Source organism: Fusarium coffeatum, assembly GCF_003316985.1.
Source record: "Fusarium coffeatum strain FIESC_28 chromosome Unknown BRIP53273_contig_233, whole genome shotgun sequence".
Taxonomy (NCBI): Eukaryota; Fungi; Ascomycota; class Sordariomycetes; order Hypocreales; family Nectriaceae; genus Fusarium; species Fusarium coffeatum.
In genome coordinates this window covers 1-135,613 of record NW_022158025.1, presented here as the reverse complement: position 1 = coordinate 135,613, position 135,613 = coordinate 1, and the positions used below count along the sequence as shown (strand labels likewise).

Genomic DNA, 135,613 nt, shown 5'->3' with positions numbered 1-135,613 from the left:
GCAGCGACACGGGCACGTCTCCAAGGTGACAACAACAACAACCAGACTATTAATTTCCCAATGGCAAACGGCGCTAAGAAGCCTCATGTGAACGGCAATTCCATGGGCGCCTCTGCGCATCTCAATGACCCAGAAGATGATCCCAACTCACAGCTGGAGATGGAGTCGAGACAGAACAGGGACGGAGACGTGGCCATGACAGGCTAGTTACCAACTGTACTCGACGATGAGGATCGGGTCGAAGCAGAGCTGAGACGGCGATCGGAAGGCTATACCGATTTAGTCACCAGTGCAGAAGAAAGCAGGCAAGAAGAATAGGACATCAACTAGGAGTAGTCATTGCAAGGGGATATTTTCCCAAAATACGAATAATCATGATATTTTCTGTAAACCCCATCCAAATCCTTTGCACGGCTGTCTTGCTTCATACATGCGAAGTATTATTCCTCCATAGCGTCTCCGTGAATACCAGAAGGCAGACGTCCCTCGTTGAGCTCCTTCTCCAACGCAATAATCTCCTGCAGGCTGGTAGCCTTCTTGATACGCTCCTGCAATCGCTTCTTCTCGGCATCTGTAAGCTTTATTCGTGAGAGCTTGGAGGGCGCTTCCGAGCCGTCGGCGGAGGCGCTGAAGTTGGTGGTCTTGATACCTTGGATCTGCGTATGTTGTTAGTTTCGGCGTGACCAGCTTGCTGTCGAAAGAAGTAGTACGAACCTTGGCAGCCAGGGCAGTAGGCTCTTCCTCAGTTCCGAATAATTCGCGAGCATGCTCCCTCTCAGACTCCTTCACCTTGACGAAGTCGAGGAATCGCACGGAAGGGCATTTCCAGAGCACCCAGTATCGGTAGTTCTACACCGCGCATCAGTACGAGTCACCGCCATTGTCGCATTCCCAACTCACCTCCTTCTTGGATACAGGGTTATCAGATAGCACCAAGTGCGTCAATCGGGGGAACAGCGCTAGCGCGTCCAGGTCGGCGAGCTCTGCGACGTTGTTTGACGAGAGCACCAGGTTAGAAAGGTTCGGGATGGCCTTGGCCAGAGAGGGCTGAATGTTCGAGACGCGGTTTCGTGCGAGGAGAAGGGTCGTTATGCGAGGCGATAGGGGGAAGTTGCCCAGTACTTGAATGTCATTATCGGTGAAGTCGATGGCATCGTGAGGCTATGCGGTCAATCTATTAGCAATTGTACAAACAGCAGAGGATTGGGAGCTTAAACTTACGCCAGCAACACCCAAGTTCTCAATGGCTGGAATTCGGTGTCCTGTTCACGCCGCAAAGACGATTGTATCAACTCTGCGCTCTCTAAAGATCAAAAAGTGTAGCATCTGCTCTTTTCAAACGCACCTCGGAGATCAAGCTCTCGCTCCTTCAGAGGATTGAGGTAGGATAGGGAATCCCGGATGAGGTCGGCGGTGAGCCGCATCTTGGATCTAGGGCTGTTACCTCGGGTTCAAATATGGTATTTTACTATAGTCGTTTCTTTATCGAGTCGATATCGTAAGGTCGGTGAGGCTAATGTGTACGAATGTTGGTGGTGTTGATATATGGCAAGGCTGATGATCTCGACAAGGCGGATGGGGAAATTTTGGTGTCGCGTGTGGCGGAAGCTTAAGTGTGGCATCCGGAGTTCAGCCACACTACAGCATCAACAACTTACACGTAGGACAACATGAATAGTCCAAAATGAATAAAATTCAGATGGCAAGGAATATCATATACCTAGTTGTTTTCTAATTGTAAGTGTATATCTGGATATGGAAATAATCCATGAACAAACTCGCTCTCGCCATGGGAGCTGGAGGCCAGAGTATAAGATACAGCTACACTTCCATATATAGCATACAGTTGCAATTGTTATTCTGCAGAGCTTCATCAATCAAGGCATTCTTATAAGTCTAGACAGGACCAAGTCTTAATTCATTACTCTATCCAGAGTTCCAGTGTATGGTATACCAGCCAACTAAAAAGTACTTGCTCTTGCTCTTTGTTTCTCAATCAACTCCAGGGGAATGTTTCTAATTGCATCCCGATTCTACTGAAACACAAACACAACTCCCATTCGATCCACCGAAACGCTCATGGTGTAGGGAGACTCCAGCAACGCCACGTCTAAGATAGCATCCATATGTGACTGCAGCAACTGTTGCTGTTGAAGGGAAATAACTGTCGATCTCGGCGGTCGCGCACTGGAGGATTTCGCTTTAGATCCAGAGCCCGCATTAGGAGCTGTCGGTGCTTGTCTAGGAAATCGCTCCATATTTAGTGTCAGCGCCGTCGAGGGGTGTGATGTTGTATAAGTTGGCTTGGCTTGTTCTGGTGTGAGTCCGCTGTAGATGAAGGAGCTCTCCATTCGTGAGAGGTCCCAGAACCGCAGTCGTTTGTCTGAACCACCCGTGACAATGAACGCGTGTCTAACGTCTCTAGAATCGTCCACAGTTGCAGTGCCAACAACCATAGCGCGAACACCTCGATCGGCGTTTGCTGTTTCGCTTGGCTCGATATCGGTAGCGTATCGTCCAAGCATCCCCTCCCGTTTGTCTTCATCCACGTCCCATGCTTCGTACCCCTTAAGCCCGTCTTTGCCGCTTCCAACCCGATAGATTTCTCGGCAGACCGTTTTCTCGAGATCCCAGACTGTGACTTCTCCTTGGCCTGTTCCTCCCGAGATGCATACCCATTTACCACGGCCCTTGGTGGGGTGTATGCAAATTCTGTAGATTGATCCTTTACCTGGCAGACCCCAACCCTTAAGTCGCATCTTGAAACGCAAGTCCCAAAGGTCAACTACTCCGTGAGAAGTGCCCACACAAAGCCAGTTACGCTTCCTATCCACACAGAAACAAGTAGGTGTTCCATGGTGCACTGGATTCTCTAGTGTGTAAAGGAGATCCATGGTTCTCAAGTCAATGCCTATAATCCTCGAACGATTCGTGGCGATGATGAGGACCGAGTTTGATTCTTGCCTGAAATGTTCGCACCATACCGCAAACTCGCCTTCTGGAAGCTGATGTTCGCGTAGAACACGTAACTTGCCGTACCTGATCACACCACTATTCGAAACTGTGTCGACCTTGACAACGTGCACGCTGCCATCTGACGCGCAACTCACGAAGCAATGTGAGTTTTCAACAAAACAGAGGGCAACAACCCGTGTGTTGTCACCATGTTTATGGACCTGGCGGGAACGATGTGTGATATTACGCTCGAGTCGTGCTGTATCCCAGACTCTCACGGTGCCGTCATCGCCGCCAGTTATGAAGAAGACATGATCAGGAGATGGCAGCACCCTGTTGACGGGACCCTTATGTTCGGCAAATGTTGCGACAAGCTGACCCTCAGGCTTCCAGGGCTCTTCCCCAGGCTGAACGCTAACGCGGCTCGCTTTGCTTCTCTTAATGGGCGTGACAATAGGTCCAAACTCGATAACATCACGGGGGAAGTTATCAACATACATGTTGTCCAGCATTCTCTGGATACTTGGGTCGTTCCCATCGTAACTATGCTTCGCCACTTGACGGCGTGCAGTGTCCCCGTCCTTACCGTTGGAAGTTGGCAGTTGTTCTGCTGAGGCTTGAGCAAAGGGTCCTTCAACTTGGCCAAATGCATTAGTGTCGGTAGTACCAGTCTGTGCAATTGATTTGTTTCTGTCTTTGCGGTCGAGCAAGCTCAGTGCACTTGCCTGGTGGCGGATGGCATTTCTAGATGATGACTCTCCTTGAGTGTGTCTGTCATCTGTCTGGCCTGCTTGTGACGCTGATGGTGTCCTGGCATGTGTTCGGCCAACAGCAGCTGGTGACAGGAGACGACCTGATGGGCGCGGTCCAACACTTTGTACTCGGCGGTTATTACTGGCCTTCTTCTTTCCGCCAGTCGAGTCATCAATGGTCATTGAAGCGTCCAAAAGGGCGTCTGCAATGGTATAAGGTTCTTCTGGTCGCTCGAGGTTGGCAACTACTCTGGGGTCGCGAAGGGGTGTCTCGTCAAAGAACACAGTTTGAGGAGTGACTCCTAAGCTCTTAAGAGAAATCACTCCATTAGACGTGCTGCCATCTGCAGTTGAGGCATCCCGTGCCTTCATCTTGCTAAGGCGCCAGATGAATTCTCTCATAGCGTCGAGCTTTAACTCGTCCTCGTGTTTCAGTCCAAGGTTTCTGAGCTTTGCCAACCACTGCTCATCTTCTTCATTGCGAGCTACCCGTCCCATGGAGCTTTGAATCAAATCCTGAGAAGATCGGCTTGACTTAGAGCCAAACAACAAGGGCTTCAGCTGCTGCAGTGGCTTCCAGTAGTTGCCACGCTCAGTTTTCAAAGCCCAATTAATGGCCTGATCGAAGACGTTTCGCGTTAGTGGTCTCTTGAGAGCATCGAGGATATTGAGCAACTGGAAGTCAGACAGGACCTCCACTTTCAAGAACGGCGTTACAAGAGGCATCAAGGTACACCTCACATCAGCAGGTTCCAAGAAGCGCGCTGACTCGGACAAGAACTCTGCCGCCGACTCCCGTATCCAAATATTCGGGTGCATGGTAAATCGGCTGATGAGGTCAACCAATTCCCAAATCTTGGGTTTTGATAGTAAGCCCAGCCTAGCCAGCTGAGCAAGAGAATGAAGTGCCGCTTGCACTACGTTTTCCTCTGTGTCAGTTAAGGCTTGAATCATGAGAGGTAGCATAAACTCCTCCAAGCTCGTGCTTCCAACAAAGGTTGCGATGCCAACAATCGTATCGAAGAATGCACATTTGAGTGTCCAATCGCGATCATTGAGATAAGTATTAAGGTGGGTAAGGAGAACATCATTCGAATGATCATCAAAGAAGTAGCACAAGTCAGGTACCGAGGCCAAAAACGCTCTTCGAACCGAATTGTCCGAATCTTCCACCAACTGCTTGGTATGACTTTCAAGAACCTCAAAGAGTTGTCGTCCAGCATTATCGAAAACACTCTCGAAGTTGGCCTTAGCATCCGCGCCTGGTTCGATCTCTGGATCTGCGATCGGGACTGAGCCATCAGCACGAAGACTCGACGCCATATCAAGAAATCTTTGCGCAGTCGTCGCAAGACTTCCTAAGCAAGAAGCATATGCTGCTCTCACCAGTGGGCTAGCCACTCTGGATCGTGAGCCTAATGCTATCTCCATGCGAGGCAACACGTATTCTACCAGAACGTGAGAATTGATGGGTGTCACCATCTTCACAAGCTCCAGGAGCTGCGTGATGGTTCGAATAGCAGCAATCAATACCAAATCCGTCTCGTCCGGGACAAGAAGAGTCATTAGATACGGAAGCACCCTGTCTAACTTGGCCTCATCAGTCAACCTTTCGGAGAAGGCAAGGAGTACATCGCATGCTCGAATCCGGGAAGATGCACGAGCAGTATTTCTGAGTTGAGACACAATCAGTGTCAAGAATATCAATGTTCCGTCGTCTTCAGGCGGTTCTAGAGCAGATGACACTGTATGACTGTGGTTGGGAATATTCAGCCGTACAGGGAAATGTGAAAGGCTCAGCCTTGAAGATGGTACTAGTTCCTCAGAGGTTCGCTTCTCGAGCTGATATCCGAGGAAGTATGAAATCTTATCAAAGTCGTAGAACACGCGGTCGATTCGATCATCGGCTTCTCCAAGGTTCTTTGAAGCACCTGACATAGGGTTGTTTCCCGACGAGGGATCGGTTATGAGTCCCATATACTGATGCAGAAAATTGTAGAAGTAATGCGGAAACACTTTGCCCTTCCAAAAATCCAGGTATTGTTCCGCTGAGTATCGCTTCTCCGGATCGAGCTGAATCATGTGTGCTATCATGTCGGCGATATCTTTATCTGCGATGACACTCAAATGTGTAATAACAGGATCGTACTCGCCCCGACGATACTTATACAACTGAGCGAGACTAAAGATTTCCGATTCCAAGAACATTTGCGCAATTACACAACCAGCACTGAAGATGTCCATTGCCCATGTCATCTTTGCCTTCTGCGGCGGTGCCTCTCCAGAAGCAAAGAAACGTTCGGGAGCAATATAACATGTGCGGCGGCCTGACGTATCGAAGAAGTACGAGAAATCAGCCGGGTTGTCGTCGGGCAGCATAACAGGCTTATACGCGGACGAGAAATCCGATAGATAGAGCCAGTTCCAGGAGGTCACGAGGACATTCTGCGCCTTAATATCGCCGTGGTAGACATCTCGCGCATGGCAATCGCGCAGAGCGCAAAGAAGCTGAAAGGCCAACCATTTCTTTTCTATATCTTCCAAGAACGGCCGAGTGCTGAGTCGATCGTAAAGCGAGCTGTAAAGGAACTGGCGGACAAGGTAACCGTTTGATTCAGTCTCGATAATGCGCTGGAATCCGAGGGCGTTAGGGACGTCTGATATCGCTCTATGCTGCTCTGAACATGGTCAGTAATTCCCTTACAGGATGAAGCATGCATGAAGCTCACCGATGATCTGCTTCTTGTACTTCTCTAGCTTGACCTCCGTATATGGCTTGACAAGGACTTTGACAAGGACTAGACCATTCTCGTGGCGACCACGAATAGTCTTCATAAACCTCGCATTCCCAATACTCTTCTCATACTGCACATCACTCAGTTCCGAGATATCGATGCCCGCGTTGCCGACAGACGGCGTCGCGAGGGAGAACCCTTGACCCATGGTTTGGCGGGGGGCCTAACGAAATGGTAGAAGCTATCGGTTGGCCGTGCATGAAGCCGTCGTCATTTTGGGTAGGTTGGATTGCGAAAGGAAGCGGTTGGGTATGGCCTATCGAGACTTTCGGCGATTAAACTTTATCGTTGCAAGTATGGAGAAGCAAGCTACAGTCGGAGTCGTAGTTGTTGATGTGAAAGTGCAAGTGAAGCAGGAGCCACAGGGGACGTCATACGGGCGCAGGTGGTACCTGAGCACGCGGTCAGTTGGCCCACACCATTGAGGTAAGACCAACCGCATCTAAGAGCCTCACCATGAGGCTCAAGGCAAAGACACAGGAGCCTTCAGGCATGAGTTCACTGAACAGTTAGGGCAGTCAAACAGTAACAGACTTTCTAAAGATATAAAGTTACTGAACAGGCTGGAAATTCACCCAGTGGCGCCACCTTGACAGCCCAACACAACAGATCATATAGCAGCCTACTACGTTAAAGTATTCACTCTGCCACAAGCACATCTTAATAACGGCGAGTTATACGTAGGTAGCTAATATCATTAAGGATCTGTTTCTCTGCGGTTTGAAAACCACTCAAAGATAAGCAGTCAATCTCACCAAGTCACTCGATAACACAGTTCAATAAGTCATAAGAAAAGATATTAATAAAATTGTACCAGATCACAACTCATGCGATCTCTTTTCAAGTATTCCCATTGTTCGTAACCGTGAACCTAAGATATAGTATAGAGAAGAAGGGCTATATAAAAACAAGAAGAGAGATAAAAATCAACAATATTCCCTTTCGACATTGGATGCAATAATCAACCCCGACGCTATGAATGGTCTTTCTTTTTTAGTGAAAAGAAATGAGCAAAGACAGACAAACTAAATGAGAAAAAAGACAAAGCTCATTCTTGCCATGCCTCATGCTTCATGATATGTAAACGAAAGATGTGAGGCTTGTTTTCAAAACATTTTTGAACATAACAAATCCCAGGTAGAATTTTCTTCTTCTCTCCCGACGCTTTCTTCTTTCTTTCCCAAGTCCCGATACGCCAGTAATGATATGGATGAGTGACAATTGCTGTTTTGAAACACGATATGAATAGCGGGCTGAAAAGCAATGGAGAGTCATGGCGCTTTAATGAATAATAGCCCAGGCGCAAGGCTCGCGTCCACTCTATGGACCGCGGCTGCGCATCGCCCGGGTTGATCGATATTGTAGTTTGGGCATCTCCATCTCGACATCAATGCCCTCGTCGGCTTCCATGATGTTTGGATCCACCGCCATGGGCGCCATGGGATCCGGTGCTGGAGTGGGTTCGGCAGCTTCTAGCTTTGCGGGCTCCAGTTTGTTGTTCTCCTCCTTTGTGGGTGTGGGAGTTGGGCTGCCTTCCTTGAGGCCGGCCGACATCTCGCGACGCATGCTGATGGGTCGCCGTGTGCGGACCTTGCCCATCTCGCCTGTTTCCTTGGCCAGTTCAGGTTCTTCGCGCTGGACGCGCTCCATTTCTGTCTTGGCCATCTCGAGGACCTCGGTAAGTCGCTTCTGCACCTTGCTGATTTCATCATTGCAGTCTCCGTCGCGCAGGAACTGGTGGGCACCGTGCTCGCACATGCTCTGCACAAATTCAAGACCCTTATCGAGATTATCGTATACATCGGGGGGCTGATCACCAGCGCCGGGCCGTGCTATTGACATGGGGCCGAATCGCCTGCTGCTCATATATCGTAGCGAAGGGAGTGCGTCGTCATTGTTGCCATCCTCTGACACGTCTTGCTCGGCCAATTTCTTGATCTGGGCGACTCTTGCGGCCATCTTGGCCTTGCGCATCAAGTTTCGACTCGATGAGACGAATCGCACAAGTTCGTCAAAGAAGCCCTGAACATAGCTGTCGTAGTAAACAATAATCATGGTTCTTGTTCGGTAGGCGGCGGGAGCGTCGTCGTTGGACATCATAGATGGTGACTTGGGCTTTTTCTTTACTACAGCTCGTGCTCTAGCTTGCGCTGTCTTGATAATCTCTTGTTGTTGACGAATGGAACCGGGACTCGGTGTATGCACCTTGGGCGTATTGGTTTTAACTGGTGTTTGCGCTCCGTTCTCGGCAGTAGCATCTTCGAGAATGTCTTCGTCGTTGGGAGCCTCAGCGTGGACTACCGGAGGGTCATCTTTAGGCTTTAGCGACTCAGTCGAGCCCTTATTGCGAAGGGACTTTGTCTCTGGATTCCGTCCTTCTGCTGCAGCGACAGCGGCCAGCTCGGCCTGGCGTCGGTCGATCTGGCCGCTGAGGTCGTCGAGGCGCTGCAGCCAGTCTGGAACGTTGTTCGCAAGGTTTTTGAGAGCGTCCATAGCCATGTCGCGGAAATCTGCTTCTCGCGGTGGAGCCGTGTTGGCTGTTTTGTAAGGGGCCAGGTGGTTTTCACCCGACTCCCCAAATGTCGGATTGAAATTCGGTGATGGATTGAGCTGGAGCTGAAAAGCTACGTCTTTTGCAGAGAGGTATGACGAAGGATGGGGTCAGTTGGGGGAGTGAGAATGTGTCGGGGTACTGTGGCAAATGATCGCAGAATGATCGGCGTAGTTCGTGTTCTGGGCTGGGTCGAGACCCAATTCGTATCAATATTATCGAAGAGATGAGATGTAAATGGTCAATTAAGCACCATAAGCTTTCAACAAACACTGAAGTTTGGTGGCCGAGACCCGCAACAGTCTATTTTATTGTCGTGATGGTCGTAATCGTCGTAAGCGTCGTTATAGTATAAAACTCCCTTCGCACAAGTGATATATGAAGGCGGGCAACTTGGATCGGGCAAGAGACAAAGTTTGGAGAGCTTGAAGGCAAATGCCGAAAGTTGGAGGAGGAGGATGGATGCTTAAGATTAGAAGCCAAGACTGGTTGGTTCAGACGAATTGGTGGATGATTCGAGTTGGTCTCGTTCTCGACGGGTTAGATGGGTCCACTAAGAATGGCACCTGGCGTGATGAATTGGATTGATGTTGGTTGTGAACAGAACCAACAGTGATAATAAGTAAATGGTGATGATGAAGAGGACAAGTCGAGTCGAGTTAAGTTGAAGGGAATGAATGAACAAGGGCTCTCACTCGGGCTCTGATAAGTCAAAGTCAAGTCCACTCCAAACCAACAAAAAAAAAGTTGCAGTTGCAGATGCACTGGAGCTGTCGACAGCGGAGAACAACGACAAGGACAGGGGATCTCAACGAGGTCGAGCGGAGACTCTGGCCCTCCTGGGAATAATGCACCGGGTAGTGCGGCGGGGAGGAAAGGAAGCTAGGTAAGCAAGAGGCTAGAGAGGGAGCGCGGAAGACGGAATTGAAGCGTTGCAAGAAATCGTCTTTCTCTTCTTCCCTAGTCCGGTCCGAAAGCCCTGTCTTGCTTTTGCTTAGGTTTGTGTCTAGGGTCTTGTCTTGTTCGATCTCTCTCTCCTCTAGTGAATCAATCCCTCCGGCGATTTTCTAAGCTGCTCTCCGAAGGCAGGGATTGGCTGAGCTGGGCTGCTCTGTGATCGGGAGAAGCAAGCCACAGTCCGCTAACGACGGGGTGGACCTCGACAGGTTGGAGCTTGGCTCAGAGGGCAGAGAGACGGGAGTTTTCTGATTCCCCTAGGGCTCTTAGGGCGCGGGAGTTGGAAAGACTAGTTCCCCGAAGCGGCAAGGAGTATGTTGTAGAGGCGCCGGATATCAATTAAGAGACCGGTTATGAGTGGAAGACAGGAGGAGGGAATTGCGGAGAAGCGGGATGGGATAAAAGAGTAAAGAGGTAAATTAGAGCAGAGAATGGGAAAGAGAGAAGAAAGAAAGAACAGGAGGAAGATCGGATCAGAGACAGATAAAGTTGACCTAAGCCCTGTCTGTAGTTAACTGTAACCCCAATAAACGAAAAAAGAAACAGTCAGTTCTTCTTGTTCAGTCTTGATCAGCATGGATCCATTGCCATGCGAGCGAAAAGGCGGGATGGGGATGGCGAGAGATTTTATTGCAGTAGACGAATGCAATGTAATGCATAGCCATCCATACATTACCTTACATTACATGGCATGTATGTACATGACATGGATGCTTCAAGGTCATGGCCGTCTCATAGAGACGAGAGGAGAAGAGAGAACCTAACCCAGGGTGTACAGTAGACTACCCATAGGGGGGTGTCAACTGAAATCATACCTACTGCAGGCGTGTAGTTACAGTGAGTACAGTCGCACATCGAAGGAACTGGTCGGCACACTGCATATTGCATACAACTCCATGTATTGTAGGTACTACATTTCTTCCCTTCCAGTGACATTGAATCAGTAGAGATTCTACAGTGAATAAATGCTTTAGATTAAATCAATTAAAGAATGAGTGAATCAGGCAACTCTCAAAAGATGGCAATTGGAAACATCCATGCATCTCAAGTCATGAGAGCATGGCCAGATGGCGGCAGGGCGGTAGGAAGGACACCCGCGGCGGCACAGTACAGCACAAGCAAGGTAATTCTTTACAGTGCCTTGGCTGATGAAGGAACAAGATGCAAGTAATACCAAGGTATCATTGTCGAATGCAATGCACGCTACTACTCTACTATACGGACTATACTACATACTACAGTAGACGTCAAAACATCCTCACTGATGATCAAGATGGGCTTTGACCTTTTTTCTTTCAAACTCTAAAAAGAGGCCATCACCAAAAACCTAAGACAAAACATCACATCAGGATACATGGACTCTGTCGATGTTATCGGATGCACTAGCACTACGACGGATGCGATATACGCCACTGGGGTCATCAGCCAACAAGTGGGTGTGAGAGACGATAATCAAGAATGTGGGATGTGCGGGACGGCGTTTGATGAGAGTCAGAAGGGAGAAATGTGATGACTGTCTCTATCTCCAATGACACAAAACGGCTTGACTACCTACTGTATGTGTGTGTATTAACCAATCTAAGCATCAGTCAGCCATACCCATAACCCAATCATATCAGACCTGTTCCGAGAGTACATCCTCTCTTCTCTTCGCTATCATGAGTGCCAGTCAAGCCGTACTCGTAAACAGGGAATGTCTTCAGCGGGGATCATTCGGTGGAGTCTCAACGGAAGAGAGTCCATTCTCAACTGAACCCACGGCCGATGTTCTCTCACATGCTATGCTATGCTGTAAAGACCAAACCAACAACAATCCAGTCCGTCGACGTAACATTTGGTGTCTAGGTATATCCATGATATGACTTGCCTCAAAGTAGAACAAACATTCTTTACAAAACAGCAACACAACACAACACAAAGCTCATCCGTCGATCGTTGTCCAACTTCGGCCCGTCAACATTACAGTACTAAACTATCCGTGCCTCTCCTCTCACGATACATACATAATCCGCAAGACATTCCCTCGTGCCAAATCGCCGGGTTTTTCGTAAACATTCTCTCTCTTCGCCCTACAAGTCTGAATCGGGAGATTCTTGCGCTTGTAGGACATCAACGTCAACGTCAACGGAAGGGAGAGGCTTTTTGATCGGCATGGCTTTGGTCAGGAAACGGAGTAGAATTTATGCTAAGTGCCGTGCTTATTTGCATGCCAGAGATAACCTCCTACGTCCGAGCGTAAAATGAGTTTTGGCTCTATGACCTCTAAGAGAATGTAAATTATCTGTGGCATTTCTGGGCGCTCATGTCAAGTTGAGTGTAGGTAGGTATGTATTTTGCTTTTTCCGTACAACCAACTCTCGGCCCTTGAACCCTTGACGAACTTGAATCCTTGCCTACCCTCCATCTTCTTTATTTGTTTTGATGGATAGGTAATTGATTGATCGGTAGCTTTTCTGTAGAGAACCCTCCGGTTGATGTTGTACAAAACAGTTGGCACCTGACTTTGAGAGAGGGTGTATCAGGTACGGATAGATGTCATGACAGATGCTGATGATGGACATGAGAGTCTGTGCCTTGTATCGCCTCAATTCTGTGTACTTTTGAGGCTCTATCTAAATGACAGGGTCTCGAAATCTTCCATTGCTCTAGAAAACACCAAGAAGCAAAAACTCCCCATCACCGGTCCGTCCCCGCAAGTTTCAAGTATATCACACTATAAACAAGGGCTAGACTCTATGCCCATTTTATTAATCACGGGGAAAAGGTCTTGATCAGAACAAACTACCCTTGTCAGATCTTCGGGCGTTGAAACGACCTACCTAGGTAGGAAGGTAGATACTTACAGAGTAGAGGTTTTGTCGCACCGCAGAGTTACCCGTTGTTTTGTACGACGGGGAGCATAAATTGAAAAATCGCATGGCTATTACCGGTTCGCTGCAATTCCTACATTAGGTAATTACACAACGTATCGGGAAGAAAGGAACCATCAGCCTTGTTCTTTTGAGTCCAGTCCTATCCAAGTTACATTATGGAAGGCAAGGCAAAGATGGACAAGTCAGAGTAGTATTCAGAAAACCCGCATCTTGTGCCTATTCTGGCATCTCGTCTCTTGAGAATTGTCAGAGTTGTTCCGTCGCTCCGTTCGTAGTAACACTGTAGATGATCGTCGACACGGATAGACAATGCAGCATACATATGCATCGGGTTGTATTGATCAACAATCCTTGATCAACCTCCACTATAAGTCCGTCGGGGTCATTACTTACGATATCCGACTTGTTATGAAGTTCTTAAATAATGATTGTTAAATAATGATAAACTTGGTCAATCAGTTGGTCGTTGGTTGTTGGTTATTCTTCCGGTGACGGTCAAGGGTATCACCAAGAAACCGAAACCAGGTGAGGTGGTTACAGAACCAACTGCCCATCAAGAGAGGCTGCGTAGTACCTGTCTATTGTAGCTAAGTCTCATCTCGCCGCGTGTCAAACGGACAGAGGACAACGCAGCAGCCAAGGGATCATCTTGCATAACGGTACTGCATATCAACGTCGCATTCTAAAGAGTCTACTCCGTCGTCTTCTGTAACATGACAACTTTATGATCAACCGTTGATTATTCCCTAGAATAGTCTTTCTCCGACAGTCCTAAAAACCAAAAGTTGAAACGATCTTTGTTGACAATTAATCCCGTCTATTCTATGTCTCCGTCTCCTCTTGTTGTCTCCGCCCTGCTTCTCGCTTCGCCCTCGCTTCCGCTATGGGTCGGTCCCTCGAGACAGGATTGGATCTCAATGACGGTCAAGTAAAACTCACTTTTGCGCCCGGTCATAAGAGACTGTAAAAGTTACATATTACATGTATTATATAGTACTTACTGCAAGTACTCCCCGCCTGTATCCGTATACTGCACATACATGTTTTGTGTCATAAATGTCTTGTTCCGTTCGGCACTTGGGAAGCGAGGTCTTTACTAGTCATGTTTTGCTATGCTATTCATGCCCAACAGATGAGACTATCTATAGATACAAGCAAGGTTTACAGATTGCAGGCGTCAACAATTCATCACCTGACCTCGACTCAAACTCTGTTGATCAAGATATCCATGACAATCCAATTAGAAACGATTCTGTTACTTTTCAAGTTGTGACCCTCGAGGTTTTTCCCTTCCCAAAACAAGTGCCGTGGCTTTGTCTGCATGGATTCAAAATGTCTCATCGTTTTAAACAACCCCCAGTTTCTTCAGGCGAGCCGGCTTCTCTCACCCACTCATCATGCGGTTGGTAGGGAAGCAGGGGTTGCTTGACAGGTCTAGACTTCTGTAGAACTTGGTCTTACGCGCTCTCAAGAGTTGAACGGTGTGAATGTCTGTCAATCTGATATATGAATGCCTATACAAGTTAGCTGCTGTTCTTCTTCTTAGTCTGCTGTAGCTTCCAAGGATCGACGAATAGCGCCCGTTGGTCTTTTTCTTTTCGTGGGCGTCGGTTCGCTCCGGATTTGACGATGCACAGAAAAATAAACGGTCAGAAGTACCTTTGCTGTTCCAATGACGAGCTATTACATAAATGGCACTCTGACGTTGAGATTTGAGAGACCTACATACTGCCGGCTGGCACGCGTGAGTGAGACAGTTGCAGCAAATTGAGCCTATAACAAGGTCAACAGAGACATGCATTGTACATCCTGTAGTTGAGTTTATGAGGCCTGTATTCTAAGTCTGTGACATTTTGACAGGTCGATTCTTTAGACAACTCTCAGACCTTCGACTCAGTGACTTCTACTCATTCTTCTGACAGGCCACCCTCCTCCGGATCAACTCCGAGGAGGCTTGCCCAGTCCTGCAAGCTGTCAAAGTCCATTCTTGGCTTGTTGGTTGGTTCGAATTGTTGGTCCAAAACGAGACCGCCAAGATAACCATCAGGCACAATGTCTTCATTTACGCGTGTCATTGCTGACGGTCAATTGCGGTCTCAAACAGGTCATTATTACAATCGACTGCCGGATAATCAGTCCAGTCTAGCCACAATACACAATACTAACTACTGCAAACTGAGTCTTGATATGGATGGATTGCTTGCATGTAGGGATTGTCTATACTAGTCCTAGCGAGCTTGCTAGTCCTCAGCTGAACGAGGTCCTTGCGTTTTATACATCGTATTCTTAATTATCGTATTCAAATTTAATATCAGTCAGTATTGTCTCATACTTGTCTCATTGGAAGAGGAGAAATATGCACCTCGGTCCTTTTGTCCTATTTGAGACGACAACATTCGTAACTTGAGTTACATCACTAATAAGAGAAAGGCTTCGATTAATATAACACGTACTTGACATGGCAATGGCCCACTGCGGCAGTGGAGTTGTTAGTTCTGTAGATCATGGTCTCATGTCTTTTACATGGACCTGGTGACAAACTGTCAGTGTGCTTTATATCTCCACTGAGATACCTTAGTCGACCAACTGATTCGGCCATTGTCCGGTTTAGGGCTGGATTTGAAGCAAATTTCACGGCTATTGAGACTAGGCTCTTGATATTTTGAGGCGTTGAGGCCAGCGGCAGGCAGATCTGTGCTACTGCCGACGGCTTTCCTATATCAAATAAGCTTGGATATCATGACAGCTTTATCAGTATCAACTGTCATTAGTTCGATAGTGTTGGTGGCGGACGGACCTTGCGTAGCTTCGAGTGGCTTACATGCCGGGAATAGTTATCCACATAGCACGGTTGTAAGTGTTGGTGCAGCCCCTCGAAGAAGCAAGTATTGCAAAGGCTGTAAGATGAGGCTCGCCGGCAGTTCTTATCAGGGCCAGGGATGTTTACACGATGCACAGCGCATTGAATGCCCATCTCGGTGGCTATGGCAATGTCAAAACAGCATATGACATGCCTACCTGGTCAGGACGTTCCATCAGATATACACGTGTAGGGATTTGTGTTCTTTGCTGGGTGTTATTGATGCCTTATATCCTTGCGGTTTCACTCGCTTGTGGTGAAAGCTGAGTTACAGTGCATCGGATATGAAGATGTACAGCTAGCTGTGACTGACTCGAGTCATATACACTCGGAAGCTAGACTATGGATGGTAGAATCGACAGTGGTCTAAGCTATCATGTCAAGGCTTGATATCTACATGAATGGGCAGAGTCTATCAGCATCACATGGAAAGTGATGACAACTCAAGATGGAAACTCTCATGTCACTATGAATTGACATTCCCGCGGAGTCTGGCATACTTGTTCACGATAGCCTCGCTTGTCGGTAATACTATAATCGGCGGCAATAAACGTTGAAGCCTCTTAACCCTAAGGCGTTTTTAAGACAACGCTAGTGATAGCTACAGGATCAAGAGAGAGCTACTCAACTCGGAGCTGCCAAGGGCGGCCGCCTAAATATCTGATAATCTTACTTTGGACCTTTTGTTGCTCTAGAAAGAGAGTAGACATTGTAATGAAGTCCTCCTTCAACTGCTAGCAGTTGGTACTAATCAATGTTTCTAGTCTGTTTTGTTCATAGTAGCCTACAGGTGCAGATATCAACTGATCATTGATGGAAATCAACTACCGTGATAACTCGGAATTAACGCCCGACACTCGGTAGTTACTCTGGACATCCCCAGCTTCACATCACATCTCAAGACCAATTGCTTCTCCCCGGTTATCAGTCTCATAACGGAAACTTTGCCGAGGCAAGGGTCCAAAAGCCATCAACGGACAAAAAAGACTTGACAGGATGTTGACTTGAACTTGTCTTGGGGCTAAACTAATACTGGCAAAGTCTCATCCTCTCCGGATCGGACCCGTTTGTCCCGCTCGATGGGGCGTGAATTTGACTTGACATTGACACTCAATTGCTTGGTTTAGAGTGAAGGAAGGGGTGTGAAACCTGGAGATCCTCTTAGTCTTGATTGACAGACTAGGTAGACTACGTACCGTACTTAACTCACCGGTTGAATACGGACAAGAATAAGGTCAAAGAGCTGCAGCCGGCAACTCACCTGCCTCGGCTTGACAGATACAGATATACGTGCATACCCGCTTGTCGTGTATCCATCGCTCCATAGAACCAACTACGTATTAATGTATTGACATTCAGAAATTAGACGTTACGCACGTGTCCAAAAGCCCTTTCAGAGTCTACAGAGTTGAACTGTAAGCGCCCTCTTTAACCAACCAACTGCGGGCCGCAAAGCTTGGCTTGCATCCTGCAGTTCTGATCCCTGCTCTGCTGAACCCTCGGTAGGGAAAAAGACGCTGCGGACCGATTCAAAACTCGTTCCAAACTAGAAATCGCCGTGATGACATGACATGATGCGAAAATGTCTGTGACTGTCTGTCATCATGTGGCTGAAGTTGACGACAGCACGGCAGATAGAGACGGGATTTAAATCTCTTGGCTTCTGTAAGTCGTCACATACATTACATTCTTGTCTATCTGCATGGTATAATATCTGTAGTAGAGTATGACACGTATTGGGAATATATTCAGGCAGTACGTGGTGTATCAAAATGTCCCCGTAGCCCCAGCCTCTCCCGCACTTCAACGGGGGCATATTATAGTCGAGTGCAGGGGTTGAAACGCACTTTTTACGAATTGAATAAGAACCAAAGAGAAATATTATTACTTCTGTGAAGATGAGTTGCCAATGCTACTCTGGAAGAATACTCAACTGTTTGATATAAACAAGTCTCAAATTAATTCATACAAAGCTAAATCTCCGCTACTACATAGATATAAACCAAGATACGGAAATGCATTCCAAGCAACTGAGACATGCTTCCGTGACTTGCGTGAGCGCCTAGGCATAACAACCAAACAACCAGTCAAATCGCTCCTCATCGTAGATTGCTTCATGCATCCTTCTAGAACAGTCACGTCCCCTTGCCCTGCCCTTGCCCCAGCCTCGTCAATTTCGTCTAACATAAACATAAACAGTAGCGAATATCCTCTTACGGACCATTTCCGCAGCAAAAAACAAGGTCTTGTTGCTCCGTCTGTGCAGTGCAGAACCTGCCTTGCATATGTACGGTAGTTATTGCTTCACCGCAACGTCGATGAGTAAGGGATTAGTCTTGTAGCATCTGAAGAGGAAACAAGGACGATCTCGGAGGAAGCATTACGCGGCGATTAGTTTAGAGCCCGACTCAGATAAACTGCGTTGATCAGATCGCAGATCTTTTTGATCTCGTGGGTCTCGTGTTACTTCCCTGCCTTTATGCTGGTGGAGTATTGTTGTATTGCCTCTGCTACTGCAATATGGTTGCTGTATGGCTTCATCTCGAAACTACGGTTTGAGAGAAACAGATTGATGGCTGACGAACTCATATTGACACAACAAGTAACCATCAACGGTGAAGATTCCCCAATGCTGTTAGCGATCCGTAGAAGACTGAGGCATCTGCGTCGATTTGGGTGATGCATTGGCCGAAGGTGATACTGGAACCCTGGATAGTCTTGATAAAATAGAGCGTCTTAGACATCGACTGACCTCCTTTACAAACTTGCCAGACTTCCAAGTGAATGGCTTTGAAGCCCAGTGTCATCGATAAGGCCGTTTGGTAAGAGACAGACCTGGCAGCATCCAGGTAGTTGCTACCACGAATTGTAAACAACTTGAAGATAGTAAACTTACGACAGAAGGTATCATAGGCCGCAGTCCCGACTATATAAATGAGAAACGAAAGATGCCAATATTAATCGTGTAAAGCTACAGTCATGGTCATTGTACAGACTGAGCGGCGTAACATCAGTCTTCGAGATCGCATAGGTACTACCAAAGAACTTGAACCAAGATGGCCCGATATTCTCAATAGAGTCAAACACTAGAGCCTATTGAACGTAATGGTAGTCTGGGACTATTCTTTACTCTGCTGGTACTGCAAACCCTCGCCTTGGTGTGTCTGATGTGTGAGTGTCAATATCCGTTTCCTCATCTCGGAGCACCTAAACGGAGATCACAACTCAACCCAAACCCCAATTTTAGAGTTTATTCGACAAAGGGTAGCTTTTCCTCGTTGTTTGACAGTATTTTACTCTCGAATAAGTCTCGTTTGCCATGTCTTATTCACACCCAGCTGCATGAACAGACATCTCAGACGTCCACCGTTAGGTATACTTAAACTTAACCAGAACCACTTCCATCTAGATACTGATCTTAAGTAGAGGTACACCCAGAAAGATTCGATCATGCTCGTATACTTCTCTGCGAGTTATCAGGCTCATCTGTTACATTCGACACAGTAGAAGCCCTCTTCGTCCCCATGGAACTAAGTGGCAGATAGAGTCGAAAGGCACAGGAATCGTCGACGTCGAGCGGGTATACAGTAGTAGATCTCCAGTTGATCACTATTCATCTACTTTAACAACTGAAAGCAATATAAACTTCTCTCTTAAGTCTGTGAATGTAATCATGTGCTTGTTCGATACACATGTTACCAGTCTAGGCAGACAACACTGAAACCTGGCAAGGTAATATCGAGGTTTGCGACTTGTGAACTCTTTTAGTATCTATATCCTTCCGTCCTGGTCTCTATTTTCATCTTGCTCCAACTTTCGACTTTATCGTTCTGTCAAGTAGGTGTTTTGCAGTACCTATAACAGTTGCGACTTGGAATATATGTATGTTACCCGGAATCCATGAGGCTAACTGTGACAGCAAGTACTTTGTAGAAAACCGTGCGCTTCACGTAAAGAGCCAAGCTCGTCCCTCTATCGTCGATTTGCTTGACTCTTTTTGACATGATGCATTTCTAGGACGAATTATACACTTGCAAGAGCTGAGTTCGCCCATTGTCAGGTCTCCGTTTGTTCAAGCGATAGTTTCGTAACACCCTCGACCACAAGGTACGGCTACTTCCCTAGAAGAACATTCATATCACATCCTCTGGAATTCTCTGGGTAAGATAGTATAGTGGCTTGTGACTTTATGCGTAGCAAGCTCTGCTCAATTGCCCTGACCCGACACCTGCCCGCAGTCCCGCACTTACCTGCGGTTTGGGAACTCGTGAACAAGTCGAATTATGCATCATAGCTAAAAGTTCAAGCTTGGGAGAGCAAATAGGCAACGCTCTGTATAAGCAAGTTTATGCAAGCAGAGTAGGTGACACCACAAGTGTTCCCACACGGAGATCATATCATATCCAGAAGCCAGTCAAGACAACAAAGCAAGCGCGGTACGTCCCATCACTGCTAACACTCAGATCCTCTTAACGCCAGATGATTGTTTGCTTTTGAGTCCATGAACATAGATGGTCAGCGCGTGCAGCATGCTCTTATGTCCGACCACGTCCGTGTCGCTGATCAACATACGTGCTAGTGAAGGTCTGAGCAGAGCAAACAATCACACGGAACACCGAGTCATTTGCAGAGCATACAGAGTTTACAAGTTACGTTATGTACTTCACAGGAGGCTTGCTGTGTAGCTGATTCCCTTTATTTATTGAGATGTTGACTGTCTATAATTTCTGCCCGGGCAGAAATTCCACCTCGCTTGCTCAGGCCTTAGACAGCAACTTGATTGTTAATGACCATGAATGTACGATTTACTATTAATCACAGCACGAGTGTATTGGAGATCTCTCAAGGTTCTCTGCTAGCCAACTTCCCGTTTCCTTACCGGCAGTTGCCTTCTCCCCACTCCTCAGGTGATAGCCGCATATGCCCATCGGCATTTCCAATCTAGGGCCATAGCTCAGTCTTCTCCCAAGAATTATTAGTCAACTTGTAGTTCCATCTCTTCCCGTCAGCTGGATCAGACAGATCGACTTGATCTACCTCCTCCGGAATTATAACCGCAACGCGGAAGTTCTTCCTCGCGATCTCATCATCCAGATCCTCTACCTTTTGTCCCGGTCCAAGTCCAGCACCAGGCTTCTCATCTCGCTTTGTTCCAGGAGGAGGGTTGCGAAATGACCCTCGCATGCCAGGACTCAAGTTTCCAAAGTGTGCCGTGATCTCCTTGCCCCAATTCCACGAGGCTGAATCATCGTCACTCTTTCTCCGCATGTGCTTCTCGATCTCTTCCCTGACTGGCGATGCTGATGGGTCGTCAATGTCTTGGCCAAGAAGATAAGCGCGGCCGCGCAAACGCCACTGAGTCTTTGTCTCGACGACCCAAAAGACAGCCTCAACAGGTCCTCCACCACCAGACTGCGGAACATGCTTTCCATCCGGTGATAGCTCGGGAATCTTTTCCATACGAGCGTCGGTGGTGATGGTGAGAAGGTCACTCTCGTAAATAGAAGGGTTCAGTGGTGCCTGGTTCTTGGGGTTGACTGGTATCTCTGCCCAAGTGCCTCTGTACACAACAGTGCGGGAACGAGGTGTCACCCCAGAGTCATGATGGTGGAGAGTGCTAAGCATAAAGGTAGGCGAGTCCATCTTCTCGATATGAGATAGAAACGTCGAGCGCCATGGCGCAGCTGGAGTAGCGGGAGAAGACATTGTGTGTTGAAGATGGCTCAAAATCTGGGTTGTTCGCTGAATCGAGCGAGTGACGGGTCTCATAAGTGATGATATTATTTGAGGTTTATCTCCAAAACGTTGTTGCGTATTCTGGTGCTGCATGTGAAGCTGTTAGGAAGTGAGGTCGTTGAACAACCCCACTTTGATATCTAGCATCAGAGGTCGATGATCAGGACATTCGTCTATGAGTCATGACAACAGTATGTGAGAAACACCGTTCAAATAAGTGGTAATCTTGCATAAAACCACATTCACTACATTTTCCTGCAACATAATTGAGGATATATCAGGATATAATCAGACCGGATATAACAGCAACACGAGCATGAACCCATTCTTGCCTTATCCACCAAACTCGGGATGCCCTGAATCGCTTCTGCATGATCCACCTTCATATCCAGAGCATTTCCGTTTTGGCGTGGCATCTGATCGAATTTCATATCCGCAGTATCACCACTAGATCTTCATAGTGTTGAGCTTGTTGGGAAACTGTTCCTGGTGACAAAGATTTACGAGTCATAGGGTAGGTTGCTAGTCAGGGCTGTAAAAGCTGAAGGCCACTAATGACTCTGTTAGTCTGGGGCTCAATACTTCGCCTAAAATATCAGCGTAGTATGACTAAATAGTAACTGTAGGTCTTGTGTTTTAAATTAGCACATCAATTGCCTGTGGATATAACCAGTTGTTTAGTCCATCGTTAGGTCGAGCGTAGCTGCCGCTCACGATATCGCAAGATTTCGAATGCGAAATTGACATTTCCTAAGATCAGTACGTTTGTTGTCGGTTGCTGAGCCTTCCATACTCAATTAGAGAGTAAAGGTCGCGTACGTCATAATCTTTGCTTAGATTGGTCAAAGAAGTTCTCTCTGAAAGTTCTAGACCGTCCGGGGTCTGGGGCTCGAAGAGGGATAGCGACGGTGGCCCGCGGCAGGGCGGCGGCAATACCAATGAAGTTGGCGACGGAAACAGGGGTGCCGGGGCTCTACTTTAGCGTACTGTACTTTGGAAGTTAGGAAGTTCCGATGAATTGCCATTGTCACAATCGTCGTAATGTAGGGAGACGACTCGAATGAGATGGGGGAGGATCGGCCAGTAATTGGCGCTTCTCTGTTGTGCCGACTCGTATTTTAACCACTATTGTTTCGCATTTAGTGCAGGGAGAAGCGAGGGTTGACGGGCCAGTTAACTATGTCGGCGGTCTCCGAGAGAGAAAAAGGGGATCGACAAAATCCTTCTCTCGATTCTTCTCGAATCTTTCCCACTACGTAAGTGATGTACAGTAGCGCAACCGCCAACTGCCGTAATGTTCTCGTGGCAGGCCCAAGACGTCATGAACATTCGAGGCCAAGGAACATTTAAAGTTGAGGAAATAATTCCATGGAACGCAGAAGAGAACACAGCCAGCACAAGGGACCGTTCACATGCTCTATTCCCAGGGGCGCAATGGATATAGAGTTTAAACTGGCACTGATCCGAGACTGCTCCGCGTGTTCTGGTAGGCTAGTGCTGGCGGAGAAAGATGGAGATGGTCGTCTCAGGCACGGAGATCAACATAGCATTTGTCGGAGCGACGGAGTAGCTCAAGGCGGTCGAGCAGAAGACTTGGCTTTGGCCCGATACCACTGGCGCCCGACTTAGCCAGGGTGCCGGGCTGTTGGGATCGTGTTGTCTTGCTTCTTTGACGATCGCCTCCCCGATGTTCACCCTTGGGAATGGGTTAACTTTATCGTGAGTCCTGGGCATCAATGTAAACTGGAACCCTGTCCTGTTCTGTAACTGCGCCAACGTCAGCCTTTTGAGATGCCAGTAAACCTGCGGGCAACATCGCGTGTGTCCGACATCCTAGTTTCATGAACCTTCCCAACATTTTGAATCAATAAGCATTTTTTGCTTGTTTCGGGAATGTTCCGGCTGCGCTGGCTTGTTGTACAATTCATTTACTTGACTCTCATCTCTCCTGGCCACGGCAATTATCTCGGAATAGCATGCCTGTCTCACTGTGAAATAAATTGATTCATTTTCCCAAAGAGCCATAGGTGAACGAGGCGTTCAGCCCGGTGGGGATGATCAAGACTGTCGACTTGGTTGCAGCGATTGCTCTTCAACTAGCAAAATAGACCCTGGGCCTAGGCCTGCACAAGATTGCGTGTTTTTGCACCCCGGGTTTTCTTGAGAATCCAATGATGACATGATGGAACTTCTCAACTGAGGGTTGGACCAAATTATCCGGATACTTTGGTGGGTACACTAATACAGATCTGCAGAGCTTTTATGTCAAGGCCGAGGGCCACACCGAGGCGACAGTGCATGTACTAGTAAACGAAGCCGGCACTTGTTGACGAGGCCATCAAAACCGGACCTCACGATCGATCCGTGCACCCGTCTAGTTTTGGATAGACACGGAGCACCTCTTTGAAGGGATACCCGGCCGAGCCTAGGAGGAGAAAAGGAGGCTCAAAGAGCGGGATAGAGGTTTCTTGTTTCGAAGCGAGGTGGGAGATCCGGCAACGTGGTACTGTACTGAAGCGACGAGGATATTATCGTGAGAAAGCTGGCCTGATATTACCCCTTTGTATCGAGTAATGTAGTCTAGCACGTAGTGAGTGCACCACGGTAGATGGCCGTAGACTAGTTAGTGTGTCGGGGGGTGTTCGGTAGATTGCCATTGGTAATAGTCCAGAGCCACTGGCATTAATTAACATTGGGCGTCAACCGTAGTTCCTGGTTGTAATGTTGTAGGTTCGTGTCGACAGTCAACCGTTTCCAAGGGTTGAAAACCTTTGTAGCCAATCCTTGATCTGGCTTCGAAGATCGAGGGCAAGTTAGGTAAATCATCAGTAGAGAGTCTCATGCCAGTCTTATACAGCTGAACGCCAAGACATTGAATGAAATGAGGTCAGAATTAGGCCCAGCGCAGCGCAGGAGCCATGACCCCATCCGCAAACGTGGACTGACGGTTGGAAGTGGACGGACGAGACGATCCAATGCCCTTCCGATTCCTCTGAGTAAGAAGGGCCTGAGTCGTGGCATGGATACCCCTAGATGAAAAGTTCCAACGGGTGTACGCGAGGAATACATGTAGGTGCCAGGGAAAAACAGCCGCGATCTCTGCCATGGATGGTTGGAAAAATTCCCCTCGGTGCAGGATAGGGCAGGTACCAACCAAGCTTGAAGGAAAAAAACCACGCGCCAGCGGGCGCACCTTGGGTCCCCCAACGCTTATGACTGCCGTTAGAGGCATGGTAAGTTTAGGGGTCTAAGGAAGGTACAGTACCTACAGTACGCACTTTGCTGCGTTACTGCTACTTCAGGTCAGGTCTGTTCCCTCCAGCTCATTTTTTACCTTACTGTACTTCTCAGTTGTTTGGTTTGCTCCGCCCCCGCCTTTTTTTCCATCACCCCCATCTCGTCTCTTATTTGACTCTTTTTTCTCGCTTTGTCCCAGTTCGTAATTCCCTTTTCTTTTCCGGGATCTTTTTTCTTTTCGATCTTGTCCTTATTTCCTGCTGTATTATTGTCTGGTCTTACCTGGTATCTGTCTGTGCTGGGAACCACTCTGAAAGACACTTGATGTCTCTTACTCTATCATTCACAACTACATGCACCCGTCTCCGTCAGAGTCACGTCACTTCTCAACCGTCACTATCAGTCTGGGCTATCACTCGCTACAGCACAGCACAGCACGGCACGACAGCTTATTGTCTGGACTTGTAGTTCTACGGTAATGCTTCCAAGTTACCCTAACGAACTCTTTACACTTCGCCATACCCCAGCTATTACCGCTGCCGCCTCCGTTGCTTCTGCCGCGGCTCTCCATATCCGGTTCTTATTTCCAGCGCCCACTGCCAACAGCCGAATCCCGACGACAAAAAATCATACCCGTAGTGGTTTAAATCAGCAATTCGTATCAGCTCATCATCCTTTATTCCCGGAGCCGCCCTTTCAATCAAACCTAATCTCCAGAGCTCCCGTCCCGGCTACGGCTGCAGCTACAGCTCCATTCAAGCTACAGTCCCAGCTTTCATTAGCTCCAGGGTCCCAAATTGATTGATCTTCCTCTTGATCCGCTGCCCAGGCAAATATCAGATCTCAGCCCCAGTTTCCAACAGATCTCACGACTCCCTTCGCAACATCCAATTGACGTTCTCATAATATTCTCGACAATACTCGCGCACTCACTGGACAATTCAATTTTTAACGTCATCACCAATGGATCTTTCGCAACGGGCGCTTCCGCGTCACACTCACCACCAACCGCCGCCGCCGCTTTCAAACCCATCGCCATCTCTTCAAGCGCACCATTCTACGTATAGTCCTGGTAGCGTCGCTTCCCATCCGACTCTTCCTCTACCAGGAACACATCCGCCACCCTCAGCCTTGACACCAGCCTCGGCCTCAACCTCACCAGCATCCGTCTCTCATCGACTACCCTCCGCGCCAGCTTCAAATACTTCGAGACATCCTCATGGCGACTACCTTCCTGATACAGAGGACCCAGACGCGTCGACGACACCTGTTGATGGTGAGGAGCCTGCAAAGAAGAAGCAAAAGCGCAACAAGCCAACTCTCTCTTGCCATGAATGCGTTGAGCGCAAAACCAAGGTGCGACATTTTATGCGATTCGCTTTCTCAAATCATGTTGTTCTTATTTCATTCCATCTTATCTGTCCGCTTGACCCATGCGAAGTGAACCCACCCGCTGTTACCTGAACAATACAGCTGCGCATAAACTTCGAACGTTGTTTCTTGCGTGCGCATTTGGGTTTTGACTTTTGTTTCATATTCCTCAAATGGGGTTTGTGGTATCTGAGCGGAGTTGCTGACATCTGATCATAGTGCGACAGAGGTCGACCTCACTGCCTTGCCTGTAAGTACTGCTGCATGTCCAACCTTTGAATTATTACTGACCTGATATAGGCATAAAACGACAGACAGAATGCAGATATGCGCATGTTGCTAATCTACTTGAGTATGGAATCTCTCGGTTTTGGTGTCGTTTGTTCTACTTTAACAATCAATTAGGGAAACCACCCGGTCTGCCGCCAATGGCCGGCGCATGACGAAACCACCCAAAAAGAAGTCTGGCTCAAGTGGAAAGTCCCCGATCCCAAATATTGCCGATAGAGGCATATCGAACGACCCAAGAGCAACCTCCCGGGGTGCTGTCGCACTCTCTATTGGCCTCCTATCCAATGTCCCCTACTCCCTACCCTCTGCCAGCAACGTTTTCGGTATTGGATCTGAGCACCCTTTCGCCAACTACTGGACATGTGAAGGAGGCTTAGCAGAGGTCATTTCGGTCCTACCTGACAAGATACAGGCTGATATACTACTCAGTCGCTACTTCGAGTGTGTTGACCCTGTGTATCCCATGATACATCGCCAAACGTTCTATGCAGATTACGAGCACTTCTGGCAGATGAACCAGCAAGACAAGGGCGATACAGATCCTTCGTTCATCGCATTGATATTCGTCATGCTGGCATTAGGTACCCAGTTTGTAACATCGACAACATCAAATACGGAGCGAAAGCAAACAGCCGAGTTCTATGCCTCAGCGAGTAACCAGGCTTTACGTATCGCCTCATATCTCAGCAGTGCATCACTGCGCTCTATCCAGGCCATGGTCTTGATCGTGTACTTCCTCATCAACGACAACCATGCTTCAGATGGGTGGGCCTTTGCTGGCATTCTGATCCGACAGGCTTATGCAATGGGTCTGCATAGAGATCCAAATATTGGTATGTTCCGTGCTTATTTTTGTAGATGTGTATTGACTTTGTACAGTAACGCCGAATGCCACTTTGTTCGAGAAGCAACAGCGCAGGAAGGTCTGGCAAGCCGTCCTGCTTCAAGATACGTTCCTTACTGTCTTGCTCTCTCTACCACCCTCCGCGACACATACGGACGTTTCCGTCGAAGACTTGCTGGATGATGGTTCGTCGATTGCAAATAGTGATCCTACGGATACAGCATATATCAGGGGCTCATGGACCTTGGCCAATCTGGTTCAAGAGACTATCTGTTCACCAAGATCACTAGATCTACCCATTTGTTCGACGGCAAGACATAAGTCGAAGCTGATCGCCGACTTCCGAGCAGTTTATCGATCCTTCCCTGATGTCTTCCGGTCATGGGATCCAGATAGCATCACAGCGCTTGCAAAAACAAATAAGAGGGTTGTGCGCCAGACCCTGTTCTTGACAAGCAACTACTTCCATAACCTGATGCTGGTTCACGCTTCTGAAAGCCCTGACGTCCCTGTCAATGTTCGTGGGACACTGGAGGCGGCGCATGATGCCATCACTGCCTTCTTTCTCCTTTTCACTCTGCTTGAAATTGAGGCACGCGTCTGGTGGGTTTTCAATCATCGGGCCTTCCTGGAAGCGCTGTGCATCGGCAATGTTTTAAAGGAGGCGGCACGCGAGCCAGGCGGCGCAGATATGATGGCAAGGGATCCTTTGCTCGTGAGGGCGAAGGCTGATATCAGTATGTATCCATGTAATATCTTCCTTTCGAACAATTCGCTAACTTGTCAATAGCACGCATGATTTCCATCATGCAGGTCATGGGCGAAGACTCTGAAGTCGCCAGAACACGAGTTCAGGTCTTGAGTGACTTTTTGAATTAGGGGAAGAAGTAATACTCTATACGGGGATTCCAAGTAATGATTCTATGAGACGGATGTTGTAATCCCGGGAAAGTCTTGTTCCTGTGAATCAGCAGATGACAAGCATGGCGAATGTATATATATAGAACGCCATATGCTCGACTCCTAAACTGCAAAACTCTTAAGGCGATTAAAAGAAGACCTATAGAATCAATCCTGCGCATGTATAATTGATGAAGCATCTCGAAGTGTTCTGCTGTGTATTCGGAAGTGGCGTGCTATGTTTGAAATTCATTGTGGATACGATGGATGTTTAGATAATCGAGTCACCAGCGTCGAATCGGGAGGATCTTAGAATATCTTGACAATACTTGAAGAAGGGAATATGAGAATGTTGAGGGGAGTCTTGAATCACGAACTGCCAAGACAAGACAAACAAGGGACTTGCCGAGACCGTGAAGCCCCACTGAAGACTCGGCTGGGGCTGAATGATGGACTCGTCAGCTAGTGAAAGCTGATTGGCCGAGTGACAGACTACGCATGGTGATTGCGCAGCCCGACCTTTAGCGACCCTTAGCACGTTAAAGACGACAGGTGAGCTAGACTCGGAAGGGTCGCAGAATCGTTTCAGCGCCCGAGCTACTGCGTACGACAGGGCTTTTAGAGGCTATTCCAATGCTTTTTGGGGAGGCATCCGCGTGGCCAGGCATCCCACATCCCGTCTTATCCGTCTAGTCGCGTGGGCTTTTTTCTTCGCCTTTTCTTGTTCATTTCCTCGGAATGTCATCTCAATTTAACGTTAGACTAGGACTCGTATTGATCCGATCTTATTCTTGACTTATTTCCCTCACAAAAACCTTCTTTCTTTAACCATCCGTTCCCTTTACCTCTTTCTGTTTGGTTTTTCGTATTCCTTCTGCCTTAAGCTTCTTTCTAGCGAACGCGGCTGCCTTAACCCCTGGCTTGTCGTGTAAGAGGGATTTGACGTCACAGGACCCTTTTCTCACAACAACAACATCAACACCACAGCTTGTCGATAATTATCTCACGATGCGCGGCCTCACTCAGGCTGCAGCCGCCATGCTGACACCCGCGTTGGTGTTGGCCCATGGACCTCCTCATCCTCCCCCTCCCCCTCCCCCTCCTCCACCCCATATGGGCTTTCTGCCTTCAGCTCTCGACGTGACACCTTCAGCCTTTGTCACCGTCAAGGTCCCTTGGAGCGAGACTGAGTCGTATCCTTTGGTACGTACTTGAGTCCTGATAACGCCTTTCTCACGCTAACATGTACTTCAGACACTGCGATTTGATGTGGAGGAGTCAGAAGAAGTTTGCGGTCCTGCCAGCATCAAGCTCAATGGCGAGCCTCTCGACCAGGACGCCAAGGGCCAGGGCGTTGGATCATTCCTCATCAACAACGAGACCACTATCTCAGCCGATTGGGCTTTCGAGTGCATCGGACCCAAGGAGTTCCCCTTCGCTCAGTCAATGCGCTTCAACGTCAAGGCTCTTGATGACATGGCCGTCTATGAGGAGTCTTCCTTCTTGATGACCTTCAAGCAAACCGCACCTGTCCGAATTTCCGATGTTGGAAACGCTGACTACGTATGGAGTCTGTCCATGCCCTTCAGCAAAGAGAACAACACCTCCACAGGCGACAAGCCCGCGTCCGATAACGCGCCTCCGATCTGGGAGAGCCCCCACCGCGATTTCCAGGACCCCGAGGAGGAGCTTCAGGTCGAGTTGATGGAATTGGAAGCTCTTCACAAGCAGATTCTTCAGCTTGAGCAGCTTGTTGAGGAGCGAGAGGCGTCTGTTGCTAAGAAGCTTGGCAAGAAGTACCCTCCTCCTCCCCCTTCTACTTACAAGAAGATCAAGGATTGTGATGGAGTTCAGTGTGTTTTGCACACCGTGACTGATGAGATGCGACATACCGCTCATCGATTCTACGACCACGTTTTCGGACCTCCTCCTCCTCCCCCACCTCACCATGGCCCTCCTCACGGTCCTCATCATGGAAACGGCACTCACCCTCACCCTCATCCTCCTCACCACGGTCCTCCTCACCATGGACCTCCCCCGCCTCCTCCTCCTCCTCCCCACCATGGACATCTTCCTTTCCCTTTCCCTGGAGGCCATCCTCCCCCTCCAGAGTGCCCTCCTTGCTCTTGTGATCCTCATCACGGCAACCCTCCCCCTCCTCCTCACCACGGAGATAAGCCCCACGAGCCTCACCATGACAAGCCTGAGCATGGTCCCGATCACGGTCCTGAGCACGGTTTCCACGCTGAGGGCCACGAGGGTCACCCACCCCCACCTGTAAGTTTAATCTAAATATGCGATGATAGTTTCATTTGCTGACTACTTTCAAGCCTCCTCCCCACCCCATCATTGCAATCCTTGGCATCGCCGCTATTGCTCTGGCTCTTTTCATCGGTATTGCTGTTGCCTACATCCACCGTCGCATCGCTCGTCTCAGCCCCGAATCTCGACGTGCTATCCGACGCGCATTCCGTCAGTCCCCTGAAGAGCGCCGTCAGGGTTCTGCTCTGAAGGCTGCTTACCGTGCTTTCATTTCTCGATGGGTCGAGAACGACGAGGACGAGAAGGAGGCCATGCTCAGCGGTGGCCGACACCGAAGAACCTCCAGCGCTGCGACCATGGAAGAGGAGATTGCTTCCTTCCGTGAGGCTGCCAACATGGTTGATGGTATCGTTGCTGCTGAGGAAGGTCACCACAGCCGCGCCCATTCTTACAGCTACGCCCCTAGCTCTTCTACTCCTTCCCACTCATCACACCACACCGCCGCAGGATACCCTACTTTTGCGGACGATGCAAGCCTTCCTCCCTACGATGACGATGAGCGCGACTCATCCGTTGTCACAGATGGATGCCGATACACTCCTGGCAGCTCCGATTATACCCCTTCCAACTCCGGATCCAATGCCAGCGACGTCCTCGGCGACACCAAGAACTAAAACAAAACTATATGAATTTTAAGTACAAATGATTTTCTTTTGCATACAACTATGATACACCATATTTCCTTATCTGTTCAAATTTTGTCTTTTTTTTGCACATAATTGTGAGATTGGATATCGGGACCTACTATAGACTGTTACTTAACAGCAGCTCAATAGCTATCTAATACCACAACTTAAACTGTACAACTCTGCTTCATTCTTTTTAAAGTGATCATGTTGGTAACATAAGGATCATGCTCTAAGGCTTGCGGCGCCATATAAAATTGCGTAAGTGCTACTCTGAACTAGCATAAGGTTACCGAATTATTTCGTCTCTTATTCTTCTGGCACCCTAATGCTGATGCCTATTGTTTTGGGTTTGTCACCCAAGAATGAATTCCTCGTAGTTTTTTGCTATCCTCGTGATGCCTTCCTCTAACTCCCAACCCTTGACTTCGCATACATGTCGGTACATGTTCTCCAACGCTTGGTCCATGTGTTCGCCCGCTATGTGGAGGTCACTTTCTACGAGAATGCTGTCATCAGGCAGGGCACGCAGTACCTCATCAGTCTTGGCGCCACTGGAATCTGTGCTAAGATTGACAGCCGTTGATAGCGAGACGAAGATGCGAGCTGGGATTGTTGGGTTGAGGTACTGCTTCAACACTTCAACGTTGGCACTGAATGAATGAAGACATATCCTCGGAGGATATGGTTTCTCACTATCGTCGTCTTCCTCATCCGAAAAGTCCTCGGCGCCCTTGGCGACAAGACGTCGTTTTCGGCGTGAAATGTACTCACGCTCATGGCCCTTCCAGGTCGCGGCAAGAGTGTCATGCAGCACTCCGTGAGCCTGTACACCGTGTACACTGACAGCTCGGCGAGTCTTGGCGGCGAGGCGGAGCTGTGCAGCGAGAATCTCGCGCTGGTGCTCTATTCTTACTCTATGGGGACTCAGACGTCGACCCTCGCGGCCGCCAGCTGTGAGAGTTGAATCTCTTTCTGCATGTTCAGAGGGATTCCATGCTTCGGGGAGACGAAAGGCTTTATCTACACCGATCTCTCCAACCAAAGCATGAGGATTGGCAGATAACCGGGCCTCTGTCTCTTTGAGAAAGGTACCCACGGCGACCGGAGTGGGGAGAGAGGCAACAAAATCTGGTGACGGCTCCGGTTGCAGGACGGCGTTATAGTGGGCCTGCTTTGCGGCAGCGGCGTCGGACTCGGAGCCGGAGCCGGGTACGGACTGATATGTCGGGTTGTCGACCGAATCATCATAGAGAAGATGAGAAAACCAGGGGTGCCAGCCAAAGGAAGGGACTACACAAGTATTGCGTTCTCCGGAGCTTTCCTGCAAGATTTGCTTGAGGTCCTTGTTATAGTTGCTAGCAACATCTGCAACAAGATCCTGATCCTGGGCTCGTGTTGCCATGATGGTCAATGCAGCTGCACGCATGGAAGGGATATCCTGGGTGGAATCCATCGTATCAGTTGGGTGACAATGCGCATCGCATATGGGCAGATGCCAGGGGAACTGCGGTTGGTCGCCCGTAACAGGTACTGGCTGCTCATCGTAATTGTGGGTGTGTTGGCACATTGTCTAAGGCTTAGGATAAGGTAGCCTAGGTGCTTGCCTAAGCTTGCATAAGGTGACCAAATTATTTCGTCTCTTATGTTCTCGGCGGTCAATCAGAATGAGTTAAGTTTGCACTGTAGATGCTTGTTGAAATTGACATGTGTGAAGTTCATCGTCGATGGTTGAGATGAGGCTTAACGTTAGTGCCTTGGGAAGGCAGCAAAAGAGTGATGTCAGCGGGGAAAGCTCCTTCCATGATGTGGATCATGATGGGGACGGCAGGTGGGTAACAAGATGATTGTCCTCTAAAGCTTAGGCTACTAAAATAAAGTAGCCTAAGTGCTGGCCTAAACTGACATAAAGTGATCGAATTATTTCGTCTCTTATGCTCCTGGGGACCGATCTTCTGAAGCCCCGAGGGATGAGATCGAGGCTCCAAGTAGAGTTCCATCAGTTATGATGCTGAAGTGCTTAGAATTAGTGACCAACAAGCTCTGTCTAGTTGCAGTACAGTTATCTTGGCGTAAGATTGAATTACCTATTCATGGCTGATGCCTCGGTTGAACTCATGTGACGTGGGTGGTTCGCGTCTGTTATCATCGAGCAGTCTCTAAGATAACCCACCCAGCTTACTGAGGAGTTGGCTGATTTAGTGCTTTCCAAGTTCCAGGGTCTTTTTGGGTTATCGTCGATCATCGATGGGGATAGGGGATCCTTGAAAGTTTATTTCTTTGGGTTTGACATCAATTGATAAGGATATCGTCTGCTATGAATATCTCGACACCCACTTACTCCGTAGAGTCATGTCATTCTCACATTGATATTTCATGTCTTATACTGTAACAAAGCAGTGCTGTGTAACGTCAGTGTACATTAAGATTCTCCTTACAATCACTTGCATCTCTTGAATGCACCTTCCCCGCACGCTCTTCCATGGTGGCTTGTTCTGTTGCCGTACGATGGTCACCTCAGACACCAGAAAAATGACATCCAAACGACCCTAAGCCAAGCCAGGCCAAGCCGCATCTTTTCACATGTGATTGCCTCCTTCCTCCCTCACTTTTACTCTTTTCTTCTCTTCTCTTTCCCTTCTCCTCTTGTCGCTATACATATTTATTATTGCTTCCTACAGCTTCACTGTAACCCTGTAGAGTCGCATTCTACCGTCCTTGGTGTATTAGAAACCGTTTCCAACCCCTCCTCCGGGCGCCTCGCTTTGACTTCCCCGGAAACGATCTGTCGAATCACGGCTTCGGGACATGTCGACGTATACTTCGTCCTAGAGCGGCATCCGTAGGCTCTAACTTATCAGTGAGGTAGAGCTCGGTACTTCAAGTCATCAACTACTATACATTAGTCGCCCACCTCTTTTAGGCCGTCCCCTTCTTCGTCTTCATCTTTACCTCACCTCTCCCATCTCGTATCTTCATCTGTAACAACTAATACCATCAACGACTCTGCAACTTCCTCGTGGTCATGTACTGCTAGGATCTCTGTAACACCATCTACCAAAAATGGCTCTCCTCAATCCCGTCTACGCTTTCGTCGTGCCCTTCCTTTTCGTCGTCACTGTTCCTCTCGCTGTCTTCGCCGGTATCACAACGACCATTGCCTTTTCTGTTCTTATTCTCCGAGTACTGGCCGTCTATCTCGACGTAGCTCTATCTTTCGTCCCTCATTACCTGGGCGGACGAAAGATCCGGCCGTACCATCCTAATAATCACTACCTTCGTCAACCAATTCTCGAAAACCCAGGCTCTTCGGCTCTGTACACCAATCCGACACCACCTTCGGCCGGGTCAACGGCTTTTGAATCATCACTAAAGAGACGTCGCCATCGAAGAAGCTCCAGTGCCCTATCTACAGCCGGTACTACTACGCCAATTAGTGAAAAGGCATTCGGCTTGCTTCCTAGCATTGGCCCAGAGAGGGACTTTGAAGGTGTGGGCGGTTGGCGGCTAAGTGGTGATGACGAGACATGGACCACCATCAATTCAAGACTTGAATTACCCGATAAGCAATACCATGGACGCAACCATCACCGTTCCCCATCTGGCCCGACAACGCCTGGAGAGGGCGGATATCTTATGATGAAAGGCCGTACTCGAAGCCCGTCAGCAATACGCACTTCAGCATCTCCCAACAGTGCCCGCACGAGGACACCATCTGGTCCTCGCATCGCTTTTACAAACAAGTCCTTCATCGACAGTTACTTTCCGAGTCTCAAGACTTCACCCAAAGGACTTAAAAAGTTGCCATCTCAAGGAGTTGTCGACGCATAGGTCCTCGAGAGACCAATGCTATCATGTAAATTATTATCACGACTTGATGAAAGATTTGGGATCAGTGGATAACTGGGACGGGACCAAAAGTGTCAAAATGAACAGTAATCCGGGGGTCGGAGGGCGTTTGAGCGAGATTTGTCATTTATATTGGGTATGAATAATATGCAAATCATATCGTCATATTTAAGAAAAAGAGTACTAGAACGAACCGCACTCTCATTGTGTACTAAATTTATGTACTTCTCAATGCCATATTTCCTGGTATCTGCAACGCCAAAAACGCCAAACCTAGGAAATCCATTATCATGATAACATTACCAAGCCAAAATCGGCCATCCCCTCTTTAAAGAGTCTGCCAAAAGTAGTTTGCATAGAAGAACCGAGAGAACTTCTTGTCCATGTTGACAACATGCACATCTCCCTTACGGTCATTTCGGATAACCGCCTTGGACCATTCGCCATCCCTATCATCACGCTCAATGTCGATGCCCAGGCTGCGATACACCTTGAGTCTCAGCAGCACTTCATCATCAACAGGGTCTCGTCGTCGGGCGTTGGCAGCAGCATCTCCTTCCACGCCCTGGAGTTCGAGCTCACGCAGACGGGCCTTTAGGTCTGCTGCAGTAAGGGCAAGACGTTCCGCATCGGTTTCAGCGTCCGCAGCGGCCTTTGCGGTACGGAACTTGAGGGTGTCGAGACGTGCGATGTTGGAAGCATGATCCGCGGAGGAGTGCGAAGTTACGAGGTCGTCATGTCGCGATGTGTGGGTTGCGAGCTGGCGGGAGAGCTTCTTAAGGGATGACTCGGCTTCGCGGACGCGAAGATCGCGGGCTTGTTGGAGTGTGGATAGGGATTCTGTGACGCGCGAAACAGCGGTTTTGTCTGGTGCAATGTTGAAGTTCTCGATTGTGTGGTGAATGAGCTGGTGGTTTGTTAGGCATAATTCAATAGGGGTTTGATGGATAATGACTTACAGTCGCGGGTTCTTCGGAGAGCAACATATTGACGGGTATGACTGGCTTTGGCCAGAGTGTTTAAAAGAGCGTTCTGATTAGACTTGTTAGAAAACGTGAAACGTGATTTCGTTGGAGTTTGTTTAAGTGGTTATGATGAACCTGGTGTTTTTGCCAAGTCAAGTTACCCATTTGGGATAAGCACCCTCGGTCGTCACGACGACAATCTCGAGTTCCTTATCAGGCAGGACTAGAAGATGCACACCCCACCTCGAACTTTCTCCCTTCCTCCAATAGCCGAACCTTTCCCGACGACGCCGCACATCGTCATCGGGTCCCGCCACAAGCAGGCAAGCAAAGGGAGCAGTGAAGCCGAAAAGAGCTACCTCTGAATAACACGTGCGAACCTTGTCCTTGTCTTGTCTTGCTCGCATTCCCACCTTTGACCTAGATAGTGACAACTTCTGCGCATCAGCTTTTTTCTAGGCTGTCAACTTCATCCATTTGTCCCTCTATCGCACTCGGAAATCCGTCAAAATGGTTACCGAACTACCATGTGAGTTCCCGTCTGCGCCCAACTGCATGATAGACAAGGTCTTTAACATATATGCTAACTATGATGATAAGATGCGCTCGATGCCGAGACGTTAGTTGTTCTGCCCTGCGATATCGAATATCATATATCCTGACTGATGGCAACAGGCCGCTAAATCCCTCCGAGCTCAACGTCCTAAAAGCGCAATATGAGCGCGAGGGTGAGATGGTTGGCGTGCAAACCAAGTTCAACTATGCTTGGGTAAACTTCACTCGTCCTAGTTCTTCCAGCGACCAAGACTGACATACGATAGGGTCTCGTGAAATCCAACCAGCGAAACGACCAGCAGCTTGGTGTCCGCCTACTCTCGGATATCTTCCGCATCTCCCCCGAGCGCCGCCGCGAATGCCTCTACTACCTCGCCCTCGGCAACTACAAGCTGGGCAACTACGGCGAAGCCCGCCGATACAACGATCTCCTCCTCGACAAGGAGCCCGCCAACCTGCAGGCCGCGAACCTGCGCTCGCTCATCGACGACAAGGTTGCCCGCGAAGGACTCATGGGCGTTGCCATCCTCAGTGGTGTTGGTGTAGCAGCTGGTGTTGTGGGAGCGTTCCTCTTGAGGAATGCTAGAAAGAGGTAGAGAGAGAGGAAAAGAGAAAGGAAGCAAAGGAATGGGGCAGAAAAAAACGTGCAGCAGAATTCTATATTTGCATGGGCGGCTTTGGGAACATGATTATACTCACTCTTCGCTATAACCTCTGGATTGGGCCCTTGTTTGGAGTCTTGACTTTACGAGATATGCTTGTACTACATAAATGAAGCGACTCTTATTATATAAGTTACCATTATTCAACTGTTGTCCACAGTAGCTGAATAAGATGTTAGAACAAATGTTTCATCTTTGTGATAGTCAAGACTTCAATGAGTCTCGGTGGTAAACTAGCCGAGCTAGACGGCGATATGCATCCGATGCCTACTATGTGCTACATAGAGAAACACAAGGTCGAGACAATCATTGTGTAGCTTACATGTTCGTCTAACTTCGGCACTTGAACCAAGACAATTCTTACTGTCAAGACCGGAGCAGGCTTAGGTATCCACACAGGTTGAGATAGAACTACGTTTATGGTATTGTCAGTGCCTTGATACCGTTTCATTGGAAGTTCTATACACATGATGCTACTTGAGTAATTAAAATCACAGACAGTCACGACAAGCGAAAGTGAAGACTAGACAAATAAGACAATGTTAAGGAAACCAAGATCAAGCCAGCTAAGAAACAAACCAAAGAGACAACGCGTCACCGTCTAGGGGTATCGTCTGCTGAGATATTATAACCACCTGATCTCAACAAACGTACGACTAAAATACAACAAGCTGCTGCTCGACAAACTTCCTTGGTGAAGCCACCCATTTGATCTTATCTAATATTATCCATGACCGAAGCACCACCAAGCCCTTGGTGGAAAAGGAACAGGTATTCGAAGGTACAGTAAGTGGGCAAGGCCACTAAGTAGAGTAGGTAGGGGGTCCAAAGAGCCAGCATGTCTCCCAAAAGTATACGGCGAATGGCAACACAAATGGAACATTTACATATTCCACGTCTCTCCCAACGAGAAGCGCTCAGATATAAACACCTTTCGCCGGTAACCCTGCTGTGCTCCTCTCCAAAGATGTTTTCGTGTGACAGATTAGAGCGAGACCAACAGGTCGTGAGGCTTGACTTGGCTCATAGCATGGCGGAGAACAACGCTTGCCTGTAACTTCTAGCCATACCGAGACGCCTGCAAAGTCATATAGTCTGCATCTCCCATCTTGCACGACTATTGTTCATAAATGACTTTCTGTTCCGTCTCCGTACGACAATCATTCCATGTGGCGTGTGTGGTGTGATGTGATGTGATTAGGAGACAATGTTTTGTTTCTTAATTAAAAAAGGGTGAGAGAAAGAGGCGACAAAGAAACTAGAATCGAATGCAATGAAAGGCGTCGAGCTGGTATTGTATGGGCATCATGGGTACTCAGACATGGATAAAGAAAGATGAAAGGAATGCGCAGGTCGTCAAGAAGTTGGGAGCTTAGCGAAGAGAGAAACCCTTTCGCTTGCCCTCCTTCTCTATGGGTCGTCCGCTCTCGACGCGTTGCTTCTTGTCTTCGAGCTCGAGTCGTTGGCGGTCGAGCTGCTCCTTCATCTCCTTGTGTCGGGCGTACAGTTCCTCTTCGGACTGCTTCAGCTTGCTCTCCTTTTCTGCCACCTTTTGCTGGAAGACCATCTTCATCTCGGCCTCCATCTTGGCAAGCTTCTGCTCGTGCAGGGCACGCTCCTCCTCCTGCTTCACAGCAGGGTTGACCTCCTTGAATACGCTGGGGTCTTGAGACACACCCATGGCGAGCAACTTGTCGGTACGGTAGTTCTCGTAGAGCTGGTTGTTGGTGTGCTCCTTGAGCTCCTCCATGTGGGTTCGGATGAGCATTTGACGAAGCTTAACGAAGTCACAGTGCTCCTCGTTGTCGACCTCGATGATACCCCAAGGGTAGGCACGACCGCGGATCTTGCGACCATCGGCGCTGGTGATCTCGTTGTTGGCGCCAACGACAGCGAAAGGAACCTTGGACATGATCTCGTTGTTCTCGGCGATTGTCTCCTCATCGTCGAGCTCGTATCGAGGACCCTCGAAGATCTGGATACCGTGGTGCTTGATATCGGCGAGGATCTAAACCGGTCAGTAATTGTAATTTTGCCAACTGTTTCAGAAGACTTACTCGTGACTTGAAAGCAGCGATCTCCTCATCGGTAAGGGTATCAGCCTTGGCAATGACGGGGATCAGGTTAACCTTGGTGTGAAGGCGGCGCATGACCTCAATGTCGAGAGGCTTAAGAGAGTGACCAGTAGGCTGAATGAAGAAAACACAAGCATGGATTCGGTTGTCGACGATGTTCATGCGGTTGACCTTGTTCTCGGCATCCAGGTAAGAGTCGAATCGCTGCTCAATGTTGTCGACAATGGGGCGCCAGGACTCATCGTTGTTGACGAAGTCACCGAAACCAGGAGTGTCGACAACAGTGAGGCGGAGACGGACACCAGCCTCCTCAATGTCGGCGCTGATGGACTGGATGGTAACGGTCTTGGGAATAATGTCGAGGCTAGGGCCCTTGCGCTCCTTGGGGGGGTAGAGAGAGGTGTTGAAGAGAGTGTTGACTAGTGTAGACTTGCCAAGGCCAGATTCACCTGTACCGTTGTTAGTTGGGGTCTGCTATGTTTATTGGCTTCTATACATACCAACAACCATGACGTTGAAGTTGAAACCCTTGCGCACACTCTTTCGGTGCCATTGGTTGGGCAGGTTGGCAAAGCCGACATAACCCGTGAGCTTTCTTCGGACAATGTTCCTGTTGTCAGCAGCGGGAGGTGGCTGAGAAGGAACTACTCGAAAGATTAGCAAGTGATCTATAGTCGATCTTGAGTCGAGAATAACTTACCGTTGGCGGGCGAAGCCGAAGGAGGCAGCGCGGGGGACTCGGCGCCTGGAGAATCTATTGAGAGACATGTTAGTAAATTTACATTAACCGAAAGCTAGAGATGACATGATGCGCAGGTAGGTGTTTGAGGAAGATCCTGACTCCATAGCAATCGTAAGCTGGTTCCATCACTAGAACTCTCGGACGGAATTCTGCTGTTGGGGCCCGGTCCACGGTGCTCCTCAGGCTGATATGGAACCCATTCATCGCGTTGAGGGTTGCTATGTTGCTCGTCTGCAGTCGGGATATCCACATCGAGCATGCTGCACATACGGCGTACAGTCGTTGTCTGAGAAGCAGGCAGTGGGAGCCCATAAGGAGAAATCTGGTTCAATGGGAGACTGCAGGCTCTCATGTGATTCTCTGAGGATCGGTGCGCCAATGTGGGAATAGGTGGAGGGTCCAGGAATAGTAAGCTGTTCTTTCTGGAATGCCTAGCTCTTCTTGGAGTTCTGTCTAGAACCCTAGCTGGGTCGTATGGTGTTTTCGAATCCTGACGGTAGAACGACATTTTCGAGCGTCGGGGGCGGATGAAGTGTTGATTCCCAACCAGGAATGCTGTCGGGACCAAAAAGGGGCTAAGAGCAGAACCGATAGACTGGATATTTGGGGACAAACGCCGTCGAGCTTATCGTGAGTCGATGAATCTTGCAATGAGTGTTGCCGTTGTAGAGGCATCCGCACTCCAAGCCTCAAGCAAGTGCGGTCGTCCTTGTGGTCGACATCGGAGGCTCCTTCCCCATCCTCTACCTGGCGCATGTGCCATGTGGAAAGACACGCGCGTGCATAAAAAGAAAGAATAGTCTTACCCATATTGAAGTATCAAGAACGGTCGAGGTGGAAGGACTTGTAAGAAAGTACGAGTTCTAAACCAAAGCTTGCAGGTTAGCTACGTCAGGGAAAAGGCCAGCTAGCTACATGAGCTTGGTGGAGTGTTTCCAAAGGAAACAACGACAAGAGCGCCCGCCTCGACACTGGATCTCCAGGCTACAACGGCAGTTTGGATGGAAGTATCGTCAGGTCGGTCGAGGGCGCTCTTTTTCGAAGTCGTCGTCGGGAGGGTTCAGGAGTGGAACGAGGATAGCAACTCACGGAAATACCAGGAGACGCGTGTCAATGAGCGTCTTAACGAGAGTAGACGAAGATTAAGAAGAAGGAGGCCTCGGTTTTATCAACACAGGACCTACTCTCACGCACGATAAAAGGCGATCGAGATAGAAAAAGTAGCAATGATGATGCTAGAAACGGGGGGTTAGGGAAAAAAAGAGAGAAGGTGAAGTCAAGGAGAAGGATGGGAAATTTTGGAGGCGATAGGCGGACCAAACAAGGAGACGAAATTCTGATGTGCTGTGCTGTTCTCCCAGCAGAGCAGCCCAAAGGCAGAGAACCGTGCTTCAGCAAAAGGGGTTTAGATGAGCTAGCTCTAAATTGGGTTAGTGTGGGTCCCTCAACTTACATGATCCAGGGGCATATTCTGGAGAGTTAGCGAGCAGGGTCGCTGAAGGGCTGCTGTCGAGCCTCGAAGGGTGCTCCAGCGAGTGATATGATTGGCTTTTAGAATCCGGGTCCAATTAACGGCGCGGGACAGGGGTTGGTCAATGGTAGGATGGGAGATTGGGGAGGGAGTGCTCTAGCTTCACCTCACGCAAATTAACAGTAAGGTTCTCTATCTTGGCTTGGCCTCCTGTCGGCATGTGCATGCTCAATTGCCATACAGGTTGCTTTTTTGGAAGTAGAGCTTTGCTTCTGTACAAGTTCAGCTTCATGTTTGTCATTACAGAGTACCTGACTTTGCTTGAGCTCTGTCTCCAAATTTCTAATTGTGGCTGGAGCTCCTCCTTACTTAACGTTAGATCCATTCATTCCCCGAGCTTGGAGCTCACCTGAGGTTGTTTCTAAAAGGGGAATGCTACTTTAATCATGTACATCCAACCTAGCTCGCCCTCGTGGTCATGGAAAACTTGACTCGATCAGCATTAAGAGACGAAATAATTCAGTCACCTCAGGCGACTTCAGACATGCTCTCAGGCCATCTATTTTCGTCCCTAAGCTCGGGCTCTCAAATCTTTTGATCCCCCTAGCTCGCTTGTGCTTCAAGTATCGAATCAACGATCTTTTATGTGCTGCATATCAACATCGATAGGGGCACTGACTCCTATTATTACTCTCTGCATCATGATCTCTATGCATGAACCGTTCCCTATTCATGCTGCACTCCTATTTTTGTTCAAATATTCCAAGACATTCGTAATGAGACGTTACTAGACATAAGACAAATACTAAGACATAGGTCGATCAACGTTGTTTTGAAGGGCTGGGGGTTCTAATTCCCCCCTCCCACTCGTAACCAAATCTTCAATACTCAATCATACAAAGGAGTTATCGTTGTCTATCGTTAAGCTATTTACCAGGGCTCCAGGAGGTGATTGATCATTAAACACTGGACTATTGTCCACTCGCCGTCCAGTCCGGTCACGCCTCTGCCGCTCCCACGTCTGTGCTAGAGCAGTCCCTCGTTTAGTTTCCCTTCCCCGTCTCGGTCTCCGTTAAAACACCAAACATTGCCAACCTGCAATCCGTCCGAGTTGTTTCCTTTGTGGGTCTGGGCTTTCACCCATGCACTCTACCGCCCGGCTGGCCCATTCACATCACTCAGTCATGAGCCAACCTCGTCTCACTTACAGTGCTTGTCATATCAAGTTGTTTCCGAAGTCATTACAGGGTCCATCAAAAAGTAACGTCAGTTATTGAGGCACATGGCTGTAGTGTGATGTTGGAGAGGACTCAGATCGAAAACCATTGTATTCTACTGGGATCAACCATTGATGCCGAGTACTATGTTAAGAAAACTCGTACTCAGCAGCCCTAACTTTGGCATGGCTATTGGACATGAAAAGGTTACGTTGCGAGACTGGTTTGTACGTGGACAGGTCAACCCTGAACCAATAGGCCGGTTTATGTCAATCTGCCAACCATCCTCCATCCCGTGTCATAACAGTATACGGGTTTACATGCAGCCGTTGCATCCTTCACACGGCAATAACATCGTGCTGTATCTAACGCAATCCCGCCCATCTCCTGTTACCTACACTGCCGTGTACCACCAACCTCGCGCGGTTCGTGTTTTGCATAGAGAAGGCTGATAGCAAGGGAGGCTCATGGCCTGTAATTGCATTCCAGGCCAACGCAAGGGTCTTTCTGATGTTCAAGCCAGCATAGCAGTGTTACTTACCGTCTGATCTATTTTACTAGGCTTTATCTGAAGCCAATAATGGCCAGCTGACCTAGCAAATTCTTAAGAGGTTATTGTTCCTCCCATCATGGAGCACTACAATGAGCCGCTTCGCCAATCCTCTAGGGTAGATTTGTCCTCACACAACCTGAGCATCTTCATGCCGACCAGAAGATTGTCGTTGGCAATGGCAGAGTGTAGTGTGCAAGTATGGGTCGGTAGATGTATTTTAATCCGAATTCTTCTTGTTCTGTTAAGTGGTCGTGTAAGTCATCGTTGCCGTCAATCGAGGAGGCTTCATGGGTTATGCTTCAAGGCAGAGAATTCTAGTTTAAGCCATGTCCACAATAGCCAGCTTCTTTCTTCACCACGCACCAAGAAATTCCAGTTCTTAACGGATAGCGAATAGAGGGTCAATTGTAGGGAACAAGATTCCTTTGCTGAGTTGAATCTAGTATCTATGTCACACTGTATGCTAATACTGAGCCAGCCCCGATGTCAATCCTTTTCATTACATGCCACATTCCCGTCTAATAAAGGTATAGTACAATGCCGTTATACTGTCCGGACGCATCAACCAAAATCTTCGTACAGCACGATTCCCTTAAGCTAGACCAGCCTGCTGGCTAGCAAAGAATCGCTTTGACTCAGCACATCGTTCACTCTTGCAACCGGGGCATCGGAGACCCATCTGCTTTGAGCAAGCCTTGTTCTCAGCAAGATGCTTCTTGGCAATGTCGGCAAGAGCCTCGATGAACACAGGGCTGCCATTGAGAGACTCAACTCGCTTGACTGTTTCGGGGCTGCCGCTGTCGGCAATAACCTCTTGGTCCAACTCGTATAGGGTCTCAATGTGGTCGGAAGTGAAAGCAATAGGGATCAACACAAGGTCCTTATGGCCCTTGGCGACGTAGTGCTCTACACTGTCTGAGGTTTGAGGTCCCAGCCAAGCAGATGGTCCAACCTGAGACTGCCAACACAGTCGGTAAGGGTTGGAGAAGCCAAGTCTTTGCATAACAGCATAGACAGTCGCCGCAACCTCAGCAGGATAAGGATCACCTATAATTTGTTAACATGCATTATATAGACCATACCATGGATAAACAAACCTCTGTTGACAACAGACATGGGCAGACTGTGAGCGGAGAAGAGCAGGACAACATCCTTTCTTCGCTCCTCAGGGTACTCCAGAAGCTTGGCCTCAATGTTCTGAGCAAACGCCTCGACCAAGCCGCTGTGGTTAGGCCAGCGGTCAATAACACTCCATGTGATAGTACCGTCACCAGGCTCCTTGTTGGTCTTGCCCTCAAGTCTGTGCCTCCACTTCCAAAGCTCGTTGATGCTGCTGCCCGTTGTTGAGCAAGAGTACTGGGGGTATTGTGTGAATGCGACAGCGCGACCACCCTTGCCGTTGCCGAATCCATCCTTCAGCAACTGCTCGTACATCTCCTCGGTCAATGGGTTCGCATATCGGAAAGCGACGTATGGCTTGTGGGGCGCAGTTTCGGGCGAGATCTTGTCCAAGATCTTGCACATCTCGGCGTTTTGGTATTCGGACCATTTTCGAATTGGAGAACCACCGCCAATGGCAGAGTATTGCTTGATAATCTTGGGTGTTCGTCGCTTGGAGATTAGAGGACCCAGGTAGTTTTGTAGAGGGCCGAGAGGGATCAGATCGCCATCAGCCTGAGACAGGTGTCAGTATAAGAGTCTCGATTGGCTGATACAACTTACAAACAGACGACTCAAAAAGTCGCCAACCTCGTCGGTAGTTGAAGGTCCTCCCATATTAAGGAAGACCATAGCAGTAGGGCCCTTAGATCCGGTCGCATCTTGGGTGACAGGATGAACGGGAGTGGCCAAATACCGCCTTTGGGAAGTAATCTGTGGTAGCGCAAGACGATGCGAACTGGCCTGTGAGATGCTCTTACAGAGCTGGCCTCCAGATCTTCTCAAAGCCATTGTGAATAGATTATTACTGAGTCCGAGAATTAAGGTGTGGGAGGAAAGTGATGACCAATTCTTCAATTGGGAGTGGTGCAGAAGTCTGAAATCATGAAACACCTGAGGATGTAAAGAAATCTTATGTTACCTACTAAAGCGGGCGGCGATGATGCACGCATCTCCATGGACTCCGGGATCGCCTACAGCGCATCATATCGAAATTTCTACGGGCCTTCGCTGCTAAAAGTGACATCCGGATCCCGCGGAAACCCCGCGGTGAGCAATGTACCATCGAACAGAGTGTCATTGACCAATTGCCGAGTTGGTAATCAATCGAAGAAAGATCACATGATCTCGCGCCAGGCAGCGCGTCGACCCTTGTCAGCTAGCTCGCGTTTGCCTAGAGCTATGGCCCGCTAGCATGCGATCAACCATCAGCTCTTAAAGGCAAGCTGGCCCGCGCAATGAGACTGATCAATCTTTTGTAAACAACGGAAAATCACATCAATCATGGCTGATAAGCAGGACTGGAGAAACCAAGAGGAAGACGAAGGAGATCAGGAGATTGATGAGAATGTGAGTTGGTGGAATCTTTAACATCCCATCTCAACTCCATATTGATCCACTCTTAGAGCTACAAGGCACAAAAGGATGCCATCTTGCTTGCGATAGACGTGAGCAAGTCTATGTTGGAGCCACCGCCACAATCGGACTCCAAAAAGGCAGATCGCGACAGTCCTGTGCAGGCAGCTTTAAAATGTGCCTACCATCTGATGGAGCAGCGCATCATCTCCAACCCCAAGGACATGATGGGCATCCTTCTCTTTGGCACTGAAAAGTCCAAGTTTCAAGACTCAGGTGATGGTCGAAGTGGTCTAGGATATCCACATTGCTACCTGTTCACCGATCTTGATGTTCCTGCGGCCGAGGATGTCAAGGCTCTCAAGGCCTTAGTTGAGGATGGTGAAGATGAAGACGAGGTCTTGACGCCTTCAGATGAACCTGTCAGCATGTCCAACGTGCTGTTCTGCGCGAACCAGATTTTCACGACCAAGGCGGCGAACTTCGGAAGTCGTCGTTTATTTATCGTGACTGACAATGATGACCCCCATGCTTCAGACAAACAAGCCAAGTCCGCTGCAGCTGTTCGTGCCAAGGATCTGTACGATCTGGGAATTATGATAGACCTATTTCCAATTACGCGAGGAGATGGATCCTTCGACCTCAACAAGTTTTACGATGTAAGTGCAATTCAATGGAATGCTACCAAGTTGACTAACAAAACAAGGATATAATATATCGCGACTCTATTGGAGAGGCGAACATGTCTGAAGTCCGAACATCAAAATCAGGAAACGGATTGACTTTGCTCAACTCTCTTGTCTCAAATATCAACTCAAAGCAGACGGCAAAGCGAGCACTATTCTCGAATTTACCATTTGAGATTGCGCCTGGACTTCGCATCTCTGTCAAGGGGTACAATATCGTGCATCGGCAGACTCCAGCCCGAACTTGCTACATCTGGTTGGATGGTGAGAAGCCGCAGATTGCCGCAGGCGAAACTACACGCATTGCGGAAGACAGCGCCAGGACAGTTGAAAAGGGGGAGATGAAGAAGGCCTACAAGTTTGGTGGTGAATACGTCTACTTTACCCCTGAAGAACAAAAGTCGATGAAAGACTTTGGGTCTCCCCTCATTCGCATTATTGGCTTCAAGCCTCGAAGCTCGCTACCTATCTGGGCAAGTGTCAAGAAGTCTACATTCATTTTCCCGAGCGAAGAGGACTATGTTGGCTCAACTCGAGTCTTTACAGCACTCTGGCAGAAGCTGCTCAAGGATGACAAGATGGGTATTGCTTGGTGCATCACTCGTGCCAATGCTCAACCGATGCTGGCTGCCATTATACCGTCCAGAGAGCGGTCTGATGACGATTCAGGCACCCCTTACTTGCCTGCTGGTCTTTGGATCTATCCTCTTCCGTTCCAGGACGATTTACGAAACATCAACCCGCCAAATGAGGTATTGCGTAGCTCTGACGAGCTTACAACACAAATGCGAACTATCGTTCAGCAACTCCAGCTACCCAAGGCCATGTACAACCCATCCAAATACCCCAACCCAGCTCTGCAGTGGCATTACAAAATCCTTCAGGCCCTGGCGCTGGAGGAAGAAGTGCCCGAAAAGGCAGAAGACGCAACAGAACCCAAGTACAAGGCTATCAGCAAACGTGCAGGTGGTTATCTGGAGGAATGGTCAGAGGGTCTAGCAGACGAAGCGGGCAAAGCTGCGAACAGTAAGGCGACGAAGCGTGAAACAGACGATGAAGACGCAGACAGACCAGTGAAGAAGCCCAGAGGATCTTCAGATAAGCCATCAGGCTCATCGTTCAGCATGGAGCAGCTAAGAGCGGCAATTGATGGCGGTAGCATTACGAAAATGACCGTGGTTCAGCTCAAGGACTTGCTTGCTACCAAGGGAATAAGTACGGCAGGAAAGAAGATGGACCTGATCGAGAGGGTCGAACAATGGGTAGACGAAAACTCTTGAGAGTGAGGAACAATCTGCCTATGCTGACAGTTAAGTTTATTGGCGTTTGAGTGTTGATAGTTAGAGCAAAGCCGCAAGTCAATGAATACCAGATTCCATGTGTTAAACGTATTTAATTATAGCATTGTTCTCGCCTCCGATGTGACAGTGAATAGCTGACATTCGCATTCACAACCTAGGTGTCTTTTAAGATCGAACCGCTTGATTTTTTGATTTCATCGCTTCACATCAAAGTTTTCACGACTTCATCATAGCATATCATTACATCCTTCCACCGACTTCAGATCTTTGTTCGAGACTTTAAACTTCTGTTGAAGCATCTTTACATGAAGTATATATCAAAATGGGTGTGACAAAAGACCCATCAGCTGCTATGCACACGCCACCTTCAGCGTCTGCTAGCGGCCAGGGAAGGAACCTTCAGTGGGCTACACCCCTGTCCCAGCTGCCCCATGCACAGCTAAAGCTAAACGGCACCCCTACCTCATCCATCAAATCAGTGGCTCTTTCATCATCAGTACCCGCCCTCGCGGTCGCGAGCCCGCAAACACCAGGTACTGGCAGACATCGTCAGAATCTCCCGACGCCATTACTATCACCAGCGCATGCGAACCCATCGCCTCAGAAGGCGCCTGGCGCAGACGAGTACATTTCTCGGCTGTTGCGTCTGGCGCGTGATCCTCCGAATCGTGCGCAGCGCGCAAACTCTAGCTCCGCCATGGCCGATTTTCTCGCGAGCTTGGGGTTTGGAGGCGCGCAGTCGCCAGCCGCGTCGAATAATCCGCAATGCGATTCGGTCGAACAGCTTCAGCATAAGTTGCAAGGTATTCTGGACGCCAAGGCGACACTGACACGAGCCGAACATGTTGCGATTACCATCGAATTGAGAGCTACGGTCCGATTTCAGTTGCCTGTGTCAGAGTCGGAAAATGGAAATCAAGAGAACCTGAACAGTCTTGATCAGTTGCAATCAGCAGGTGCGGACGGTCAACAGGATGCGGGGCAACTATCTCGTGTTGTTTTTGCCAACGATACGCTCATGAACCAACCTCAGGATGATCCGTCACTTCAAAGATCAGTCGCCAAACATATTATTTCAACAATCAGCTCGACAGATGGAAGTACTTGGACAGTTCGAGAAGTTTCTAGAGGAACGCAAGGGTGGACATTTACGTATCTGTGCAAGGATTCGTTCCAGTGTTGGAACCGACAACACGCGAAGAACCCAGTACAGACAATTGTAGGTGAGTTCAGCCAGAGAGAGCCAGACCCAGTTCTGCACGCCCGACCTGCTTTCGACTGCCGAGGATCCATCGTCATTGCCTTCGACCGCAGCAGTCGTGCTATCACGATCAAATACGATCATACTCCTCTGCATAAAACAGTAGCCGAACTTGCCGCACACTTCAAACCGCCGCCTCGCCAGCTAGGACCGGGTGCACAGAAAATCCAGGAACAGCAGCAAAAGGCCAAAGAAAAGACGCCTAAGAAGCCCAGAGGCGAGAAGAAGGACAAGAAAGAGCGAAAGAAGCGAGAGTCAACGACCAAGGCGCAGGACGAAAATGGAAACCCCCGCAAACGAAAGAGGAAGAGCAATGCCGCTCAGCCTGCCAAAGCAACTGATGGACCCATGATTCCTCCAGACTATCCTGGAGCGCCAGCAGTTAATGGCCAAGCAGATATGCCGTATATGAACGGCGTACAAGCGCTGGCCGATGCTGCACAGCAAGGCTTCAACGACTACCCTCAGGGGCTGATGGGGGATGGGTCAGGAGCTACAAATGGAACTGTATCTCAACAATCGGGCGGTCAGCCTGGCTCAGTAACATTCCCGGTCAATGTCTCAGCAGCTGAGGCAAACCGCCGAAAAGAGGCAGCGACATCAATGCTTTCCAATGCCGGGGTCGACCCCACGACTTTGTCGCCCGAACAGTTCGGGATATTCTCTAACCAAGCACCGGAATTGCAGCGAGAGTCGTTGAGTATGTTGGTCAAGTACGGCGCAGAACGTCTCCGAATTGTCCATCCCAGTAACAGGGAGGGCTCAGCCCAGGCAAGCGCTTCTACTGCACAGAGCACCCCAAGTTCGAATGGGCCCAGGACCACCAAAGAACTCGTGCCGCAGCCTAGCGCTCAGAGCAATGTTAACACAGATACTGAGGCACAAACTGCGTCTCAGACCGCAGACGAGGCCTCAACACCCAAGCGCAAGGCAAGGACGTTGGGCAAGTCGAGAACAGCTTGCTTCCCCTGCAAAGCACGCAAGACTAAGGTACGTCTGTCGAGTTCACACATTGACTGTTATGGAGCTAACATGAAAAAGTGTCCGAAAGAGAGACCTACTTGCGCTGAATGCGCAAACCATGGGACTGCATGTGAATATGCACCCCAGAAGTCACGAAACAGAGGGAAGACGCCCAAGAAGTCAGAGGCGATTGTTGTTGACGACGATGAGGAAGAAGAGGAGGACGAGGAGGAAGAGCAAGTAGAGGAAGAGGAACAGGAAGATGCTGAAGACGCCGAGGACGCTGAGCATGCCGAAGAAGAAGGCGATCAGGATGACGATCAGCAGACCAATTCCCAAGATTACTCGTACCCACAGATGAACATTGGAAACATGGTCACTAACACCGACACGACACCCCAAAATACCCATGCCACACAAAACTACTATCAGGCTGACCCCTATTCCACCACCTCACAACCATTAAGCACGGCACCATCGCAGAGAAATAACTATTCTCATGCGTTGCCTGAAGTAATGCAACCAGTACACCACCCTCCACCCCCAATCCCAGCCCCAGCTGGAACTATAGCTCCGTCTGAGACAAGACGCTGGACGGCGTTTGGTAGCGGAGGTCTGAGTAGCGCAAGCGGTAGCAGTAAAGCGAGACGAAGTCTTCCATCCGAGCCTCAGCACTCTAACGGGCAGAGTGTACCTACCGCAAACCCGCAGCCATCAGACTGGGCACAAAGTACTAACACTACGATGCCTGCCATGCCGGCCACAACAATGGCATCCGTCTCACCGCAAATGTCATATGACAATCGATCTGGCCACGGAGGCCGACAGAAGAACCAGAGTCTTTCGAATGATTCGGTTCAACAAGCAGCAGCAATGGCCAGTACAGTTATGCAGCAGCAGGCTCAAGCTCAGACACGTCAGTCACCAGTGGCTGCAGCTGCCATGCAAACTTCACGAACCAACACCCACTATGACACATCACACATGCCCAGCAGTTCCGGCTTATATGATCATGGGCGATATGGCGGTTCCAATGCTGTCGCAAGTCAACAACAAGCTATGTCAGTAGCTCAGGCAACGCCAAACACTATGAGTACGTCTTATCAGACCACACCTGCAACGACTGCGAACCAGTGGTCTGGTTCATCAAGTCGAAATGATCGTTCATACGGAACTAACTCGTCGTACCAAGCACCAAACATGTACACCCAGTCACCAGCTGCCAAAGCAGCACCAGCTTCGCGCCAGAGCTTTAACATGCGTTCAAGTGCGCAGCAACAGCAGCATACTCGTGGCAGCAGTGGCTCTTACAGTCAGCAACAGCCACAACAGCAAGCCAATTATTCATCTTACTCTGGATCTACACATCAGAACCAACCGAGTCAGACATCCAACCAGCAGCAACAGCCACCAAGCTGGTACTTCCAGAACTCACACAACAACTCCATACATTCAGGGAGTCAAGCATCTGGCTACAATTATGAGCCGTGGTCAGGCGTTTAAAAGGGGAAATTTTTTAATCGTATAATTGCTTCTCTATCTAGAGCTTTGCTATGAAAAAGGCTTAAAATTGCTTTCGGTGGGTTTGCCGAACTATGATTATTTAGCGGAGGGACGACTGCCTGGATGGCATTCGATTGCATTTCGAGTTCATGCACTCGTGTCTAGAGATACCCATGCATATCAGACAGCTGAGCATTGCAGATAGTAGAACTTTTTGTTGCAGTTAAGACTTCATGATAGCATCTAATGAAAGCGAATTGCAAAAACCAACTTTATTATTCTCAGCTTTGAAGTGAATTAAGTGAATGCCCTACTCGATATCCCATGGTATTTCCATCATATTAATTTTTCCGATATCGTTATACAATCCGTAGTTCCAGTAAGTCATATCCAAGAAGGGGGTATTGTATGAATCAAAGACATTGTGCATCGTCTACTCAACGTGGTCTGAGATAGCAAACTTGCTGAGAGATCGTAGCTTGGCACCGTTAAAGTACAGCAGCCAGATACCAATGATTCCAATAACACTCAAGCCACCAAGCAGACTTGTGCCCTTGGCAACACCAAGGTTATCAAACAGAGGCTGCGCAAAGAGCACACTACCGCAAGCAAGAGCACTTCGGAAGAAGTCGTTCGCAGCAAAGAGACTAGCAGCGTACATGGGATAGCTGAGAGGGATGTAGACGAAGATACACTGCATGACAACAAAGACAGTGGCACCGTAGATGGTGATACCGATGGTTGGCACGATCCAGTGGATAGAACTTCGGGCTGTCCAGGCGAAGAGGAACAAGCCGATGGTGGGACCAAGAGAGGCTGGGAGAGCTGGGACGAGACGGCTTTCTTGGACGGGCCAGCCGCGCTTGGCGATGCGAGGGTCCATGTAGTAGTAGAGGTAGGCGAGGTAGACTCCTACACCAATCATACATGAGACGAGGACGCAGAGGAAGACGAGGCCGATCTCGCCGAGGTTCATGCCATAGTAGACGGGGTAGACACGAGGGAACACTTCGAAGACTGGAGAAGGGTTAGTCAACTGACACTGTCGTAGTGAGATAGAATAGACTTACAGGAGTAGTAGATTCCGTAGATGATGGCAGTGTAGATCTGGACGAAAAGCACAGCTGGATCCTTGATGGTAATCTCCATAGGCTTGATGAGGGCATCAATAGCAATGGCCGAAACCTTCATGTGACGCTGATCAATCTCACTCTGAGACATGAAGCGCTCGTTACCCGTGAGCTTTCTGAGACGTTCAGCACGGCGGAGGAGGATGTTTGCACCGCTTGTCTCAGGGAGGAGGAGAAACATGAGGATGAAGATAGGGGCTGAGGCCCAGATGCTTTCGTAAAGAGACCAGCGCCAGCCCTTGACTGGGACTGCGAAACCGCTGAGGAGAGGACCGAGAGCAGCTATGAAGAGTTAGTTTGTTATAGTGATTAAGGAGTCAGGGGAGACTTACGTCCACAGTAAGCAGCAGAGACCCAGGCCATCATGGCATAAGGAAGAGCCATGAGACTGTAGATATCACCAAGAGAAGCACCACCAGAAGCCAAACAAGGCGAACCAAAGAAACCCTGGAGGAATCGAAGGACCATGAGACCAGGGTAGTTCTTGACAAGAGCTGTAGGGATCGAGATGATGACGAAGAGGAACATGGTGACGATGTAGACAGGGTTACGACCAATTCGAGGAATCTCACTCAGGGGTGAGAACACGAGAGGTCCGATACCGTAACCCAGAACATAGAGCGATAGACCAAGTGTAGCTTTGAGTTGACTCACCCCAAAGGCGTGCATGATACCCTCTGTGGAAGAAGTATAGATAGCTGAGGAAGTGTACACGACAAAGGTGTAGAGACAGATGATGAGAGCTACGCCAAGACGTCTGTTGTTGGTCCAGTTGTGAGGATTCTCGTTGTCATCGCTGTAGTACCAGTCCACAAGGACATGTCCATCCTTGGTACGTTTAGGTACAACAGGAATAGACTTGACCTTTTCCACATCGTGTTCTTCATCAGCCTCGAGTCGATCGATGGTGTAAGCCTGCGTCTCCTGAGGCGATCTCGAACGATGTAGTCTAACGGGGACTGCATCAGCACGCTCGATATCCTCAGTCTCCTTTTCTGTCTCGCCCTTTGCCTTGGGATCTTCAGTAGCTGCGACAGTGGAAGAAGCTGAGGATGCGAGGGCCGTGCCTGTGAGGAGAGTGTTGTTGTTTGCACCAGAGGTCTCGTCGATGATGGCGTCTGGGTTGTTGAGAACAGCGTCCCAGGACTCGGGGAGCTTGAAACCGGGCTTTTCTTCGGGGTACTGAAGGTATTTGTTGCGGGTGACGAAGCGAATGAGCTGCCCCAGGGGAGCATCTCTGATGAGGTCTGCCATTATGAGGTGTGTATAGCCTTTTGTTAAGATAAGAGTATCAGGGAGTCTTGGATAGAGATAAGAAAGGAGACAAGGCTCTCTTTAAGCTTATTATCGTTAATTGAGTGAGTATGGTATTGTACGAATATCAGAGACATGCAATCCATCTTATATCCCAGCTCTCCCTTCAGAACACAGTAATACCGGTGGTCTACGGAGCTTAGAAAGCTCAAGCTCTTGCATTTCGGATTTAGTAATCTTGTGTATAGCAAAGCAACTTGCGTTAGCTTCAACGATGAGAGACCGTACATGCAAGCCACTTCGGGCTAATAGACCTTGACATTACCAATCGCCGCTGACAATACCCGTTCGGTACTCGGGCTTCTTCCTCCCCATAGGGTTTCCTTTTGCCCATATGCTAGCTATAACGTATTACTGTACTTGAATCCTAGATAAGCTAAAATACAGTAACTCCTTTCAATGGACCAGAGTCTGGACCTAGCCGGACTTTAGGGCTGACTTTGACCCAATGCAAGGGTTTTAGAGTTATGCCCGGCTCGTGTCTTTACTTGTCCAGGTGAATTATCCGACTGTAGATCCTAGAGAATTGCCGTGAGATGACCACCCACTGATTATCTGCACTGTACTGTCAGATTAACAATTCTTCTGTATGGCGTCATTCGAGATCCGGATGCACGGCTTGTTATGCTGAGTGTAGATGTAGATCTGTGAGCACTAACAGAGGGAATCATTGTATTCTATTCCGCTTACTACTTGAGAATTACTTTGTTTTGAGTTCTCTGTTGTTTCTCACATAAGCTGTACTACACTGCACTCTATGAGTCTGCCAACTCACTTCACCTTGAGTCTTAACGAGTAAAACCTCTGAAACATATCTTGATACCATCTCAAATGTATGCAAGTCTTGCCTTATCAGCACTAACACATAAAAACGGTTAGACCCTCCGCTCAGTTGAGATTCCACAAAAGCTTAGCAATCTCACCACAGTCTCGGGACGTGAATCATGCAGATCAACCAATTAGACGCCATCAGGCCCCTGGATTAATCACCCTCGGTGTGACGTCTCCCCGGTCGAAAGCTCCCTTGAGGCTTACGGTCTAGTTGAATGCCGAGTACCGGCGGGAGTTTTGACCTCCACGGAGGGAAAACTATAGCTACAATTTCTAAACATCCATATATACAATAGCATGGCCAGTTTCTATGACCCACTTGAAAAATCATTTTTCACATGAGTTCTTCCTCCATTTTCCATTCACATGTCCTAAGCAGTATATTCGTGATACCCCAATAATATGCATATTCTCATGCAGGACCCCTAATCATACAAGGTCTCAAGCGGCTCATACCCATTGAGTTCTGCTCCCCATGCTGATAAGAACATTGCTCAAGCTAGCTTCTCCAGGGCTCGGATACCCCGGAACCTTGCTTACTATAAGAATATAGGTCGAGCCACCACTTGAACTCAGGGCCTCGCATTCGCCCTGTAAAGGCAGAAGGGAGGTCTCGTTATTATGTCTGCCGCGTCACTGACTCATTCGTGTTCACGATAGTTGGTCTGCCAAGTGACGGGCGCAACAATATCGTGTATCTTTTTACACTAGCCAAAGGATCCAACCGTGAGGCTCACCATATGCTGACCTGATTTGAATGACTGAGACACCGCACGAAATGAGGACAAGTGGTTGAATATGGTGACATAGTAGTCCATTTTCGCGAGTTATCGTCTTAGTCACTCGAATCAGAAGCCTCACTCGTCCTAGACGAGAGAGCTATGTGCCATATCGTGCTGTCGTAGCTCTGACATCCATCGCTAGCCTCTCACCAAGCTCCTCGCTGCCCAGCACGCTTCTGGATACGTCGTTTCTGAAGCTCCTTGCGTATCATCAAAGCCGGACCATCAGCACCCTGGTCCAGTTCGTCCACGATATCCCACACTCTAGGATCCTCTGCATCCAGAGCCATCTTGACGAATGGCTCAACCCACTCAGAGAACCTCCATGATGTTGAGTCGGGCCTTCGTCCACTATGCGGTACTGCAGCCTTGGCGTAGCCAATAAGCTTAAAGGCTAGCTCGAGATCGCCTGCCTCTGCGCAGACCGGTATTATCACGTCGAGTGCGACCATTACATTCTGACGCTCTAACCATGCTGTAGGAGGTGCGGCTTGGATGCTGGTTTTCTCAGATGCAGAGTCGCTGGGTGCGATGGCCTGGGTTTCTGTTGCCAATTGGGACGGGATTTTGGTCTTGGAGAGCTCGACATAACACATCTTGGCAAGCTCGTACTTCGTCTCAGTTTTGACGCTATGTTGAACCAGGCGCCCGATATTACTGAATCTGGGGCTTCTGCCGCTAAGAGTGTAGGCGTTCCGGAAAAGTGGCATGGCAGCCTCTGATGTTCGAGTCTTAGCCATGGCCTCGGCTGTAACCATGACCACATCCAAGGGAACAAGGCTCTCCTTGTGCATAGTCTCAATAGCAGAGGCTGCAGTGTCAATAAGATCCTTGTTTTTGAGAAGAGCTCGGTAGAGAGGCCGTGTGGTTGCTTCATCCTCAAGCCACCCAGCGGTTTGCAACAACTTTAATGTGGTGAACGCACCCTCCACGTCCTCTGCATTGGCATAGGTTTCGATAATAGCATCATGGTGGTGTTGAGAGAGCTTTCCACGGCTTGATAGTATCGCTAGAGCTTGAGTAGCCAGTTGAGTATCGCCATGTCTCGCGGCAGTGGCCAGAATATTTTCGAGGGTACCATTAGAAGGGTTATGGATTTCGGTTTTTACGACCTCATCCCAAAGAAATTTTGTTCCTTCGTGATGGAAGGACTGGCTGAAAATATCCAGAGCAATCAGCTCAATATTTCTGAAGGGGGCGTCCGTGCCTTTAGCATGTTTTCTCTTCTTTAGCAGACGAAGCACCTCGTCTGTGAAGCCCATCCTGCCAAATTCCAGAATAAAAATGTCGTAGACCCAGAGATCAACTTGTTTTGGGCCTTCCAACAGCTCAGTAAGCTTATCCATGGCCAGTTCATGTTGGCCCTCCCGAAGCATTGCCAGCGCAATATTCTGTTTGGCGGATTGAGTAAATTCGAACCAGTAGTCGTCCATCATCTTCATAACCTGTTCTCGTAGCAAATGTTCGGGATGCACCGTAAGAGCTTCGAGGGCGAGATAGCACATCTCGGCAGTCAGCGGAACGTTCTGTTCGCGCGCATCGGCTAATAACTTGCGGACTCCCTGGCTCGATCCCTCTGGATGGGCCATAGCAGATAACATGCTTTCGTAAATTAAGTTATTGAGGGGATGTTGTCGATATTTTATCAGATATTTGATGATATGGCTCGTTCTCTGTAACTTGTTCTTTACAAACGGAGTGTGTTCACTTGCTGGCGATGCCCGCAATCTCATGAGAGCATCAACCAGTTCCTGCGTTGACACATGTTTCAAATCTGGCATTATTGCTTCAAGAGCAGGATTTGAAGGCTTCCGCGTAGCATTTTTGTTCGCATGCAAGTCGTGCAATTCTCCTCCTTGCGTCATCCCTTCATCTCCCAGCTTGCCCTCAAACTGCTCATATAAAGCATCCAAGGCTTGCGCCTGATCTCCAGGTAATGAGTCTTCAGCATTGCTGGTTCCAAATCTCCGCCATTGGATAAGATTCGTATTTCGAGGTCTTTGTTGGTTTAAGTTTTGCCCTGGTAATGAAGCATTAAAGGCTCTAGGCAAGACACACTTGTGACTCGCCGTCCAGAGGCACCGCCTGAGCGCATTATGTGCCAATTGCAGGCGGGGCATATTAGTTCTTGGTGTTGATATAAAATATCGAGGTCGTAGTATCACATTCAATTAATTGTGTCGCTGCCATGAGCGGAAGCCCTTCCGTATTTCCGCCCACCATCCAGCGGGGCTATGCAACTCCCGGGGCCTTAGCCGCCTGCAAACGCGCTCACCTTGGGTTCACCGAACAGCCGCGCTCCACTGAGCTCTGCCTGTTCCATTCTCAACCTTTAGTTTCCAGCGAGCGCATCATACACCACATATAGCTATAGCTACCGGCGCAACAACAGACAATATGGTAAGTTATAATATTATTCTTGGACATAGCTCAAAAGCGATTTAGAGCTTGGCGCAAGACTTGGTTTGCCCGCAACAAAAGCTAACATGGGATAGCTGCCCCTCGGTTTACTTAACGCGGCCCAAGGCCACCCCATGCTGGTCGAGCTCAAGAACGGAGAGACTCTCAACGGACACTTGGTTTCTTGCGATACATGGATGAACCTCACACTCAAGGAGGTTGTACAGACAAGTCCGGTATGCGCTACACCGATTACTTGGTGGGGGAAATGCTAATGGTTGGGCTACAGGAGGGCGACAGATTCGTGCGTTTACCAGAGGTCTATGTGAAGGGAAACAACGTACGTTCGACAATCCACACGGCCGAATTCAAGGGGAGGGACTAACAAGCTATAGATCAAATATCTGAGAGTGCCCGACGAAATCATCGACCAGGTCAGCGAATCGCAGAAGGGTCAACAGGGTGGATTCCGAGGCGGACGAGGAGGTTCAAGAGGAGATCACAGTGGACGAGGCGGTGACCGTGGACGTGGTCGTGGAGGACGCGGCCGCGGCCGAGGACGAGGTCAATAAGCTTATTACGAAAATTTACGACGATACCTTGCGCATCTGAAGACATTTCGCCATAGATCCCAAGCACCTCACACCTCGCACCAAGACACCAGGGAGTTTATGGTATTTTAAAACGAGGAGGAAGTCTGGTTTGGGCATCACAAACATGTTCTAGTCACCAGCTTCCGGGTTGCTATGAACGGGCTGCGGCGGTTCGGAATGAACTCAAGATAAACTGGGAATGAGCAGCAATCCCATCAATAAATAATGCCGCATGACGATCCATTATTGAATTACTTATGAGGAGATATGTGCCTTGTGCTATCTTTTGGCTGGTGCCTTGATTCGAGTCCAATATAACCTAGGTATAGTACAGAATTTACTCGAGAATTAAATGGGTGACTCACTGACTCTTCAAATTGTACATAGACAATATTTAAACATTCAATCCTTTCCGAGTTGTATTGCATTCCTGGATAACTGTCAGTCGATATAATAGTAACAATTCTATCCTGCATCACATAATTTTCACTGGTGGCCTTGTTCAGAGTAAATAAATTTAACGGAATTGTCTATTTTATGCGTAAAACATTTCTCGATGTGTTCACATCAAGTTCTATCAGCAACATAAGCCCAGTGCTATCGACTAAGGCCGCCGGCATATATCATCAAAAGCGCAAACATCATATAGAAACACATCCTCATCAAACGCCCATTACCAGTTCCAAAGCAAACATGTACAAGTCCCTCCTCCTTCTTATCTTATCATATGCACTTAAAAGTTGGCGACAGCAACGGCGATAGCCTGGCTATCAGAGTGTGAGATGGACAGAGTAATGTCCTTAACACCGGCCTTCTGAGCGGCAGCAGCAGCCTCTCCATGGAGCTGGAAATTTGTTAGCGTCAATTCTTCTTTTTTCATGATTGGCAGTTGACTTACAGAAACAGTAGGAGCACCGTTCTCTCCCTTGACAATCTCAATGTCCTTCATGGCGGCACCAGCACCTTGGCTGGCAACTCCCAATGACTTGAAGACAGCCTCCTTAGCACTCCAGCGACCGGCGAAAGAGCTCTGGGGGCTAGGAGCCTGGCGACAGTAGGAGATCTCGTTATCAGTGAAGTTTCGCTCGACGAAAGTGTCGTTGTCAATGTTGAGGGCAGAAATGTCCTCAACATCGACACCGACCTGGCTGTTCTTGTTGGTGACCTTGAGAGCCAGTGCCTCCATGACCTGCTGAGTCTCCTTGGCCTTGGTGGAAGAAACAACCTTCTCGGATCGCTTCATGAAATCAGGGCCATACTTGAGCTCAGATGACTTCTTGTCCTCAACGACACGAGCGTCAGGGTTCAGGAGAACCTTGCTGAGCTGGTCATCAGCGTAAGGAGAGTTGTTCTTGGCAACGAACAGCTTGTTGTTGATGAAGCCATCGTGGAAGTAGCGGTAGGCCTTCTTCTGACGAGCGTCGACCTTGGCGCAGTACTCAGTGTAGGTCTTCTCATCGAGAGTAGCGAACAGGTACTTGGGGTGGATACCAATGGCCTGAGCACCCTTCTGACCGAAACCGAAAGAGGTAACGGAGAAGGCCTTGACACCGTCGGTCTGGATGCTTCGGCTGGGGTAGACGATGAGGTCGTACTGCTCCATGATGGGGTCAACGTTGTCAGCGTTGCGGTTACCGGGAACGAGACCAGTGTCGAGGACCTGGAGACATCCGTTCATCATCCAAGCACCAGCAGCACCCTTGGGGTGACCAGTGAGGTACTTCTGGAAGATACCCAAGACGGCGTTACCCTTCTTACGGCCGAGATGGCGGAGCTGCTGGCAGATAACGTTGGACTCGTTCTTGTCGTTGGCCTTGGTGGAGGTTCCGTGGAAAGAAGCGACACCAATATCGTCAACAGTAAGACCCCAAGTAGCGAGGGCACCACGGAGAGGAGCGATGCTAGGATCACTCTTCCAGAAGTTGTTACCCATGCTGCGGAGGAGCTCCTTCTCCTGGCGAGCGGCCTCCTTCTCAATGTGAGCGAAGCGGTCCTGGGCGTACTCCTTCTCGTCGAAAGTGGCACCCTGAGCCTTCATGGCGTCAATCTCGTCGTGAACGTACTCCAGCTCAGACTCCTGCCACTGCTTGATGGTCTTCTTGCGGCGCTCGATCTGGCGGCGACGGTAGTTGATATCAAGGAGAGGCGAAGGGAACTTGCCAGGGTTCTCACGGGCAGTGGTGAGAACACCCTGACCAGGAGCAGGAACGGAACGACCAATCTTGTCAGAGGCGGTGGTGGTAAGAGCAATGATACCGTGAATGGGGACACCCATGTCAAGAGCAAGCTTGGCAGTCATGATGACCTGGATACCACAACCCTGGGACTCCATGAATCCGTTACGGGTGGTGGTAGTAGGACGAGACATCTCCTTGGGAGTACGGCCGTGGGCGAACTCGTCAACAGTGTTGCTAGTGGCCTTCATGTTGGCGAACTCGTAAGAACCTTCCTCACCAAGATCATCGAAACCACCGACGAAGCAGACGCGAGCCTTGCCCTCCATGATGGTCTCGTAACCAGTGTCGATAGACTCAACAGCGGTAGCACAAGCACCGACGGGAGTCTTGATAGGTCCGGAAGAGGACATCAACAACATGTTAACCCAAGCAGCCATGGTGTTGATGAAAGACTCCTGGAGAATGTCGTTCTGCACAGGCTGGTCGAGGAAACGAGTGCGGTGCATGTCTCGGAGAGCAGCAGCACCACCCATACCGGAACCAACACAGTTACCAACCTCAGAGACGTGGACATACTTGTAGAACTCATAAGGATCAGTGATACCACAAGACAGGAGAGCCTCAGCAGTGGAAACGAGGAGGAACAGGGTGACGGGGTCGACCTGAGAGACAATGTCATCAGGAACACCATATCGCTTGGGGTCCCAACCAGTAGGGATCTGTCCAGCAACGAGGCGGTCGAAGCGAAGAGCCTTGGGAATCCAGAGAGAGGCACCCTTCCTGAGACGAATAATGTACTCGCCACTGTCGGGGATCTCGAAGACCTCAACCTTGTCACCGTGCTCACGCTTGAACTCCTCAGCGGTCTCCTTAGAGGCCTCGAAGGGCTCAAGGTCCTCCTCGATGACAACCTCGTGAAGCAGCTGCTTCTTGTTGGGGTCATAGCCATCGAACAGCTCGGGCTCGATCAGACGGATACCAGAGTGCTCGAGAACGTACTTCTCGTACTTCTGCTTAACGTCCTTGTCGTCAACAGGCTCACCGGTCTTGGAGTCGACCCAGCCAGAGTAAGGCTTGCCCTTGATAACACCGTTGTGGTTCTTGATGAGACCCATGATCCAGGCCATCTCAACACAACCCTCAAGAGAAAATTCACCGTAGGCCTCCATCTCCCATCGGGTACGGGAGTTACCCCAGGGACCAACCTCAGCGAAACCAGTGACGACAACAACCTTCTCAAGATCAACCATACCCTTGAGGTTGTCGTTGAGGGGCTCAACCTCGGTCTTCCAGTCAGGACGCTTGGGGAAGTCGAACTTGATGTTGGCACGAGGGTCGATGGTCTTCTTCTTGTAGAGGACCTCAGAGGCAGCACCGTTGACAATGGTGTTCTCAATGGCGCTCTCCTTGGCAACAGCGCGGCGGACCTCGCTGGTCTCCATGATATCCTTGCGGAGCTTGGTCATGGTCTCGTTCAAGTTAGGAATGAACTGGAGACCACCGTTGAGATCAGCAAAGACAGGCTCGTTCTGGCACAAGTCAACCAGAGTGGGAGACATAAGACCGAGAAGGTTGAAAGCCATTTCCTGCTGAGAGAAAGTGCGAACGCCGAAAGCCTCGACACCCTCAGCAACAATGTTGTTGCCAGACATGAGACCAGTTCCACGAGTCCATCCAATGACAGCACCACAGATGGTGAGGTAGTTGGCCCAGCTCTCAGAGTGCCATCTGTTGAAGAGAGTCTCGAGACCGAGCTTGGACTCGGAGTAGAGACCATCGTTACCGAAGGTACCGTGGTTGGGAGAAAGGGGCAGGACAACCTGAGCAGGTCGGGTCTCGAAGCCACGCTCGGTCTTCTGAGACTTGACACATCCGAGAAGACGGACAAGGTTGGTAAGCATGATACGGTGAGCGAGCTCAGACTTGGAGTCAATGTTGTCAATCTCACGGCCGTTCTCGGGAATAGCAGCGAAAGGAACAATGAAGTCAAGATCCCAGCCAAGACCCTCCTTGGTGTCGTAGATGTACTCAACAAGAGCCTCAACATCCTGCTTGCTGCCCTGGTTGAAGGGAACAACGACAATCTGCGAGCCACGAGAACCGTAGCGGGTGTACATGGCCTGGTAGTACTCGGTGACCTCACGGGAGAAGCGGCTGGTGGTGACAATGACCTTGGCACCACCGCTGATGAGACCCTGGAGGACCTCAGCACCAATGGAACCAGCACCAGCACCAGTCATAAGAACGTGCTTGTTCTGGAAAGTAACACCAGACTTGGCAGCATCCTCCAAGCAGTTGAGGTAGACGCCAGTGAGCTTCTTGCTGTAGTCCCAGCCGTGGAGACCCTTCTTCTTGAGGTGAAGGAAGGGAATGGTCTCAACCTTGCCCTTGTTTTGGCTGTTCTTGAGAACCTTGCGTCCCTTGTTGTCCTTGGGGAGGATCTGGCTCTCGTTCATGGCAAGCGATCGGAGAACCTCACCATACAGGCTCTTGATCTCAAGCTGAGAGGTCTTGGACAGCTTGTGCTGCTGCTTGATGAGTCTGTAGATGCGGGAAAGATCGCTCTGAACCTTGGTGCGATTGCCGTACTCAGAGATCTTGCCACCCTCAGCCATTTGCTGAACGTAGTGCTCCAGCTTGCGGCAGCTGGCACGGGGGACTTCCTCGTAGTCGAGGTTACCTCGGGCATCGATGGTGGTTCGGGGACCGGTGGGGACAGCGACATCCTTGTAGACAGGAGCGACATCAAGAACGTCCTGAATGTTCTCAATGAGCTGCTGTCCGAGCTCCTTGGCAAGCTTGTAAGTCTCGCCTCGCTCGGTGGGGCAGTTGTCGATGTGGTACTGCATGAATTCGAGGAGCTTAGGGTTGGAACGGTTCATAAGGCGAATGCACTGGCTGACGATCTCACGGTCGATAGCCTGGAGGCGACCGAAGATGATGTCGAAGTACATGTTGAGGGCATCTTGACGAGCCCAGTTCCAAGAGGAGTCGTAGGTTCGGGCCTTGAGGGGAGTGAAGACAGGCTCGATACCGGAAGCATAGAAGTCACCGTGCTCGGCAGTCCAGAGATCAAGCTGAGCCTGCAGAACCTTCTCGGACTTCTGGGAGTTGATGTGAGCCTTCTCGCCCTCACGGAGGTCGATCTTGAGGTAACGAGCAAGGAGCTCGAGCTGTTGCTTGAAGAGAGCACGCTGGTCCTTGGTAAGGGCATCGATGGCAGCGGGGTCCATCATCATACCACCGCTGGAACCGCCAGCAGGGCCAGCAGAAGCAGCTGTGGACAAGCTGATACCAGCATTTGTGGCGTACTTGTTGGCAACACTGTCGAAGAAGCCCTTGGCATCACCCTCGTTGCCCAATCGAGCGGGAGGCTCCATTGTGAGGGCGAGGAGCAGAGCACCGTCTTGTCGGCCAGGTCCGAGACCCCATCGAGACTCGAGGTATTTTCGGGCCGCTGTGATGTTGAAGCCACCAGGCATCTTGGAGGAGATAAGTCGGGCAATCAAGGATAGAGACTGCTTGCCCAGGTTGCCATCGAAGGTGGCCTGCATGGAGGCACCGAGCTCATCGAGGGGTGTGTCTTCGGGCTTCTCAGGGGTGGAACCAAATTCCTTTCCTAGATCACCGAGAATCTCGTTCTGGAGTGTGGATTTGCCTAGAAACATCAAACGTTAGAAAATTGTCAATTAGGGGTGTTTTGTCCCACATACCACCAACAAGGTCCTTGATGGCCTTGCTAAGAGGAATCTCAAGAAGAGGCTTCTTGAGCTTCTGTGCAATAAGGGCGCGGACGATGTCGACAGCCTGGACAGGCTCGTCGGCAACTTGGGCAACGGGGCCGGAACTGGGAGCGGCGGGAGCGGCGGCGGCCGCGGGAGCAGCAGCGGCCGCAGGAGCAGAGGCGGGAGCATCGCTTGAAGAAGCAGCAGCAGGCTCAGGCTCCTCTTCCACGGGATCAACATCGTAGTAGATCTCCTTGGCGTCCTTGTTGTAGCAGAGGATATTTCGCTGAACGGACTTGGCGGCATCGTAAGCCTCGTACTTGGACTTCAATGTTCGCTTGGCCATGACACCGAGAGTGTCGGCAGGACCAATTTCCACGACTCGCTCGGCGGTTCTCTCACCGAGGAAAACATCTTGGGTCTCAATCCATCTAACGGGAGAAGCAAATTGGTATGCGAGCAGCTCAACGAGCAGCGTGTGAGCAAGCTCCTGCTCGACTTCGGGACGCATTTTGGCGGTATTAGGTCGTGAGGAGGTGAAAGAAAGGGTATCTCGAAAAAGGCCGAATTGGCTATCGCAACCTAGAATTGGTGCGAGAGGATGGTCGAATTGACGGTGATTATACCAGGGGCCCGCTTAACCCCAACGTAAAAGAATATGGAACCGTCGCAAGAAACTCCCAAGCTGAAGAGTGCAGCTGGCGGGGAGGTAGAAAGAAGGTGAGGGGGAGGATGGAGGATAGAGAGGATGGAGGAGGATGATGGAGGCAGAAGAAAGTGGCCGGAAAGTCTATGAATATGAAGGCCAAGATTGCAATTCCGTTCTGCCTACCAGCGAGAAACAATGGGAAGGATTAGAGAAGAGACAGAGCTAATTCCAACCAAACGTGCGGATGGCCCGTACGAATAGGTAACGACGACTGTAACCGACGGCGAGGGAGGAGCCGATTGTTGAACGACCGGCCCACCAAAAAGTTCATCGAGTGAAAAAAAATTGGGGGAAGCTCTAGGCCACACCCTGGTCTGTTGTCTCCTGGGCTGCCCGCCCCCCTCCACTACCACTAGGCGGGCAATTGGTTTTTGGCACCTCACCTTGTAAAGTAACATGTTTGTAGGGGGAGCTCTCGGTACATCGAGGACCCTGTCAGGGCGCCCTGTCTGCTCGCTCCCGCTGTAGCACGGTTGAGTATCCGGTACTTTCTCTTGGGTGGAACATCCCCGAGCCACACATGGCTGCGGGTCCTTGGCGTGCAGCCCGCTTCTCAACCATATTGAAGAGCTAGTCCTATCTTAGACTAGACGCTATGTGTAGGCGTGCACCAGTCAGGGGCGTCCAGGGGAGCCTCTTCCCCAGAAACCAGCCTTTTGGGGCACCATCAACATCTTTGAGTGAGTTGAGATGATTGTTTTGCTGGTTATCAGCATCTACGGATTTACGATCGATAATCCAAAGATAGCTCGGCCGAGCGGGCTAACTTGCTGCATGCTTATCTACTGGTCAACATTTTGAGTTCTCGGCCCAGGAACGATAAGACTCGAACGCCAAAAAGTAAAGTGACGACACTTGAACCATGCCACCACCCATCAATCAAGGGTCTCTGTCTCTGCCACCAGTCAGAACGCATAGGAATAAGCTAGAAGGGGTGCGAGCGTAGAGGCACAGTTCTAGAGTTCACAGTAGAAATGGATCTGGCAGTACAACAGGGCTAGGGAGGCACGAAATAGCGGTGCCATCTGGTCAGTGTAATTTCGCGTCTTGCTCAACTGTCATCCGGCATGATCAACTCGGTTAGGTACCGATACAATTGATGGTTGATTGTTGTTTACTCGCTTGTCCGTCGGTTTCCGCAACTCCGAGCTTCTCTTGATTGCTACAATTTGTAGATATGTTGAGCTCTCATTCCAGGTTGCCTATCAGGCTTCAAGCGTTGAGTATTAGAGTTATGTGGATGAATTCAAGAATCGTTGCGTGCTGTAAGTCGCTGTGAGGTTGTTTTGCGGCTCTTATCTGCACCTCTCAGAAACGACTGCGGATAGCCACAGCCGTTGGCGCATGCAAAAGCGAAACGAGATCTACAAGACACCATGCCGCGTATGGATAAGGGTCGCGCAATTAAAGAACGCTGATGAGATAGATTGTACGGAGTATATCGCCGTGATATGAGAGGCATTTGTTCGGTCAGTCAGTTTATCGAGTTGCTCACCGAACAGACAGTTCAAGGCTTCGCACCACTACCATGTACAGTGCCTTTACGCGTAAGGGACGTGGATGGAAGCGATCATTATAGCCTGACCCCACCAAGGCTCGGGAAGTCGATGCTGGACGGAGAATGTGGGGGGCCGAATCATTGTTGGAATAAGTTGGGGATGTGAGTGAGGCGTTGACCAGGCGGTGGAGAGGGGCATAAATTTTCTCATCATGACTCTGGAAAGGTATCATGATATGATGAGACCAGGGTGATCAATTGATGATGGTATTCAGACAGCAATAAACTTCCCGTTCGCCATGATATCGTTAACGTCTGAAAAGTCCAGACAATTGATGTCCAACGATTACTGTTCGAACAACAGTGTTTGATGAGATTGAAAGTGGACGTTGATGCTTGTCTTTCATGAATAGTGGGGTGGAGTACGGGAGACCCACGAATGTTCCGAGCTGAACACTTGTCCAGTACCTGTACATTAAAAATTGTGCTTCAGACCAGACAGAACGGTAAGAACGGCTTAAAAAGTAGTCACCGAGTAACCAGAATCATTCATTGAAAGATATTTGTTCGAGGCTATTAGTGCCAAATGTCGCTTGCCACTTAGCTAGTCATGGAAGGATTCTATTACTTCTCAATGGCCACCCCGAAGGTGAAAATTTTGGTCGACACCGCTAGTATAGACGGAGGGTCGCCATCTACCCGGGAGGATGGCCACGAAGTTTGGTACAGTACAACAACAAGACGATACCTTCACATAACCGAATTGCCGAATTTTTGAAGCAGAAACAGAGTTGAGGGTGTATGACGGAATGTCTCGCAGAAGGCTATTGTTTTGGAATTGCTGAGGGATTATGGTGACGACTCGATCATGCCATAGTAGATGAATAGATATGTCGGGCGATAGATAGGGACTCAATCGAAGGGTTGAATGCAACCTGCATCAAGAAAGCTTGGCCACACCGTGGCAAGAAAATAGACCCAACCCATATCTGGATCTAATCCAAAAGAATGGAGCAAACCATTGGTCTGTGGAAGGGATCGTGTATTCCCGAATTGGACGAATTGGCATCCCATCAAAAAACCACTATCAGCCTTCCAAGTTCCGTCCACCCGTTTGGTGCTCAACAGCAGCCTCACAGGCGCCCCCTACCATAGAGTGAGACCCACGAAGACTTCAAAATGTTATTCCAGCCTTTCAAATCCTCTGAATAGTAGTGGCTGAGGTGTATTGCAACCACTTATGCCCGAAGTCTTCCGGTACAGTACAGTTGGTTGCAGTTCTGAGGCAGAAGCGATGGGTAGGATTGCAGGACAGCTCAGTGGCATCAAAGTACCGGTACTTTAGAAAAGACCCTTTCTCTTCGTTGACCTTCTTCTCAACCCAACCCCTGCTAATGATGGTCCCCTTGCCCGTATCTGGTAAAGAGCATCATGCAGCAAGGGGTGTCCTGATGTCGTGGGGTCCCAGCGGATCAAGCGAGACGCCAATCCGGTGCATGCCAATGGAATGGCTCTTTCACAGTCTCACAACGGCGGGAGGTCCAGTGGATTCGTAGGTTTCTTGTTCCTCCAAGTCAAGTCCATCCATTGAGCTTCGCACTAAGATAGCCCGGATTGTGGAGGGGGAGAAGCAAAAAAGTTGCCCGCTTGTTGGTACAGTCGCAGTAGAAAAAAAGGATGCCAGGATACGTACCCCTCCATATCCCCAACAGAACTGAAATTTTGGCCTGCTACTCCAGTTCGCTGAGGCGGCCCCTCCAAGACTCCAGCTGCTTCAACCACACCCTTCGCTTGCTTGGACAGTACAATCCATAGCCGGCTTTCGGTACAAGCTTGAGTTTTCTCGTCTTTGACTTATACTGTGGTCGGGACCAGTTTCTGAATCCCTCTTAGACCTCTTTCCTTCCTTTGAGATTATCCATCTTCATCTTCTTCCTCCATCATCATCCTCATTTCTTCTTCCTCCCCTTTGCGCCTGGCTGGTGTTGTCTTGTCTTGTGCCGCGTTGCGCTCCACCGACTCTAAAGCTATTCTCTACTAATTTCTACCCCCTCCCACCTATCAGGGGACCAGCCAGCCTCTACGCAAACAAGGACAGTCGGTTTCTTCTCGCCAACGTCCTCGGGGAAAGCATCAGATTTCATTCCTGGTGTTACGACTTGAACCCATAGGTTTGTGAGCCATTGGCACCTGACGAGAGGTTTTGGACCGCCAATTGCAAAGACTAACCTCTGGCTTTTACTTGCCACTACAGATTTTCTTCGATACCCCTTCAATCATCATGTACGGCGCCGGTAATGGAGCCCAGACGGGCATTTCCACCCCCAGATCCAGCGCTTCTCTCCGACCGTTGACCCTCTCCCACGGTTCTCTCGAGACTTCTTTCCTCATTCCCACCAACCTTCACTTCCACGCCTCTCAGTTGAAAGACAAGTTTGTCGCCACGCTACCCGAAGCCACCGACGAGCTTGCCCAGGATGACGAGCCATCGTCTGTTCCCGACCTGGTTGCCAGATATCTCGATCTCATCGCCCACGAGGTTGATGAGGGCGAGGATGACGATGCTGGCTCCTACGAGGAGGTCTTGAAGCTCGTCCTTAACGAGTTCGAGCGAAACTTCCTCCGTGGCAACGAAGCCCACGCTATTGCCGCCAGCCTGCCCGGCATTGAGTCCAAGAAGTTGGACTTCATCCGCAGCTACTACACCGCTCGCTCTGTCTGCAACCGACCGCTCAAGCCCCATGCCTCAGCCCTCTTCCGAGCTGCTGAGGATGGCGACGCCGAGATCTACACAATTTTCGGAGGTCAGGGTAACATCGAGGAGTACTTCGAGGAGTTGCGAGAAATCTTCAAGACATACTCAAGCTTCGTTGGTGATCTCATCACCCGATCAGCTGAGCTCCTTCAGACTCTGTCTAAGGACCCCAAGGCCGAGAAGATGTTCCCTAAGGGCCTGGACATCATGAACTGGCTTCACCACAAGGACTCTACTCCCGATGTCGACTACTTGATTTCGGCACCCGTTAGTTTCCCTCTTATCGGCCTTGTTCAGCTCGCCCACTACGAGGTGACATGTAAGGTCCTCGGTGTGCATCCTGGTATGCTACGAGACAGAATTACTGGTTCAACCGGTCACTCTCAGGGTATTGTCATGGCTGCTGCCACTGCCGCTGCCGACTCTTGGGACTCATGGCAAGAAATCAGCAGCTCAGTTTTGACCATGCTTTTCTGGATCGGAACACGAAGCCAGCAGGCTTTCCCCACCACCTCAATGACTCCCACTATGCTTCGTGAGTCCTCGGAGCACGGCGAGGGCTCTCCCACTCCTATGCTTAGCATCCGAGACCTTCCTCAGTCTGAGGTCCAGAAGCACATTGATGCTACCAACCAGTACCTTCCCGAGGACCGCCACATCAGCATCTCCCTCATCAACAGCCCCCGAAACCTGGTCGTGACAGGACCTCCTACCTCTCTCTACGGTCTTAACACCCAGCTGCGAAAGGTCAAGGCCCCCGTTGGCCTGGACCAGAACCGTGTTCCCTTCACCGAGCGAAAGGTTCGCTTCGCCAACCGATTCTTGCCTATCACCGCTCCTTTCCACAGCAAGTACCTCGCTGAGGCCACTTCTATGATCGATGAGGATCTTAAGGACATCACCATCGACTCCAGCGATCTCGGCATTGCTGTCTTCGACACCAATACTGGCAAGGATCTCCGAGAGGAGGTCAAGGGCAACATCGTCCCTGCTCTGGTTCGCCTGATCACTCGCGACCCTGTCAACTGGGAGAAGGCTACCGTCTTCCCTGACGCCACTCACATCCTGGACTTTGGTCCTGGTGGTGTTTCCGGACTCGGTGTTCTGACCAGCCGAAACAAGGAGGGTACTGGTGTCCGTGTCATCTTGGCCGGTACCGTTGACGGTGGTATGAACGACCTCGGCTACAAGGCTGAGCTCTTCGACCGCGATGAGGAGAACGCTGTCAAGTACGCCATCGATTGGGTCAAGGAGTTCGGCCCCAAGCTTGTGACAAACAAGAGCGGCCGAACATACCTCGACACCAAGATGAGTCGTCTCCTGGGTCTTCCCCCGGTCTTGGTTGCTGGTATGACTCCCTGCACAGTTCCTTGGGACTTCGTTGCCGCTACCATGAACGCTGGATACCATATCGAGCTTGCTGGTGGTGGTTACTTCGTTGGCCCCATGATGACCGACGCCATCACCAAGATCGAGAAGGCTATTCCCGCCGGTCGAGGTATCTCTGTCAACCTGATCTACGTCAACCCCCGTGCTATGGCCTGGCAGATTCCTTTGATCCAGAAGCTTCGATCTGAGGGCGTCCCTATCGAGGGTCTTACCATTGGTGCTGGTGTTCCTTCCATCGAGGTTGCTCAGGAGTACATCGAGACCCTTGGCCTTAAGCACATCAGCTTCAAGCCCGGTTCTCTTGATGCCATCCAGTCCGTCATCAACATCGCCAAGGCCAACCCTCACTTCCCTGTTATGCTTCAGTGGACCGGTGGTCGTGGTGGTGGTCACCACTCTTTCGAGGATTTCCACCACCCTATCCTCCAGATGTATGGCCGTATCCGACGACAGGAGAACATCATCCTCGTTGCCGGTAGTGGTTTCGGTGGTGCTGATGACACCTACCCTTACATCACTGGTGAGTGGGCCAAGAAGTACGGTTACCCTCCCATGCCCTTCGATGGTTGCTTGTTCGGTAGCCGCATGATGGTTGCCAAGGAGGCTCACACCAGCAAGGCCGCTAAGGAGGCTATTGTTGCCGCTCCTGGTCTTGATGACAGCGAGTGGGAGCAGACCTACAAGGGACCTGCTGGTGGTGTTCTCACTGTTCGATCCGAGATGGGTGAGCCCATTCACAAGCTCGCTACTCGTGGAGTTCGCTTCTGGGCCGAGATGGACCAGAAGATCTTCAGTCTTCCCAAGGAGAAGCGCGTTGCTGAGCTCAACAAGAACAAGGACTACATCATCAAGAAGCTCAACGACGATTGCCAGAAGGTCTGGTTCGGACGCAACAAGGAGGGCAAGGCTTGCGACCTTGATGACATGACTTACGCTGATGTTCTCCGACGTCTCGTCGAGCTTCTCTACGTCAAGCACCAGTCTCGCTGGATCGACCGCTCTTACAGCGTTCTCGTTGGTGACTACATCCACCGCCTCGAGGAGCGTCTGACCTCCTCCCCTGGCCAGCCTTCTCTGCTTCAGAGCTACGCTGAGCTCAGCGATCCCTTTGATGTGATCGACCGCATCATTGCTGCTTACCCTGATGCCGAGACTCAGATCATCAACGCTCAGGATGTTCAGCACTTCCTCATCATGTGCATGCGACCCACTCAGAAGCCTGTCACTTTCATCCCTGTCTTCGATGACAACTTCGAGTTCTACTTCAAGAAGGACTCCCTGTGGCAGTCTGAGGATCTGGATGCTGTTGTTGACCAGGACGTTGGCCGAACTTGCATTCTTCAGGGACCTGCTGCTGCCAAGTTCTCTACCCAGATTGACCAGCCCATCAAGGAGATCCTCGATGAGATCCACGAGACTCACGTCAAGTATCTTGCTCGCGATCTGTACAACGACAACAAGGCTTCCATTCCTTACATCGAGTACTTCGGTGGCAAGCTCGTCGACCCCGAGATTCCTCTCGATGTTGAGGGCCTGACCGTCAGCTACGACACTTACAAGAACACCTACCGTCTGTCTTCGTCTGCTGCCGCCACTCTCCCCGAGCTCGACTCTTGGTTGTCTCTCCTTGCTGGTCCCAACCGCAACTGGCGCCATGCTCTGCTCATGGCTGATGTTGTTGCTCAGGGCCAGAAGTTCCAGACCAACCCCATCCGACGCATCTTTGCTCCTTCTCGTGGTCTGTTCGTTGAGATCTCTTACCCCAACGATCCTTCCAAGACCACTATCATTGTTCGTGAGCAGCCCCGCCACAATCAGTACATTGATGTGATCGAGGTCAAGCTTGTTGGCGAGAACAAGATCCAGGTCAACATGATCAAGGAGACTACTGCCCTTGGCAAGCCCGCTGCTCTGCCCCTGGAGTTCACCTACCACCCTGAGGCTGGTTACTCTCCTATCCGTGAGGTTATGGAGGGCCGCAACGACCGCATCAAGGAGTTCTACTGGAAGGCATGGTTTGGCGAGGAGGCTCTTGACCTCGATGCCGATATCACTGCCGAGTTTGATGGTGGCAAGACCACCATCACTGGCGAGGCTATCAACGACTTCGTCCACGCTGTTGGCAACACTGGCGAGGCTTTCGTCGACCGACCCGGCAAGATTGTCAATGCTCCTATGGACTTTGCTATCGTCATTGGCTGGAAGGCTATCACCAAGCCTATCTTCCCTCGCACCATTGACGGTGATCTCCTGAAGCTCGTCCACTTGTCCAACCAGTTCCGCATGATCCCCGGTGCTGAGCCTCTCAAGAAGGGCGATGAGGTCTCTACCACTGCCCAGGTCAACGCTGTCATTAACCAGGAGGCTGGTAAGATGGTTGAGGTCTGCGGTACTCTCGTCCGCGACAACAAGCCTGTCATGGAGGTCACTTCCCAGTTCTTGTACCGTGGTACCTACACCGACTACGAGAACACTTTCCAGCGAAAGGTCGAGACCCCCATCCAGGTTCACCTCGCCACCACCCGCGATGTTGCTATCCTTCGCTCCAAGGACTGGTTCTCTGTTGACGAGCTCCCTCAGAACATTGAGCTGCTCGGCCAGACTCTGACTTTCCGTCTCCAGAGCTTGGTTCGCTACAAGAACAAGACTGTCTTCAGCAGCATTGAGACCCGTGGCCAGGTCCTCCTTGAGCTCCCCACCAAGGAGATCATCCAGGTCGGCAGCGTCGACTACGAGACTGGCGAGTCTCACGGCAACCCTGTCATCGATTACCTCGAGCGAAACGGAAAGCCTATCGACCAGCCCATCAACTTCGAGAACGCTATCCCTCTCAGTGGAAAGTCTCCTCTTGCTCTTCGAGCTCCCGCCTCCAACGAGAACTACGCCCGTGTGTCTGGTGACTACAACCCCATCCACGTTTCTCGTGTCTTCTCCAGCTACGCCAACCTCCCTGGTACCATCACTCACGGTATGTACTCCAGTGCATCCGTCCGAAGCCTCGTCGAGACCTGGGCTGCCGAGAACAACATCGGCCGCGTCCGAAGCTTCCACGCCTCGCTTGTCGGTATGGTTCTGCCCAACGACGAGCTCGAGGTCAAGCTTCAGCACTCTGGCATGGTCTCTGGTCGCAAGATCATCAAGGTTGAGGTCCGCAACAAGGAGACTGAGGACAAGGTTCTCGAGGGTGAGGCCGAGGTTGAGCAGCCTGCTACAGCCTATGTATTCACTGGTCAAGGTTCTCAGGAGCAGGGTATGGGTATGGAGCTGTACGCCAGCAGCCCTGTCGCCAAGGAGGTTTGGGACCGTGCTGACAAGTACCTCCTCGACGCTTATGGCTTCTCCATCACCAACATTGTCAAGAACAACCCCAAGGAGCTTACCATCCACTTCGGTGGTCCCCGTGGTAAGGCCATCCGCCAGAACTACATTGCCATGACCTTCGAGACCGTTGCCGCCGACGGCAGCATCAAGTCTGAGAAGATCTTCAAGGAGATTGACGAGACCACCACCTCGTACACCTACCGATCCCCCACCGGTCTTCTCTCGGCCACTCAGTTCACCCAGCCCGCCCTTACTCTCATGGAGAAGGCCAGCTTTGAGGACATGAAGGCCAAGGGACTTGTGCCCAACAACAGCACCTTTGCCGGTCACTCGCTCGGTGAATACTCTGCTCTGGCTGCTCTTGCCGAGGTCATGCCCATTGAGAGTTTGGTCTCGGTTGTGTTCTACCGTGGTCTCACTATGCAGGTTGCTGTCGAGCGTGACGCTGCTGGCCGATCCAACTACTCCATGTGCGCTGTTAACCCCAGCCGCATCAGCAAGACCTTCAACGAGGCTGCTCTCCAGTTCGTTGTTGACAACATTGCTGAGGAGACTGGCTGGCTCCTTGAGATTGTCAACTACAACATTGCCAACCAGCAGTACGTCTGTGCCGGTGACCTCCGTGCGCTCGACACTCTTGCTGGTGTGACCAACTTCATCAAGATCCAGAAGATCGATATTGAAGAGGTCAAGGACAACATTGAGGAGGTTAAGGGACACCTCCGCGAGATCATCCGTGGTTGCGCTGAGAAGACCCTGGCCAAGCCTACCCCTCTGGAGCTGGAGCGTGGCTTTGCTACCATCCCTCTCCGAGGTATCGATGTGCCTTTCCACTCTACTTTCCTCCGATCTGGTGTCAAGCCTTTCCGATCCTTCCTGCTTAAGAAGATCAACAAGACTTCCATTGATCCTTCCAAGCTGGTTGGAAAGTACATCCCCAACGTGACAGCCAAGCCCTTCGCGTTGACCAAGGAGTACTTTGAGGATGTCTACAAGCTGACCAACTCGCCCAAGATTGGTGCCGTGTTGGCCAACTGGGACAAGTACAACCAGGACGAGGCCGCTACCAACGGTGCTGAGGGTAGCGAGAGCTCCAGTGGCGAGTACGAGGGAACTGGCCGTGCTGCTTAAGCAGTTACAGAAACCAAACAAAAAAAAAAGAAAGAAAAAAAGAAAAGGAAGATAATTAAAATGAGGAAAGAAATCATGCATAGACATGTTATGACGGAAGAGAAGACCGAATTAGATGGATGATTATGAAGAGAAGCATACAGATTCCCGGTTCGGATTGTTATTTGAGATGAGTACTATTACCTATTATGAAATATCGTGTTATCTTTAGCTAGAAGGGGCGTTTATTTGTTTTGGTATTTTGCTACTAGACAATTTCAATGTTTGAACGATATTTACCTATCAACCAATTTGTTCCATATTTGTGTGACGTTGTGATGTTTGTGATATTACGTTCGTAGTACAATTGAAGCCGATGACGGGAATAATTAACGAGGTGGACAAGAGGTACATGATGTTTCCCCGTAAATGCCTCGGTAAAGGAAGTACCTGATGTCTCCACATGTTCCCGTTTGCAACTAATCGGCCGCCGGCGACAGCCGGAGACGGACAAGAGGTGGAGGTGGCCTATCACGAAGCCAAAGTCCGCTTTGGTCGCTATTAAGGAGATAGACTATCTAAGCCAAGTTCAAGTTTACGTGTTCATGGATTTTGTATATAAACCCGAAACAAGAAGGTCAAAGAAAACGCTCGTGCTTTCTCTCGCTTTCGCTTCGCTTTCTTTTTCCTCTTGGCTCTTTGAAGTATTACATCATCTCTCATCCTCCCTCTTACTCTTTATCAACACGATAATGCACCTCTTGAGAGATCAAGATACTGGAACTCCTACTATGGCGAATTCAAAGAAGAAGGTGTTCTTGGGGACTTTTGTGTCTAGCAAGAGTCCAAAGGAACTTGACTATTACCATGATACTCTCGTCTGTGTTGATGAGGAGGGGAAGATTGTCAAGGTTGACCATGAGGGCGGTGACGCAGAGCGAATCGGTGAGAGATTATCAGAGACTCTAGGTTGGAAGTTGAATGAGGTGGATGTTCATGTCGCTAAGCCTGGAGAGTTCTTCTTCCCTGGTTTTGTCGGTGAGTACCATATACGACCTTGTCAACAAGTTTGTACTAACAAACCTTAGATTCTCACGTTCATGCATCTCAGTACCCAAATGTCGGCATCTTTGGAAAGACGACACTTCTAGATTGGCTGGAAAAGTACACATTTCCCCTTGAGTCTAGTCTCAAAGACCTGAACAAGGCGCGTCGAGTATATGGCTCATGTGTACGACGAACATTATCTCACGGAACAACAACAGCGGCTTACTATGCAACCATCGACGTAGCGGCTACAAACCTCCTTGCGGATCTTTGTTTGGAAATTGGACAAAGAGCGCTGGTGGGCCGTGTGTGTATGGATAACCCTGACTTTTGTCCTGACTACTATCGCGATGAGAGCGTGGAAGAAGGTTTAGAAAAGACACGACAGACGATTCAGCACATGAAGAAGATCGATCCAGAGTTCAAGCTAGTTTCGCCGGTTTTGACACCGCGTTTTGCACCGACTTGCTCGACCGAGTCAATGAAGGGACTTGCCAAGATTCAGAAGGAAATGGATCTTCCTGTTCAGACACACGTTTCTGAAAACGAGGGAGAGATCGATCTGGTTGCGGAGCTGTTTCCTGAGTCAGAGTCGTATACGCATGTCTACGATGACTGCGGCCTTTTGACTTCCAAGACCATTCTGGCGCATGCTGTGCATTTGACGGAGGAAGAAGCGAAGTTGATAGCGCAGCGCGGAAGCAAGATTTCACATTGCCCTTGCAGTAACAGCTCTCTCACGAGTGGTTCTGCTCGAGTACGCTGGCTTTGGGATAAGGGTATCACAGTTGGTCTCGGCACAGACATGAGCGGTGGTTACAGCCCTTCCGTTCTCGAAGCAGCACGTCAAGCAGCGCTCGTCAGCCGTCACATCGCGATGGGATTGAAAGAAGACAAGGAACGAAGCAAGTTGACGGTAGAAGAAGTTCTGTATCTTGCAACTCGAGGTGGAGCGGACGTCGTCGGTCTTGGGGACAGAGTTGGCGGGTTCGAAGAGGGGATGGAGTTTGATGCGCAGTTGATTCGTCTTGGAGGTGTTGATATGGATGGTTTGGCGGAAGAGGATGGGAATGTGAATATCTTTGGGTGGGAGACTTGGGAGGAGAAGATTGCCAAGTGGTTGTTTAATGGAGATGATCGGAATGTGAAGAGGGTTTGGGTTAGAGGAAGGATGGTCCATGCGAGGAAGTAAGACTCTCTGATGATTTATGACAGCAACTTGATGATTTAGAACAAGGCATGATAAACCACCTTAATATTCATGCCATTCTGACGGATTTGTTTCATACCGAGTTACAGTGGCAAAAGGATTTAATGGGCGTTTCATGTTAATATAAATATCCATCGTGACATAATGACTTACCACGCATAATAGAATGTTTCCTCTAGAAATCATTAAAATTGATTTTCGTAGCAGCTGAAAAGTGTCTTGTGCTCTGATTCTATTAAACTGATCTTCCTCGTGAAACAATGGCGCAGGGAATACGCCCCTGTAATGATCGACACAGATGAAACATGACAGGGCGCAAATCAAAAGACCCTGAACAGCTGGCTGTTGCACGATGAGTACCCAACATTATGCAATGAACAGATGAGAATACTAAGAATAGCTTGAGAATAATTAATGAGAAACCAGATGAAGGTATTTATCATCTATCTCGGGTTGTAGCGTGGACTTGTGTTGACACTGCTGAGTCTAGGGTATGCTCTGGTTGAAGATATCACGACGTCAGTAGAGAGATCTGTGTGAGGAATTGTAGCTGACACCCCTGATTTAACTGATGCTAGTCTAATAGAAGATCTGATTCATTGTAAGAGAGTACTACTGGTACGTGACACATCCGATGGACCCAGACCAAAAGACAACACATCCCTTCAGCCCTGTCTGTGCCAGAGTCTGTTTCCCAATTATTAATTTATGCTTGCTCCTAGGATCAGAAGTGCTACTTAAACCACCCATGCCCCTCGTCCCAAGTGATAAACTGAACTGATCGACTAGCTGGCTGGTCACACTGCTCGTAAGTGTTCTCGTGATATTGCCCAGTCTGGTGTATCGCTATTCTAACAGACCATCATCAGATATTCTCAAGTTCCAAACATCACTTCTACAAAATGGCTACTACAGCACCAAATCCAGGCCTCTCAGCGAAAGGCGCTCCCAAGATCTCCCTCTGTCTGACCATCCTTCGCGGCGCAGCCATCGTTACTTCACTCGGTGCTCTCATCACAGCGGCGTACAACATCTCGCACCTAAGCAGCTGGTCCCGATACTACGGCGGTGATGGCCCAGCAGGCTTCATCATCTTCAACGTAAGAACCCTCCTTACTCTTCCTGTTTCCTTACTGACACACCCAGGCTATCTTCACATGGCTCACCCTAGGCTCAATGATAGCCCTCGAACTGTTCGCTCCCCAACTCTACATCCGTCTTCTCTTCCTCGGCGGTCTCGTCATATCTTCGATCTTGTGGCTCGCTGCTTGGACGTGGGCTGCTGCGTGGACAGCGGACTTCTATAATGTGTATGTCAGCTACAGCATTCAACGGGTGAAGGAGCTTGATGCGTGGGGTGGTTCGATGGCTGCTGGTACGGCGCTTGGTGGTGTTACTTGGTAAGTTTCAGTATTCCTGAGAGAGTGTGACACTTACTGATGGTTATGTGCAGGATCTTGATTGTTGTTATCACTGTCTTTTATGTCAAGGCTTGTTTGGCTGATCCTAACGGCTCAACTTTCGCGCCCAAGCCGAAGAAGGATGTGGAGGCGGCTGAGCCCAAGGCTGAGGCCACTGCTGCGTAGATTACCAAGGCCGCTGGAAGGCTGTTTGGTTATCTCACGATGAGAAACGTCGAATTGGTTATACCCGGAAGGCGATGGATGGTAGTCAGAGTCGGAGTTCAAGTCTACTTGGTACATCTAGTCACAATTTAGAAGAGGCACAAGAATGATTTCATGACTGATATTATCTATCTCCGAGGAAGCTATTAGTGTCTTTATGACCATCTATACCGCTTTCCTGATGTCCCTTCCTAATGTCCGTATTCATAATACAATGCTCTATACGTATACATGCCCTTTTCCTGCGGGCTTTTGGGTGGTACTGCAAAACCACAATGTGCAAATCAAGTCTGACCTTCCCTGTCAAAGTCTGACTTTATGTCAATGGTATCTCATCCTAAACGCCAACTGCTTTCTTGAGCAGATCAATATCCTTCCGGCCCGTGGGCAAAAGACCTTTGTGTAAATGGGGGTATCTATTGTAGAACGCCGATCGCTGGGTATAGTAAAGCCATTAGTGGTGCGCGTTGGATGTAAGAATTCGGTGTGGTATCGTATAGTTCGTGGTCTGCGTCTCCTGGACGAGTGGTAATAGTGTTCACAAGGCGGTGTCCAGCCATTGGTAGTGTAGGTTATGAGAGTATTTGTTATGTCATCGGTAGTTTGTGTATGGCGTCTTTGAAGACGTGTGTTAATGTAATCCGCCTGGCATGAATGCCGAGTATGGAGGCGTGTGTTAATGTAGTTCGTCTGGCTTCAATGCCAGGTATAGAGATGCGTGTTAATGTAATCGTCTGGCCTGAGTGGCGAGTATGAAGACGTATGATAATGTAGTTGATTTGAGGCCTGAGTGACCAGTATAGAGACGTGTGTTTAGGTAGTTTTGAATGGCGAGTGTGAAGAGGTGTGGTAGTGTAATTTGTCTGGCCTGAATGGCGAGTAAGAAGAGGTATGGTTATGTAGTTGGCTTGAGACCTGGTAGGCCAGTGTCATCTTGTGTAGTAGAGCAGCTCGCTTAAGTTCCGAGTGCTGAGTATAGAGACGTGTGGTAATGTGGTTGGCAATGGCGAGTATGGAGACGTGTGTTAGTGTAATTTGTTTGGCCTTCAAGGCGAGCATGTAGACATGCATTGGTGTAGAGATGTGTGTTAATGTAATTGTTTGAAGCCTTCAAGGCGAGTATCGAGTTGTGTAAGGAGGCAGTTCGCTCAAGTCTCGAATGCCTGGTATGTGTCATGATACTGGTAGTTGATAGTGTAATGTCCCCGCGCCGGTGCGAAGACGATGAATCAATTCGTAGTTGTGCTGAGAGATCCCGGTAGTGTGGCTCGATATGTAGGAGGATCTTGGTAGAAGTAGAGACAATTGCGATCCGCAGTAAATCAAAGGTCCTTGTGCGCCTGGCAGAAATTCGACAATGCAATGCGATGCCAAGAAAATGCAAACATCCGATGGTAAAGTAGAAGAAATCAGAGAACAACTTTTGACGTAAGATCCGCGCCCAAAAAGCAAGTGAACTGAGCCATCCTATCGTCACAATGTGGTGGATGGGTTTGAATGAGGCAGAAAAAAGCAAATACTGTAGACCATCCTGTTCGTCACAAAATGTGGTGATGGTGTGATATGTGGTAGAGTCGAAGGTGGTTAGTTCTGAGACGAGTTCATGTCTCCGAGATAGTTACCGAAGAAAATCTCGTCGTGGGGATCGGGGAATGTAGATGGATCCGCGTTGCGATCAAATGTATCAGAAGTACCGGTGTTGTTGGTAGTGGTAGTCTGCTGTGGAAGCTCAATACTCTGAGAGATAACGGGGAGAGCGGGTCCAAAGGCGTTAGACTCAGCATTGCTTGTAGGATTGAACCAAGGCTGGTTGAGGTTCTGAGACGAAGGTGCGTCGATACCGTTCATAGTGTGGAAGTCTGAATTCATGTAAGAAGGAGCCATTGGGCCGACCTCGTTCATGGGAGCGTGGAAGTTGAAGTCCATGTTGTTGACGGGGACCATGCTCATGTCATTGACCGGTGCATGTATATCTCCAGATGGCATAGTCATGTCGCCCATGGGACCGTTCAATTGAGGGTTGAACTGGGTGGGAGGCAGTGTACTCGAGTCAAAGGTAGGAGGTGGTGCCCAAATAGCACTCTGATCCATCATAGTAGGCATCAAGCCGGGAGGAGCCATGGAGGTGGCGATGTGAGTACCATCAGTAGGAGCGTCGAACATGGTGATGTTGGAAGGCATTCGCCGGAGATCATTGTGCTCCATGTCGTCAGGTTCCTCAGCACCGGAGGGCTGGTCATCTTGTGTCTGGACATTAGAATCAAAGTTGGGGACAGGATGGAAGGTGAAGTTGTTGTTTGGCTGAGTATCTTCAACAGAAGGGTACATAGACTGAGAAGCCACGTTGGTATCAGGAATGATGAGTTCTGTGTTGGCGCGAGCAACATCATTAAGGCCGTACATGTTGCTATCGATGTTCTCGGCGTTACCAGGATCGCCAGCTGCTTCTTCGGTAGCGTTCTCTGCTGGAGTTTCGACATCGGGAGTTTCGACCTCAGCGTTCGAGTCCTTGTCATCATCGACGTTGTTTGCCTTGCGAGCCCTCTTGGAGGGTTGCTTGGTACGAGGTTTGCGATAAGCGGTGGCCTTCGCATCGTAGTCAGCCTGCTTCATTCGTTCGATGGCGGTAAGATCCCCGGCTGCAAAAGCTGAGACGACCTGCTTGATCTCCTTGTTCTGTCGCTGCACATCCTGCTTGGCGAGTTTCTAAAGAGAAGATGTTAGTACACTTTGCTACCAAGTTAAACGAGACTGATGACTTACATTGTTCTGAGAAGTTATAGCTGCCTGAGCCTTTGCCTTGACTCTCTTAGCCTTCTTGGCAGCTTCTTTCTCGAGCTTCTCCATTCGTTCGTCCATTTCGGTAGACATAGCTCTTCGGGTATGATCCGTAAAGGCATCGAACTCAGTGGGATCGCCACCGAGAGATGCGGCCTTGAGGCGCCACCAGTTTCGTTCAATTGCAAGGTCTCTGGCGATGGTGCGATACTGAGACAGCGACTCTTCTCGACGCTGGCGGGTGCCCTTAGCAGCCATGTTATTTCTATCGAGGTCTACCTGTTTGTTTCGTGTGCACAAGTCCTTGTTCTTCTGGGCAAAAAAGTCGTGAACGCGTTGATCTTCAATGTCTTCAGGTACATTGTACGGCTTTGGTGTGAAACCTTTGGGGTCCTGAGGACTGAGTTCGGATGGTGGGAGGATAGGGGCGATCGAATCCTGTCGTGCGAGCTCTTCTTGGATATTCTTGAGCCGTCTGTACTGCTCTGGATAAGAAAGATCATTAGAGGGAGCCAAGTTAGCGCGCTGAATGATCATGCCACCAAACTTCAGCTTGCGGTAAACCTCAGGGTCAGTAAACTCTCCTAGAGCATCAAGGCTAGGATTGAGATTGATATAAGGTCGTCCTTCGTAGGAAAGATCTTGGTTTTGGTAGCCAGCTGGATTCACAGCCGGCATGGCGAAGGACTGCGCAGGTTGCTCGACGGGTGTCTCGTTGGAAGACATTGTCTCAGCAGATCCTTTTTTGCCAGCCTTTTTGTTAGAATCCTTTTTCTTGGAAGCTTGTTCAACAGAAGCTTGTTCGAAAGAACCTTGGTCGGCAGAAGTTTGGTCGGTAGGTGCCTGCTGTTCAGTAGGTTGCTGTCTGACCGGATCGTTCTGATAGCTGCAGGAGTTGAGCGCACTCCTATTCTTAGCTTCCCTGAAAGTACCCAATACCAAACTTTTTATAAGAGAGGAGTGCTGACCCGCTCTGGCTAGAGACTCGACAAGGACAAATTCGGGAATGTCGACGGGGGCCAAGGGGTCCTGGTTGGGCTGTTCGTTTGGCTGATCAAGACGACTCTTCTTTCCAACGGGACAGGGAACAGTGTAGTCTTCGAGTTCACTTGCAAGTCTCTTGCGATTGTCAAAAGTAGGGGGCAACAAGAAACCTTCAGACCGAGTTTGAGGGCGGGGAGTACCAGGAGCCGTGAATGGAGGTGGAAACTGAGAAGTTTTCCTCTTCTTGCTAGAGGTTTTAGAACCAGTGCTTCCAGCGTCTTTTCTCTTTCGATCTTGGGGAGGGAAGGGAAGTAGGGGAGCGCCTGGAACAGGTGGAGGAGGATATGCGTATCCGTAGGAAAAAGGAGCAGGGGGCTGCAGTGGGTTTTCGGGTTGATCAGGTGTGTTATCAATGGACAAAGGGGCAGAAGATGTTTGAGCTTCAGTTACTGCTGGAGCTGGAGGAGGTGCACCTCGAAGATTGCCTGTGAAAGGGCACGGCTCTTTGAAGAAGTAGTGATCTAGAGTAAGACTGCGTGGTTTACTAGAGAGTTGAAACTCGGTAGAAGAAAGAGCAGGGTCTACTGGCTGCGGTTCAGGAATAGGTGCAGGTGCAGGTGTAGATGAAGTAGTGTTAGAAGAAGAGCGGTGGTAAGGTCGATCGAAGTTGAGATCTATTCCAGCAGGAAGAGGATCAAAATCAAAGCTGATTTGGGACTGCTCCTCTTGGGAGAGTGCACTAGGAATTGACAAGACGGACTGGTGTTCAGTACGAGAAGGTTGTTCGACGAGAGGAAGCTGTTCAGCACCTTGAAGAAGTGACGAGGTCGGAGCAATAGGTTGGTCTTCACCGGTAGAAGGGGCAGGGAGAAGTGGTCGTAGTGCTTGGGGCAAACGGCCACAGTTCTTGTTGGGAGAACCAGGTAAAGACATGATGTCTTTGGGGGGCGCGTGATACCGCGACGATATGGGTAAGGGGATAGATAGTATGTGTGTGATTAAGGGAAGGGGGTAACAAGAAGATGCAGTGATTCAGAGTGTATGTGTGCTTGTGATAATGATTCAGTGTATCTGTGAAAGTGTTTGTGATTCAATATGTCTTGTGTGATGATTTGGGAAGAGTGTGTTTGTGAGGAAGAGAAGTGGGAGGGAGAGGAGGAGTGCAGGTCGAGAAGGTGAAGGTGAAGGTAACAGAAAAAGAGTGGGTGGAGTCACTCGCCCAGGAGATCACAACAACGAACAGTCCAGCCTCTGCCTAAGTACGAAAAGGGTCTTGGCTACTAAACTATGACGGAGTGCATGGCTACGGCCTTTTATTACGCAATTACCACTGGGGAATCTTCCAGTTACAGGGCGGCTGGGGGGCATCTATAGAGACTGGACAGGCACTGCTTGTTTTATCTGCTTTTGAAAATAGCATCACGCGTACAGACGTGTTAGTCACGAATACAAACGCGTCTAATAGCGAGGCAACGTGACATGAGATGGAGAGGTAGATGCCACTAAATCAGAGCGTGCATGAGGTATCCTGCCATCTGCCATCTGATACCATGGCCTTCCAAATTGTTTGGTAATCCACGTGAGCATTAGGCCATTAAATCTCTACAGAAACAGACAAGGTATTATGTATTAGATATTGTATACAATGTAGACATGAAGAGTGTTTAGTAGTTTGCCAGTGTTGCAAGTCCCTCGAAGCTATCTCGTAGTGATAAGTAACCAAATGGATGACCAACAACGTTGAAATAAAGACGCCCACACGATGCAAAAAGAACCTAGTCTCCACGTGTAGTTGAAACGAAACACACAAAGATTAGACGCCCACTTGTACTTGTACCTTATGCGGGAAAACGGTAAAACATAGCGTGGTTATGGTTACTCGCGAGGGTGTACGAGACCAACATCAACAGCCCAAACAAGCAAAACTATATCATCATGATGTTTCTTTCCCTACTTACTCTCTTTCTCTAGATGAGAAGAAGGATAAGGAGAAGTAGAAATGGTGATGGTTGTTGCTGTGCTTTTTGCTGTCACGTCCGTGATCAACCACTGCGCCGCCGACCCAATTTTGCCGCCCTTTCAACTCACTCTTCCCTAAACATCCAATGCACCACTAGAGCACCTTCAACTTATTGTACAGATCGTCCGCTATCTTATGATGGTGGTCTCGAGTATTCTGTGTCGTCATGGCTATGGCGGCGTTAGGATCTCGTTGTCGACAAATTTTGTGAGAGGACTTCCAACCATGGAAGCGTCTATCACTCGGCGAATACAACGAAAACGAAGGAGAGTAAAGAGAGAGACGGCCTTCGAATTATTTGGTACGTACGTATTATTGTTGATCTCGAATCGTTCTGAGCTGACTTGACTGTATAGGGGTCGCTGCCAAAGTCGTCCATCCAACAGCGCCAATGCCGACGGCGCTGTATGGAGAGAGTATACATCTACGAGAACACTGCCAAATATAACTTGAGACTAAGAGGAAGATTGTAGGGACTGTCTGCAAGTTGTTAGAACGGTCAGGGCTGATCTGGTTGAGTAGTTGAGTCGGGGCTGCAAAAGTCGTTCTACACCGCCATCGTCGATTACGCCACGACGAAAGAGGATATAGCATCAGGACTTCAAAGATTACCATTGAGGACTATCAGAAAGGTTGTGGGAGACCGTTCATCGATCGTGGATCGATGTTGGCTAACTTGGTTGAATAGGGGTCGTCGAAGTCATCGAGCACCACCATCGTCAACTGTGCCGCAAGGAACCAATATAACCCAACAGGACTTTGACAAACGTCTTTTGGAATTGTAAGAAAGGTCGCAAGTTATTATTTATAAGTCGTGGATTGGTTTGGACTAACTTGGTTGAATAGGGGTTGCTGAAATCGTTTGAGCGCCATCGCCGGCTGCGACATGAGCAACGAAAACCAGTCAACAAGACTTTGGGAATCACCATTTGGAACTATTGAAAAGGTTTGGATCCATTATCCATAAGTCGTGGATCGACTTGTGCTGACTTTGTTGAATAGGGGTTGCTGAGATCAAACACCGCCATCGACGATTGCGCCGCAAGGAAAGAAGATACGGCGATGAGAATATAAGGAAAAGAAATCAAAGACGACAGAAAAGATTGAGAGAATTGTGTAAAGAACACGAGGTTGTGAAAATGTTCATTGTTCAATGTTCATGTCATGCTGAACACACTTGGTAAGTCCACCACTACCCATTATGTCCTTTCTTTGACTATCTACACACGCTCAAATCATCTGAACAACGCTTCCGACTCATTAACTAACATTTAATCTTGTGGGGAGCCATATAGTACCAGAAAGAAACCACAATAATACTCGAACTGCCGAAGACGAATCACAATGGCCTTTGTTTGACTACCTATCTAAGAACACTCTGCTACGACGAACAATCGATTGTCTGGACAGCAGATCTAAAAGTCTTGCCAGAATTTTGATCTTTCAAAGGATCTGGTTGCCAGAAAAGAAAAATCATAATCATACTCGAATCGCCGAAGACGACCTACAATGCCCTTTGTTCCTTTGTTCGACGAACGCGAACACTGTATTTCTCCGCGCAGCACGTCTAAGCATTCCGAAAACATTGTCCTCTTACAGGAATCTATCCGTTTGCCAAATCAAAACCAAAGTGCAAAGATTGAATGACTGACAGCGAACTAACATGCCCTTGCGTGACTATCTAAGAACACTTGGCCCCTACAAACACACAATTCCTCTAAGAGCACTTCTAAGGACTCAGCTAACATTCTTCTTTTGCAGAAATATAGTTACTGATCAACTTGAATTCCAATACTCGAATTACTGACCGGGAACTATGGCCTTTGTCCGACCATCTAAGACCCCACCACTGCCACAAACACTCGGCTTCCACGAACACTACTCCTCCGAACAATATATCCAAACCAGTACCGACATCTTCCTGCTCTAGAAATCCATCTAGCACGAAATAAAATCCGAAATCGAATAATTGCACCACCCAAGACGAATCGCGGTCAAAGATTAAATAGAGTTGAAATTTTCATGTGCCAAAAGACTTGGCTTTTCGACAACTAACATCGCTGTCCGCTTCATGGTATCTAAAAGCACCCTTACCGCTCCCATGCTCGAGCTCAATCCCGAGTCCCATTAAAGGCCGTTATTCCTACCCAAAAAAAGAAAAAGCGAATGTCCCTCCTAAGACGCCACAAGTATGTTGCTACTTTTCCCTTTCCAATGCCATTCGTTCCCTAACCATAACTAGAGAGCCCTGCTCACAATGCCAAACCCGTCCCGTCCTTTGTCCATCGATAAACCGCCAAAAGTTCCCTTCGCCGTTGCTGCTGCTCGCCTAGATCCTCGGGTACACGACCTCGAACCTGAGCAAGAGCGCTGCGCATGACCTTGCTGAATTTTCGCTACGAAACTGTTAGTTACTATAATCGACTCTGTAGTATCAAAGAACTAACCTGATATTCTGTGCTTAGAGTCACGACACATGCCTCGTGAGCCCGCACGATTGTTTCGCATGCCTTTGCCACACTGGGTGATGCTTCCGATTGAAGCTTGTCTGCGATAAGCAGCAATAAGAACGACCCCTGAAGGAGGTAGATACCGAAGAAGAACGGCATGAATTCCAGACCAGGATCGAACTCGAGAATCTGGTTGATTGCCTCAGCTGCCGCAACAGCGTGGCTTGTTGATGTAATGAACCCTTGGGAAGATATCCACAAGTCTTCGTCGTCCAGCAAGTTGATAGGATCCCACTTGCCAGAGAGGAGGATATGCAAAACGTGCATCACGTGGGTTCCATATGCAATCACAATGCGAGTTTGGATATTGCTCTCTGTAAGTCGGTTTGATGTATTGGTATGCACAGAGTGAACTGACGGCGTGTTCGTCTCAGGAACCCCTGAGCGGTCGTTGCCGTCATTTGCCGCGTCGTTTCTCTCCTCTAGTGGTCGAGGCAGATTCTTGTGCTCAAAGGATTGCAAGCTCTGCTCATAAATCTCAAGATGTCGAGTAATTTCAGCAGTTTGGGCATTCCACTCATTTCCTTGGCGGAAAGAAGTACCGAATCGGGGGTGGTTCTTTGCGTGGTGTAAGTCGACGATTTCACCCAAGATGGTCATCAGGGGGAGGAAATATCCGAAGATGCTATGGCCGCGGCACTCGTATTGAGGTCCGTGAGCCTGTACGTGATCGGTTCTGTAACCTTCTGGACTTGTTCCTAGAAGGTTGGGATCCGTAGTTGAATTTGAGTTGCCGAGGAAATCGCCGCTTTGCCACACCGCATCATCCATGGGCTGTAACAGACCTTGACACTCAATGTCAAGGAGGAATAGGGGGCGGTTGTAGCACAGCGCCAAGTGTCTGTCGACGATATATAGAAGCCACCATATCCGGCGTCGTTCTTCGCGCTCCTCTTCACCTACATAACCGTTTCCGCTGATGCCACCTTCAGCATCCTCGGCGTTATCAGTATCCATGGCCTCTTGCGCAGCTGGAGATGGTCCAGGAGGGAGCTCGCGGCCCAGCTTGAGTTCACGGGCGAGACCCCAAGCAGCAGTCCACCATCGCATACTCGCTCCCTTGTATTCGCTAGCAGACACGACAACCGCCAAATGAATATATGTGATAACATCATCGAGGCTGCCAGCCGCACCAAAAGGTCCAGATTCGCCACTCGTGGCTTCCATGCTGATCGATCCAGGCATAGCTACACCTAGACCGCCAAGAGCAACACCATCGGCAACAGGGCTGGGTGCATCACTGGGTGCTGTGTGGATGAGAGGTCGAAGGAGGTAGACTGTAAGCTCCAAGAGCTTCTGGCAAGTCTTGGCGCGTGCTGAAGGTGTGCTGGCGAGGAAAGGAGCATCGCTGGTCTGGGCGGCAACCCAGAGCATACTTGCCAAGAGTGCGGGTTGGCAAGGTCTTGGCCTTGTCTGATCCAGGAAGTATCGTTTTCGGAGTACGAAGCCCAAGACGTAAGGTGACATTGGGTGCATCTGCGCTGACGATGAAGAAGCAAAGTAGAGATCGACGAGATCGCAAGCCAAAGGTATCGGAATTATGTTGTTGAGGTATGGAATTATTGGCTCAAGAACGGGATACCGCAGTTTCGAACTGCTAAAGTTGGGAGCAGGAGCTTGTGTCTGATATTGGCCTGTGGGTGAAGCCATGGAAATCCCCCATCCAGGAGATGTTCCTTTGCCCATCGAGTATCCCAATGGGCTATTTCCCATTCGGAATGCAGAACCGTTGTTAAAGTTGGGTGGGCTCTGAGCTTGCATCGAATATGGGAATTCGGCATATCCAGGCATGTTTCCTCGTCCATTAGGAGCATAAGACTGACCGTTAAGCACGGGACCCTCTAAGCCTTGCGAATCGTATGCGTGTGGCATCCCGCCGAAGCCGTTGAGATCGAGACCTCCGTTATTTTCGATGTGTTCGCCATCCAGAGAAGATCGAGAAAGATGTGGTTGCTCGTTGATGTTGCCAAGATGGTCTAGACCTTCGAGGCCTTGCGTGTGTCGCATTACTTCGTCGCCCGGATCTCTGCTTGATTTGCTGCTAGTACTGGGATGTCGGTCATTCGATTGCTGTTCTAGGCCCATATTTGAAGAGTCAAGGCCTTTAGTACTGGTCTGACCATTATCGGACAGAGAGTCGTCGATGCTCTGGCCCGAGGCAGCGGCAGCAGCTTGAGCCGCAGCTTGCTGGGCCAGTTCTTTCCTCGATGCCTTGCCTCTCTTCTTCCTTTCGCGGATGTACTCACACCCCAGGCCGAATTCTACAGAAGTCAGAAACACGACGTTAATGCCTTGACCTCAAAACCTACCAATGCAGTGCGCACAAGGGTGTTGACCATCGCATTTGGTTCGAAGTTGATTACACTGATCGCAGGCTCGACTGATTCTTCTCCTGATGGGTCCGGAGGTGCTACCGTTACGCGGGTGAACCCCATAAGGGTGTTGCCGGTTCTTTACTTGACCAGCGGATCTTTCAAGATGGCCGTTCGAGAGAGGCATAGCCTGCGAGAGAGGTTGAATCGGATACTGATGGCTCTGCAGTGAGTCTAAGCCACCGTTCTGCATCGTGCCTTGCTGGACGCTCCCATCAGGTGAGATGTTGGATGAGGTGATGTTCTGGTAGGGTGAGAAGCGTTGGAGTGGATTAGACAACATCTTGACAGTACTCGCGCTCTACCGCAAGGTGAGCGGAAGCTGTTTGAGATAATTGTGGGTTCGAGTAGCTGTAATCGAATTGTTGTAAGCTATTCGCCTCTCCTTGAGATGACGGGGACAGCTTCTCTGATAAACATGGTCAGCTTAGCTCGCTGCAGGCAGAACTCAAATCAGTTTATGGGGAAGTGCTAGATATAAGTAAACAGGGGTTTGAGTCTGATGACGGCTGCAGGCGGGTTGCAGAGGTATCGGAACAGAGCAAGATCAACGCGTGTTGGTATCAGGGGGCGAATTTCTCGGGGAGCGGGGGACCGCTGTGGGATTGACAAGGCATCTGACACCTTTGCATTATAGGGAGTGATGAGCACAGGGTTTCGAGGGTAGTGCCCTGTTCGTATAGATGGTAGGGTGTCTTCGTGTAAGAAAGTGTGTAGACACTCGACAGGGAGAGCAGACGGATTCAAGAAGACGGTAACGGAGTCGGCATGAAGGGACCAAAAGAAACCATCCATACTTACAAGACCCTTGTCGTTGGAGCTCTAGCTGCTGTCAAGGCACCGGCTAAATAGCTAATTACCAGATGCGTTGCGATTTGCGGTAAACGTCGAGGGCACTTCCTGATCTAACTGGGTGCTTGATGAAGAGTGTTGTATGCCAGGGCAAGATCGTCCTTGTGGTTGCAATTGATTCGACAACTTGAGCTTCTGAGGACAAATCCTTCTTATGAATTCGTCACCTTTTGGTTCGTTTTAAAAGGTCCAGTTCAAGTCAAGTCAGGTCAGACCAGAAAGTTGCTGAGTGACTGACAAGTGGATCCTCGGGGAAGCTGTCGAGCGAGTCTGAGTGCGTATATAACTCAAGATCTTGGGGACTTTGAGATCAAAAAAGGTGTTCACGTAGATCGAAAGGAAGTAAGATGGATATGCTGGAAGAACCTTGACCAACAACAGAAGTCAATTTAAGAAATTGATAGTAACAAAAAGGAAGGTCAAAGACAACGGGCGTTTTGTTTTTCTGGAGAAGACCACAACCCCAAACCCCATCGACGGTTATGCTATGCTACTCGTGACTGACTGAAATGTCGGGCTAGGACCGGGCTGGGTCGAGAATGGGGAAGTGCATTTTGCTACATTAGGTCCAGCATGCCCCAAGAAGTTGCCGCATGCCAAATGGTTCGCTTACTGCTCCGTACGGGGAAGTAAAGGCCTAGCTTAAGTTAGTTGAGCGAGGTCCCGCCGAAGGTGGGTTGATGAACAGATGTGGAGTGGTGTAAGAGGTGGAGGATTTTGTGCCATGGGGTGCTGGCGCTGGGAGCCCTGGGAGCCACTCCTTACCCTGGCACTATATCCCTTGTCGGTTGCTTCTTCCGAAAAGAATTAATGACAGTCACAGCCAAGGCTGGGGTGCCCATGTCCATGTTCGAGACGTGTTCTTTTATTTCAACCGGTGAAAACTTGACTTGACTTGATTTGAGAGTGACTCGAGACAAATAACGATCAAAGTCCGGACCGGACGTAACCTGGGGAAATTGTCATGATAGATTAGACGGTCAAAGTCGAGTAAAGAAGGTGGCAGCCATCCCCAGGATCTCATCTTATTGACCCGTCCATCAATTGGATGAGGAGCTTTCTCATATGATTGCCAGACTGCCGTTCTAGGTAAGGAGCTGTAAGGTAATCTGGCAGACTCTGGCAGGTGCTGACGTGCGAGCAACGGTTCATTGCCTTTGTTGGACACTGGTGATGTTATTGATGAGCTTGTCTGTGGCTCTATTCTGTCATTGTGAGCCTCGGATGGGGCAAGGGTCGTTGGATCTGGTGGCGTCCACCGCGTGGCCGCCAATCCTGAGGCTCATTGGGGCTCGGCCCAGGAATAACCGAGGCTTGACGCTATGAGATGAGTCCAACAGGAGGTGAAATGAAAAGCTTGATGGACGGCAGATCAGAGCGGCTTGTAGACAAACTCTTGTTTTCTCAGTGCTATAGTCTAATGTTTGAAAATCAGATCAGATGCGCCAAGTTTCATAGCTTACTCGAGTTGAGGCACGGCTCTCAGGAAGATGGGATAATCATAGGATGATGAAGGATCGTCGGGGCTTCGTTTCCAGGGCCTGCGATCCGTTCCGCAAGCGGGTAACAACAGAGAAGAAAGAAGAAACTATGGCCGTAGATGCACCGCTCTGCATTGCATTGTTGTGCATTGCCTGCACTGCATCCACAAAGTGGATGAAAGCAAGACAAGGAACGAACGGGTGGTGTGGATAGAGGAAAAAAGAGAGTCTTGGGACTTTCCTATTGTTATCGGTTCCCCGGATTTTCGTGGTCCAGACACTAAAGTTGACGATTGATTTTCATGATGAACTCCCCCTGCGTACAGCGCATACTACAGTACGTGCGTACATACAGTAGAGTGGTGTATGTGCGCGACGCACGCCATGTGCTATGCCATGCTCTGCTCTGCCATGTCATGTCCTGTCATGTACATGTATGTGATAAGTGTGGATGAATGTGAGCCATTGGAGTCTTGATGATGGAGTCTTGGAGAAATTGGAATGAAGCCTATGCACAAAAGGTAATCGTAGCGAACCCCAGCCCAGGTGATTAATTAACGATGCGCCTTCCTTAACGGTTGCTAGTTTAGGTAGGTGCTGTACTTGGGGGTTCGTTCTTTCCCCCCAATTTCTCAAGATCGAGCCCAACGAGACAGACTAAGAAAGAGCAAGTCAGACATTGGACCGCACCTTCCAATGCAGAGCTAATTCAATTGGGTACAAACAATTGGAACTTTTATTCTACAAACTGCACGAGCTTTAAGCTAACGTTAGACTAATACATTGTCCGGCTGTTACAAACTAACAGTACGGTGAACACTTCCTGTCATGGGAAACCTTGAATGAATCTTATTAGATCTAATATTCTACCCTGGTCCTTGACCTTGAAAGTTCACAGTCCCAGTCCTAGTTCTTTGTGCCGTTCCAGTTCCGAACCGAAAACCGAAACCTAGGCCAGGGCAACTTAAAGAGATTGCATTGTCCTCGTCACGACTCATAACTGTCCCAGACATCGGGGATTACCATATTTCATCTCTTGCTCTCTTCCTCTTTCAGGGAACTTCCATTCTTTGTGTAACCCGTCATCCCCCCAATGCTAGACTATATCGTCGGTAGCCTGTAGTTATTCCGGCATTTGCGCCCGCATTCGCGCACCAATTATATTGCACAAAGCCCTGTCATAACTTGCACCGGAAGCGCGGATTAGACTCGTCCAAGGATCCAATGCAATGTAATGTAATGTAAATGTACTGTATGCCATCCCCAGGCTCCAGCATAATTACAGTTGTACTGTACACACGCAGACACGGCATTGAGACAGGGTTTATTCTGACCGCGACGTGAACGGCCGCTCTCCACATGTCTTTCTTTTTTGTTTACGTTCACCAACCCTGCCAGTCCAGTTTTGTACTGTATTACTCCGTATCAAGGGTTGAATTGCCTGCCCCTACGCTGTAATTTACTTAGTTCTCCCGTAGGTTATCTCGCCAATCGTTGACGGACAAGCTCTCCCGACTCCATCTCTCCATCCTTCAATCCATCTTCAGAGTCAAGTCTAATCAGACTCAAAATTCAAGAGACAAACTCAGACCAAGACTCAGATGAGATGTCTTCTTCCCCTCATGACGTCCACCATCGGAATGGCTTGCTGTGGCGCCGATAGTAAAACGGACTGCCGGCCCGATTCCCCCACACTCTCGTCCCATCCAACGCTTCCTTGCAGCTTCCCCCAGTTTTAAAAGTCCACGTCCGCGGCCACATCCAACGGCTCCATGAGATGAGATGATGACCTGACCCTTACAAAGACCACCGGCCCCCTCCACAGAAACCTTAGTTGACACCACCTTAAACCCTCAATCTCACGTTGCAGCGTGCGCATGCGTGCTCTGTCGTCCCTAGTTCCCGGATACCACGTGGATTTTCTTACCCATCCTTCTATGCTGTGTCAGGTTCGAAGCTTGAATATAGGAGCATTTCATCGTGTGGCACCCTTCAACCTTCAATTTAACGCTATAGAACCCTCTTGTATAACAACCACTTTACCTGTGACCGCCTGAATCTCAGGTCGGTAAATGCGGAGAATCCAGCTGAATTACGGAGAGCTGAGCCGGTTATTACTTACATCCTCATATTATAGTCGATGGCTGCTACCTTGGTTGACCTCTATTATACCCATCCGCCTAGCCATGCAACACAGATCCAAGGCTTTAAAGATGAATACTTGCTTGTGGAATCCACATCTACAGTCCTTATGATCAACTCTGTGACCTCATAGCTTTCCGAAATGTCTTAATCCAAGTCGCTGTTCGTTTATGTATCAGTATGTACATGAGTGCAAAGGGAGTCACAGTCACCCAAACCCCTTAATCTAAGCCCGGAAGCCACCCACCCCGGGATAATGACGCCCCTAACCCGTCCAACGCGGCTATCTGATCGCTGGTGTCGGCTTGCATACTAGCGTTCCCGTCTGCGTTGGAGTTCGGAGTGTCTCGATTGCCGCTATCGCCAAACATGAAGACGGAATTGTCCTGTCCGTTGTTGGCCATTTGCCAGGCCTCAAAGCTCTGATGCCACCTTGCACTGTCATTCAAGAACCATTCTTGGCCATCCATCCTCATCGACCGGTTAGATGTTGGAGGATTGCTGACAGGCGGAACACCTGTGCCGGAGTTCCCCATGCTGTTGCGGTTTATGGGTGCGAATGCCGACTGGTAAGCTGCCATCGATGATGTAACAGGCACAGAAGTCCATCCACCCATAGTCTCGGAACCAAAACCCCCATTGCCTCCATTCATAGGCATACCCTGTTGCTGAGCAAGAATGTTGGTCGGTAATGGAGAGCTTGTCATCATAGCTTCCGTCACAGATCGTTGAGGCTGGTGCTGTGGTTGCTGTTGCTGAAGCTGTTGCATTGGTCTAGCCAGTTGGGCCCGGTTATACTGTGGAAATGGGCTGTATTCGCCCATTGCCTTCACTCCCAGACCACCATCAGAAAGAGGCGAAGCGCCCGCTTGTGAATGAGGCGATGGAACCTCAGAGGTGCTGTATGTTCCATACTTCTCGTCGGCCCGATGGAGAACAAATGCGGCATCTTCTGGAAGCTCGCAGTTCCATTTTCGAGAAAGAACGCTCAAAATGCTCAAGGTTCTCCTTGCACAGAGCCAATCTTCAGCAATCTCTTCGAGATGCTTAACTCCATGAGTAATATCCCTTCGAGCAGTCTTTTCAGGAAGATTTAGTAAATGGATTGTGCATGCGCTATGCACCATATATACTGCAATATTGCAAATCTGTCGTAAATTCCAGAGTTTCTTATACAATCGTAGAAGTTTTGAGATAGCACCAGCATTTGCTGTGCAGATGCGACGTGGTGAAACATGGGGTGGAAGTGGTGAGGATGTAGGGGAATATTTCAAGAAGGGCCGGAAAAGGTGTATGTATTGTAGGTGAAAGAACATGCTGTTCAAGGTCAGACATTTGCAATGAGATGGCACAGGCATCACTTACTGCATGAGAAGCACATTGGGTAATTGCCCATCCTTGGGCTCGAATTCCTTTGGTAACTCTTTTCGCCATTCCTCCAAACGACGATGCAATTCACTCAGCTTCTTGAGCTCCACGGCCTTGCCGCTAGACCTGCCAATATTACTTGGATGGTAGAAGAAGGTCAGCAAATCGCTGCTGATCTCGGAAAGCTTCGACATCTGAAGAGCAATGGCGCGTGTTCGTGCCGGCTGCTTAGACGACTGATCGAATCCATTGTCCGTGTAAGGTGACCATGTTTCTGCATCCTCGTCGGGGAATACATCGAACTTGGAGACGTTGAATGAACTTTTGGGTATTTGAGGGAGCCGGCCAAGATAGTTCGACCAGCACTTATCAAATAGATAGCAGCCCCAGAATGTGATCCGCCTGGCATCAATCTCATAATCGCTCATTCGTTCTTTGTCGAGCTGGCCTACGTCCAGGTTAAGGCCAATGTCTTCAGCCATGCGGAAACTCATGCCGCTGTAAACCCAGCCCTTGGCTTCGCGGGCACACCCAGCTTCTCTCACTGACATAAGGGCCAATGCTTGAACGGTAACCAAGCGAGGCTTCTCGTACTCGTCGTTTTCATGAATCAGCCGTTTTGCTTCGGCAAAAAAGTGATCGCCTTTTGTCCTACTATCTCCAGGTGTACCATAGGCACCAGCTACACTTGTAAAGTGGCAACCTAATGCGAGCATGGCATTGACTAAGAGAGAGGAGCAGTATGCAGTTCCTCTTCCCAGTCCGGCTTTGCCCCTCAAAAAGTCTTGGAAGAACATTTTCTTCGAAAGGGTTGTGAAATAGGGGTAGTGCCAATCGAAGTACATATTGATTAGGTGAGTAATGAGTTGGGAATCTTGGGTGACACGAGTCCAGGATGTGATGGGGTCCTCTCCCGTGGTATAATCATCAAAATTTGGCTCGAGCTCTCCTTCATGAGTTGGGTCACTCAAGTAAATCAGATGAGAGGTGCCTCCGATGAAGCGAACATTGCCATTCTCGAGCCTGAGTTCGCCCATCTTGCGAGCTAGATCTCTTTCGCCCTGCACGGGCTGATCGGTAGTATAGTTTTCAGTGGATTGTTCATAATCATCAGAATCGTCATTGGCCGGCGGCACCTCCGATTGTGGTATTTGCTGCTGGTGTTGCTGATGTTTGATGATATCTTCAGCGACAGCGTCAAGACTATTGCAGGTACGAATTCTCTGAACAATGCCGGATACATCCTCCTCTTCAGCGTTCAGAATGGCCTCGATCAAAATTTGCAGCGTTGAATTTTGTGCTTTCATGCTGTCAACCTTTTCACGGTAAACGCCTTTCCTGCGATGATCTGAATTTGGATCATAAACACACTCAGTTCCGTACACGCTTGAGCATGCAGCACAGCTAGGAAGAGCACCATCGCACTTCGACTTGCGTTTTCGGCACGCTATGCATGCTGTGCTCACACATCGCCTTTTCTGACCGGCAGCATCGGCACCTCTGCGTGACTTTTTACGCGTTGCGCTTGGGGCTGATGCCGACGGCCCGGACTGCGCTGTGCTTTTGGTACGCGGCTCTTCCATGGTGTTATTGAGCAAGCGAGGTCCGGGTATGGCGGTGCACGCAAATAAAATAAAAGGCCAAAGTCAAGATTTAAGAGTCAATCCTAAGAACTGACACTCCGTGAGGTGATATGACACGATCTTTGGAGTGACTGCGCTGGTCGTCAGGCCCACTCAGTAGACTGTGTGGGACGCAATCGTGCTTCGAGATGAACGGGGATCAATACTTGGCTCGAGCTAAGCGAAGATAAGTCGATTGCTGTTGGCTCGGCAGTGGGTTAATGACGAGAAACGATGGAGATTTCCAAAAAGTTGCAGCATGAGCTTATGGTCCTTCATATGCCTATTCCATCCCGGGGTTGAGCATCGAGTAACTAATCATGACTGGCTGGTGGATGAAATTAAAGATGTCTCGTTTGTCGAATTGACGGGCAGGCCCACGAGGTGAGTCCGAGGACAGTCCGGGGGCGCCTGACTAAATGAGATGATTTGCGATATGATATGACAGAATATGCGATCCAATGCGATGCGACCAGAGGTGAAGAAGACAATGAGAAGCGAAAGAGAAGACAGCGTGTGAGGTGAGGTGGAATTCTTAGTAACTCAGTCAGAAGCTGAGTCGGTTCCGTGGTTGCAATTGGTTGCGTAGCTGAACTTCCTTCTCGACCCGACCTAATGCTGACCGAGAGTTCCTTCTTCAGTTACTTTACTATTGTAGGTAAAACCCGACGGCAGGAAGGTAATGTTAAACAGAAGGAAGAACAGACATTCAGCGACAGCCAGGAGCTGTCGGAGTGGAGGCAGGAGCTCAAACGGGCGTAGAGGGGTCCCGCCTTCCCTTGAGTTCTGACGACTCAGAAAAAGGCGTTATGTAAGTCTGAGCCACCACTTTATTCCAACATCGTCTCCAGCTGAGGGTGTTACTGTTTAAGGTATAGCTCCGATATCCGGCTTTTCGAAGGGAATGAAAACCAGTCAAGATATGGAACGTTTACCACATTTCCAGAAGTCAATGAAGTCTCACTACTTTCAATCACATGAAAGTTGACCTATGCTCAGCACAATGGATGGATAACTGACACCCGCACAATTCCCCGCTCTAGATCTGCACATAATACCAGCCTAGGCCGTCGGCAGAGGAGGTCTGGGGCCCCAGGGTCGCTGATAGTAATCTAGCGAACCAGGCCTCCCGTCCTGATAAGGTCTGAAGATCCCCTTGAGATTAACCAACAGCAGTGTTTGAAAGGGGTCTAGAATCAGCCTTGGCTAGGATTCGAGCTGCAATCTTATCCGTGTGCATGGTACTGAAGGATCCCCATCCGTGCTTCTTGTGGCTCCTGAAGATTCTCATTTGGGCTGTATTGTTTGGTTCATATTGCATGCCTTAGTCCAGGTGCATGGACGGCACATCTGAACCTTATCGGGCTACATTTCTAGTGTCGTGGAAAGATAACGCAGCCTTATACTTGCTTCATCAGTCTGTGTGCGTTTTAGTGGTCTTGTGAGCAGCATAGGAGGTTGTAGCAGAAGCCATGCTCTATCTAATGGCTTTACCACCAATTGGAGTTACACATTTGTGTTTACCTTGGTACTTTGGACTCTCGAATTAGACTTTCATGTGCAGCCAGCCACCAACGCGTCGAAGAATCGAGAACAGGTTTTATTGCCTTTAGGGGTCCTTGCTCCGAAACTGTGGCTGCTGAACCGAGATCCAACTTCGTTGACGTAAACCTGAGTAATGTTCATACTAACTCTAGCTCAGCCAGTGAACCGAAAATTGGTTGTTGCTCCGAGACATCTTACCGTCTACCTGACACGACCCAACAGCCCGCTCACTAGATATCTTTGTAGCATGAGACGTACCGCAGGTCTGTCCGGTGTTGTAGATCATCTCATTTCCGACTCAGAACTACCAAGTGATAGTCCAGGATTTGGAACATTGCCGGAGAAGAGCGTGCAAGCAAATAAGGTACTTATGCAGGTTTGATAGGCACTAGTAGGGTTTCACAGAACAGTATACAATTCACTTCATATGAATGCTTTTAACAGTGGTGATACATACAAGGTACATCCGGCTGTCTACCGTATACTCTAAAAGGTGGTATATTACACAGGCACGCCATCTGCCCAGCCAAAACTCTTCCCAACCGTCATCCCGGCATCAAAAATTTACTATACCTACATAAACGCTTTTTATTTAACCTCGTCCCAAGTACCAGTTATGAGCCAATTGGTTGGTCAAGTAACTGAAAGGTGTAGGAACCTCGGCCATTCCCTTTCGTGCCACAGGGTGGCGGAGATAGACTGCAGCGCAGATGTTGGGGTTGACTTCGAGGTAGCGAGGGATGAAAGCAAAGGCGGACATGAATGGGCGAGGGCGCCAGGGAGTAACGTAGGGTTTCGAGTGGTCGATAGGGTTCTCGGCGTCGTTCTTGAGGATGAAGACCAGTTTGCGGATTTCCTCGTTGGTCAGGTTCTCAGTAGCCAGAATGTTCATGGCCCGATCCCTCTCCTCCTTAGTTGTGAGGCTTTCAAGACCCTCCTCAAGGACCTTTTTCCTGAATTCCGACTTCTTGGCCTGTGCCTCCTTCTTTTTCGTGGCCTTGTCGTCAGCCGAAGTCTCTGTCTCGGCCGATGCCTCAGCAGGGGCTGGGTCGGCCTTGCGGAAAGCTTCCACGGTGTCAAGCTTATTGATTTGAGCTTGGACTTGCTCAAGGAGCTCCCGTGCATCGAGCTCGCGGTCCGGGCGGAGAGAGAGAAGACGCTGGGCAGTGTCTCGGAACAATCGCAGATCCTTCTTCTGCTTAGCCGATAGCTGTCTCATATCGCCCTTTAGAATTTCTCGGGCTGTTAGACGAAGGTTCTTGATGCGATGCATTTGCACCTCGCGCTCAACACCCTTACGCGATCCTTTTCCAAGCTTCGCTTCGGCAGACTCAGCCTCTTCTCCTTCCTTAGCAGCCACAGCATCCAGAATCTTTGAACGCTTCTTAAGACCTTGTTGTCTGACAGCCTCCTCTTGCTGGTCGAGCTGCTCCTTCGTGCGATCCTCCGTTACAGCACCAGGCTTCTTCTGCTCGCCAGTTCCGTACAAAACCTTCTCAACCTCAACTTGGAACATGTCACCGGGGTTCAATGCGTATGACGGGTGAACCATCTATAGAATGTCAGAATCATGACCAATATAAAAGTCCTGTGTAGCCTACCTTCTTGCCGTTGACCTTAACAGCACCGTGAATGATAAACTGACGAGCCTGTCGTACACTGCTGGCGAACATGGCACGGAACACGGCTGTGTCCAGTCTTCGCTCCAGAGGTGCAAAGGTCATTTGCATATAGGGTGTCATGTTCTGGAAATGCTCAGACAACATCTCGTTGACATCACCGAAGCCACGACTTCGCTGAGCCGGATGAGAAGGAGGGCGGGCTGCAGAGCTGGGTCCAGGCACTTTAGAGTAAGACTCGGCGGTCACTTTGGATGTCGACAAGCCCGAACCACGACCAGCGGCTTGCTCAGCACCATCGTTGGCGGCAAGGTACTCGGGGGGAAGGTCGACGGCGGATTGAAGTCGTCGTGAAAATAGTCGCACCCACTTCTTCTCGGAAACATGCTCGCCGTGGTAACCTCGGGTTTTCGACTTGGCTGCCCACTTCTGCTGGAAGAATGTCGCTCGGCCCTTGACTGGTGGCTCACGGCCGGTCGCACGGGCAATATTAAACAAGTTGTACTTGTTCCATGATTGCCTGAGTTTCTATATCGTATGTCGGTTAGCAAGGGAAAATTCGCCTCGCGGGGTTCGACCCATCGGAAATAGGTCAATTGAGGGAGCATATTAGCATACCGGCCTGGTAAGACTGTAATACTTCGTAGGCCGACGCATATTGGCAGATTGAGGCCCACGGTGCTGGGAACTGGCTCGTCGTGATTATGCTGTTGGAGCCAAATTTTTGGCTTCAATTCGACTCGCCCACCGGATTATCACGGGTCCGGCCATGGAGGTTCAAAATGCAAGTCACTCGGCTGACATAATCGCACGGACGCCAAATAGTGGGGTTCAATTAACTTACACGGCGAGACGCGACTCAATTAAACCCGACGCGTCGCTCACCTGGAGACGCCCTGGAGATTAATCCAGTCCCACCCCTACACTATCATCTTGACAATTCTTTAGTATCAAGTTTTGTTACTACTCTTTTTCGTCTAAAAAAGGTTTTCAATATGCTTTCAGCGTCCTCGCCTGTTGATTTTCCTCGTTCTCCTCCGACAAAACGATCTAAACCCCACGATCATGACCCTCCAAAACCAAAAGCTCGAGGTCCATTCCTCGTCGAGGACGACGATTCCGATTCCGATGATAACGAGGAAGCTGCAGACTCTACCCGTACAACGAAACGTCTAATGACCGAAGATCCACGAGAAAAGCCTTCAGGAACGACATTAGAAAACGAGCATTCAATTGTTGATCTTGTTGATTCTGAACGAAACGAAGACACCCCCGATGTACAAATTCAAGAGCCGGTGCGCCTTAGCCATAGACCAATCTTTACAGGGTCTTCTATCTTTAGTAGCCTTGTGCCAGAGCTTTTCACAGCGACAGCTTGCAATGGTAAAGCCAAGACAATTAAGGAACGCAAGACAACCTCTGCACCTACATATGAGGCGATGGTTGCAGCTCGGTCAAAAACGAAAGAAGGACGAGCGAAACGAAGCTACTACGGGATTGACATCCACAATCTTATGAGTGCTGCCTCTGCTGAAATCAAGAGCAAAAAGCAAGCCCCACCAGAGCCTGAACTGCCAGTACGATCGATCGAGCCTCAAGTTCCCGGAGGTAAAAGGCAGAAGCGGACACTTTTATGGACGGAGAAATATCGAGCTCGGAGCTTCCTAGACTTATGTGGCGATGATCGCACCAACCGACTGGTCTTGAAGTGGTTGAAGAAATGGGATCCTGTAGTATTTCCAGGAGCATCAAAATCACAGCCCATAATCCAAAGACGGCCAGGCGCAAAGCAACAGGAAGAGGAAGAGAAGCCTCACAGGAAGATCCTTATGCTGACAGGACCTCCTGGATTGGGAAAGACAACTTTGGCGCATGTTTGTGCTAGACAAGCAGGGTACGAAGTTATGGAGATCAATGCCAGTGATGACAGGAGTCGGGACGTTGTCAAAAATCGCATCCGCACAAGTTTGGGAACAGAAAGCGTCAAGACAGTCAGCAATACCAAAGACGCCAATGGTCCGCAAAAGCTAGCCAAACCGGCTTGCGTTGTGGTGGATGAAGTGGACGGTGTCGTCTCAGGCTCAGGAGGCTCGGGTGAAGGTGGCTTTGTCAAGGCCTTGATAGACCTGGTGCTACTGGACCAAAAAAACGAGTCGGGTAACACGTCGTCCAACAACTATGGAAATAAGAAAAAGAAAAAGGGCGACGACTTCAGACTATTACGCCCTCTGGTTCTTATCTGCAACGACGTGTATGCCCCGGCTCTCCGACCACTTCGACAATCCAACTTGGCTGAGATCATCCATGTTGGCAAGCCTACCATGGACTCGGTCGTCAACCGACTAAGTAAGGTCTTTGAGAATGAAGGCATCCCCTGCGACAAAGACGCTGCTCGAAAGATCTGTGAGGCAGCTTGGGGCATGACAAGCGGCGTTGATTCAAAAAAGGGAGCTGAGAGCACAGTTGAGGGTGATCTTCGCGGTGTTATGGTGGTTGGCGAATGGGTCGCTGGTCGATTTCGGGCATCTGCACCAACTGGCACAGCCCGTCTCACTCGGCAATGGCTAGAGCGCAATGTGCTCCAGGATCTCAACAGCGGCTCTGGTGGTGGTCGTGGTCTGGGTCGTGGCAGCGTCAAGGATATTGTTTCAAGGCTCTTCCAAGAAGGAGGTGGTTTTCCTAAACAGGCCATGGATTTCTCGGAAACCAAAACTCAGCATGAACAACCAAAATCTGAGCTTGGCTTTGGCGAGGTCCGAAAGAAACATGCCATGGAGCGACTTCGACAAATGATCGACACAAGCGGTGAAATCAGCCATATCATGACTGAGGTGTTCGCTGAGTATCCAAATCGTGACTTCAACGATGATCTTTACCTCACCAAACCTGACCAAGCATACGAATGGATGCACTTCCATGACACTTGCCAATCTCGTCTTTATGCCAGTCAAGAATGGGAGTTGGCGCAATATCTCAGTCAACCCGTGCTAGCATGCCATCATCTCTTCGCTTCTCCCAAACGATATTTCCCTGGCAAGGGTTACGATCGCAGATGGGGTGGTGATGCTGAGGATGACGCTCCTCCGATGCCATTTTCTGGCCCTCGCGCTGACTATCAAGCCTTTGAAGCAGAGCGACAGAACAGATCCCAACTTCAGGCATTTCAAGCTCAACTTCCGCCCACATTGATGCGTTCGTTCCGCAGTGCCGAAGAGGTTTCTGCAGAGTTTCTCCCGTACCTTGCGCGCATCGTGTCTCCAGATGTCAAGCCTGTTGTCGTGGGTGGAAGTCAAGGTTCCACGGCCAGTGTGCGCAAAGACTCTGAGCGTGCTATGGTCAAACGTGCCGCTGAAGTACTCGCCGAGGTTGGCATTGAGTTGCAAAAGGGAAGAATTGAGAGTGATTCGATGGTCAATCGAACACCACAATATGTGTACCGCTTGGAACCGTAAGTTAACCCATGTTTCCTTTTCCCAAACGATTGTAACTAACTTCATCACAGGGATCTCGATGTTTTGTCCACGTTCGAGACAGGTGCATCACTACTTCTACCCTCCGGAGCACCTACGCGATATGCGGTTCGCCAAGTCCTTGATCAGGAATTGAAACGAACACTCATAGAACGGGAAGCTATTGCTCGGCAGGCTCGCTTCCAAGCTGGCAACCCTCTTGGACACGTTGAGATGCTCAACACCGATAAGATTATGAATGCAAAGAAACTCGCGCTCGGCGGAGATGCAGAGGATGCAACGCTCATCAAGCGTGATTTCTTCGGTCGCATCATTGAGGCACGATCACTTGCTGAAGTCACTGGAAGCAGTCAACAAGCGAAGAAAGAAGTAAAGGAACGCAAGGTGTGGGTGACATATCATGAAGGATTAAATAATGCTGTGAGAAAACCGATGTCACTGCAAGAGTTTATGAAAGGTCTGTAAGAATAGGGTTTTGGTTGAAGAGTAATGAATTAGATATGTTGCATAGCGAGGTTAAATTTATCAATATTTTTGTTTATACAATTCGACGCTCATCTTATCAGGTCAGTGCAGTCTAAGCCCGACTCTACATATACCGACACAAATATTGTCCAGAAACAACTCCTTTATCAACAAAGCACAAGTCTTCTACAGCTTCGCTTTGATGGCTTCTTGCTTAGGTCCAGCCTTGGGTCTCTGCGCAGGCACAGCCAGAGGATCGTACACAGTAGACGACAGGTTATCCGATGGCACAGCAGAGTGCTGGAACAAGCTTCGAAGATCAAGCATACCAGGATGTAGATCCTCGATCTTGCTCGCTCCGATAAGTCGCATGTTCATCTCAAGTTCATCCTTGAGCAGCTGCATAGCGCGAGCAACACCAGCCTCACCGTAAGCACTCATGGCGTAGAGGAAAGGTCGTCCGATACCGACACCGCGAGCGCCGAGGCAGAGCGCCTTGAGGATATCGGTTCCGCGACGGATACCGCCATCGATGAAAATCTCGATCTTGTTCTCGAGACCGCGCTCGCGAAGGATGGGCATGGTCTCGGCGAGGACTTCAATAGCGGATCGCGCAAACTCGAGCTGGCGACCACCATGGTTAGAGAGAACGACACCCTGGCAGCCGTAGTCAATTGCCTTTAGAACATCCTCAACACGCTGAACACCCTTGAGGATAATGGGCATGGAGGTGATACTCTGGAACCAAGCGATATCCTTCCAGCTCAGTGCAGGGTCGATAAAGGTTGAAATAGCTCGCGCAGCGCCCTGGCTGTTATCTGTATCGGTACCCTCCTGGACATGCGATCCAGGATCGGTGAACTTGGATCGCATATCCTTCTCACGACGACCAAGTTGTGGCGCATCAACAGTGATAAAAAGGCCCTTGCAACCACGCTTCTCAGCATGCTGGACGATCTTCTTGGTGATAGAGCGATCCTTGTTGACGTAGAGCTGCAACCACTGAATTTGGTCACCGGCTTTGGCATCCACGATTTCGTCGAATGAGCAGGATGCCAGGGTGGGAATCATCTGGATGATGTTGTGCTTGGCTGCGGCGCGGGTGAGAACGACTTCACCTTCTGGGTTACCCAGCTTGCCAAGGGCTGTGGCTGTCACGTAGACTGGGATGTCAGTTTTTGTGCCGAGCATTGTCGTCGAGAAATCGATATGTTCAACGTCAACAAGAATTTGAGGACGGAACCAAATTCGGTGGAATGCGCTGTGGTTCTCTCGCATTGTCTGCCAAATGTTAGCAACTCAATCATTCTGCAATTGAAGTCAACGTACAATCTCATCGTCAGCAGCACTTGAGTAGTATCCCCACGCAGTCTTGCTCATGACGCGTCTAGCGACAGCCTCAAAGTCGAATAAGTTGTAGCATTGCGACAAAAGAGGCTTTTGCTCAACGCGCTCAAGACGCTCCTCCTCCTCGGGGTCTGCCTCCGCGGCCTCCTCCTGGACGGTGCCCATATCGACGGGACCAAGATGCTTAGAGGCATCGAGGTACTTGTCTAGAGTATCGGGAGGGTGGATAGGTTCATATTCTTTGGTAGCATCTTTACCCTGTGTTGTGTTAGATAACGCATGTGAGATTCAATGCGATTAACATACAGCGTACTTGAGGATAATCTTCTTGCCTCCAGGGTGCTCTGTGAATCGTCAGTCTTGTTCAACCATCCTCTATGATTTTTGAGTAATTCTTACCTGGTAGAAACTCTGTAACATCATATGCTTTACCCTATCGCGACACTCAAGTCAGTCAAAAGTCGGTAAGTCGCCACATATTGTTGTTTCATACATGAACAATGACCCAGCATGAATCAGCGCTGTTGTGCTCAGCAACCTCGCCGCCCTTGAGCACCATATTGACGATTTATATGATTTTGAAGTATAGAAATGCGATTGAGTTTATTACAATTGCGAAAGAGGACAAGATATTTGATCGCGTTGCCTTTTGTCCGAGGATGAATGACGAAATAGGTTCTTGATCGACAGGGTATAGTCTAGATAGGTCTTGTGAGATATTGCCCAAAGAACGAGTCAGTTGAACCAGAGTCAGAATAATCAACACTTAAGAGGAGGATAGTAGGGATAGAGCAGTATAAGAAATATAAGAGATACAAAAGGATTAAAAAGAATGTCTCGTCTCGACGCGCCGGAGACTTGACCGGCGGATACTCAGGGAACGACGCGGAAATGGATCCGACCGGTTCGGATGGGATCAGTTCAACCTCTCAACTGGTTTCTGCGGGGAAATTCTCCATAAATCCTCATCGACAGCCTCTAAGAAGGCCTGTATTACTTGCAACCTTGACATAAAAGTTATAGCGTCTAATTCTAGTTGGGGTTGACGGTTCGGGCAATCGGGGTAAAATGGTGCGGAGACTACTGCGTAGCCTCTAGAGCAAGTACCGTATCGTTCAAGCCATATTTAGCCGCGACTACAACCTCGGCAGAATGCGTGGCGAGCTTACAGTAGGTATTCTCTTATCTTCATGTACTGGAGGGCCTCATATAATCACGATAAGACCAAAAAGTGCCCTTATGAAAATCATGTCTATTGCTATACTCTCCAGCCCAGATCCTATTGTTGCTATTGCAATGTGCTAATTCAACATAGCTTTTCCACGGCACCCTAATCCTTCTCTTAGGTTTAGACAATATCATAGCCAGATGATTCTCCAAACTCGTCCTAAGAGTTTACTCCTTGCTCTTCCCTTCCAATTATTTCCATGCATTCAAGCCAGCCCAAGGATCGTTTTGCTGCTGCTGCTGCTGCTGTTGCTGTTGCTGCGGCGGCTGAGGATGCGCGCTATGTGGATAAGCACTGTTTGGATGCGCGCTGTTAGGTTGGTTGCCATAATGGAATGTCTGCTGAGGTCCCAGTGGTGGTGGTCCAGGTGGAGGAGGAGGAGGCACAAATCCGGGCGGTACGTAGCCTCCTTGTGTCTGCGGTGTCGATGACGCTCCATATCCGCCGAACGATTGGGTTTGTCCAAATGATGTCTGGTTTGGAGGTGGCGATGCGGGGCCCCGGTAACCTCCAAGATTGAACGACGTTTGGTTCGGGGGAGGCGATGTAGGTCCTGGTGTACGTCCATACTGGCTAGGGTTATATGTAGGCTGGACGAAAGTATTGATAGGAGGCGGTACAAATGACTGTGTGGTTGTTGTTGGCGGCGGTGAAAAGTTCTGGTAAGCTTGTTGTTGACCCAGCGTCTGCTGTTGAGGTGGTGGTGAGTTCGGCTGCCCATATTGCCCTTGGTAATTGGTCTGAGGGTATCGAGGAGCTTGACTCTGCTGGTACTGCGCCGGGGGTGTTGGTCGATTTTGCTGAGGTTGCGGTGATGACTTATTTGGATCTATCGACATTCGATCCATGAGCCCTTTCAGTCTCTCGCGTTCCATCTCAGCCTGTGAGTTTTTGTTCAATGACCGTTCCTGCTCAATTTGATTGAGCAATTGCGCTCCTTCTGATCTACGGTTGTTGACGAAGCTATCCACGTTCTTCTCCAAGCTCTCCACTGTCTCGCGCATCTCCGCATACCAGTTTTTGGCACTTTGCAAACCTGCAACCAGATCAAGAAACTCCTGGTACGCTCGTTTATATCGGTTAATGACTGACGATCGTTGTCGCTGAATAGCCTCATATTTGGTCTGTTCTGATTGAACTCGCTTGTCTTGCAGCAGTCTGTTAAACGTGCTTGTCAGTTCCTTCATCAAAGCTGACTGCTTGTGGTTGGCTTGTAAAAGTCGGTTTTGATGAGGTCGGAATTTTTCCAATTCCTGCTCGAACAACTGTTGCTCGTAGTTGGCTATCGACTTCTTGTTCAAAATAAGAATTTGTGAGATATCATCGTTATGAGCCTAGCGAGGTTAGTTCGACGCCCAGACTGGGTGTTCCTAATTCCACTCACCTTTTCTTTCAAATCCTTCAACACTTGATTGCGTTCTCGCTTGATGAGGTTCAGCTTCTTGAGGATATCCTCCACTCTGTTGATTTGATCCACCACGCTTGGTCCTTCATCGAAATCATCATCCAAAAGATTGGGTTCAATGCCGGCCGGGCTAGTAGCATTACTGCTTCTCGCTCGTGCCTGTGCCACAGCACGTTGGAAAAGCTGGTCAACTTCGCCCGATTTAGCAGCCCGTCGCATTTCGTCAAAGTCCATCTCATTCTGTCGCAGTTTACCCGCCAGTTGGTTGTCACTCCTCGATGCTTCGTCCAAAGCCTCGCGATAGTGGCGGATGTCGCCCCGCAACGTCGTTGTCAATCTAGAGCTTGGCTGCTGGGTCCAGTCGTTCTCATACTTGGAGCGCATTTTCTCACATACGCCCTCTTCCATGTCGAGTTGCTTTGTACTCTTGTCCAAAATCGTGAGAATAGAGTCCTTTTCGGTCTTCAATGAATCGAACAAAGTCACCGGGTTCTCCTGGTCGGAAACATCTTCACACCATTGTCGGAAGTCCTCATCGGGCAGAATATCCTGGTCAAACCCACCCTTTAGAACTTGCAATGCACCCGGAAGCCTTAAATAGTCCAAACTGGCTGCCATCTCGCCGTTGGCTGTGTCCACTCGCTCAGCCTCAGCCCGCACCAACTTGGCCTTCTCTTCATCGTACAAACTCGCCGATTCCGTAACGGCGAACGGCACAATCTTCGCAAAAAGATCGGGTCCAGTAATGCGTTGAATATCCTGACCGGCATACAGCTCGCTGACGGGAATGGGCTTTGCGGCAGGAAGCTTCGGGACAGCTTCCAAACTCGCTTCAGCGGGTACTTCTTGATGGTAAATATAATCGTTATCCCTCAAGGCACTCTGTAGTTGGTTTGAAACTGTTGATAGATGTCTCTTGGTCAATTCCTGGAGAAATCCTCCACAATCGGCGCTGAGGTTCGAGCTCATGGGAACAGAGTTAGGGAAGCTCCTCGCAAGACGCTCGGCTTCCTTTGCTTGAGCCTCGGCAGCTTGTAGTCGTCCCACAGCAATGCCATGCTGGTTTGCTTCGTCATCCGCTAGTGCCTGATAATATTGTGCCATGGAGTTGAGAAGGTTGGTTTTGATCTAGTAGTGTTAGTTTCAATGTCGGTACATAATCCAATACTGGTGGCTCTGCATACCTGGACCATCAATAACCAAACTTTCTCAAAGATGGCTTTGGTGACATTCTCTTGCACCCCTTCGAGAGCTTGGCTGTACAGGTAGCCAGCCTGGGAAGCCAATTTAGCAAGCAGCCCAATCTTCTTCTTATCAGCAACTTGCTTCTCAAGGAAGACTTCTTGGGCTTGCGCGAGCATGACATGGATCAAGGCTTTAACAGTCTCTCTGCTGAGATCGGAAGATGGCGCGTGAAGGAAGTTCTCGTTGATGTAAGTGAACATGCCAGCAGAGGCTTGGAAGTTGTGGTATGCAGTCTTAAGAGCGGACTCGTCACCACGATCCTGGGCAGCAGCATGGCAGGAGAGAACCGCGGAAATATTGAAGATGATGGAAGCTTTTTCAAAAGCAAGTGAATACTGAGCAGTAGACTTGTGAGTGAATGCATCGAACCTGAATATGGCAAGTTAGTGAGAGTCGGCAAGGAGCCAGGCGTACTGTCTCATGCCAGGTGTGGACCTGGGGAGAACTAACCATGTGAAGGATATCTTGATGTGCTGCTCATCTACCGGGAATCGTAAATCGAGGAGCTCCAGTTGTCCATAGTAACGATATAGCATATCTCTTCCAGACGTACTGTCCTTACCAGCACCTCTCACATCTTGTCTCAAACGATTCAGCGTAGCGCATTCCTCTGCATAACGTTCGGGATCGTCGCCATAAGTGTCGCGGATGTATCCTTTGAGAGGTTCGACCCAGTCGATCTCGTTAGTAGCCTTGAGAGGCACCGAGATCATCGGAGACTGCGCCATGACAGGCACTTAAAGGACAGGTAGCGTAGCGGATATGCGCGTTCGGGGGAGCAATTGGTCGAGACGGGTGAGAAAACAAGTGCGTTGGCGAAGAGCCAAGGGTTATGCAACGGTTTCGCGCGGAGGTGTCAGAGCTCCAAGCTTATCGGTTGCACAGATGCAGATGCAGCTAATGGTTGCAGAATATGTCGAGTAAGATGACCCTGCGGAGGAAAAGACAGATCTGTCCTAGAGGGTCAAGATCGATTAACGACTGGCCGCGTGCAATGCGACCTGATCGATGTATTTGGTTCGAAGTGCGTGGCAGCGGCGGGATTAAGAGGCGGGTCGAGTCGTCAGGCAATAAGTTGGGGGCCGTAGCGGGGGATAAGCTATGAAGCCAGTCAAGAGCTAGAAGTCCAGAGTCAAATAAGCTTGCTGTAGATGCAGCTAGGCTGCGCTGCGCTGTTGGCAGGGACCGTGGATTCGTGGTACCACCTTGGGAGGTACAAGTTGGTGGTCCAGAGAAGACACCACTTTCGATAATGACTCGTCCCGTAGAGGTTGTGAGGGATGAACAGGGACAAGTCAGTCAAGGGGAGTTGAAGATTGAAGTTGAGGTCGAGGTCGAGGTCGTCGGAGAGCGGGGTCTGCCAGGCCCAGTTGGCGTACGGCGGTGACGAAATGGCTCCAGGGGGGTCTCGAAGCGCGGTAAATGTCCCCAGGTCGTCCAGTACAGCACCTAATGGTTCCTCACTGCAAGCGGTTGAGAACGAGCGAAAACAGCGCAATTCTTAGTTGACGAGACGGATAAAAGTCCAGACCATTTGTATTAAGTCAGGCGGCTAATCTAGAATTGAGACATGTTTTTCTGAATGGAAGGAGGCACCTTCTGATTCTGGACACGACCCGAGTTACCACAGCAAGCAGGAGGTACCCGTCATGGTTTCCATACTTAATTCAGCTTAATCGCAAGAGACCACGTTGAATATTCACGACTCACATCTCTGGATGCTACAGTATCCGCGACAATTATTCATCTTCCATCATCACTGGCTCTCGTTAATCCCCGTTGCCGTCTCATCGCCGCTTCCATCTCCACTCCAACACCATAACGACCGTTTAGTGCCTGACTGCATTAACAACCGCCTGACGGACCGTCTTAGGCCCAATATCTTACAACCAGTAACATCGCTCAGGTGCCTTGCAAACCACTTCACGTCCCGTATCTTGAAGATGGACCATTCCAAGATTGTCCAAGCCTCGACCTTTTAACCGCCGCCATAGTTTCTTCACCTCACTCCGACTCAAGCGCACACTCACGAACCGTTCATATCGTCAAGTCCGTCTCCATACCCGTGGGCCGCGTTATAAGTTGCGTGGATCAATGTGAAATATCGGTGCCTATGGAAGATTGCGTAGGTGCGTACGATATGCTGATGCGCTTACTTACACCATGTCCAGGCACCAAGATTCACGATTTACATCTAGACAGACTGGAAATATCTCAACATATCCATCCTGGCGCTCTGGTCCAATATCCATCCAAATCCTGATGTCTATCGAGAATCATCCGTGCGCTTTTGTCGTCCTCCTATAGACATCGATTCGTGACATTGTCACGCCAAAATCGAAGCTCATCAACTATCATGTCAGCCAAGACCTTTTCTGTTCCAACCACCGTTTGTTCGACTATAGGAAGAGCAAATACATAGTCTACCTTGTATCCTTGGTTCATGTCACATGCTTGGGACTATTGATCGGAACTGTTTCTTCCGCTTCCAGCACCTATATCACATTTGAGCTGCAACCCAATCAGAATGTTGTATATGTACAATCCGTTGTGCAGTTCATGCACGAAGATTTGTTCGGGATCCGTATATTCTCCACGAAGAAAAGATCAGATGACCTGCTGGACTTTCCTACACCGCCAATTGTCAGTTCGATACTGGCCGCATATTAGAAGCTGTGTTCCAACTTTTGTTTGTTTGTCAGTTGGAACTACCAACTTCTATCTCGACCCCAACGTCGCTTCCGCATACATCAGGACCCTCGTCTGATGACTTGGAGCTAATGCAAGTGACGCTGGCCTCACCCTAGCCAGGAACGCTCATTTTGTGTATCATTGGTCAGCTCTTCACAAAACCAACACGGACTCTCGCTTCAATCCGTGGTATTGAGCGGCCCGCTGCTGCAGGGGTCTTGATCCCTCTCAAAGGGTCGCCGCGGCCTGTTATGCGACCCCATCGTCTATCTTACTAACATACAGAAGCGTGCGCCACGAGGTCGAGTTATGACATGCGTATAAGTGTCTCATGATGATTTCGGGCATAATTCTGATCATATCATAGTACTATCATTTATGTTAGACGTTGACTACATATTTGCTACTTGATAAGTTTATGGGAAGGTTCACTGGAGAATTATCATAGACAGACCCTCACAGCACCTGAGCAGCGTTGCATCAGACCATGTTAAGCTAACCCCAAGACTCTTTTGTCACACCGCAAACTACATCGAAATGTCGGCGTATAAAGAGCACCCGATTGAAGTGACTGTGATTCGAATTGAGGACGGGGATGGTTCTCTTCTGGTAAACCAATCCGATAATGTGCATTTCTTCATCACAAGACCGATTTACAATTGAGTGCCCCTCTTGTTGCCCAAGTGGAGGACTCAAACTGCCGAGCTGAAGTTTTTATCACTTGCAAGTTTCAATGCTACTGTCACTTGTTATATGGCAATAGGCATAGCGATGGTTTTCGGCTGTCATGGTTGGAGATTTGCTTTGGTGGGGGGCGCTTTGAGGAAATGCTTATCACACCTGTCTGGGTATCTCACTACACGCCGGTGACTCCAGAAACCATCCATAGGGCTGTTTACTTGTCTCTCTTACTTTATCACAGTGCTGAATCCATTAGTGCTCTTTGTTTCACTCGTATCCGGACAAGGTAGTATGTTCTAGCATGACCCAGCTCAAGGCTGTAGGGTAGCACTGTTTTTACAATAGTGACTCTGTAGTAGCTATCTATTCTCACATCTTATAAACATTCAGATCCAATTAGACAACGAAGGGTTTACTCAAGCTAAATCAGCGTAAATATAATGCTTAACAAGCTAAGATTCATTTCCGATCGGTCATGGAATATGGATGTCCTAGTCATTTGTCCAATGTTATTGAAACCTTCAAACAAGATCTGATAAGATTAGAATCAGCTTTAGCCTGGCTAGCCTAAGAATTCAAATAATCCAACCTGCGGACTAATGCATCATGACAATATCAAAAGCTTCATGCCTGCGAATTGCGCGCTCAGGTTAAGTTAGTTGATCGCCATACGTCCGTGAATTAGTCCCGGATTTTCGGAACCTGCCATAGAAAAGCGGGTCATCGCCGGAGCCTATGTCCGGTAGCATCGGGATCGAGCTTTTGGAAGCTACTTCTGATTCACTCGTCTGATATGATATCCATGCCAAGTCTGGCCTGCCTGCTGCGGAGAACTGTACGTAGCTCTCTACAGAATCGATAATCAACAAGTGATGTAATTACACTGGGCCTGCTGAAAGAGCTTCGCATTGTGCGACCTTGATTCAATTACCAATACAGCCTGACGTCAACGATGAGTGATGACAAGATGACGACCCATTCTATAGAATTTCAACGTTATATCAATTGCGCCTCACCATACTTTTAAAGCTGCTTTAAAAAAGCTTCCTAGTACATAGCAGAAAACATCATATTCTTTTGTATCAATAAGCAAAATGTCAACATCAGCAGCTCCCTTCTACCAGCTCCGTTGCGGCTGCAACCAATACCCATGGGGCAAGCAAGGCTCTAACTCTCTGTCCGCGCGACTCTGCGAAAAGACACCAGGATGGGATGGAGATGGCAAGGAGGATTTCAAGATTGATGAGGATAAGCCGTACGCCGAAATGTGGATGGGCACCTACCCTGTCTTGCCCTCTTACGTCGCTAGCACAGGCGAGGATCTTCAAGATGTTCTGGACCGATTCCCCAAGGAGCTTCTTGGAGAGAAAGTGACCTCCAAGTTCGGACATAGCAAGTTGCCATACCTGCCCAAGGTTCTGTCGATCGCCAAGGCATTGCCGTTGCAAGTTCACCCCAACAAGGAGTTTTCGAGCAAGAAGCACAAGGAGGATCCCGATTCGTTCACTGATGGCAATCACAAGCCCGAGATTGCTCTTGCTCTGTCCGAATTCGAAGCTTTCTGCGGATTCAAGCCTGTTGAGGCTATCGTGGATGTCTTGCGCCAGAAGCCTCTGCGACACTTCCTTGTTGCTGGAGGCGCCACAGTCGCCGATGAGAAGATTAGCCCCGAAGGATTGAAGCAGGTCGTCCGAACAATTCTAACTTTGTCTGACGAAGATATCAAGAAGACTTTCGAGGCAATCAGGGAGCTCCCCGACTCTGCCTTTACTGGTCTCAACTCCCACATTCCCCAGGTTGCTAAGAAGCTCGAGGACATGTTCCCCGAACACGACCCTGGTAACCTGGTTGCTCTTCTATGCATGAATTACATGCTCCTCCAGCCAGGCGAGGTCATTTACATCCCCGCGGGTGGCATCCACGCCTACATTCAGGGTGATATCATCGAATGCATGGCGCGTTCTGATAACGTTCTCAACACTGGTTTCTGCCCTAAGGCAGAGCGAGATAACATCGACGAGTTCTGCTCAGTGCTGAACTGGGAGTCCACAACCAAGACACAAACCACCCTTCAGCCAGAGACGTACTCCGGAAGCAAAGAGGGCAAGACCCAACTCTTCAAGCCTCCTACCAGCGAATTCAACGTCCTTGCTACAGATCTCCAGTCTGGTGAGCGCGAAACTTTGAGTGAAGGCGGTCCCAAGATCATTCTGGCGACTCGAGGCAGTGCCACAGTCAAGGCGAATGATAAGTCATTTGAGCTGGGAGAGGGACATGTTTACTTTATTTCTCAAGGCGTGAAGCTGGATATTACTGCTGGCAATGGAGGTCTGTTGCTGCATAGTGCAGTTGCAGAATAATTCTGATGATGACGACGATAACGAAGATGATGATTTCGTTTGTATATTTAGATGAGATAGGATAACCGATTTCTAGTATTTTCAACAAATGTGCAACAAATAGGTTCAAGTGTGATCATAGGGCACGAAGCACAACCTTATATCATTTGTGCTTCGTACTCTGTGGCCACACTTGAACCCATCTGTTGCACATTTGTTGAAAAAAAAACCGGAAATCGGTTATCCTGCGATTATTGATGAGCTCACAATTTAGGTGAGATAGAATCAAAAAGTTGGGCAAAAAGCGAGTCCGTATTTTAAAAGCCAAGCCCTCACGATGCAAGTGTCTTGAAGTTTGACATTAACATGCTGTGCCTAAACTGGTTGAAGGTCAACGGGAAGATTATAGGCAGTCGCGATCATTGCCTCAGTGTTTTTCATGTAAGATAGAGTAAGCACTGTGCAGGTGCAACTGCCAACGGCAAATTAATCACGAATCACAGTGCGAGCGCAATGACCTTGACCCTCCACTGCCCTTTCCTTCTACACCTCGAACACAACTTTCAGCTCCCTTCAGCAACTTCTGCCCTTCATACAAAGTATGTTCTGAGTGCCATAAGAAGCCATTTTTAACGCGCGAAGGCCGGTTTAACGAGTTGGTGTTCTGAGAATACTTCCTGGATTCGTGCTTTGTTCTGTTACCTGTTCAATGAGCCCGTGTTAGCGCTCCTAGATACCACCAATGTCGACATTCAACGGTATCGTTTCTGAATTCCCAGACATAAAAAGTGAGTTCGACTGGTTGTTTGAGATCATTGAATTCTGATTAGTGTCTATCAGTCGACTTCTTTCGCAAGAATCCCAATGCACCACCACCGTTGGCATGCTTTCTAAGCCACGTCCATAGTGACCATCTCGCAGGTCTAGAGAGTCTAAAATCTCCTTTGTGAGTACTGAATCTGTTCGGCTTACTGCGTTAACTAGAGATCAAAAGTGTATATTGCTCAGCGGCCACTCGCGAGATCCTCTTACAACTTGAGAGATATCCATGTAGAATCAACTATGCAAAAGGCATTCTTGAAGCCAGGCATCAAACCTTTAAACATCTTGACAAGATATTGGTGTGTGTGTGTCTTCATTTTCTGCTTATCTGATACTAACATTCCTAGAAACCTCTACCACTGGAAGCACCAACATCCATCGAGCTTCGCCCAGGCCAGCAGATCCAAGTGACGCTCTTTGATGCTAACCATTGCCCCGGGGCTGTCATGTTCTGTAAGATAATAGTACAAGTGCTATCTCCCAGCCCACTAATGACGAACAGTGGTTGAAGGAGACGGAAAAGCAATCTTGTACACTGGAGACATACGGAGCGAACCATGGTTCGTCAACGCCGTTGCCCGCAATCCCAGTCTAGTCGAATACACATCAGGCCTCAAAAGCCTCGACAAGATATATCTCGATACGTCCTTCACCGACGATGTCCCATTCCAAACAAAAGTAGATGGTATAGCGGAACTATTGAGAAAGATTTCCGCCTACCCAGATGATACCATTTTCCACCTTCAAGCTTGGACTTACGGCTACGAGGATGTCTGGATTGCCCTATCTAAGGCACTCAGATCTAAGGTAGGCCAACTTCATACATATTGCACACTATTAAGTATCTAACACAGCCAGATACATGTTGACGAGTACAAAATGTGCATATACAAATCACTGAAATCAAGGAATCCCAACTCACGATTCCATTCAGATATCCATTTGACTCCTGAATCACCAGCCTTGACTGGCCATTTATGTGGCAATACACCGCATCCAGGATGTTTGACTGCGGATACCAATGTCCGCTTGCATAGTTGTGAAAAGGGAAACATGTGTGAAGTGGCTCAAAGACCTACAACTGTGTCCATTCAGCCCATAATTGCCCATCTATCTACAGGAGAAGACTTGGCTGAAGTTGGAGTTGGAGGGGGCGGGGACGACCTTCAACGGGAAGCTGAGCTTGAATCCTTGGATCAAGCCACCTTAGACACTCTTTTCAATCGGTAAGTGTGCTGCATGAACAATACTTGGGCCAACCTAATATCCTATAGAGTCCTCACTACATCTGAGACCATGACTAACTTGTCAGATACGCTTCGAGAGGGTTTAGACCAGCTAGTGTCGACAGGCCGAAACATACCCCTGGATTGGGACCTCGACACTTTGGGCACACATTCGGCCGATGAAATCATTACTATGCTTATCCAAAGGCTGAGCAAAAGCAGCAAGAACCAGAAGCCCATTCATGAGGGCGCATTGCCGAAGACTATATATTTCCCTTATTCAAGGCATTCTTCCTTGCCCGAGCTCTGCCACTTCGTTGACACCTTCCGTCCAAAAGACGTATGGCCGTGCACTGTCAGTCCTGTCGAATGGCTTAGAAAGGGTATGGTTTCATGAACACCATCATCTTTGATATGTCTGACATATGCTAGGAATCACTGTTGGGTATCTGTTCGGACGGTTTTGTTCCGGTAAAGATTTTGAACATGATAAACTTATGCAAGCCTTTGCCACTGCGCATGGGTTGAATAGCCCGCACCAACAGCACGACAGCCAGACAACTACCAATTCAGACCGTGTTCCAAATTCACCAGTTGACGAACCGCAAAGCCCTCAACAACAAAGTCCGAGTATTTCCTCCCCCAAGTTTGTGAGTCAGCTGTTGGACACTCAAGTCAGCGATTGCCAAGAAGAGATAGTCGTCGAATTAAGGAGACCGGCCGAAGAGTCAGTTGCTCAACCTGAGAGGTCACCAACTCGCCACACAAGTGACCATACAAGTGGAACATCAGCAGGCCCGCAGTCAGAGGGTATTTCACAGGGTGGTCGCCATGGTATAGAGCCGACTGAAAGTTTGCCTGATAACCCAGCCCCAAGGTCTTCTGGTCAAAAGCGCAGCTTTTCCAACATTTCCCAGAATGAGACAGAAGATGAGACCGAAGGTGAAACCGAAGATGAAGAGCAAGAGACAGCATACCCGTTGAGAGAGCCACCTGGTCTGAGCATAGCAGAAGGTTGTTCTCTGGCCCGTCGAGAAGCTTATTTGCAAATGACCCGAAATCTGATGGAGAACACTTCTTGGACTACGTTACAGCTCATATCGACCAGTAATGAGTATACGTTGGAGGAAAGAGAACTATAGTCACATGGCAGCCAATCTGCTGTCGGACACAAAAGAATTTTGAGTTGAAAGGTGGGATACTTGAGTTTCAATGGATGCTATTCGTATGCTATTCGTATATACTCGTATGCTGGGTATATTATATCATGTATCATGTATATGCAAGGGATTCGGCAACCTTCTGCTTAGGCCAGTGCAACATCTCGAGGAACATTGTCCGGCCGATCAGGGCTTCCTCTATCTTGTTCATTATTTGCCGAGACCAGCCTCTCAGATACCAGAATTTTCTCTCAAGGACTGCCCAATGCACAAGCCAATAAGCGAAGAGAAGAAGAGCATGAGATCTGCGTGCGGCAAAATCGAGCAGCACACTGTCGTCAATGGCATACAGCCAGAACTGAACAGCGCCAGCCTCTGTGTGTGCGCCAGCCGCGGCCAATAGCCTAACAGAAGTTTCCAATTTATCCAAGGCCGCCGCATAATGTTGCAGACCGTTAGCAGGGATATCGGATTCTTGAAAGGCTCGAAGTCTCTTGAGAGCTACCCAACTATCTACAGGCAGGACTGAGTTCTCTAGCGAAGGATAACTATGTCGAAGGTTAACATTGCAGCAGCATGGATGGGTAAAGCTATGCAGTTACCTTTCTGCCTCTTCATTGTGATTCAGAGGCCAAATACCAAAGACGACAGGAGCAAACTCGGTCCTGACTATGCGGCCCAGCACCGGCTCTAGTGTTGTTCTGATGCCTCTTACCAGGGAAGCTACCTCTATGATATTGTTGATGGGGTTCTCAAGCACACCATTTTCCGAACGCATGGAAAGAGTGAGCATGTGCAACACAACAACGGAAGCAAAACCAAAAATAGGCATCCAATTAGAAGGATCGAAGTTCTGGAGTTGCCGACGGTAACCTTCGGACCCAAGAGTTTGGTGATAATCGGCCAATGGCAGATATGTCTTGCGACTTGCAGGAACCATATAGGCTTTGTGGGCGGCTGCAATGGCGAGAATACCATGCATGACGAAAGGGTCCTGGTAACCTAATCTCGGGATGGCAACCGACCAAACATATATCAAGTCCTTTCGGATCGACAGGCTTTCGGCAGTCACAGTACAATAATGGTGCATTAGTTCACAGTCGCGAGCCCAGAGCTCATGGGCAGGGAAGGGGGCAATTTGGTCAGCGGGACTGGGGTGGGTATAATCTTGGAAGTGAGCAGGAGAGTCAACTTGTATATTCTCCAGCGAGCCGGGAGTTGAAGGTGTCAGGTCTGGTAGATTGGGAGTATAGGTTTCGCCGCTTTCATTGATAGAAGATGGCAACGATAGACTGCATTCTACACCATGTCTTTTGCAGTGGAAGCACGAAGGACGAGCTTCATCACACTATGGTTGCTAGTTTAGCTCTTGTTTACAGCTTATTCACGCATTGGCTCTTTGGCGTTAAGGAAAAACATGGTAGTGGAACATACGCACCTTGACTTTACGCCTCTTACAGTTCAAGCAGCCAGTGCGAGATTTGGTGTGCGTTCTTCGAGAAGCCATAACTCTATCCGATCGGTTGGTTTCTCAAACCCGCGGGTTCGCTTTTAGGAGATTGAACAATGCGAGACTAACAGAAAGAGATGAATAAAGACTGGAAAAGGGAGGACATCAGCTTTTCACATGGTTTCGGGACAAGACAAGGCGAAGGCAACAACGGAGGGAACCGAACCCGGAGCGAATACTCGGAAAGACGCGCTTCGGTACGCGTACTCGGGCGAACTAAACTTGTTAGGGCATGGATTGAGCTAGCTGACGTTGAGGCTCAGCTGCTGGCGATGATAGCTTCATGCTTAATTGGAGGTTTAGAGATTTGGGATGTCTTGTACGAAGTGAATACGCGGGTGTAGATGGTATGCGGTCTTGGTAAGGGGTTGCTGATGGTTAATTTGGGGGTTGGTTGTTTATAAATCTGTGGTAATTCCTTCTTTTAGGTAGTTCATCATGATTTGACTTGTTCAGCGGTTCCTGTTCTAAGCACTACAACTTCTTGGTTGTATTCATTCTTTACAATATTGGATCCTCGTTGCTTGTTCTGAACTTTGGGACCAAGACCGAAATATCCGAGACGACATCGCAGCCATGAACTGCAATCCTGACTACGAAAATGCAACATGGGCATTCTATCGATTCGTACCTTCGAAAGAAGCCAATATTGTCTTTGTTGTTCTGTTTGCAATAACGACACTCCTACACGTCTTACAACTTTGGCGAACTAAAACATGGTATCTTATACCATTGGTTATAGGAGGAGTTTGTATGTTGTACCCCCGATCGGCACGAAAGATAGATATACACTAACAATTGCAAGGCGAGGTCATCGGATATATCGGACGAGTCCTGAACACGAATGAAGAGCCAGGATGTTGGTCAATGGGCCCGTATATCATGCAAAGCGTCTTGATCCTTATTGCACCGGCACTTTTCGCAGCCTCGATCTACATGATCCTCGGACGAATCATCCTCTTGACAGATGGAGAACATCATTCGTTGATTCCGAGGAAATGGCTTACTAAACTCTTCGTCTTTGGCGATGTTGCATCGTTTATGCTCCAATCATCTGGTGAGTCTTTCAAGACGATGTTGTGTTATGGCGGCTAACGGTTGTAGGTGGTGGTCTCATGGCCGTTGCAGACTTGAACAAGATGGGCGAGAAGATCATTATCGGCGGTCTTTTTGTTCAGCTTTTCTTCTTTGGCTGCTTCATCATCGTCAGCTTGGTCTTTCACATCCGCATGCGTCGTGCTCCAACACCGAATTCTTTACGAGGAGAAGTTCGATGGCAGACATATCTCACAACGCTATACGTCACAGGCGTTCTGATCTGGGTGCGCAGTTTGTTCAGGGTGATTGAGTTCATCGAGGGCAATGATGGACACTTGATGCGTAGTGAAGTCTGGGTTTTTGTCTTTGATGGGATGTTGATGTTGCTTGTGCTGGTTTGGATGAACTGGTTCCATCCTGGAGAGATTGGACTGTTGATTAGAGGAGAGGGAAGTGTCAGGAACGGACTGGAGTTGATGAAGGTCAGGACAAGGTTTGACACGGCGGAGAGTTTAGAGTCTGGACGAAATGTTTGAGAGGGTTTCGGCAATCTATTGGCCGAGAGGAGAAGAGGCTCAAGTCTAGATTCCAGGTCCAGGCCTTGTTCTTCAGTGATGCTAAGCCCTGTCATTGGAACTCTAAATTCTTTAGCGCCCTTCGGCAAGTAAATTCACCGATCCCTGACTTGACTTGAGACATAAAAGATGTTTCAAAAACGGGAATATGAAGCATTGCCAAGTGACAGTAACATGGTTAACAACACTTGCTAGCTGTATGGGGAAAAGTCATCATAAGAGGGGCACTGGATAAGCTGTGCCGCCGTCATATCATCCTCATATCTTTTCAGCTGAACGAGATCGGTTAGAAAGAAAAAGCAACAAAAAGAGGAATGTGGCTTAGTATTGGTTAACGACTGGGGTTTATATTATTTGAACCAGAGAACCTCTTTCTTCTTTCATCATCTTCAATTTCTTCTTTGTATATAATATTTCGTGGTATAGTCAAGCTTCAATATGACTTTGTTAGCTGATATTCTAGCTCAAGTGACCTTACTAAGAGTCTTTGTTTTCAGCTTCTTATTCTTGGTCATTTCTTTCATCTTCGACTTACTGAGTCAACCTCGTTATCCTGATAGCATTCCTGTTCTCGGTCACGATTCCAAGAAATGGTTTTCGACAATTCGGAATAGCTTTGCCTACTTTACGCAGCATCAGGCATGGACTGGAGAAGGTTATGAAAAGGTAGCCCCATACCTCTCCTTCTTCTTACAGTTGCTAATGTTGGATAGTATGGCAAAAATGGGCTACCCTTCATTGCTCCAGCACCACTCTCACGTCCTCCAGACGTCGTTATGCCCAGGTCCCAAGTCGCGTGGATGATGAGCCAGCCTGACCACATCCTCTCTGCAGCCCATGCCCACGATAAGATCATGCACAGCGAGTATAACTTCCTCGGCAAGGATCTTACAGAGGACGACTTTGGCCCGCGAGTTGTGCACAAGTATCTTGCTCGTCATCTACCAGCTCTGGTCCCAGCTATCGCAGATGAAACCAACGCTACAGTCCAAGATGCGCTCGAGACACTAATTAAAGCAGCTGCTGAGAAGAACCCAAAAAATGTCGATGCTGAGGGTTTCACAAAAGTGAATTTGTGGGAGATGTGGCTCGCTATAGTTCCTCGTATTACGAACCGTCTTCTTGTTGGTGAGACGATATGTCGAGATCCCGACTTTATCGATTCCATGGTTCGCTTCACAGATGATGTTGTTCGGAATAGCTTCTTGCTCCACGCTTTTCCTCAAGTCCTGCATCCTATCGTCGGTCGTCTTATTACTATCCCAAACTATCTTCACTGGCGCACCGCTGCGCGCCGTGTCTTGCCGATTATTGAACAGCGTATAAAGGATATGCAACGTAAAGAAGCTGGAGATCCTGAGATGAAGAATTGGTCACCTCCAGAGGACTATTTTACATGGCACATTCGTCTTGCCATGGCCGAGGGTAACGCGTTCGAGCTTGATCCCATTGTCGTCTCCAAGCGTATTTTGCCCATCAACTTCGCGGCTATTCATACAACTGTTTTGACAGGCCATTCTTGGATGCTGGATCTCTGGTCCCTTTCTCCCGATGGACGCGCTCTCGATACACTACGCGACGAACTCAAGGCTCATCAGCCGACTGAGGGGCACTGGACCAAGCAAAGTCTCGCCTCTCTTGTACGACTCGACTCATCATTTCGCGAATCTCAACGTTTAAGTAACTTTGCCGCGAATCTCGTTGAACGACAGGTCATTGCGTCCGAGGGCCTTCATAACCCCGATTACGGATGGACGTTACCGCAGGGCGCTTTTGTAACTTTGAACTTGCAAGGGACACATCACGATGACGAGATTTTTGAAGGGGCTATAAAGTATAATCCATGGCGATACTCGAATTCTAGAGAGGAATGGGAAAGGAAGACAGCTGAAGAGAAGAAGGAGAATGAGAAGGAAGGCTTGAGGGTCAAAGGTTTGGGAATGGTGACGATCAGCGATAGTCATCTAGCGTTTGGTCTGGGTCGACATGCTTGGTAAGTCTATTGCTGTGTATAATTACGAAGATCTGCTAACATTTATAGTCCTGGACGATTCTTTGTCGCCCATGAGCTCAAGCTAATCGCAGCCAGACTTCTCCTCGACTACGATATCAAGACAATTGACGAACGACCAAAAGCACAATGGCTGGGCGCAACAATCATTCCACCGCTAGACGCATGCATTCAAATCCGACCAAGAGCTTCGCGACGATAAATTCACTATAATTTATTCTTTAGCTATATCCACCATGAGCCTCTCCATCTTTCAACGCCACCCCATTCTTCTTATCCTCCATCAACTTCGTCAGCGCCTTGACCAAGCTATCAACCGCTGTCTCGGAAGTTTGATGATGAAACACAAGTCTCGCCATAGGAAACACCGCAATATTCTCCTTTGCACAATACTCGACGAATGCAGCAGGTGGGATACCAGCGGCTTCAAGGTCGAGAATAATCATGTTCGTCTGCACAGGAAGCGCAAACTTATACCCAACAGCTTCAAGGCGCTTCGCAGCTTCCTTGGTCAACGCATGGACAGACGAGAACCTGGGGACGCTGTACTCGAGAGCTGAAAGTGCTGCAGCTGCCATCATGCCTGGCTGTCGGGTTCCTCCTCCAAGCATCTTTCGGAACCATTTGGCTCGCTCGATGAAGGGCTTCTTGCCGAGGATTACACTACCCATTGGGGCGCCGATGCCCTTGGCGAGACAGATGGAGATACTATCGAAGCATGCTGCGTACGCCTTCAGATCAACGCCTTCGCCGATAACGCCATCAAAGACACGAGCTCCGTCGAGGTGCATGGCGATGGGCTTTTGGCCCTCTGGGACTGGGAATGAGCGGACGTAGTTTGAGATGGCTTGGGCATCTGCAAGTGGTAGAATTGTTCCGGAGAGGGTATTCTCGAGGGATACGACTCTGGTAGGCGGGAAGTGAACTATGATGGTCAACTTTCTGTCAGATATATGACCCTGGGATAACTTACTATTCCCATCAGCAATAATATTCTTCTTAACATCCTCCAACGTCAAATGAACTCCATTCTCCGGCTTAATCGTAGTAACACCCGCCTGAGAAATAACCGGCAAAGCCCCAGACTCCCAACAATGCACATGCGCCCTGTGATCCAAAAGCACACTATGCGGCGGCTGCGTAAGATGCGTCCTCAAACAGATCTGATTTCCCTGCGTTCCAGAAATTGCCCACAGCGCAGCCTCCATGCCCGTCATCTCAATCAGACGGGACTCCAGAGCTTTGACTGAAGGGTCGCCTTCTGGGTCATAGATGTCGTCGTTGACAGAGGCTTCGAGGATGGCTGTCATCATGGACTCTATGGGGACGGTGACTACATCGGAGCGAAAGTCACGGGAAGCTTTCTCGCGGTTTGCGAGGAGCTTGGATTGGACTTTGGGTGTGAAGGGGGATTCGGGGGTTTCAATAAGGCTGGGCATTGTGATGGTGTTGAAGTGATGGATGATCGGGACTATCTTGACGGTGTGTCTTGCTCTTTATATATACACTTTGTACTTATATATCTTTAGGAACCCCGCACGTATGAGGGGAACCATTGCAACTCTCTGTTATCTCTTGTGTATGTTCATCTGATCATGACGAGTTTCCCGCGGGGATCTACTACGGCCCAAGCCAAGTTGGAGGCTTGCATATGGTGTTGTGGATCTACCTACTATAGGTAGGTAGCCAGATTTGGCTTGCGAATAGTAATACACATCGTTGGATATCAACAGCTTTGCTGGCCCTCGCCAATGGGAGGTTGTTTACTGTATTACAAGAACATTCATTGTCCAGTCAATTTACATACTTCAAATCCATCTCTCCTATACGATACTGATGAAGTTATCCCTAAAGACAAAAGTCCTCGGGGTTTGATCTGCCTTGATAGGCATGATAGATAGGCAATCTGATAGCTCAAGACGAAGAATCCCCACATCAAACTCCGCGGCCAACTCTACTATACAGTTTCCCGCGGTCACCCAGTCTCAATACCGAACGCCGTTAAACTCCACACTAATCTGGACATAGACATGTTAATTGAAAGAATGAAATGTGTCATAAGAATAGTACTTTTGTTATATTATCAACAAGCCCGACATCTCTAATACAGATATCCAGCCTCAATCACGCTCAAAATCTCCAACACTATAGGTCAAAGCCCAATCCATCCGTGTTACCCAAAAACATACCTCCCTGCTGTCCTTCTCTCAATAGAGCAGCAACATCAACTCTTCCACCTGTGATATATCGTTCACTCACACCCAGATTAACTCTCCTGCTCAACTCTTCTCTTAGCTGAGCCTTGAGAGCACCCATCTCCGCCTTGGTAAGTTGTTGGGCTTTCTGCTCCTTTCTTCTTCGGCCTCCGCCACGACCACCCTTAGGGCCGCCGCCGTTGATCTCATCAATATCATCAGAATCATATTCCACACCGAGCTCATCGGCAGCGTTGCGCAGCCATGTATCATCGCTGTGGCCCTTTTCCTTGGCAAGTATCGTATCGGCAATCTTCTTGGACAAGTCCACGCGAGGCTTAAGACGCGATGCCGCCTTGCGGTCGATAAGAAGTGTCTGGATGAAGTGTTCTCTCTTGGTACCCGCACTGCGCTCGGTATGAACCTTGTTTGCGAGACGGCGCGTAGGAAGAACCTCCTCAGGCGCGCAGAGAATAACACTGATACCGCTATTTTCGCCACGAGCGGTTCGACCAGATCGATGGATGTAAGTGTCCGCGGATCGAGGAACGTGGTAGTGCAGAACTTGGTCAACCTCCTTGATATCGAGACCACGAGCAGCAACATCGGTAGCAACAAGAATAGAGTTGCGGTTGGCAGTGAAGCGCTCCAGAGAGCGGAGACGTGCCTTTTGTGCCATTTGAGAGTGCAGGGGGAGGGCTTGGAGGTTAAGGTTTGTAAGAAGGGGTGTGATACGGCGAACAGCTGAGATGGAGTTGGTGAAGACAAGAGTGCGACGACCAGGGTTGAGGATGAGAACGGTGTAAAGGTAAAGATCCTGTAATTTGTTAGCATCGTGAACGCGTGACGTTTGTACTGTAGACTCACCTTCTCCATAGCACCACATTCAATAAGTCCTTCTCTTAGACCCGAGGCCATCTGACTGATGGGGTTGACATCGATAAACTTGGGCTCTCCGCGGAACTTGAGACACTTCATCAAATACGCCATCTTTTCGTCGTCGCTTCCTGTAGACTTGCCTTTGCCGGCCAACTTGGTCTGAAGGTCCTTATCAAAAGTAGCTGAAAAGACAAGTGTCTGTCGGGCGTTGCGCTCATCTTCGTCTTCGTCGTCCTCCTCATCCTCACTTTCGGCATCATCGCCAGGGCTCTTTCCATCAAGGGCACCAATAATATCCTCAGCCTCCTTGAACTGTCCAACCTTGAAAAGTCGATCCGCCTCATCAACAACAAGGAACTTGATCTTGGCGAATTCGGCCTGCAGAGCTCTGTCGCCGCTGAGAACCTCCCATAGACGACCAGGTGTACCAATAACAATATCGGCCTTCTCCAGTTGTCGCTGTTGCTTCAGAATACTGAGACCACCAGTCACAACACAAACATATGGTGCGCTAGGAAGGCCGTCGCAGAGAGCCTTAAGATGGTCTCCCAACTGCTTAGCCAATTCTCGCGTAGGAGAGAGCACCACAGACATGGGGCCAGTCCTCTCAACACCCTGCTCCTGCATCTCCAGCCACCTCTCCACCATAGGAATACCGAACGCGAGCGTCTTTCCGGAACCTGTCTGCGCCTTGCCAATGACATCGTGACCAGCCACAATCTCGGGAATCGTCTTCTCCTGAATCTTTGTCGGCTTTGCGAACTTGAGCTTGGCGATGGCGGAAATGATCTGAGGCGACAGGTTTAGAGAAACCCAGGGCGCCATGTCGACTTCTTCGTCGTCTTCGTCGTTCCCATCGGCCAGCGCGCCGAACGTGTTCCCGCGTGCAGAGGACTTTTGTACGCCTTGCGCGGCCTTGACCAATTGCTCGTCTTGTTTGTTGCCGGCACCGTTCTTCCCATCCAGTTTGTTTTTGTTTTGCTTTTTGGTTTTCTTTTCTTGCTCTGCATTCTTGCCCTTATTCTTCCCTTGAGGCTTCTCGCTTTCCACGCCGTCTTGACCACTGCCAGCTTCGCCGGAATCGATATCCCCGACCTCCACAGGGTCGTCGCCAAACCCTTCAAAAGATTGGTCCCCATCGACAAATTCTTGTTGCGGGTCGATTACGTTGCTCTTGTTCTTGTCGCCGGACACCAGGAATTGGACCTTGCTACCATCCTTGACAACGTCGACGCCCTCAATTACTTCGAGTCCGCCAAAGTCTTCTCCGACTGAAGCCCAAGCGAGAGCTCCAGCGTCGACGGCTTTGCGCGGTGGCTTTGCGCTCTTCTTGGAGTTTGAAGGCTTGGTGGTGTTCTTGGATCGTTTCGAGGCAGGACCGACGGTAGTAGGAAGCTTGCGCTTCTTTGACGGGGGAACCATTGGAGTAAATAGAAGTCGCCTATTATTGAGGCGATTGCGATTGTCTATCTGATCGTCGTTTGTCGTCGGGAAGTCGCTCTAACGTCGTGTTTTTCTTCGTCGAGTCGATCTTGAATCCTGTAAGAAGGTCCCCAATTTTTTTATTGATACTTTTTCTTATCGCTTATCGGCAAAAGTTGATGCCGATCCACCGACACCCCCACCATTGGTGAACCGTCTCTCTTCTCTGAGGCGTTCCATCATGGGATACTTATACTTGGCTCACCTCGAAATTAATATCAGTAAGCAGAGTGTCACAAGCATTCTTAAGCTGGTATTTATTTGATGAATTAGCCGTCATCATCTCTATTTCGGGTCACCTCATTTGACCAACATCACCATCCGATGCTACAAGACATGCATCAATCTTTTCACGAGACGGAACAAGTCAAATCATGAATTGAAACCAAGGAAATATTTCTCTTTTTTTCCGTAAAGGAACCCAATATGTAGTAGACATGTAAAATGCTGTGAAACTCTCCGTAACCTGTCATCCATTCTCTCATCCCACGTGTTCACCTTCCATGCCGAAATGACAAATAATTACAATGCGTTTTGTTATGTTGTTGTACAACTCCAATAACCAACTCCATACGGGATATGCCAATCCCAATGGTCTATTAATGCGCTCCGCGAGCACGCTTGGCTCCTCCACCAACCTCAGAATCACCTCGTGGGCGCTTGTTACCAGGTTGGAAATCGTTGGCACCTGGATTCATTCCACCACGAGCACCGCCACGTCCTCCTCGTCCTCCACGACCAGCATGGCCCTGTCCGCCCTCTTGAGTGCCACTGGCTGCGCGCTGACCGGGAGGTACATAAGCTCCACCTCTTCCTCGTCCACCACCACGAGGCATTGGAATACCAGTTCGTACTGACTGCTGACCCTGCTGTTGACCCTGTTGCTGCTGCTTTGGTTGGCCTTGTTGGCCTTGCTGAGCTTGAGGCTGGCCCTCCTTAGCAGCAGGAGGCGCACCATTCTCGTTCTTGACAGCGGGAGCACCACCTTCGTTCTTAGGAGCGAATGGGTTCGGTGCAGAGGTTGAGGCAGCGTTTGTAGACGCTGCGAAGGGGTTGTTGGCCTTAGGGGGAGGGATTCCACTTGTAGCTGGAGCCGCTGCCTGTGCCTGGGCTGGTTTGGCTTCCGTTGCAGGTGGTGCTCCTGCAGGCGTTGTTGTTGGTGCTGGTTGAGTACTCTTTGCAGGTGTTGCGGGCGCCGGAGATGGAGGCACGCCAGCTACTGAGCCCTGCCTGGCAGGTGCCGCCTTGGCTGCTGCCGGCACAGGAGGAGGTGCCTGCGCTGTCTTCGCTACATCCCAAACTTCAACAACAGGCTTTTGAGGTGTCTCAGATGCCGCCTTCTCGACTACCCCAATCTTGGCATTGGCTGCTCTAAGCTTGTTCTCCGCCATGTTAATCCTCAAGGTAGACTTCTTCGACTCCATAAGCTGAGCCTGCTCTCGAGCTGATGAAATCTTGGATTCGTACTCGTTCTTGAGAGTCGACTCTAGCTCTGTCTTCAACTTGTTGCTCTCAACCTCCAGCTTCTTCTTAATGTTTGCTGCGACAATGTTCTTAACAGTTGGGTTTGTCGAAAGGAACTGTCGGATGCCGGCATCATCAAGCTGTGACAGGTCGGCCGGTCCAGCAGACGCCGGTGTTGCAGGCACAGCAGGAGCTTCAGCCTTAGCGGGTGTTGCAGGAGGCTGTTGTTCTGTTGCCTCGGCCTTGGGAGCATCTGCGTTAGGTTTGGCGTTGGGGTTTTCGGCTAGCCAGATCTGCTTCTCTTGCTTGAACTGAAGCTCCAGATCTGCGTTCCTCTTCTTGAACTCGTCCTCCATACGTTGCCTGCTCTCCTTGAGCTTGGCGTTCAAGGTATCCCGCATCCTGTCGGAGCGCTCCTTGATGGTGGTTTGAATTCGGGCCTCGACTTCATTGGCCTTCTGCTCGTATTCAGCAGCCTTGGCTTCGGCGGCTGACACCCTCTCTTCGAGAGCCTTCTTCTCCTCATCCGAGACGCCATTAGATGCTTCAGTAGACTCGGCAGGGGCTTGCTCGTTAGTTTGGGTGGCAGTCTCAGGAGCACTCTGCGTGTGTTGGGCAGCGGCATTGGTGGCCTCTTGCAGCTTCTTTGACACCTCATCCCGCTCCGAGATAACCGACTGCAGCTCATTACGAAGAGTCTCGAGCTGCTGCTCAGCGCCCTGCTTCTGACCATTAATAGCGTCGAGCTCCTTACGGGCTTCGGCGAGCTGCTGCTCGAGCTGAGTGACAATCTCGGAAGATACCGAAGCTTCGTTGGACTGAGCAGCCGCAGGCGTAGATTGAGTGGCCTGTGCTTGTTGTCGTAGTTGCTCAACCTCCTTCTGGAAGTTCTGGATTTGTTGCTCCAACTCAGACTTCTGGTTCTTGGACTCCTCCGCCTCCTTCTTGATATTCTCGAGTTCGGCATTGGCCTGGTCCAAGCTCTCCTGCACTTGAGTAGCTCGCTGAATAGCCTCGTTCTTCTCGCCAGTAAGCTTCCTGGACCGTTCCTTGGCTTGTTCAACAATCTTGGCACGTGTAGCGGTCCAGGTGCCCCGTTCGGTCTCGAAGTTAGCCTCGACCTCGGCAAGCTTAGCCTTCAAGGGCTCTTCGCCCTGCTTCAAGGCATCTCGCTCAGCCTCCAACTCGGTAATCTTCTCCTTGAGTTGATCTATCTCGGCAGGGTCGACTCGTCCGTACTGGCTCATGATACCCTCAGTGCGCTTTCGCCACCTATCACGATCCTCCTGCATTCCCTTCATCTCTTCCTCCACGAATTGCTTCTGGGTCTTGAGTGTGTCAATCTCGGCCTCCAGTGGCTGGATACGAGCCTCCATCTCCTCAATCCTTTGATTCTTTTCAGTGAGTTGGTCCTTGAGATGCTGGTTCTCGTTTCGCAGTGTCATACTGCTCTCACGGTAGATGTTCAACTCATTCAGTTTCTCCATCAGGTCTTTGTGTGTCATGGATGTCTTGCCACTTTGAGCAGTCTGTGTACGCTCCTGGTCAAGCTTGAGGCGTGCTTCATCCAGCTGAGACTGTGTGTATTCAAGCTGTTGCTGAAGTCTCTTGGATTCCTGAGTCTTGAGATCATACTGAACCTCGAGAATTTCCTTTTCGCGTCGAAGATAACTGTTGAGTTCACGCAGGCCTTCGGTAGCGTCGCCGAAAGGCACGGGAGACATCCTTTCATCATCATCCTGCTCCTCGCCACCAGCACGCTTCTGCTGGAGCGCAGCGACTTGTGCAGTTAAGCCCTCCAGCTGCTGGTGAAGGATCTTGTTCTGTGAGTTCACGTCCTCGCGTCGGCGCTTGACCTCGGCCATCTCTTGTTCGAGTTGTTGGCGGCGATCCTCCCAAGAGCTCTCACTCTGAGCAAGAGTAACCTTGGCGGAGTCAGCCTCGGATCTCAAAGCTGCGGCCTCGCTCTTGAGGGCGTTGTGTTCGGTTCGCAGTTGTTGGACGAGCTTGGCAGCCTCAGCATGCTTCACGAGTTCCTTCTCGTAATCCTGCTGGGCCTTGGAAGCAATTTCAGCCTGGGAACGGAGATCCTGCTGATGGTATCGGGTAGCCTCCAAGTGTCGAGCGCTTTCCTCCTGGAGTCGGTTCACCTCTTCTTGCAACATCGCCTTCTCATCCTCATATCGTCGTGCAACTTCACCCTGGGAATCACGAAGGCTAGAGAGCTCAGTGTTTGAGCGAGACAGCTCAGCCGACATGTCCTCCACTCGCTGGCCAAGCTCCTTGATCTTGGCATCCTTCTCTTCGATAAGGGTTTCCATCTCTTGACGATACTGCTCTTGCGATCCCCGCAAGTCCTCGAGAGATTCTTCGTTAGCCTGGCTGAGCTCCTTGAATTGCTCAGCCTGGGCCTTGGCATTCTCCAGATGGGTATTGGCCATATCCAGGTCACGCTTAAGGTCGGATATCTCAACATTGAGCTCCTGGATTTCGTTCTCGAGTTGCTGTTGTTGCTCGCCGTTCTCGATGGTGCCAGGTCGAGGAGTAGGTCGAGGCTGAAGGCGCCCAGCTCGGTCCTCGGCATTTCGCAACTCAACGGTCAACTCATCAACACGAGCCTGGAGATGATCCCTGCTGGTCTTAACAGCGACGTGCTCCTCACGAATTTGACTCAAACTTGTCATGAGCTCATCAATTCGCTTCTGTGACTCCTTGGCCTCATACTCCTTCCTAAGCTGCAGCTTCTTCGTCTCCTCCGCCTCGTAGTTCAGCTTTCTCTGGGCGTCGCTAAGATCCTGTTCAAGACTTTCAATCTTGGCCTGGGCTTTACGTCGTGCCTCGGATTCAGCCATGTTGCGCTCATTCTCGAGCGACTGTTGAGTGGCAAGTAGGTTGTTGAGGCGGTTCTTCTCCTCAATCAAATTTTCGTTATCCTTGCTCAACCTGTCTTGAATGTCCTTCCACAGTTTCTTCTCAGCCTTGAGATTGGCAGTCTCGTTACGAACGCTGTCGAGGAGACCCTTAGCTTCAATCAGCTCCTCGGCAACTTGTTGTGTTCGGATATCCTGCTTAGCGGCTGTTTCGGACAAAATCTGGCTACGCTTCTGAAGCTCCTGGTTCTCATTCTGGAGGGCGACAAAGTTGGTGTGCAACATCTCGCGTCTCTCGGATTCAAGGCGAGTCTCGGCTTGAAGCTTGACCTTGTCAGTCTGAAGGGCGTTTCGTTCAGCAGACAATGTGTCGATTTGGTCGCGCAGATCCTTACGGACTCCGTCCTGAGCGTCGCGGTAGTTGTCGTATTCGGACTGAAGCTTGCGAATAGCCTCGTTGAGAGCCTCGGTTTGCTCGGTTGCCTCGATACTAGCCAAAGGCAAGCGCTCACCACCAGCAATAGAGTTTCGCATCATTGAAGCTTCATCGCCGCCTCGTTGTTGCAAAAGTCGTCGGAACATGTCTCGCTCGGTCTTGTAGCTGTCCATGGTCTTCTTGATTGACCTTGTCTCATCGGTCATGTGAGCCAGCTCTTGCTGGAGTTTCTCAACCATATCGTGGTCTTGCTTAGCCTGGTGCTTCTCTGCAAGTGCCTCTTCGCTTTCAAGTTGATCGGCAAGCTCACGAGTAATACGCAGAAGCTCCTCATTCTTAGATTGTAAGGATTGGATGTCCTTGAACACAACTAACTTCTGGGTAATGAACTGGTGAGTGTCGGACATGTCTGATAGAGAATCTTCAGAAATCTCTCCCTTCTGCAGTTGCTGAAGGCGGTAAGTCTCGTCCTCGGTAAGCTGATCCATACCCTTCTCCATGGCGTGGATCTGGAACAAGAGCATGTTGATCTGGGTACCCAGGTCACGTAGTTGAACGCGGAGAATTTTGGTCTCGGACTGTGCTGTTGCAAGTGCACCTTCAGCCTTTCTCGCAGCCTTCTTGGCATTGTCACGCTCCTTATAGCTGTCCTGAGAAAGCTCCGACATGCGAGTAATCTCTTCTCGAAGTTGATCAGCCTCGGCTTGAAGCTCTTGCATCTCAGGCGCCTTGGCCTCCAAAGCAGACATCATATTATCCAACTCCTCGGAGAGCTGCTGGTTACGACGTCGCTCAGTAGCCAGCTGGCCCTTGACTTGGTACAGTTGGTCAAGAGCCTGTGTGGCGGTAATGGCACCCTTGGCTCGGATAGAACCAGGTGTCGCGAAGGGAGAGGAGGGTCGCATAAGAGAGCCATTGGCACGAGGAGTCTGTGGTGCAGACTCGGCAGGAGGTGCAGGCGCTTGTTGCTCAACTCGCACTTGGAGCTCGTCGATTTCGGCCTGGAGCTGGTTGATTCGCTCCTCCATCTGTGAAGAACTCTCGCGCTCTTGCTCGAGCTCGACTCGAACACGTCGAAGTTCGTTCTCGTAGTTGTCTCGAAGTCGCTCCTTCTCAGCCTCGAGGTCACGCACTCGTTCTTGGTGTTTCTTGCTCAGCTGATCAGACATTTCGACAAGTCGCTTCTGAGCCTCAAGCTCGTGTTTGTAACTCTCGATCGTCTGGGCGTGAGTACCCTCCTGCTTCTGAAGCTTCACTAGAGCTTCGTCGGCCTTGGACTGCATAGCATCGAGTCGCTCGCGGAGCTGCTGTTCAGTTCGCTTGAGGGCATCGACCTGTGATTGGATGTCTTCATTTTGTCTTTGCAGCTCAGCAATGCGAGCGCCCTTCTCCTTTCGGTACTTGAGGCCCTCCTCACTCTTGGTCTTGAGTTCGTTCTCTAGCCATTCGCTGTTCTTTCGGGCAAGATCGAGCTGTTGCTGGAGTGATTCCTCTCGGTACTTGGCGCTGCTGAGCTGGCCTCGCGCATTCTGCTCTGACTGTTGCAGAGCGGTAATCTCGCGAGAGAGTTCAACGTTTCGCTGATGCTGCTTGGTAAGTTCTTCGGTAATAGTCTGGTCGCGTTTGTTGTTCGATTCGATGATGCTCAAATTGGTTCGGTTCGATGACTGAAGAGTTTCAATCTTATCGTTGAGAGCCTTAATCTCGGCATCGTAATCAGACTTCTTGGATTTAAAGACTTGAAGTTCGTTTTCAACTGATTGTCGCTTGGTTTCTGTGTTGAAAAAAGCAATGTCAATAATCATGTACTCCACTCCATGCCTCACCGACACATACCTTCATCCTTCAGTTGCTGCCTGGCCTCTTCGACATCCTTCAGGGCCTTATCCGCAGTAGCCTTGAAAGTTTGCGATCGCGTTTCAGAGCTGCGCGCCGCGCTCTCGAGCTCAATGTCGGCTTGAAGCTTTTCGGCGTAAAGAGTGTCAAACTCGTGCGCTTTGGCTGCGACGGCCTGAAGCAAGATATTTACGAGGTCAACGGTCGGTTCGGTCGTCAATGACGCGACGACAGGCTGATCGAGGCCAAGGTGGCCTGCGACGTAGCCAATGTCCACGTCTGCGGCCGCCATGGTCGTGGTCGGATCAGATCGATGTCGCGACACTCGTCATTCCCGTATCTGCGCGCTCGAAATAAAGAATCGTCGATTAAAACAGGTTTCGCGTAAAAGACTGTACAGTGCTAATTGCCGACGAAAGGGTGTGGGACGTTGATGAAAGACCCCCCGACAAAGGAAATGGAGTCTTTGATTGTTGTTGAAGAGACCAGGAAATTTGGAGCTTCAACGAAAGCTAAAGATCCGACACGCCTTCCTTTGTTTGCTACCAGGGAAGCAACGCGCACGGGCCTTTAGGCAGGAGGTACCTAACCAATGTACCTACCGCGCACACGTTATTCCGGGCGCCTGTAAGTTACCCTGTAGGCATTCATGATCTGCAGGAGTGTAACACCCGGCGATTTGATCTTCTTGCAATATTTCGAAAATTACAGATAAAAATCTGGAGATCTCAAATCTGCTCTTTTCATCGTACATTTGAAGCTAAGTTGGGCTATACTTAGGTAGGAAGCGTGGGTTGATAGCAATGAATCACCTCTTCTATCAGCACAACCATCAGTCATTGCGAGTTTCAACTCCGGGGATGCGCATTTCGACTCGCATTGTAGCTCCTGCATCTATATAATACAGATTTACTTCTCTCTCAAGCACATACGACCATACCT

At 49.4% G+C, this 135,613-nt stretch overlaps 37 protein-coding genes across 37 annotated transcripts in view; 15 read left to right on the top strand and 22 right to left on the bottom strand.

Annotated features, from left to right (window-relative positions):
- FIESC28_09263 (uncharacterized protein) overlaps positions 1-207 on the top strand; it is a gene marked incomplete at both ends in the record, with an annotated part of 682 nt that extends 475 nt beyond the window's left edge. Inside the window, one exon of the mRNA XM_031163400.1 lies at positions 1-207. This exon is cut by the window's left edge and continues 89 nt beyond it. Coding sequence (XP_031012567.1) covers positions 1-207 — 207 coding nt within the window.
- A 233-nt stretch (positions 208-440) lies between these two features.
- FIESC28_09262 (uncharacterized protein) lies at positions 441-1,424 on the bottom strand (the record flags this gene model as incomplete). The annotated part of the gene is made up of 5 exons (XM_031163399.1): positions 441-656; positions 715-849; positions 901-1,161; positions 1,222-1,247; positions 1,346-1,424. The coding sequence occupies 5 exons, from the start codon at positions 1,422-1,424 to the stop codon at positions 441-443; spliced, it is 717 nt and encodes a 238-aa protein (XP_031012566.1).
- A 609-nt stretch (positions 1,425-2,033) lies between these two features.
- On the bottom strand, positions 2,034-6,650 carry FIESC28_09261 (uncharacterized protein; the record flags this gene model as incomplete). Its single annotated transcript, XM_031163398.1, has 2 exons — positions 2,034-6,385; positions 6,437-6,650. The coding sequence occupies 2 exons, from the start codon at positions 6,648-6,650 to the stop codon at positions 2,034-2,036; spliced, it is 4,566 nt and encodes a 1,521-aa protein (XP_031012565.1).
- A 1,172-nt stretch (positions 6,651-7,822) lies between these two features.
- Positions 7,823-9,001, bottom strand: FIESC28_09260 (uncharacterized protein; the record flags this gene model as incomplete). The annotated part of the gene is made up of 1 exon (XM_031163397.1): positions 7,823-9,001. The coding sequence occupies one exon, from the start codon at positions 8,999-9,001 to the stop codon at positions 7,823-7,825; it is 1,179 nt and encodes a 392-aa protein (XP_031012564.1).
- An 11,683-nt stretch (positions 9,002-20,684) lies between these two features.
- On the bottom strand, positions 20,685-21,449 carry FIESC28_09259 (uncharacterized protein; the record flags this gene model as incomplete). The annotated part of the gene is made up of 1 exon (XM_031163396.1): positions 20,685-21,449. The coding sequence occupies one exon, from the start codon at positions 21,447-21,449 to the stop codon at positions 20,685-20,687; it is 765 nt and encodes a 254-aa protein (XP_031012563.1).
- A 4,230-nt stretch (positions 21,450-25,679) lies between these two features.
- FIESC28_09258 (uncharacterized protein) lies at positions 25,680-28,101 on the top strand (the record flags this gene model as incomplete). The annotated part of the gene is made up of 6 exons (XM_031163395.1): positions 25,680-26,072; positions 26,307-26,337; positions 26,388-26,439; positions 26,493-27,211; positions 27,258-27,959; positions 28,013-28,101. 6 exons carry the CDS (start codon positions 25,680-25,682, stop codon positions 28,099-28,101), a joined length of 1,986 nt encoding a protein of 661 aa, XP_031012562.1.
- A 1,029-nt stretch (positions 28,102-29,130) lies between these two features.
- Positions 29,131-31,058, top strand: FIESC28_09257 (uncharacterized protein; the record flags this gene model as incomplete). Its single annotated transcript, XM_031163394.1, has 3 exons — positions 29,131-29,325; positions 29,377-30,399; positions 30,453-31,058. The coding sequence occupies 3 exons, from the start codon at positions 29,131-29,133 to the stop codon at positions 31,056-31,058; spliced, it is 1,824 nt and encodes a 607-aa protein (XP_031012561.1).
- A 367-nt stretch (positions 31,059-31,425) lies between these two features.
- Positions 31,426-32,640, bottom strand: FIESC28_09256 (uncharacterized protein; the record flags this gene model as incomplete). Its single annotated transcript, XM_031163393.1, has 1 exon — positions 31,426-32,640. The coding sequence occupies one exon, from the start codon at positions 32,638-32,640 to the stop codon at positions 31,426-31,428; it is 1,215 nt and encodes a 404-aa protein (XP_031012560.1).
- Positions 32,641-34,133: 1,493 nt separating this feature from the next.
- On the top strand, positions 34,134-34,901 carry FIESC28_09255 (uncharacterized protein; the record flags this gene model as incomplete). The annotated part of the gene is made up of 1 exon (XM_031163392.1): positions 34,134-34,901. One exon carries the CDS (start codon positions 34,134-34,136, stop codon positions 34,899-34,901), a length of 768 nt encoding a protein of 255 aa, XP_031012559.1.
- Positions 34,902-35,247: 346 nt separating this feature from the next.
- FIESC28_09254 (uncharacterized protein) lies at positions 35,248-35,905 on the bottom strand (the record flags this gene model as incomplete). The annotated part of the gene is made up of 2 exons (XM_031163391.1): positions 35,248-35,826; positions 35,879-35,905. 2 exons carry the CDS (start codon positions 35,903-35,905, stop codon positions 35,248-35,250), a joined length of 606 nt encoding a protein of 201 aa, XP_031012558.1.
- A 489-nt stretch (positions 35,906-36,394) lies between these two features.
- On the top strand, positions 36,395-37,035 carry FIESC28_09253 (uncharacterized protein; the record flags this gene model as incomplete). The annotated part of the gene is made up of 4 exons (XM_031163390.1): positions 36,395-36,413; positions 36,485-36,503; positions 36,560-36,653; positions 36,706-37,035. The coding sequence occupies 4 exons, from the start codon at positions 36,395-36,397 to the stop codon at positions 37,033-37,035; spliced, it is 462 nt and encodes a 153-aa protein (XP_031012557.1).
- A 1,438-nt stretch (positions 37,036-38,473) lies between these two features.
- Positions 38,474-40,426, bottom strand: FIESC28_09252 (uncharacterized protein; the record flags this gene model as incomplete). The annotated part of the gene is made up of 5 exons (XM_031163389.1): positions 38,474-39,109; positions 39,159-39,625; positions 39,677-39,820; positions 39,877-39,930; positions 39,982-40,426. 5 exons carry the CDS (start codon positions 40,424-40,426, stop codon positions 38,474-38,476), a joined length of 1,746 nt encoding a protein of 581 aa, XP_031012556.1.
- A 3,325-nt stretch (positions 40,427-43,751) lies between these two features.
- Positions 43,752-45,109, bottom strand: FIESC28_09251 (uncharacterized protein; the record flags this gene model as incomplete). Its single annotated transcript, XM_031163388.1, has 3 exons — positions 43,752-44,206; positions 44,257-44,833; positions 44,882-45,109. The coding sequence occupies 3 exons, from the start codon at positions 45,107-45,109 to the stop codon at positions 43,752-43,754; spliced, it is 1,260 nt and encodes a 419-aa protein (XP_031012555.1).
- A 492-nt stretch (positions 45,110-45,601) lies between these two features.
- Positions 45,602-47,639, top strand: FIESC28_09250 (uncharacterized protein; the record flags this gene model as incomplete). Its single annotated transcript, XM_031163387.1, has 3 exons — positions 45,602-45,667; positions 45,724-46,332; positions 46,380-47,639. The coding sequence occupies 3 exons, from the start codon at positions 45,602-45,604 to the stop codon at positions 47,637-47,639; spliced, it is 1,935 nt and encodes a 644-aa protein (XP_031012554.1).
- Positions 47,640-47,982: 343 nt separating this feature from the next.
- Positions 47,983-51,387, top strand: FIESC28_09249 (uncharacterized protein; the record flags this gene model as incomplete). Its single annotated transcript, XM_031163386.1, has 2 exons — positions 47,983-49,911; positions 49,963-51,387. 2 exons carry the CDS (start codon positions 47,983-47,985, stop codon positions 51,385-51,387), a joined length of 3,354 nt encoding a protein of 1,117 aa, XP_031012553.1.
- A 433-nt stretch (positions 51,388-51,820) lies between these two features.
- Positions 51,821-53,771, bottom strand: FIESC28_09248 (uncharacterized protein; the record flags this gene model as incomplete). Its single annotated transcript, XM_031163385.1, has 3 exons — positions 51,821-52,404; positions 52,458-52,799; positions 52,850-53,771. The coding sequence occupies 3 exons, from the start codon at positions 53,769-53,771 to the stop codon at positions 51,821-51,823; spliced, it is 1,848 nt and encodes a 615-aa protein (XP_031012552.1).
- A 1,819-nt stretch (positions 53,772-55,590) lies between these two features.
- Positions 55,591-57,045, bottom strand: FIESC28_09247 (uncharacterized protein; the record flags this gene model as incomplete). Its single annotated transcript, XM_031163384.1, has 1 exon — positions 55,591-57,045. The coding sequence occupies one exon, from the start codon at positions 57,043-57,045 to the stop codon at positions 55,591-55,593; it is 1,455 nt and encodes a 484-aa protein (XP_031012551.1).
- A 796-nt stretch (positions 57,046-57,841) lies between these two features.
- Positions 57,842-58,416, top strand: FIESC28_09246 (uncharacterized protein; the record flags this gene model as incomplete). Its single annotated transcript, XM_031163383.1, has 4 exons — positions 57,842-57,844; positions 57,940-58,080; positions 58,134-58,184; positions 58,240-58,416. 4 exons carry the CDS (start codon positions 57,842-57,844, stop codon positions 58,414-58,416), a joined length of 372 nt encoding a protein of 123 aa, XP_031012550.1.
- Positions 58,417-59,170: 754 nt separating this feature from the next.
- FIESC28_09245 (uncharacterized protein) lies at positions 59,171-64,850 on the bottom strand (the record flags this gene model as incomplete). Its single annotated transcript, XM_031163382.1, has 3 exons — positions 59,171-59,281; positions 59,336-64,272; positions 64,328-64,850. The coding sequence occupies 3 exons, from the start codon at positions 64,848-64,850 to the stop codon at positions 59,171-59,173; spliced, it is 5,571 nt and encodes a 1,856-aa protein (XP_031012549.1).
- Positions 64,851-68,827: 3,977 nt separating this feature from the next.
- Positions 68,828-75,142, top strand: FIESC28_09244 (uncharacterized protein; the record flags this gene model as incomplete). The annotated part of the gene is made up of 1 exon (XM_031163381.1): positions 68,828-75,142. One exon carries the CDS (start codon positions 68,828-68,830, stop codon positions 75,140-75,142), a length of 6,315 nt encoding a protein of 2,104 aa, XP_031012548.1.
- Positions 75,143-75,873: 731 nt separating this feature from the next.
- On the top strand, positions 75,874-77,360 carry FIESC28_09243 (uncharacterized protein; the record flags this gene model as incomplete). The annotated part of the gene is made up of 2 exons (XM_031163380.1): positions 75,874-76,159; positions 76,210-77,360. 2 exons carry the CDS (start codon positions 75,874-75,876, stop codon positions 77,358-77,360), a joined length of 1,437 nt encoding a protein of 478 aa, XP_031012547.1.
- A 920-nt stretch (positions 77,361-78,280) lies between these two features.
- On the top strand, positions 78,281-78,964 carry FIESC28_09242 (uncharacterized protein; the record flags this gene model as incomplete). The annotated part of the gene is made up of 3 exons (XM_031163379.1): positions 78,281-78,478; positions 78,525-78,778; positions 78,832-78,964. 3 exons carry the CDS (start codon positions 78,281-78,283, stop codon positions 78,962-78,964), a joined length of 585 nt encoding a protein of 194 aa, XP_031012546.1.
- Positions 78,965-80,587: 1,623 nt separating this feature from the next.
- On the bottom strand, positions 80,588-83,698 carry FIESC28_09241 (uncharacterized protein; the record flags this gene model as incomplete). Its single annotated transcript, XM_031163378.1, has 2 exons — positions 80,588-81,709; positions 81,767-83,698. The coding sequence occupies 2 exons, from the start codon at positions 83,696-83,698 to the stop codon at positions 80,588-80,590; spliced, it is 3,054 nt and encodes a 1,017-aa protein (XP_031012545.1).
- Positions 83,699-87,037: 3,339 nt separating this feature from the next.
- FIESC28_09240 (uncharacterized protein) lies at positions 87,038-89,950 on the bottom strand (the record flags this gene model as incomplete). Its single annotated transcript, XM_031163377.1, has 3 exons — positions 87,038-87,181; positions 87,233-89,556; positions 89,605-89,950. 3 exons carry the CDS (start codon positions 89,948-89,950, stop codon positions 87,038-87,040), a joined length of 2,814 nt encoding a protein of 937 aa, XP_031012544.1.
- Positions 89,951-94,363: 4,413 nt separating this feature from the next.
- FIESC28_09239 (uncharacterized protein) lies at positions 94,364-97,093 on the bottom strand (the record flags this gene model as incomplete). The annotated part of the gene is made up of 3 exons (XM_031163376.1): positions 94,364-95,221; positions 95,276-95,459; positions 95,508-97,093. 3 exons carry the CDS (start codon positions 97,091-97,093, stop codon positions 94,364-94,366), a joined length of 2,628 nt encoding a protein of 875 aa, XP_031012543.1.
- Positions 97,094-99,269: 2,176 nt separating this feature from the next.
- On the bottom strand, positions 99,270-100,953 carry FIESC28_09238 (uncharacterized protein; the record flags this gene model as incomplete). Its single annotated transcript, XM_031163375.1, has 3 exons — positions 99,270-100,229; positions 100,279-100,824; positions 100,915-100,953. The coding sequence occupies 3 exons, from the start codon at positions 100,951-100,953 to the stop codon at positions 99,270-99,272; spliced, it is 1,545 nt and encodes a 514-aa protein (XP_031012542.1).
- Positions 100,954-101,291: 338 nt separating this feature from the next.
- FIESC28_09237 (uncharacterized protein) lies at positions 101,292-104,231 on the top strand (the record flags this gene model as incomplete). The annotated part of the gene is made up of 2 exons (XM_031163374.1): positions 101,292-103,744; positions 103,799-104,231. 2 exons carry the CDS (start codon positions 101,292-101,294, stop codon positions 104,229-104,231), a joined length of 2,886 nt encoding a protein of 961 aa, XP_031012541.1.
- Positions 104,232-104,417: 186 nt separating this feature from the next.
- On the bottom strand, positions 104,418-106,137 carry FIESC28_09236 (uncharacterized protein; the record flags this gene model as incomplete). The annotated part of the gene is made up of 5 exons (XM_031163373.1): positions 104,418-105,512; positions 105,561-105,836; positions 105,885-105,922; positions 105,978-106,011; positions 106,072-106,137. The coding sequence occupies 5 exons, from the start codon at positions 106,135-106,137 to the stop codon at positions 104,418-104,420; spliced, it is 1,509 nt and encodes a 502-aa protein (XP_031012540.1).
- An 860-nt stretch (positions 106,138-106,997) lies between these two features.
- FIESC28_09235 (uncharacterized protein) lies at positions 106,998-110,184 on the bottom strand (the record flags this gene model as incomplete). The annotated part of the gene is made up of 4 exons (XM_031163372.1): positions 106,998-108,140; positions 108,191-109,339; positions 109,396-109,825; positions 109,907-110,184. The coding sequence occupies 4 exons, from the start codon at positions 110,182-110,184 to the stop codon at positions 106,998-107,000; spliced, it is 3,000 nt and encodes a 999-aa protein (XP_031012539.1).
- A 404-nt stretch (positions 110,185-110,588) lies between these two features.
- FIESC28_09234 (uncharacterized protein) lies at positions 110,589-111,621 on the bottom strand (the record flags this gene model as incomplete). Its single annotated transcript, XM_031163371.1, has 3 exons — positions 110,589-110,919; positions 111,487-111,567; positions 111,617-111,621. 3 exons carry the CDS (start codon positions 111,619-111,621, stop codon positions 110,589-110,591), a joined length of 417 nt encoding a protein of 138 aa, XP_031012538.1.
- Positions 111,622-113,922: 2,301 nt separating this feature from the next.
- On the top strand, positions 113,923-115,188 carry FIESC28_09233 (uncharacterized protein; the record flags this gene model as incomplete). The annotated part of the gene is made up of 1 exon (XM_031163370.1): positions 113,923-115,188. One exon carries the CDS (start codon positions 113,923-113,925, stop codon positions 115,186-115,188), a length of 1,266 nt encoding a protein of 421 aa, XP_031012537.1.
- A 721-nt stretch (positions 115,189-115,909) lies between these two features.
- On the top strand, positions 115,910-118,357 carry FIESC28_09232 (uncharacterized protein; the record flags this gene model as incomplete). Its single annotated transcript, XM_031163369.1, has 8 exons — positions 115,910-115,955; positions 116,008-116,113; positions 116,162-116,288; positions 116,337-116,442; positions 116,492-116,796; positions 116,848-117,215; positions 117,264-117,598; positions 117,648-118,357. The coding sequence occupies 8 exons, from the start codon at positions 115,910-115,912 to the stop codon at positions 118,355-118,357; spliced, it is 2,103 nt and encodes a 700-aa protein (XP_031012536.1).
- Positions 118,358-118,487: 130 nt separating this feature from the next.
- Positions 118,488-119,357, bottom strand: FIESC28_09231 (uncharacterized protein; the record flags this gene model as incomplete). The annotated part of the gene is made up of 2 exons (XM_031163368.1): positions 118,488-118,923; positions 118,978-119,357. 2 exons carry the CDS (start codon positions 119,355-119,357, stop codon positions 118,488-118,490), a joined length of 816 nt encoding a protein of 271 aa, XP_031012535.1.
- Positions 119,358-120,461: 1,104 nt separating this feature from the next.
- Positions 120,462-123,711, top strand: FIESC28_09230 (uncharacterized protein; the record flags this gene model as incomplete). Its single annotated transcript, XM_031163367.1, has 6 exons — positions 120,462-120,636; positions 120,691-120,942; positions 120,990-121,416; positions 122,059-122,164; positions 122,212-123,491; positions 123,540-123,711. 6 exons carry the CDS (start codon positions 120,462-120,464, stop codon positions 123,709-123,711), a joined length of 2,412 nt encoding a protein of 803 aa, XP_031012534.1.
- A 19-nt stretch (positions 123,712-123,730) lies between these two features.
- FIESC28_09229 (uncharacterized protein) lies at positions 123,731-124,948 on the bottom strand (the record flags this gene model as incomplete). Its single annotated transcript, XM_031163366.1, has 2 exons — positions 123,731-124,434; positions 124,483-124,948. The coding sequence occupies 2 exons, from the start codon at positions 124,946-124,948 to the stop codon at positions 123,731-123,733; spliced, it is 1,170 nt and encodes a 389-aa protein (XP_031012533.1).
- Positions 124,949-125,610: 662 nt separating this feature from the next.
- On the bottom strand, positions 125,611-128,005 carry FIESC28_09228 (uncharacterized protein; the record flags this gene model as incomplete). Its single annotated transcript, XM_031163365.1, has 3 exons — positions 125,611-125,654; positions 125,699-126,521; positions 126,572-128,005. The coding sequence occupies 3 exons, from the start codon at positions 128,003-128,005 to the stop codon at positions 125,611-125,613; spliced, it is 2,301 nt and encodes a 766-aa protein (XP_031012532.1).
- A 659-nt stretch (positions 128,006-128,664) lies between these two features.
- FIESC28_09227 (uncharacterized protein) lies at positions 128,665-134,963 on the bottom strand (the record flags this gene model as incomplete). Its single annotated transcript, XM_031163364.1, has 2 exons — positions 128,665-134,609; positions 134,672-134,963. The coding sequence occupies 2 exons, from the start codon at positions 134,961-134,963 to the stop codon at positions 128,665-128,667; spliced, it is 6,237 nt and encodes a 2,078-aa protein (XP_031012531.1).
- Positions 134,964-135,613: the final 650 nt, after the last annotated feature.